The following is a 120,046-nucleotide window of genomic DNA, read 5'->3' as shown; positions in this document are numbered from 1 at the left end:
GATAAATACATGAGCACGGCACAGAAGGGCATCGGCATAAATAGCAGAGGAGCCAAACACCAACTCCTTGTAGACCACACAGTCACCCGAGACTGCAAAACCCGGATGGTTACAAAGAGAGGGAAGGTCATCCACACAGAAGGGGTCTCACTCCCAGAGGGAACAATAGCAGACATAGAGCACAGCTACAAGTACCTGGGAATACCACAAGCAAATGGCAACCTCGATGAGGTCACAAGGAAAGGAGCCACAGCCAAATACCTCCAACGAATAAGGCAAGTCCTGAGAAGCCAGCTCAATGGCAAGAACAAGATCCGTGCGATAAACAGCTATGCCTTGCCAGTAATCAGATACCCTGCCGGAATAATTAGCTGGCCAATGGAAGAGATAAAGGCCACGGACGTTAAGACTCGGAAGCTGCTAACCATGCATGGAGGGTTCCACCCCAAATCCAGCACCCTGAGACTGTACACAAGCCGTAAGGAAGGAGGCAGAGGACTAGTGAGTGTGAGAGCCACTGTCCAGGATGAAACATCCAAGATCCATAAATACATCAAGGACAAAGCCTCAATGGACGATGTGCTCAGCGAATGTCTCAGACAATGGGGAACAGAGGACGAGGTGCTGGAGGAACCATCATGGGAAGACAAGCCCCTACATGGGATGTACCACCGACAAATAACTGAAGTGGCTGATATCAGGAAATCCTACCAATGGCTGGAGAAAGCTGGACTCAAGGACAGCACAGAGGCCCTCATCCTGGCCGCCCAGGAACAGGCCCTAAACACCAGAGCAATAGAAGCTCAGATCTACCACACCAGACAAGACCCAAGGTGTAGGTTGTGCAAGGAGGCCTCTGAGACAGTCCAGCACATAACAGCAGGGTGCAAGATGCTGGCAGGGAAAGCGTACATGGAACGACATAACCAAGTGGGGGGCATAGTGTACAGGAACATCTGTGCAGAATATGGACTGGAAGCCCCGAGGTCAAAATGGGGGACACCCCCAAAGGTGGTGGAGAATGACCGAGCTAAGATCCTGTGGGACTTCCAGATCCAGACAGACAAGATGGTAATGTCGAACCAACCGGACATTGTGGTGGTGGATAAAGAACAGAGGAAAGCCGTTGTGGTGGATGTAGCAATACCAAGTGACCACAACATCAGGAAAAAGGAGCATGAGAAACTGGAGAAATACCAGGGCCTCAGAGAGGAACTGGAGAAGGCCTGGAAGGTGAAGACCACAGTGGTGCCTGTGGTCATCGGGGCCCTCGGGGCAGTCACCCCCAAACTGGAGCAGTGGCTCAAACAGATCCCAGGAACAACATCAGACATCTCAGTCCAGAAATGTGCAGTTCTAGGCACAGCCAAGATACTGGAGGAGAACCTGAAGCTCCCAGGCCTCTGGTAGAGGACCCGAGCTCAGAGGATGAAAGAGACCACCCACGGAGGGTGAGAGGGGAATTTTTTATATATATATATATAAACTTTATTTCTTGTAAATAACAATACACAGCTGTGCTGTGTACATATTAGAAAAAAAACCCCAAATATAATTGCCAGGGGAAACATAAAGTACAGTAATGACAAGTAAATTACAGTCAAAATAATCTTGCATAAAGAAAATAGTACGAATTGTGGTATATGTGCCAGATATCACAGTGAATTAACATAAGAAATAATCCAAAATTCCAAGTTGATTGCAAGTCCATATTGTTGTTTATGCTTTTTGATTAGTTGAAGGTTGAATTGTAAATATATAATGTTTAAGTTCAATCAAAAAAACTAAAAAGTCTGGTCTTTCCTAAAAAATTTACATTTATGTAGGTGAAATTTAGCCTTTAAAAGTAATAAATTGATAAAGATTCATTTTTTCATTTTGTTGAAATCCAAACAAGATATTTTTCCAATATAATTGGAAGCCTGCTGATATTTATGAGTTAACAAAGTTACAAAAATGTTGCCAAAATACTTTAGAGTAAGAACACAACCAGAACAAATGAGCGACTGATTCTGGGCAAATGTCACAGAAGGAACAGTTTACATCAATGTTAGAGTTGAACTTCTGTAGATAGACTTTAATGGGGTAGATTATTCTGTGTATGAGTTTAAAAGACACTTATTTTACCTTGTTAGTGAGAAGAAAGTGATTTGGGAGCAGCCAGGCCAATTTCCAGGATAAATTTATATGAAAACGATTCCAATATGGTACAACTACAGGAGCAGAGGTCACTTTCCTCTGGAACAGGGATCTGATCGATTTATTATTGTTACGAGGAAGAAGTTTAAGACATATTTTATGATAACCGACTCTCGGCTTCTGCTTGAATAACATACAAATTTTTGTAGAAATGGCACCAAAAACTTTTGCATATTCTCCAGGAGAGACAGGAAAATTAAATTTAGAGAGAAATTCCTCATAACTCAATAACAAGCCATCACTGTTAAACAATTGGTCAACCAGAATAATGTTACGAGTAAACCAGGAATCAAAAAATATAGTTTTCTTTTTATATAGGATGTCCTTATTATTCCAAATGAAATACCGGTGAGGAGAGAAGTTGTGTTTGTAGATGAGTAACCTTGATAAAAAGGCCTGCCGGTGAAAGTTGGAGAGTTTTGTTGGGAGTTTCATTATATCAAAATTACAAACTAAAAAGAGATTCAGACCACCAAATTTAGAAAAAATATGGGAAGGTATAAAATTCCAGAAAGACGCTGGAGAATTAAAAAATCGACGGATCCAATTTATTTTAAAGGTATTAGTCAAAATAGAGAAAGATAATTAAGTCCTCCATGTTCATATGAATTGATTAGAGCAGATTTTTTTAATATAGTGAGTCTTATTCTTCCACACAAAATTAAATAACAGTTTGTCAATTTTTCTTTCTCACTTTTATTGAGCGTCTATTCTTATATTATGTCTATGGTTGAACCAATTTCACGTCATTTACCCAGAATGCATTGCAGTGAGAACAACATGCTCACGTTCATGTGACAATATTCTAAAATTTATCAAACCTAAATAACCTACAGTATTATTACTATATTATTTTTACATCTAAAATAAATATTTTCCAAATAAAGCTGATTGCTACAAATAATGGCGGATCCTTTTAACAGCATCAGTGTTGCACTACTGCCATCTCTTGGATTTTACTACTCCGAACCGCTCCTCAAATTCTTCTCAAATCATTATTTTTCAAAAAACGAAATATTCCTTTCTTTCCTTTCCCCTATTCACCTGACCAACGGCTATTTTCAAATATCAGTTCCTTATTAAAACTTTCCATATTCAATAATCTTCATATATTTCCTGCAATTAATAAAACCATGTTCCATCATGTCTGCAGTATTATACCAATTACATAAACCAGTAGGGTGATTCCCAGTCTTAGTGTCATTTAAAAAACTATGACCAGAGATAAGTTAAAATGATCTCCCACCTGCTTATTCCTCTTCCTCTTGTAACATAAACTGTATTTTGTATTCTATATAAATATCTTTCATTCCCTTCATTTTGTATGGAGTGGATCAAAATGTCCTTTTTTATACGTTTTTAAAAACTAATTAAATTCGAATTATTTTTGCTTTCTTAATCTTCCTGTGGTATATTTATTAAATTTATTGTTTTTTGTTTTTTTTCACATTCTCACATGTTTCAAGTTCCGCCAGTCGGAGGTGGAACTTAAAACGTGTTGTCTGTTTCTGAGGTAGATCTACATGTGATACTTCCGGCGGAAGTAAACAACATGGCGCTAGCAGCGCTAGCTTCCAGGCTGCCTTTTGACTAACGAAGTTAAGAAGGCGATTTCTGCGTGAGCTGCGTGTTTCACTGTCTTCAGTAACAATATATTCTTCATCAGAGAGAAATTAATCAGAGAGAGACGAACTGCTGCTGGAGAAGAGATCAATCATCAGCTCAAACTGCTGGATACCGGCTGGAAAACCCAAATCGTCTCCGAACCTCCGGGTTGTGTTTTCTGATCCAGGCTTTGTTGAGGCTTCGACACGTTGCTGAGGTTAGCTATTAAACTACATAGACAGCTGAGAGGTGGGATTATTTACTAAGACTGTATGCTTCTCTTTGGCCTTAAGTTTGAGATATTCTATGAAAATATTGCCATAATAATAATAATAATAATAATAATTAATAATAATAATAATCAGAGATCCAAATATAGATATGTTGTTTTTGCTACAGCGCCCCCTGCTGCTTGGGGATCAGAACAGACGACATCAGTGAGATGACAACTATTTATCAATGTCTGTTTAAATGTGCATCGTGTTGGAATCACAGTTTCTTCTGTGCAACATGGATATGATTCCGAAATCTCCAAAAGACGTTGAAGGCAGGTTTTCATCCAGTTAACTGGTTAAGAGAAAACAACCTGCTGAGTAACGTTCACGTTTCAGTAAAACAGAAAGAAGTGCAGCAGGTTTCATTAGGTTGTAGTAAATGTAAAATAGAAAAATACCTTTTAATCTACTGATGGAAACTCAACTTCATTTAAAATAAAATGGCTGAATATTAACAGTTTTAGATCACATCACTGTTGGATCATAACAGTTCTTTAACAGAACTGTAACTAAATAATATTAGTTTGTGGATTTCATTCTTTTTTTCATTTAAATTTAATTTTCATTACAGTTAATCATAAAATATTACTTAAGCAATAAAACACTACGGTATAAGAGAAGTAGATCTACCTTCAGTCCTAATTTTTGGACATTGTTTGTGGTGTCCCCCAAGGGTCAATATTGGGACCAAATTGGTTTCTGTTGTCCATATAAATTAGCATAAATATAAACTGTTATGGAATTTTCCCACAGGTTTGAGTATTCGATTAAATTAATTTCAGTGGTTATCAGAAATGCACAGAGGGTAGTTTTATAGTAAATAGTGTCATTTGTTCAGAAGCAGATGAAGAAATGTATTGGTCTGAAATAGATCCAGAGTGTGAAGGGAAAAGTGTGTAGGTCTGCAGATTTTATGTGCAAAACCAAGTGAGTCATAAATAGCAGTTAAGATTACATTTAGTCTATAACTTTCAGTGTCAGCATGATTGTTAAAATCCCCCACTGTAATTATCTTATTAATATTTAACACAATCAGATAAATCAAATAACTGAGAGTGGTGGACAGTACAACAAACAACAAACATGAGCGGTTGTGTTTTTCCCTTTTTTCAGATTTGCCACAAAATTATGTCTATTATTAAGCCAGATGTTTTTGCTCCACATTTTATCCTCAACCAACAAGAGATTTCTGTTCTTGACCAGAAGGGAACCAAATCTCCAAAACCCAAAAGAGGAGAGGAAGAGGAACCAGAACTTATACAAGTAAAAGAAGAAGAGTATGAATCAGAACCTCAGCAGTTTTTAAAGAAAGAAGAAATGGAAACTTCAATTCAAACAGATTCTGGATCTTTTGAAATAAAAGGAGAACCAGTAGAACTACAACTGAAACAAATGAAGGAAGATGATCGTCAGTCAGAAGCTCAGCAGATGGTAAAGATTGAGGTAGAAGACCAGGACGTACTACAGCAGAAGACGGATACAGTAAAGGGAACTGATTCTAAATCTCCAGAACTCAAAGAGGAGCCAGCTGAACTAGAACCTAACCAAGTGAAGGCAGAGGATCACGGATCAGGACCTGAGCTGATGGTAGAGAAAGAGGCTGAAGGCATCAGTCAGGATGAAAAACAGGAAGTACTGAAGCAAAACGTTGATACCGTAATCCTAAAGTTTTCTGATGATAAAACAGACCACCACCAACTTGAAATCAGTGAAAACAAAATCCTGATTCAGAACTTCCCAAAAACAAAATATCAAAATATAAAGACCAAGGCGTCAGATTCCAGCAGAGATGATCAGCAGCAGAAGAGAGCTCAGAAAAATAGAGGACAAAGTGACTATGTAGAGAGGAATGAAAGGCCGGAAAATACACAAAGGTAAATTGTCCAAGCAGTGTAAAGTGTGCGGGAAAATTTTCAAATGCATCAACGATTTAACTATTCACAAAAGAATTCATGCAGCTGAGAAGCTTTTCTCATGTGAAACATGTGGAAAATGTTTCAATCAAAAAGGTAGTTTGAGTAGCCACATGATAATTCACAAAGCAGAGAAGCCTTTCTTGTGTATAACCTGTGGGAAAGGTTTCAATCAAAGGAGTCATTTGACAAGCCACATGAGAACTCATACAGGTGAGAAACCTTTCTCATGTGAAACCTGTGGAAAAGGTTTTATTGAAAAAACTAATCTGCTTAAGCACATGAGAACTCACATAGGTGAGAAACCTTTCTCATGTGAAGCTTGTGGAAAATGTTTCAGTCAAAAAAATGTTTTGAAAAGCCACGTGAGAACTCACACAGGTGAGAAACCTTTCTCATGTGGAACCTGTGGAAAGTGTTTTAGGCACAAACATAGCTTGGATGTACATATGAGAATTCACACAGGAGACAAACCTTTCTTTTGTAGAACATGTGGAAAAGGTTTCAGCCATAAAAGTAGTTTGAATTACCATGTCAGAATGAACACAAAATAGAAGCCTTTCCTCTGTCAGATCTGTGGTAAGCATGTCTGTTGTAGCTGTTTCCTTTTTCTATGACTGTTTTTTGACAATTTGTAAAAGTTTTCTAAATCTGATCTGAAGCCCTGTGGTGTTCTGTTTGATAAAACTTTTTACTCTCAGGTGGATTTCCAGTCTTAGCTGAGTGGAGAATATCAATTTGTTGATTTTGTTCTTTTGAGCAGTTTGTCAGGAGTGATGTTTAGGGAAACTTTTCTAAAAGATGAAAACCTGTAATGCATTGTCACAATGTTTTACTTTGGGTTTCCACACATGATGCATGAAGTGAAATATCAAAATAACATTTCTCTGTATTTACTAAGTGACAACCATTAAAATGTATTAACAGTCTGGATGTTGTGTGGATTAATGCTGCAGTAAATTAAATTAATGTACATCAACATATCAGTCTCATCTTCTATTGAATCACAACTTCTTAAACCAGGTTTGCATCAGAGTAGACCAGCTGCTTTGATAAATTATGAACCATTCTTCTTACTGGAAGAACAAATGATCAGAGAGATTTAGAGTGGACAAATTAAAGTTGGTGGCTTCGGGAAGAGATCTTCTACAGGAAGTGTCTAGCAGTAGAGGAATCCATGGAAGGTTAATTCAAACCTATCCAGTTCTGTTTCCTCCTTCAGCTGGTTAAAATCCCTGTTGTGAAAAAGTAGGTTTGGGTTTTCTATGAATAACTTTTGACAAATGGAAAAGACAAATATTATGGTTAGTAATTTGGATCATCATTTCCCAAGTAGCGACATCAACTGATTATCAGTATGTAATAACCTAGTAGCTCTGTTTCTGTGCTGTTTTATAATAGCTGTAGAGAATTGGGAGTTGTTGCGTCTTCATCAGAAAACTCGTATACAGAATAGAAATTTCTCTCCAAAATACAAAGCAAAAGGCTCGACATTTTTGAAGAGAAAACTAATGAACTAATCTCATGACTTCAGTCTAAACACAGCTTGTCGGCTTTTTCTAAGTATTTTCAGCCAGAAAAATGCTCATGGTGCAACAGCCATAGCTTTTATTTGTACACCCTTTGACATCGTGAAGATCCTCAGACCAACGTGTTTGGAGTTCAGATTTTCTTTGAGAATATCTCTAATCTGTCTGAAGATGTTAAGATTTTACAAACATTCTTACCATCTGTTAACACCATTATGTTCATTACATCAAGATCAAATTTTTGTTTGAAACGGTCTTTTCTTTTAAAGTTTTTTGAGCAATTGAATGTGTTTACATTAAGTTTAAGCTTTAACTAACAAGATTTACTGGAATAAACATTTATAATCCATAGCATCTTACGTTTAGAATCGAGTTTAGGGATGGATATTTGTTTTATTATCACTTCTCATGATAATTTTTCATAAAAATTTTGATTTATTGTTTTATTACATTTCAGTTGATGTTTAAAAAATTGTATTGTCTGGGTTATTTTTCCTATTTTCTCTGTTCAATGAAAGTATAAATAAGTAATACATTTAAAAACATCTCAATTGAAGATGCTTCTAATTTCCAATCAATTTTTTTTACATGTTTTGCTTTCAATGTCTTTATTAAGGTTGACCTGAATCTACTAAACAATTGAAATATAAAAGTTTAGAAGAATTCTTTCTATTTTGTTTTGTCCTTTTTCCCCAGATGCAAATGTGTTTCAGGATAATTGCAGGTTAGAATCATTGTTGTGATCATTATTAGTTATTTATTATTATTCTGGCTATTCACGTTTCTTTCCTTAGTTTAGAAATTTCACATACTGATCTGTTAATGAATCTAGAAAATGAAAATTACTTCAATTTAAAATTAATCTAAACTACATTAATAGGCACAAAATATGTAGTGAAATAACATGCACTTAAATATATTGCATATAACAGAATATAATATTTTACTGAAGTTACTATATTTTGGACAAATTGCATGTTTTACTTCATTTCAAATTTTCTTTTGTTAATGTATATAGAATCTTTGCTCAAATAAAGGTTTAAATATTTTAATATTTCTAGTAGATTATTCTGAGTTATTTCAGAAAATACAATCATATCTTGAATGAAAGCTAATACGTGAGGAGAAAAACAGCAGCTGAAGGCGGAACGAAAGAGGCCACAACTGTTTCTGGGGTAATTCTCCTTGTGAGACTTCCGGTGGAAATGAGGCGCTAGCAGCATTAGCTCCCAAGCTACCTTCTGTTTATCGTCGTTTTAAAGACGTTTTCTGCTGTGTGAGTTGAATATTTCAGTGTCTGTAGTATCAACGTCTTAGGTTAATCACCAGAGAGAATCCATCCGCCCAGAACCGCCAGACATTTCAGCTGTTCGGTTCTGAATGAACCAACACTGAACACAGGGAACTAGTTGATAAGGCGGAGGAAGCAGGGCCCGTCCAGCTCCATTATTTGCGTCGTTTATAGTTATTTGTTTTCTTTCATTTTAATTTTTTGAGAAACTGGAAACAGTAGCTCAAAATCGATGTGAAAAATATTCATCAATGAAGAAACAAGATTCTCCGGTATTTTAGTGGCATTTCATTTGGCTGTGGCCCAGCATTGACTGGTCTGATAATGTTCATTGATTTAACCAACATCATTTGTTAGCCAGCAACTCTGTGATTTTGGTTGCTTTGTGCAGACAGATTACACATGAAAGCTAATTTTTCCTCGCCGTCTGAAGCGAATCAGACTAAACTTCTGCTGTTTTAGGTTAATGACAGAACGTGTCAGATTGATTTCTGACTGTCCTCAGAAGTTTACATACATCCCCCAGTAATCCCGTTGACGTGTATGACATTTGGGTCAAACGTTCCGGTTTCCTTCCTCAGGAACAAACACACATTTTGTCAACCCAAACAAAGAATGATTTAATCACTATTAAAGGAACTAATTGGTAAAATACCATTTGGTAATATCTACCATATGTGCATTCTGAATCCATTTTAAACGTCATGTCTTTGTAAGACACTTTACAAGAAGAAATCCAGTTTAATCAAATCATACAGACAGATTTTAAGTTGATCCTAGCTGTTAAACAATGCATTAAGTTTGTTTATTATTCAATTTGGTTAAAAGTTTTTCTGACTTGCAGCGTTCACGCCAACTGGAAATGCATGTAGCGACAGTGGAGAGGAAAACTCTCCTTTAACCGGAAGAAGCCTGCAGCAGAGCTGAGCCTGGTTCATTAACCGGCAGCTGGGGTTGATTGGGCGTTTGAAAAAACAAAGCAGACTCAGAATTAGGGTTGTCAAAATAACCAGTATGTTGATATAATTGGTACTGGAACATTATTCAGATTCAAGCTGTTCATATTTGTCCAGATTGTCGAACTTCTCCCAGCAGCATCGTTCCAGTAAGAGCAAGCGGAGATTTTCTGAGGCGAACGGACAGGAAATGCTGCAACTCTGATGTTTGGGAAAAACGTAAAAAGGTAAGTGAAGCTGCTGTATCTGCAGCAGAGAATGTAGCAAAGCGCTTTGATATCAGCTAACGCTAGTGGGTGTGTCTGCAGTCTGGCTTCAGAGGCGGATCTGCTCTCCAGTTGAAACCAATATTTACACCATAAATTTGCAATCACACATGTTCAGTTTCTGAATGGATTGAAACCTTTTTCATTTATTAAAACAACCAGTAAAACATTTTGGTAACAAAAATATTAATAAGAGTCAAACACATTTTTTTTGTTAAAGCAACTAACAAGTTTAACTTGAGATAAAACTAATATTTATAGCTGAAACTAAATGGCCAAATATCCATTATTTATCCACCAATATTTCTCTTTTTCAGCTTATCAGGGGAAATTAAAGACACCGAAATTAATTTAATGATCACAGCAGTTCAGAGGAAAATACTTAGATTAGTAATGGTGTTACTTAACAAAGGAATTCCCTTTAAGAAACAAGTTAGCAAGATGCTCCATTAAAATGCTGAGTTTCAAAAACCTGCAAACAGAAGCATTAAACTAGAAACTGTTGAAGAGCAGTAATAAAATCAAGTTTTTCACAGTTCTTCTCATTATGTCAGAACAGGATGGGATTGTCAGCTTATAAAAAGTTATCATGAGGGATGCATGTTAACTTTACTTTGACACAGATAACCAATAGTTTTCTAATCTAAAAGCCAATAACCAATAATAATCAATAACATTCCTAGAAATAAGAGAGACTAGTAAACAAAAATATAAAGCTGTGACATCAATAGTCCAAACAAAACCAGGAACAGTTGACTCTTTAAAAAAGTTATAACACTGTGAAAAAACCTATTAAGCCACATTTGCAAAACATATGAACAGAAACCATGTCTCATCTATTTAAATAAGGTCTACATTAATTATTGTGTGTCCCTAGTTTTCATGTATTAAAACTAACTCACCCAGAGGAGGCTTCATGCAGTCTGACATCAGTTACTGATCTGACTGATGATGGGCCGATAATGGAGGAGGAGAGTACTAGCTAGCATTAGCAGAGGGGACTAGCAGGCCCAGGCTACTTCAATCACATTTAAAGCTTTCAGCATCCTCAGTTCAGAAAGGACATTTTCCTTCTTGGAGGATATAGTTAAGTACACATGGTTAGTCATGATCTAGCTTCGGCTGGAGCTGCTGCTGAGGCGAATGCAGCAGTAATGGGTTAATTGACCTGGGTTAGCAGAACAGGTGATGGTAGCACCAGACGTCACCAGAGCTTCATAGCAGTCCAGTTTGGTTGGCCAAACGCCTTAAACTATTCTTTAAGCATCGAAACAGAAACAAAGAAATTCAATAAATCCCCCTCAACCGAAAATGTGTTTTAACATCATTCTACAGGCAAAGTTTCACTTATTAAACCTTGTTCACATTCGTGAGCTTTTAACTCTTCTAGTTTCTGTTAACAGCGTTCTGCTGGTCTGGATTCCCGCAGATCTTCCACTGCATCATGTCTGTCGCTACCTGTGAAGAACTTCCTGATCGCGTTCTGATGACTGGAGACAGAAACTCCATTCCTGACGAAACGCCAAACAATTTGCAAATAAAGGAGGAACAGGAAGAAGCAGAACCACAGCAGGCCAGTGAGCCAAACAAGGAACCAGAACCTCAGCTTGAGAAAATAGAACATGTTGAAGTGTGGGTCTTTCAGGACAAACAGCTTTCAGTGCAGCAGGAGACCAGCGCCTCTACGGTGACTCCAGTTTATGGGGAAATGATCCACAACGAACCACAACAGCTGCAGATTATAAAGGAGGAAACAGAATCTGTGGAGATTAAAGCAGAACCGGAGGATTTCTACAACAGCCAGGATGAAGGTCTACTTGAGGTGAAGCAGGAGCCTGAAACCTCGATGGTGACTGCAGCTCATGACAGCACTGATCCAGAGCCAAGCACTAACCAGCCGGTCCCACTGAACTCCCCTGCAGAACTGAACCCACAGCAGCAAGGAAGCAACCAGAACACATATTGTTGTGACATGTGTAAAAAATCTTTCACAGCTCGTAAGAATTGGATTTATCACCTTAAAACCCATAAAGAGGAGAAGCCTTTCCTATGTCTGACTTGTGGAAAAGGTTTCATTTGGAAATCGGATTTAACGCTACACCTTAGAACGCACACAGATGAGAAACCGTATCCCTGTGAACGGTGTGACAAATCTTTCAGTAAAAAGAGTTATTTGGCTCGTCACATAAGGGTTCACGGGGATGAGAGGCCGTTTCCTTGTGACTTGTGTGGGAGAACATTTAGACACAGTAGTAATCTGGCCCATCACCGTAAAGCTCATACAGCTGACAAACCTTATTCCTGCCACTTGTGTGACAAACAGTTCAGCGAACATAGTAGCTTGGCCAACCACCTTACGACTCACACAGACGAGAAACCTTACCCCTGTGAACTGTGTCACAAATCTTTTAATAAAAGGAGTTATTTGGCTCGTCACATCAGGATTCACGGGGATGAGAGGCCGTTTCCTTGTGACTTCTGTGGCAGAACCTTTAGACACAGTAGCAATCTGGCCCACCACCGGAGAGCTCACACGGGTAAAAAGGTTTATTTTTGTGACTTGTGTGACAAACCGTTTAGCAAACATAGCAGTTTGGCCGATCACCTTAAAACTCACACTGATGAGAAGCTGTATTCTTGTGAACTGTGTGATAAATCTTTCAGTAAAAAGAGGTATTTGACTCGTCACAGAAGGATTCACGGAGATGAGAGACCGTTTCCTTGTGACTTTTGCGGTAAAACCTTTAAACACAGCAGTAATCTGGCTCGTCATCATAAAGCTCATACAGCTGACAAGCATTATTCTTGTGACCTGTGTGAGAAACTTTTTATTGACCACAGTAGTTTGGCTGATCACCTTAGAACTCACACAGAGATGGAGAATCCCTGTGATCTGTGTGATAAATCCTTCAGTAGAAGGAGCTGCTTGGCTCGACACAGAAGGATTCACTGGGATCAGAGGCCTTTTTCTTGTGACTTGTGTGACAAACATTTTATCAACCAGAGTAGTTTGGCTTGTCACCTTAGAACTCACACAGACAAGAAACCGCATCCTTGTGAACTGTGTGATAAATCCTTCAGTAGAAGGAGCTACTTGGCTCGACACAGAAGGATTCACTGGGATGAGAGGCCGTTTTGTTGTGACTTCTGTGGTAGGACCTTTAAGCACAGCAGTAATTTGGCTCGTCACCGCAGAGCTCACACAGCTGAGCCTCTGAGCAACCCCAGTTGTTTGGCTCTTCTCAAGACGACTCACAAAGATAAAAGGCCTTATTCCTGTAAATTGTGCAAAAAATCTTTTAGAAAAAATATTGATTTGATTCGTCACCTTCACAGCCACACAAGTGAGAAGCCATGTTCTTTGTAGGAAACGAGTCCAGGCCTTTCTTTCCTTGTGACCAACATTTTGTCGACTGTAGTAAAAACATGAGAGGAGACTTTGGCCCCGAAACCTTCAGATGTCAAACGTTTGTGCAGCTACATGTTCTTTTTGTGCTGCTATCATTTTAAAGATGTGAATAAACTTTTCCAGAGGTCTTCAAAGGTCAACCAGCCCTATGATGACCTCTGGAAACTTTTATTAATATCTTTAAAATACAGCAGCACATACAAACATGTAGCTTGGATTTAATTTAATTTAATCTGAAGAAGTTGAGAGAGCAACTTCCCTCAGGTAAAGAACCAAAACATTATTTTTGTAAATTATGCAAGAAATCTTTCTCCCAAATGATGGACTTCAAACAAACAACAAGCCGTTGTTGTTCCTGGTGATAAAATCTTTGTAGGCACCACGAAGGTTCGGCCCGACAGAAAAACTCAGGGTTAAGAAGCCTCCAGGTCATTCAGTTTACTTTATAAGGTAGCAACTTACAGCATATGTAGAGCAGAAACCAGATATTCATATTCAAGATGCACAAACATTTAATGTTGCTGAAGTTCAAGCAGACCAAATGTCTCTTGTTTTGGGTCCGTTAGAATCGGCTCAGACTGAGACGCTGCTGAACCTGGTAAACGTGTCATGAAAAGTGTCCCGTACCGACATGGCTGAGGGCCGCTCAGCCAGGAAGAGAAAAACAAAGACGGGCCCGGATGAGAAAGTGCCTCATCGATACCTGATCAGAGCGTTTGGACTGGAGACGTCCAACTTAGTGATGTTGGTCTGTTGACTAAAACTCTCCACCACTGCCTCTGTTGTAAATTCCCTCCTTTAGTTTTACCAACACTGTGTTTAAATGTTCTTTGTTTTCAGCTAGAGGATGGTTACTGCACTGATCAGCTAAAGTATTAATTATACAGTTGTGATAAATAACATCAACCATGTTTCATCTTTTCCACTCAGATCATCTTCCACTTGCTGCAGGAAATAAAATGTTTCCTTCTGCCAAGCCAGCAGGAGGTTAAATACATTTTAATGATTCATTAAAATCAGGTCTGTTGCTCCAGCCTGAATGAATCCGTTCCTGAATCATGTAAATCAACTAATACTGTTTTTTAATCCTGATGCTGTATTTCATTCTGAGTTTTTTATGCAAAGTATTAACATTTGGCAAAGTTCTGTCTTAATAAAGCTTTACTTTGTTCACAAGAAACACGATTTGCTATTCAGTGTCAAGTTTTAGATGACTTGGACCTATTAAGTATTTAAATGTAACTTTATGAATAAACGCTTCTCCTTTTTGTTGTCATATTTTCCAAGATAACTTTTAAAGTTACTGAAAAATAAAATTTCTTTGAATGATAATTCTCAATTATTGCTTAAAATCCTTTAAAATTCTGAAATAATTTTTGCTGAATATATTTATCACCAGTGAGAACTGATACATTTTTCATGTGTAGCTGTAGTTTTACTCTTAGTTTTATGTTAAGTTTCACACACATTTATAAAAACGTTTTATTGTTAAGACTCAGATTATGTAACAGAAGCTTAAGCATCATCCCTGTCATAAACCCTGGAGGTTAAAGTTCAACCGTCGCTGCAGTCAGGACTCTGCAGTGGACAAAGACTGTTGCTAATGATTATCTACTGGAAATCAGAGGGAAAATAATCTTTTTCATGTTTTTACTTTTAATGCTGCAGGTTTATGGATGATGACTTTTACTGAAAACTTTCAAACGTTGAACCTTTGAGAAGCTGAAAATCTTCATTCAGTTAATTTCCATTCTTATTTTCACCCTGAGTAATCTTTACATGTAATCTACGTTGTTTCCTAAACTGGTTGGTCTGTGAAATGATAAATACATCAGATATTTATGCTAATGAAGGGTCTGCATTTGTCTTTAAGGTTCTGGCTGCTGATACTCGGCTCTACGGAGTTCTGATCACTTCATGTGTTAAAACCCAGCATGTCAGCCTTTCTGCTACAACATGAGGCTTTTTCATGTTTGTTAATATCTTGTTGTGAAATGTCTGAAGTTTTATATCTTTTTCTTTAGGACAGAAATTCACCACAGACCTACAACATGAAAAGAAATTTTCCATAAGAAGGAAAGAAATAAAAATATATCCAAACTATTTGGACAATTTCTGACAGTTTTGATTGTGTCTCTTTTGCTGGTCTGAATGGTTTAAACCAGGGAGGTCCAGAGTGGGTCCTGGAGGGTCAGAGTGGGTCCTGGAGGTCCAGAGTGGGTCCTGGAGGTCCAGAGTGGGTCCTGGAGGTCCAGAGTGGGTCCTGGAGGTCCAGAGTGGGTCCTGGAGGTCCAGAGTGGGTCCTGGAGGTCCAGAGTGGGTCCTGGAGGTCCAGAGTGGGTCCTGGAGGTCCAGAGTGGGTCCTGGAGGTCCAGAGTGGGTCCTGGAGTCCTGGAGTGGGTCCTGGAGGGTCAGAGTGGGTCCTGGAGTCCTGGAGTGGGTCCTGGAGGGTCAGAGTGGGTCCTGGAGGTCCAGAGTGGGTCCTGGAGGTCCAGAGTGGGTCCTGGAGGTCCAGAGTGGGTCCTGGAGGTCCAGAGTGGGTCCTGGAGGGTCAGAGTGGGTCCTGGAGTCCTGGAGTGGGTCCTGGAGGGTCAGAGTGGGTCCTGGAGGGTCAGAGTGGGTCCTGGAGTCCTGGAGTGGGTCCTGGAGGGTCAGAGTGGGTCCTGGAGGTCCAGAGTGGGTCCTGGAGGTCCAGAGTGGGTCCTGGAGGTCCAGAGTGGGTCCTGGAGGGTCAGAGTGGGTCCTGGAGGGTCAGAGTGGGTCCTGGAGGGTCAGAGTGGGTCCTGGAGGGTCAGAGTGGGTCCTGGAGGTCCAGAGTGGGTCCTGGAGGTCCAGAGTGGGTCCTGGAGGGTCAGAGTGGGTCCTGGAGTACTGGAGTGGGTCCTGGAGGTCCAGAGTGGGTCCTGGAGAGTCAGAGTGGGTCCTGGAGGTCCAGAGTGGGTCCTGGAGGGTCAGAGTGGGTCCTGGAGGTCCAGAGTGGGTCCTGGAGGGTCAGAGTGGGTCCTGGAGGTCCAGAGTGGGTCCTGGAGGGTCAGAGTGGGTCCTGGAGGTCCAGAGTGGGTCCTGGAGGTCCAGAGTGGGTCCTGGAGGTCCAGAGTGGGTCCTGGAGGGTCAGAGTGGGTCCTGGAGGTCCAGAGTGGGTCCTGGAGGTCCAGAGTGGGTCCTGGAGGTCCAGAGTGGGTCCTGGAGGTCCAGAGTGGGTCCTGGAGGTCCAGAGTGGGTCCTGGAGGTCCAGAGTGGGTCCTGGAGGTCCAGAGTGGGTCCTGGAGTCCTGGAGTGGGTCCTGGAGGGTCAGAGTGGGTCCTGGAGTCCTGGAGTGGGTCCTGGAGGGTCAGAGTGGGTCCTGGAGTCCTGGAGTGGGTCCTGGAGGGTCAGAGTGGATCCTGGAGGTCCAGAGTGGGTCCTGGAGGGTCAGAGTGGGTCCTGGAGTCCTGGAGTGGGTCCTGGAGGTCCAGAGTGGGTCCTGGAGGGTCAGAGTGGGTCCTGGAGTCCTGGAGTGGGTCCTGGAGGTCCAGAGTGGGTCCTGGAGGGTCAGAGTGGGTCCTGGAGTCCTGGAGTGGGTCCTGGAGGTCCAGAGTGGGTCCTGGAGGGTCAGAGTGGGTCCTGGAGTCCTGGAGTGGCAGAACATCTGTCACTACCACCAGGGATAGAACTAAAACATGCAGGATGCCTCCAGGACCCACTTTGACCCTCCAGGACCCACTTTGGGCCTCCAGGACCCACTTTGGGCCTCCAGGACCCACTTTGGGCCTCCAGGACCCACTTTGGGCCCCCCTGGTTTAAAGGGCCGTTTCCATCCCAGCTTTATACAAGCAGACACAAACATGCAGGGAATAAATCGATTTTCAATCAGTTTTTTACACCAAAGAGAATAAACATGTTTTCACTGAGGCTCTTTAAATGTGTATACATTTTACATTTTAAATTGACATTATGACTGCATAAAAAATTAGACCAGCAAATATTGCGGTAAGCATATTGTGAGGGAACGCGAAAGAAAAATCTGTACGTCCCCCAGGAGGCTCCGTCCTGTACGACATGACCAGAAAGTCGTTTTCTCTAGTTCTATAATGCTTTCTAAACAAGAAAGCATTATTTAATTAATAACTGATTTTGTGTTATTTTAATATTAATTTAAGTTAATTATATTTGCAAAATATTTCTTGTCTCATTTTATTCTTGAAGTCATTTAGAGAGGTTCTTACAAATATAGGACTAAATGTATAATTTAAACATACACCAAGTATATAACATCGTTCTGAAAAAGAAGCTTTAAATGTATTCAGGGAGTCTGGAGAGGGCAAACCAGTTTAACCAGTTTTTTAACAGGTTTAGCTCACCAACGGCTACTCCCCTGTTGCCTCCATCTCCCCACACATCCACATCGTCTCAAGTTGCTCCACACACCTTTCAGCTTTCTCCTGCACGACCCCCCTCCATCTGCCCGCCCCCTCCCTCCTCCTACTCTCTCACCTCCTCCCCTCCTTCTCCACCCTCAGCTACTGGTGACCGCTGGCCAGGTTAAGAGGCAGCTTGAAAGACTTCACCAGGGGAAGGCGGCAGGCCCGGACGGCATTACACCAAGGGTCTTGAGGACCTGCGCCAGTCAGCTGTCTCCTGTACTGGTACATCTGTACAACTTGAGCTTGAGAATGCAGAGGGTCCCGTTGCTGTGGAAGACGTCACACATAGTTCCTGTGCCCAAGAAGGCGAGACCATCAGACCCAGAGGACTATAGACCTGTTGCTCTCACATCTCATGTGATGAAGGTTATGGAGAGACTGATCCTTGCCAAGCTGAGGCCTGGGGTGATGACGTTTTTGGACCCTCTACAATTTGCCTACCAGCCGCACTTAGGAGTTGATGATGCTGTCATCTTCCTGCTGCAACGAGCCCATATGCACCTGGATGGTGGAGGAGACACGGTGAGAATCACATTTTTTGATTTCTCGAGTGCCTTCAGCACTGTCCAGCCTCTGCTATTGGGTGAGAAGCTGCGGGGGATGGGTGTCGGCGACTCTGTGATCTCCTGGGTTATTGACTACCTGACTGGCAGGCCACAGTTTGTCCGTCTGGGCAGTGTTTTGTCTGGTGGGGTGGTCAGTGATGTCGGAGCTCCGCAGGGAACTGTGCTCTCTCCTACGGTGGCCGACAGGTGCAAATGCGCAGCAAAAGAGAAAACATGCAAACAAAAGAAAAGACACAAGCACAAATTAAATGCGGCAAACAAAAAGCAAATAAAATGCAGCAAACAAAAAAGAAAACACCCCCGAATTAAATGCAGCAAACAAAAAGTGTTGAAAACGGAAGTGCTCCAGACCACTAGGGGGAGTCTAACAAAAAATAGCTGTGTCCGAATTCAGGCTCTGCATCCTTTCAAGGGCCCTGAGAAACTGGTCCTTCGAAGCATAGACATAATAAAAGAGTAGACCCCCCCTCCCCCCCCACGATTGGCTGCTCCGGCGCAAATACGCTCTTGGAGCGGTCGTCCCTCCTGCTTTGCTCAACCAAAACAGCAGAAGATGCCTTCAGCACTGCGGAATATTGTTGATCGGATCGACGGACTACTGACGTGAGGGCTCGACAGACTTTTCGCAAGTAAGATGGACATATTACTGTGTATTTTTGTGATTAGAATATTACTATACTGTATTTATGTCCACTGGCGAAATACCAGCTAATGCTAGCTATAGTGCTTGGTGTTCAGCCCCCGCTCTGACAGCTAACCGAGATTCCGTAAATCTTACAATGTTTCAGTCATTCTCCAACATTTAGATTATCTGATACAAGAGCCTACTACAGAAATGAAACAATATTATAAAAATCATAACATTCACCAGCAAAGTTTACACAGATGACAATGGCTATTATTTAATTATTTAACTCAGTCAACGTAGGATAACTCGAAAATGTCCCGTTTTTGTTTTGAAGGTTTCCTACGACGTGAGGAAGAAGGGAGAGACAGATTCACTGCACAGCACGGATGAATCTCGTATCGGATTTTGGACCCAATCTCAGCTGCTGAATCACTCTTAAACCAGAACTCGTAGGCTGGAAAACATTATATATATATATATATATATATATATATATATATATATATATATATATATATATATATATATATATATATATATATTGGTATATATATATATATATATATACCAATATTACCATATATATTGGTAATGGCGAACCAACCGGACATTGTGGTGGTGGATAAAGAACAGAGGAAAGCCGTTGTGGTGGATGTAGCAATACCAAGTGACCACAACATCAGGAAAAAGGAGAAACTGGAGAAATACCAGGGCCTCAGAGAGGAACTGGAGAAGGCCTGGAAGGTGAAGACCACAGTGGTGCCTGTGGTCATCGGGGCCCTCGGGGCAGTCACCCCCAAACTGGAGCAGTGGCTCAAACAGATCCCAGGAACAACATCAGACATCTCAGTCCAGAAATGTGCAGTTCTAGGCACAGCCAAGATACTGGAGGAGAACCTCAAGCTCCCAGGCCTCTGGTAGAGGACCTGAGCTCAGAGGATGAAAGAGACCACCCACGGAGGGTGAGAGGGGATTTTTTTTTTTTTATATATATATATATATATATATATATATATATATATATAAAATGTGTGTGTGTGTGTGTGTGTGTGTGTGTGCATAATCATGCATAGCCTAATGTATATTATTCAGTATTAATGATTATTTATTTATGTTTGTATACTTATGTATGTATTGATAAGACGAGAGCGGTCCATTAGGCGTCTGTCCTTTTATTATGTCTATGTGAGAAACGGCCCGATCTACAGAAGACGGGTCCTTCGAAGGCCACGAATATGGACGACCAGAAGAGAGAAGCTGTAGCCTCCGGCTAGCTGCCTAGCCTCCATCTCGGCGTTATGTTGCTTAGCAACCGTGACAACGTGAAGCACAGAGCAGCGAAGGAAAAAAAACGGACTCAGTTGTTTTTTACTCTTTATTTCTGTATTATTCTTCACCTTTTGTAATAAAGGTTGTTCCATAGTAAAAAGAAAATCTGTCTGATTCTAAAATGTTTAATGTATACAAGGGATATTATTCATTTTCAAATACTCTCCAGATCTCAGGTAGTAAGACATTACAGTTAAATAAACTATGTTTGAAGGCTTAACTTTAATCAGTCAAACCCATTTGCTCAGGAATAAATTAAATACTTTATTAATATCTACATGGAGCGCCCGGCCAGCTGACAGCTTGCGAGTGAAGCTGGCTGTTAATGCAGCGGGAGAAGACATCTCCGAAAACGTCGGAGCAATATTGGAAGTAGGTGATTTATTAATGAACCGAGCAGATATTTCAGATCTACACATCTACATTCTCGCCTAAAAACATTGTAAAAAATAATTTTGTGTAATTTTAAGTGTAATACAGCAAAAATTATTTTGTCGCCATTGCTGCTTTTCTGAACACCCGCTTTAAAGGATGCAGAGCCTGAATTCGGACACAGCTATTTTTTGTTAGACTCCCCCTAGTGGTCTGGAGCACTTCCGTTTTCAACACTTTTTGTTTGCTGCATTTCATTCGGGGGTGTGTCTTTTCTTTTGTTTGCATGTTTTCTCTTTTGCTGCGCATTTGCACCTGTCGGCCACCGTACTCTCCTTTTCTCTTTACTCTGTACACCACTGATTTTCAGTACAATTCTGAGTCATGTCATCTACAGAAGTTTTCTGATGACTCGGCGATTGTCGGGTGTGTGAGAGGTGGAGAGGAGGGGGAGTACAGGACACTGGTGGACAGCTTTGTGGAGTGGTCTGACAGGAATCACCTGAGGCTTAACATCAGTAAGACCAGAGAGATGGTGATCGACTTCAGGAGGAGGAAGACGCCTTCACAGCCACTGAGGATTAAGGGAGAGGTGGTGGAGGACTATAAATATTTGGGAGTGGTGATCGGCATCAGACTGGACTGGACATCCAATACTGATGCTGTGTACAACAAGGGGATGAGCAGACTCTACTTCCTAAGGAAGCTTAGATCCTTTAATGTGTGCAGCAAGATGTTGGAGATGTTATACAACAGCATTGTTGCTGGTGCCATTTTCTTTGCTGTTGTGTGTTGGGGTAGCAGCATCAGAGCCAGCGACTCTAAAAGACTGAATGGGGTCATCAGGAAAGCTGGCTCTGTAATGGGTCTGCAATTGGAGACCCTGGAAAATGTGGTGGAGAGGAGAACGTTGAAGAAGCTGTTGTCTATTATGGCCAACAAGCTGCACCCTCTCCATCACACAGTTGACAGACAGAGGAGCACTTTCTCACACAGACTGCTTCAGCTCCGTTGTCGAAGGGAAACAGGAAATCTTTCCTCCCACAGGCTATCACTTTATATAACAAACGTTAAGTTACCTTTGTACATATCTGCTCATTAATCGATATTGTACAGATTGTTTACAAAGCACTTTTGTACAGACTGTACAGATTATTAATTTTCACTGTTCATACTGTACAGAATCTTACATTTTATATTTTATGCATTTATCTTATTTTTATTTTATTTTTCATATTGTAATTTGATCTGTGTGTATGTGTATGCTGCAACTGCACAGTAATTTCCCTGTTGGGATGAATAAAGTACTTCTATTCTATTCTATTCTATTCTATTCTATTCTATTCTATGTTTGATTGTCTGTTAATATTATTTTAATGTGCTATAAAGTAAAATAAGGAAGCCGTCAGTCTCTGTGTGGATGGGACACTCTGTTCAACAACCAAAAAACTTTTTTGTTGTTTAGATGAAGCAAAAACAAGCAAACAAAATAAAAGAAAAACAATTAGGGGAAAAAAATATTTCTAACCCGCGGCGGAACAAAAATGATGTGAACTGTTTCTGGGGGAAGTCTACGTGTGAGACTTCCAGCGGAAGCGAACGAGATGTTAGCATCTTTAGCTTCTAGACTTCCTCGTTTATCGTCGATTAGGAAGCGGTTTCTGCTGTGTAGCTGAACATTTGAGAGTCTGCAGTAAAACATCTTCGGTTCAGCATCAGAGAGAGACGAGCGGAAATAAACAGCGTCGCCCTTCAGGAGGAAGAGGCCGATCATCAGCTCAGACTGCCGGCCACCAGCTGGAAAACCCGAATCATCTCGGAACCTGCAGGTTTGCTAACTGAACGGTTCTGAATGAACTAACACTGGGATACAGAAAACATAATCAAGGAACTAGTTGATACCGCGGAGGAAGCAGAAGGCTTTTACAAAGACGAGGTTCGGAGAGGTGATATTTCCACATAAAAACACTGAAGCTTAAATATGTACAACCTGCGCTGGACTTTTTTGTTCTCCGTCATTTTGACGGACAGCATAAAAAATCCGCCATCTGCTATTTTTACCCATCAAATTATAATCATATTAACATTGAGCTGCATTTTTATGCGGTTTAGATAATATTCACTAGTTGAACCTGAATCCAGATCCCATCACACATACAGATGAAAGCATCCAACCTTTTCTCCTACGTCGTGACACAAACCACTGACTGAGGCCCCAATAACTTATAATAAATGAAATGAAACGACTCCACTTCTCCGCTACAGTCTGAACTCAGCCTCACCAATTCCTCCTGGTCGCATCTGCAGAGGAACCTGCGCTGGTTCATCAGTCAGTTGATCCAAACCGATCAGCTGAAGAGTTCTTTACCCTGCGCGGGCTGGGTTTGCGTTTCATCGGGATATTTTGTGTGGTTTCTCTTGTTCTGACTATCTGAGCTACCTCGTTAGATTTCCCTACAGTAGCACGGATAGATAGCTAAGTCTATCTATCCGTGCTACGCGTCCAAAACTGCTACCGTCATGTTTATGAACAGAAAACTACAGCAGGTTTTGTTCATGTTAAATACTTTGGATCTGAGTGACGGGATTGAAGTGGAAGCCTAAGAGTTATGGTTAGCTTAGCATTGGAACAATTTATATACCAGTGATTCTTGAGAATAGGGACAAAATGGGTTTTAATTTTCCCATATTTTTTTAAAATTATTTCTCAACCTTATGTATGCAAATATGACAAATAATGTTTAGAAAATATGAAGATGCTAAGGTACAGGCTCCCAGTTGCGAATTTTTTTTTAAAAATTACATTTTTAATCGACCTGACCCAAAACTTTGTCATCACCATCTGACAAAAATAAATCTAAAATGATTTTTAAAATACCCCATTAGTGATATTTTTACTCAATTTACAGACAAATGCTTCTCAAGAAATAAAATAAATATTATTTAAAACAAAAAACAAGAAAAAGTCCATCTGATGGAGTTGACAGTGCATGACGGAGTTGACACAGAACTGAAGGTGGTGACAAACTAGTGAGTAAAATGAAAAACTTGGTACATCTGAAGTAATGCAATTCATGTAAAATACATTAAAATGAATTAGTTGCACAATTAAGTGAGATTTGACAACAATTTCACTGAAAGAGTCAGAAAAACTCTGACGGAGTTGACGAAATGCCAAACTACCTCAATTTATATGATGTTATTCTGAAGGAGGCCATATTGTAGCTCCTCAGGTCCATGAAATCTTTACATTATACCAAAATTAAGCTTTTATTTCGCAAAATTTCATCAAAGTTTTGTAAATTATCAGTTATGGAGTTGACACATCATGGTTGTGACAAACAACTTAGGAATAAAACAGAAGAAAAAACTAAAGAATAACTTAAGCTAACCGGAGCTAACTAGCCCTCCTAGCAAAGGAAGAGAAAAGACAACGTCATGGGGTCCTCAGAAGTTCTGGTGCCCCCCAATAATGCCTGATTTTTTTACATTCTTTTCATTTCTGACGGTGTTGACAAAAACTAAGGACAAATTTCAACGGAGTTGGAAAATATCTAAAAATTATTTTTAATTCAATTTATCGATACTTTTATAATTATTTATATGACTACTTATACTTAATTGTCATAATATATAATTTTAGTATTTCTTTAATTGTTTTAAACTATAAGAATGTATTGAGTTCTGCTCCTGGACAAGGGCTTTTACAGGCATCATCCACCGACTACAATGTTTAAAATAAAAAAATATTCAGCAAAAAAAAGAAAAATATACATTGTTGTGCTCACATGACCCAGGTTAGTTTAGTTAGATATTTGAAAAAAATATATTTTGTGTATATTTTATTCAAATTTCATGCTTTATCCATAGGACCTGTTTTGTCCCTATTTTCAAGAATCACGACGAAACCACAAGATCATCACTTCCTTCATCAGAATATCCTACCGGTTTAAAATGAAAAGCTATAGATGTATGCACTAGTCCTTTTACTGGAATATCCGTCCTGTTAAAAATGTTTTAAATACAGAGGAGTTTGTAAACAGCATCAGATGGGGAAACAGGTTTTTATTGGAATTAAATTAAACGGACAGATACAGATCACTGCAACTCTCCAAAGCCTCCGGTCTCTGACTCCTCAACAGGAGGAGTCAGGAGGTCTGACTCCTCCTGTTGAGGAGTCAGAGACCTCCTGACTCCTCCTGAAGTCAGCAGGAGACAGGAGGTCTCTGACTCCTCAACAGGCCGTCAGCTCCGGTCAGAAAGACGCTGTTAGTTCAGAGTCCAGGAGGTGATTTTCAGAGAGGATTTTCCTATTGATTGATTTTAGTTGCCTCTGCGATTAAATCTTTGGATAAAGTCAATAATGTCTGTGCATGCGCAGACACATGCACATGTCTGCGCATGCATTTTGACAGGTTAATTATAACCTGTCAAAATGGCTGACGGGCTTCAAATTTTCCTGTCATTTAAAATAATAATAATAATGGTCAAATACAGAAAATATTCCATGCAAACTATAAATTAGAAGCTTTTAAACTTCAGTTTCTTCTGGATTGGGTCAATCCGGTCAGAACCGAGTCATTAGATCAGATCCTACTTTCCTAAAAACCAGCAGAACATCCAACATGTAGATACTCTAAAGTCAGCTATCAGAATATCACAGCTGTTTAAAATGCATCAGAATATTCTACCTTTATAACATAAAGAGGAAGCTCAGCCTGGTTCATTCATGCAGCAGCCCGTCGTCTTTTTCAGTTAAAACATGTTTAAAATATCACTTGTTATTGAAAGATTGTAAGATTAATACCTGAACATCAGGTAGTGTTAAAAAATGCAAACATTTTAAAAAGACTTAAATAAGTAAACAGTGCTTAGCCTGGTGGGGGCCCAAGTAAAGCCTGGAGGCCCGCCAGGCTTATAATACTGGGGGAACCCTGTGTGCTGAAACTCCTAATAAGGAAAAGGAAGCTACCTTCAGGTTTTAAATGTTAAATATTTTCTTTATATCCTACCTGTTGAATGTACATGTTGCAGATGTAGATGGACTGAAAGCCTTAATCACAATAAATCCAGAGGCACCAAATGGTAAATATATAATTTGCAACTGAAATTCAAAGCGTAATATGAATTTTTTATGATGTGGAGCAGATGTCCATCTGTAACGAGCTAAAAAGAAAAAGCAACATAACAATAAAGATGTTTTCCCCTTTGTTGATGAACGGGTTGCATCACCATCTGAACCCAGAGCTTAATAACTGTGAGGCAGCAAAGAGTAAATATTGATTGACAAAAACAGCTCAAAACAATACGCTCCATGATGTGTAGGTGACTGATTAACTCTGCAAATATTTTATTTATTAGTATGTTTATGCATTAATTTACTAAAACATATAAAAATGTTTGTAAAACGTTCCACCACTGTTTACATTTTATACAACATCCCTCTTGAAAACATGAAGCAGCTGAAGGACCAGGAGTTACAAAATGTATTAAATGAAACTTAACCAAAACCTTCAGCGAAACAAAAGTTCACATGTGGGACAAATCATTAAGAAGAGTAAGAAACCTGTGGCCGAAAATCTTACAACAACCGATTTGGTGACATTTCTAATTCAATAAATCATAATTAGACCTTTTAGTACACCCTCCTGAATATAAAATATAATGTACATCCCTAATATAAGACTTTACTTATTTGGGTGGCAGATATTTTACACCGTAGTTCTCAACAACCTGCTGTCCTGTCTGACCGTTTTCATAAAGGTCACTAGAGCCGAGAAAACCTGGAAACCTTTTACTAATGAATGATCTGCCTCTCCTCTTATTACCACATTGTTAGGAGCCAGTGCTTCAGCTGCTAGTCTGTTTCTAGCCTGCAAGCTAACTGAGAAGCTAACTGAGCAGCTAACTGAGAAGCTAACTGGTATTAGACAGGTTTCCTCAGAGAGGGTCGACTGCACCGTCTCTGGTTGTGGTGATGAAGAGGCTCAGCATCGACACGTCAACGATCCTCCTTTGCACGACGATTTCTAATGTTTCCGAACAGAACCAGCATTTTTATTCTGATTGTGCTTTAAACACCTTCTGTGAAACATTCAGACACATATTGGAGGAAATAAGTATTTAAAAATGTTTCTACAAAAAAATAAATGAAACGTCTCAGAATTTTATGCCAGCTTTATTTTAACAGTGACACAAAAAATTAAAGAAAAACTGAGAAAATTACATGAAATTAGAAAAAAAAATAGCATTTTATTGAAGGAAGTAAGTATGTGAGCCCAGTGAGACGTCATTTAAACCGTCGTTGGCCAGCAGCCGGGCGGCTCTCGTGTTTATGAGGTCAGACTTGTTTTGGCCACGCCTCTGCAGAGCGTCTCCTAAGCCTGGAGGTTTTTAGGCTTCAGCTGTCCACAGATTTCCAGTGGGTTGAGGTCATTCCATGACCTTCACATGCTTCTTCTGGAGCCTCGTCTTGTTTTCCTCGGCTGCATGTTTTGGGTCGTCGTGGTCCTGGAAAACGTTTCCACTGCCCTGACGGAAGGAAGCAGGTCGTCGTCCACACGGCCCCGTTCATCTTCCCGTTGACGCGGTGAAGCCGGCCTGTGCCCTTAGAAGACAAACACCCCAAAACATAATACTTCCACCACCGTGCTGGTGGGGACGGTGTTCTGAGGTCATATTCTGTCATTTTCTTCCTCCAAACTTGTGGAGTTGAGTTGTAGCCAAAGAGCCCACTCTTGGCCTCGTCGCACCTTATCAGCGACTCTCTGGGTCATTAGTGTTCATTGGCAGACTGAAGGCGGGATGGACCTGAGCCTTCGTGAGCAGAGGATCCTTGTGTGCACTGCAGGATTTGAAACCGTTACGTCTCGGTGTGTCACCAGTGTTTGTTTGGAGGCTGTGGTCCCGAACCCTCAACCAGCTCCTCTCTTGTAGTTCTTGGCTGATTTTTAGCCTTTCTCCTGATCATTGAGACTCCATGAGGCGACGTCCTGCATGGAGCTCCAGGCCATTGATGGTGATGTTGTACTTCTTCCACCAACAGTCGTCACCTTCTCATCCAGCTTCTTACTTACGGCCTTGCAGCCCATTCCAGCCTTGTGCAGGTCAGCCATTTTGTCCCTGAGTGTTGCCGTGGTGCAGATGTTGGAGTGTCTGTTGGCAGGTGGCCTTTTATACAGGTGGCACTTTGGGACAGGTGTCTGTAATGCAGTGCTGGGTTCAACATACTTTGGCTGGTTATTAGAGGATCAATGCAAATTATTTTTTATTTAAATATTAATTAATTTTCTGTATTTTCTTTTTGATTTTCTATCTCTCACTGTCAAAATGAAGCTGCCATAAAAATCATAGACTGTTTAATTATTTGTCACAGTACAAACCTTCAACATCAGTGGGGTATCAAATACTCATTTCCTCCTCTGTGTATTGTGACGTTATGCAGAAAACCTGCCCAACAATATGGCCGTAAGTGATGATGACCAGGAGAAATGCCAAAGCTCAATAGAGTCTTAAGCCTTTGTGAAATGTGTGAAAGTTTCTGCTGAGCTCATCACTTTATTTCACTGGTAACTCTCCACCTGCAGGATGTGACATCGATCCCAATCCATTCATTTCCTGTGGAGCTTTGCATATCAGATCTCATCATGACAGTAACGGTAAACGGGATGCCACATTGTCGCAGCAACCAATTATTATCCCTTCCACATCGGACTGGTTGCAGTGGTCCCGCCCTCAGTCTGTAGCTTCCTGTCTGCTCCTGACTGAAGACACCTCTATAAAATAATTTGCTGGCTCCCTCCTGGAAGTCTTTTTTTCTTTTCTGGCAGTTCCTTCCTGCCGGCCAGCCGGGTGTTCTTGAGGAAGCGCCTCATTGTGGGGCTTGTTGTCGGTCAGTGATGTCATCGCCAGGCGGCTGCATCACAATCTGTAACCTCCCACCAGGCAGCAGCCATGTTTGTTTTCTTTGTTTTTTCTGAATCAGTAATTAGGTTCTGGATGAAACTTTCCAACTTTCATAAAAACTGTTAATTAAGTACATAAAGTAAGGCGGTCGCCCTGTTGAATAGCACCAATTATTCACATTTATTCCTTTTTGCTTTTCTTTTTTCCCCAACATATTTTTATATGAAATATTGAAAGTTTTACCACTTTTTTCATGTCTTTTGTGGCTAGACTTTAAGTTTTCAGTCAATGTACTGTTTGGTAATCTATACAAGAAAATATTGCTTGTCGCATTTTACAAGATTACCGTTAAATATATATTTTCTGCTTAAATATATTTTCTGAAAGGTATTGTTCTTATTCTTAATGTTTAACTTCCAGTCTGTTACAGTTTTCTACATTTAAAAAAAGTTCCTAAAGCTTGTAAATTTATATTTGAAAGATAATTGGCCAAATTTTACATGATTCTATTTAAAACTAAATCTCAATCCTTAAAGTGTTTCCAGATTTCCTTTACATTGTTTTTTACATAAATGTCATTAATGTTCTCCACAGCATCATGTCTGTTACTTCTGAGGTTCTGCCTGATGATCTTCTCATAACCACAGAGAGACGGATAAAAGAGGAAGAGGAGGAACCAGAACCACAGATGATTGAGACAAACTGGGAACCAGAACTTCAGCCAATCAAAGTAGAACAAATTCAACTGTGGGTCTTTCAGGATGATGGGCAGCTTCTACTGAAACAGGAGAGCAGCGCCTCAATGGTGACTGCTGCTGATGAGGAATTATTCCACAATGACCCAGAACTGGAGCAGAGGATGGAGACGAAACAGGAACCAGAACCTGTAGAGATTAAAAAGGAACAAGCAGATCCAGAACCTGTGAAGATCAAAGAGGAACATGAGGATTTCTGCAGTGATCAGGATAAAGATCATCTTGTGGTGAAGCAGGAGCCTGAAACCTTGATGGTGACTCCTGCTAAACACATCAGTGATCCAGAACCAAACAGGAAGCAGCTGCTCTCTGGAAACCGTCCTGCAGATGTGAACCAACATCAGCAAGGAAGCAACCAGGAAGTTTCAGGATCCAGTAAAGACCTGCAGCCAGAGAACAGACCTCAGGACTGCAGATATTACAGGGACAATGTGGACATTTCAGAACTAGAAAGGCAAAAATCTGCTGCGTCCTGTTGTAGCGTATGTGGTAAATGTTACACTAAACCTTTCTACTTGACTGCTCACATGAAAACACACACGAGGGAGAAGGTGCATTGTAAAATTTGTGGTAAATCTTTCAGAAAGCACAGGAACTTGACTGTTCACATGAAAATTCACTCAGGTGAAATGCCCCATGTTTGTGAATCATGTGGTAAATCTTTCAGAAAGAGTTGCGAGTTAACCCATCACCTGGCAACTCACACAGACGAGAAACCGTTTAGTTGTGAATCTTGTGGTAAATCTTTCAGAGATCGTTCTTATCTATCCTACCATATAAAAATGCGGGCAGATGCAAAACCACTTGCTTGTAAAGTGTGCGGTGAATCCTTTTATTCTTCCTGTCTTTTAAGTAGTCACAAGAGAACTCACACAGCTGAGAGGTCTTTCTCATGTCTGACCTGTGGGAAGGATTTCACCATGCAGTCTAAGCTAACTGCACACATGAGAATTCACTCCGGGGAGAAGCCGTACTCGTGTAGCGTTTGTGGTAAGACTTTCAGAGTCGCCAGTCAGTTGACTGTTCATGTAAGAACTCACTCAGGGGAGAAGCCATATTCATGTAACGTTTGTGGGAAAACGTTCAGAGTGGCCGGTCAATTGACTGTTCATACAAGAACTCACACAGGTGAGAAGCCGTACACATGTAACGTTTGTGGTAAGACTTACAGGCAGGCCGGTCAATTCAGAGTTCATGTAAGAACGCACGCAGATGAGAGGCCCTATTCTTGTGAGCTGTGTGATAAATCTTTCAGAGAGAGATATCATTTAGCTAATCATCTTAACACTCATGCAGAAGAGAAGCCTTATCCCTGTGAGCTGTGTAATAAATCCTTTCGATGTGGTGGTCGTTTATCGAAACACCTTAAGACTCACACAGCTGAGAAGCCTTTCTTGTGTTTGACCTGTGGGAAAGATTTCACCCAGCAGTCTGACCTAGATGCGCACATGGAAACTCACAAAGCTGAAAGGCCATATCCTTGTGAGCAATGTGATAAATCTTTCAGAGAGAGTAGTCATTTAGCTAATCACCTTCGGACTCACACAGCTAAGAAGCGCTTTCCTTGTGGATCATGTGAAAAATCTTTCAGATGGAGTTCTGAGTTAACTAATCACCTCAGAATTCACACAGGTGAGAAACTCTTTAGTTGTGCATCTTGTGAGAAGTCGTTCACACAGCATAGAGAACTGACCTGCCACATGAGAACTCACCAATGATGGGAATAATGGAGTTAAAGTCTAATTACTATTTCAGTTGTTACACTGTTACCACTCCTGACAATAAACTGAGGCACATTTACTGTAAATCACTGCACTGAAGGTTCAAATGGTCCTTATCTGCCAGATAATGTAAATTAATGTTTTTAGATGTAATTTTGGCCTGGAAAAGATCAAATGCATGAATCTGTGTGAAAAGTAATGTATTCCCCAGTAGCAACGTTGTTCTTTATGTCAGTTATAAGGAACTTGGAATCTCACAAAGGTCACATGCTTCAGAAAAACAAGTCGTCATGGTAACGGTGCTAGTGCTAGCAGGCGCAGTCTGAGCCCGGTGAGGCTAGCATTAGCTCGGTATAAAAAGCTGACGCAGTCAGAGGTCAACACTCGGTTTTACACAATGCTGCCGCCATTATTGTAGTTTCCTGTTTTTAACTCCTTTTCTTCAATGTCCATGTATTGATTCAGTTTTATGATAAATGTTTCAATATATATTTGAAAGTGCAAATATGTAAGTGCATTTCAAAATGCACTTACATATTCAAAGGGGCAGTATTATGTGTTTTCTAGCCACATAGTATCATTTTATAGCATAATCAAGTAACTATGTTATGTTCGGTTATTATAAAACTGCTGTATATATCAAATGACTTAACAGTTTAATGCCTTTAAATTGGGCCTCTGTCACTTTAAGAAGCCAGCACATCATCACATCAACATTCATCTCTTAATCCTTTACTAATATATGAAGAGGAAGCTTGTAAACATTCAGGTTAGTTTTAAAATGACAGGCTTGTAAATGTGCACTGTATCTACAACATAATGGATTATGGCAAAAAATAAAGGAATCGGTTTGTGGTTATTTTGTTCAGGAAGCAGCTACTTATTTCAGTAGATGGTGGATCATCAGAAGGATAAATTATGGAGCTTGAACACTTTAGATTAAATGTGTTCAAAACGTCTCGGCGCTGTTGGGATGTCCAGTCAATAAGTCTTATTCATCCAGCATATAACTTTAAATGCACTAAATTAGGAGTGTCAACTGATGTTCTGCAAGTTTCTGGCATTGTTTCCCTGCACCAAGGAGATTGTGGGTTTGAATCCCAACCTGGGGTCTTCCTGAATGCAGTCAGTTCATGTCTTCTTCTTGGGTACTCCAGCTGCTGCTGTCCAAGTTATGCGTTCAGGTTGGACTGGAAACCTCTCCATGGTGCGTCCTGCCTCTTACCCAGTGATCAGAGGACAAGGCCAGCAGTTCCCAGGTGGTTAAAGGCGCAGAGCATTTAGCAGACGCCCCGCCCCCTTCAGCTACACCCATCTCACTCTCTCCCTGCATTCGCTGTGTTGCTAAACGGTCATCTAGAGCGGAACAGTAAAAGCAAAATATCAACACTGCTGTCTTGAAAAAAACACGGCAAACTTCTGACCAATCACACGACACTTTGCACAGAGCTGTGATGAAAGCAAATGTTTTCAAACTTACAATATTTGTTATTGATGAAGAGAGGAATAAACCCAGTTAAAGACTTGCTGGTTATTTAATTTGTTCCTATGAAATGGAGGGAGAACGGTTTATTTCAGGTGGCTAAAATATTTGGTTCCCCTCCTTTAACTTGGGCAAATAATGATCAAATGTCACCAAATCCACAGGATTTGTTGTTGAAGAGAGAAATCAACACAGTTAAAGACTTGCAGGTAAATTAATTTGTTTCCATTTTATGTAGGGGGAACAGATTATTTCAGGCTGCTGAAATATCCATTCTCTCCTCTCCCCATAACTTTGGCTAATAAAAAGCAACTGTTTCCAAATTCTCAAACATTTTATGTGTGATAGCATACTAAATATTTCCTTAATCCAGTAATCTGTCATATTTTACATTAGAACGGGATTTATCAAAAGGTTTACACTCTGATCTTTTCAGGAAGTCTTTATTTTTGTGCCCTGCTATCGGCCAGCTTCCCTCCTCCTTTATCAGAAATGAAAAATTATAAAGGCACACTACGTGTTGGAAACCTGTGTTTGTTGGCTGACTTATTTGTCAGGCTTAAGAGACAAAAGTTGAAAAAATAGATCGATTCTCTTCGCGTTTAAAATAACACAAAACAGCGTAAAAAGACCTCCACACAGGACCTCGTTTATTTATGTATGTATTTTTATTTTGATAGCTGCCGATTAAACTGAAAGTTACAACATTGAGATGATTATATGAGTAGTTTTAACCGAGAAATCGGTCAAAAGCGCCGTGAAAACGGTCAGATTCACCGGATCCACTTCTCTGGCTGCAATGCGCGCTCCCGACACAGGGGGCAGAATTTCCCACAAGACCGGTTCTGCGTTGTCACTTTGAGATTCTAAGAATGTCACTTCAACCACCTCTCTCCAGCAGGGGGCGGTAATGCCGCTGCGACCGGCTTCCAGTTCAAACAGGAAGCAGCTCCTTGGCTAGCTTCCGGTTAGCTCAGTTAGCTAGTGTGTCGCTGTGTCCAGGTGTGTTGTGAGTCTGCGCAGCAACAATGTGTTCCGTTGAGCCTCTGAGAGAGTTTATCAGAGAGAGACTAACTGCTGCTGCTGAAGAAATCTTCACCCAGCTGGAAAAAACCATCGTCCAGTACGAGGAGGAGATCGACCGGCAGCGGAGACTGCTGGACCTCACCTGGAGACCCCGAACCGAGCCGAACCCCGCAGGTAGGTCCGCGAAGCGAGATCGGAGCAGAACTGGGTTTCAATTGGAGCAAAATCCGGAAAAGCTGCAGGTCAAAACAACATTTCACCGGAAGAGAGCTAAGATTCTAGGATCAGATCACAAAAACCTATGAGACATTCTGGCCCAAAAAGACCAAAACGCGGTTTGATTGCTGCAAACATCCGGTGAAGAATCTGTGATGAACGTTCAGTGCCTTTAAGGACTCAGACTAAATGTTTCTGCTCAGTTTGACTTTGTGGACGGTGATACTGAGGGCTGGACGGACCTACAGTAGCAGTCAGTCTTCCAACTAATCTGAAGAGGCCTCTGACTGAAGATTGTTACTGTTGACATACTAACGGCTCAATATCCAGGCAGCAGAGATGATCTTCCACGGTAACACCATGGTTAGCTAGCTCTGCTAATCCACCTCATTTGCTCTCGATGCTCCTTTTTAAGTTATTATAAATAATTTTCTTGATTGTTTTCAGACTTTTCAACATGAAGAAGGAGCTCCTCCAGTTCAGCACTGCCCTCTGATAAATAATGATAAATGTTCATTACCAGGTTAACCAAGAGCACAGCCAAGATAAAAGATGTTAAAAAGTCAATACTGGTTATTAAAGTGACTCTTTGGCTCGTCAACATTTGGCCTCAGACTGAGAAATGACAGTTTTAGTTGTTTTTTTATGGAATAATTGGATTGAATTTCCACAAATGAACGACACTAAAAATTCTACAAAGTCAAAGTTTCTCAGTCGGTGCGTATCAAAACCACAATCCCTGAAAGTTATAAAAAAACTAAAATAAATGTAAACATTGCAGGGATGTTGACTGTCTCCATGGTAACTGACATCGACCCCTCCCTGTCGGTTACCATGGAGACGTTCAGGTTTTGGACAGAAACCGGATGTAATCCTGGTTCCTCCTTAACCGGGACCAGAACCGCTCACTGGGTCCAGTGGTTCTGAACTCCTCTCATGATTTTCCTCTGGTTCCCTCCAGACGTCCAGCAGCATCTTCTCAGCAGGAAGCAGCAGGTTCTGATGGCGCCACTGCTCTCCAACCAGGAGACGCTTTCTGGACTGGCGGAACCAGAACCAGAAACTGTGGACCGGGACCCAGAGGCTGTGCAGGTTAAAGAGGAGCCGGATGATGAGATTGCAGGTCGGGATGAAGAGCAGCTCCATCTAAAGCAGGAGGCCAATTCCTTCACGGTGAGTCCAGCTGAGGAGGATGGAGAGGACAGCAACCTGGACCCGGTCCCATCAGAACCGGGCCCTGGAGCCCAGGATGAAGAGCCGGAGGCGAGCCGGGATGAAGTGCGGGAACAGAACGGGAAGCAGATGGAGCAGAAGCCTCCACAGGGTCTGTTTTCCTGTAAGATGTGCAGCAAGTCTTTCAGCCAGAAGGGAAGCCTGACCAAACACCTGCGGCTGCACGCCGGCGGGAACCCGTTCACCTGCCTGAGCTGCGGCCGCAGCTTCCGCAAACACTTCAGCCTCATTGTCCACATGAGGATCCACACCGGGGAGAAACCCTTCCCCTGCCTTGTCTGCGGTAAGAGCTTCTGCCAGCGGGGCAACCTGAACGTCCACATGCGCACGCACACCGGCGAGAAGCCCTTCCCCTGTCTCACCTGCGGGAAACACTTCCAGAGGAAGAGCAACCTGACCGCCCACATGAGGATTCACAAGAGGAACGCACTGTGCATTTCCATGGCGACGAAGGAGGCGGTTTGACCAGAGGAGGGGAGACAGATGCTGTGTCCGTTTCCAACATGGCCGCCTCAGAAGGCGTGGAGTTCCCGCAGCCGCCAGTTCTTCCTCGTTGCTTCTGTGTGTTAACGCTGCTTCATGTCTCTCTAACATTCAACTTGTACAGAATCTCAGTTTTACAGTTTAACGTCAGAGACTCAGAAACAAAAACATAAAATCTTCACAGTACGAGTGTTTAAGGACAGTGGTGGATACGCAACATCTAAACATTTCCGTAACTACGTTTCATCGTTTTTATGCACAGTTTGAAGTACGACATCAGAAAAGGTTGATGGAAATGGCAAAATTCAAAATAACTTCTTCAATTTCATAAAGTTTTTACGTCCCTTGAGGTGGTTTAAGGCTTTTCCAAAAAAGATTTAATGCACTTAATGGGAATAAGTTCTGATGTAGCGAACGCTGCCATCCACTGGTGGGTCTGTGCCTTACCAGAAGCACGAATCTGAAATGTTTGCTCCACACTAGCTAGTAACGTCTACTTCCTGTTTGTCACATCCATGCGTAGCATCAACATCTGATGAACCTGGTTGATTCACTTCAAACCTGTAGATGGAAACATGACGAATACGCTTTTTCTTTTTTTTTTGCTACATTTTAAAATTTCATTCAAAATTCACAGGAATTGGATGAACGATGGTGATGTAACAAAATACAACAGATTTAAATATGAACAACATCAGACAGATGTTAGACATCATGGGTCCTTCAAACAGTCTAAGCTGTTTCCCAGTTTTAGTCCATATTTGGTCATTTCCTTTTGCTCTGGCACCACCGGACCCAGCAGAACCCAGACAGGCCAGCCTGAGCATCAAGCTTCATAAATCACTCCCAGAACTGGGGTCAGAGGTCAAGCTCCAGCTGCACAGACTCTATTTCACTTGGTGATGTTTAGTTCTGGTTGAACTGAGTTGTTTTTTTTATTCATTTCCTTTAACATTTTTCTGGGAGTATTTCATGTTTTAGTTTTAGGTTATTTTTCTGATGTGCAATTCTTCATCTGGTTTAGTGATTCTATTAAACTTTAACTTTTATGTTATCCTCATCATTCGCAGTTAAGTTTTGATGTTATTTGTCTTTTTGTTGAAATCTAACCTCTAAATCCTTTTGAACAAACTCCTGTTTCCCCGGTGCAGCCTGGTCAGGTGAGGACACGTCTGCTGCTGGCATCGAGTTTTAAAGGGGAGCTGAAGCCTCACAGGGTGGAAAATGTTTCTGTTGCAACATTTCTTATTTAAAACAGAAGGTACTTTTGGTTTTCATGATATAAATGTTATGCTTTTAATCTTGTTAAAACAAGAAAGCTTTCTCAATCAAAGGAGATTCTGATCCTGAATTTCTTTCTTTCTGGCAGTTAAACATTTCTGCACATCAACCTCATTTATTATTCATCTTTAAAGTAATAAATTCCTCATAAATGGACTTTCTAAGACAACCTGCACAACGCCACACTGCTTGGTGAATATTTATCATTTTTAAGAACAGAAATGCAGAAACTTCATTGATTGAAAAGTAGAAATTATCATGTTTAATGCTCACCTTGCTTGAGATTAAAACCTCTCTTTGCTTCTCTTTACTATTTTTTTTATAAATTATGGATGAGTAAAATGCAGTGTCACTGTAGTTTTTGTGCTGCAAAGCTACAATTAGGCATCTGAGGTTAAAAATATAATCGAGCCACAAAATTCCCATTTGTTTTTTGTTTTGCTTTTTTTTGTGGTTAAGATTAAAAATTGTTGCAACGTTTCAGTTAAACGTCCAACATGCAGATATTTTGAATATTACATGTGAAAATTAGCTTGCATATAAATGTTCTTGGTTATTTCTTAAATGTATAAACAAAATGTTACGTATTTGAAACATTTTTTTCCTTTCATTTTCTTTGACGGTTCCCTCACGGCCCTCCAGCAGGGGGCGGTGAAGCCCTGAGACTCTGCTTTCTAACAGAGAGCAGCTATGTGGCTAACTTCCGGTTAGCTTCGTTAGCTTGTGTGTCGCCGTGTCCAGGTGTGTTGTGAGTCTGCGCAGCAACAATGTGTTCCGTTGAGCCTCTGAGAGAGTTTATCAGAGAGAGACTAACTGCTGCTGCTGAAGAAATCTTCACCCAGCTGGAAAAAACCATCGTCCAGTACGAGGAGGAGATCGACCGGCAGCGGAGACTGCTGGACCTCACCTGGAGACCCCGGGTCAGCTTACAGCGAGCAGGTTCGGAGCCGAGCGGTACCGGGGGACGGAGCAGGGACAGTTTGCAGCTCAGGGTCTTTATTTCTGGAGTTTATGAGTAAAACTGATAATAAACCAGTCAGGAAAACATTCCCGCCTTGTGAAAACGTCTGTCAGAAACAAAAACATCTTGATAAAATCATTAAACCTGATTCTGAAATCAGGTTTTTATTATAAAATACAATAAATCAGCCTGAAAACAATACATTTGTCAGAGTTTCTTGGTTTGTTGTGTCACAACAAACTACTGCTATTAATGAAGCAACCATCTTTAATGAATCTCGACTCAGCAGAACCGGATCTCTCTATTCTATTTTCATCATCAGTGCAGTGAAGCATGGTGTTAAAATGTAATTGTTTGTGTTTGATGGTGAATAATTGTTTTATTTTAACAATGAGTTAAAATTGAAATAACTTTAAATATTTTGATATGACACAAACTATATAATTTTGTATCTAACTAGGGCTGTTGTAAACGAATATTTTAGTAATCGAGTAATCTATCGATTATTCTTACGATTAATCGAGTAATCGGATAAAAAAAATTCTAAAATGAAATACTGGTAAATCTGGCATAATACCGGTGTTACTATCAGATATCAATCAGTCCAATTTTTCATATTTGAGCATCCCTAACAGTTGCTTTTTTGTAGTTTAGAAAACTAACCTGTAACAATAATAGCTCACTTTCTAAGTTAACCAGAAGAAAAGTTATAGAAAAATCTGAAATTATATTGAATTTAATAACAAAGAGGCAGGCTCACAAATATGCTTATAAAAAATGTCTACAATCCAGCTTTTAGTTTATGTATTCATCTTCAGTGAGTTTAATAGATTAATTAAACTCACCTTGCCACCTAACCTGTCACGCTTTGGGTTTGAAAATACGGGAAATGCCGCCTGGAGTGGGAGGAGAGGGCGAATGAACGAACGTAAGATGGGGTGGAGGGGAGGAAATAGACCAGCGGACTGACGAACCGTTAGACCGGGGGACGAACACGGGGGGAAGCAATACGGGATATTTACGACACCTTCACTGGTCACACTCAGAAACTCATCTACCAGCCATGTACGATGCGCTCCGCCACCCGTTTCTTCAGACCGGGATATGAAATTTATTGTGCGGTTCGTCGGTAAAGCTACATTTACACGGTAAGCATCAGCTACTCAGCCGCCCGCCCTGTTCAGTCTACCCGCTCACCTCAGCGCTCTTCCCGCCGTTCGCTTTCAACCAGCAGCCCCGGAGGAGAAATGCTGCCGTACTCCAGGCATTCCCCAGTCATTTTAAGGATGCTTATTGGTTCCCCAAAAACGATAAAAAGTCGGGCATTATCATCAATCAATAAAATCCCCACAAGCCAATCTTGAAGATTGGACTTTATGCCGCTGAGACTTAGCTTTTGTCAACAACTCAGAGGCGGAAGTGAGAGCTCCTCGCAACGCAAATGAAGTCCCGGCCGGAACACGGTGCGCTAACTAATAAAACATAAATTAACGAAGCTTCGAGGCAGGTAAATTTTCCTCGAGGAATTTTAGTAATCGAGGTACTCGAATCATTCGAGGAATCGTTTCAGCCCTATATCTAACATAAAAAAATTATAACTTATGATGTGTAATGAGATAAAAAATATCATAAAAGATTGTTTAGGTTTTATAGAAATAACTTTAAACCGCGTTTAGCTCTTTGAGTTTGTTTCTACATTTCAGGAAATCTTTTATTTCTGTTTTCTTTTGACGTTCATGTTTGAGCTTCACTTCTGTCCAGCAGGTGGCAGCAGCAGGCTGCATTTCACCGCTGTTAAAACAGGAAGCAGTTACGTCGGTAGCTTCCGGTTAGCTTCGTTAGCTCGTGTGTCGCCGTGCCCAGGTGTCTTCTGGTTCTATTCAGCAACAATGTGTTCCGTTGAGCCTCTGAGAGAGTTTATCAGAGAGAGACTAACTGCTGCTGCTGAAGAAATCTTCACCCAGCTGGAAAAAACCATCGTCCAGTACGAGGAGGAGATCGACCGGCAGCGGAGACTGCTGGACCTCACCTGGAGACCCCGGGTCAGCTTACAGCGAGCAGGTTCGGAGCCGAGCGGTACCGGTCGGGTTCTGCTGGGGGACGGGATCAGAAACATTATATAAAAAATGTCAGAATATTACTGGACAGTATCAACATTCAGGCCGGCTGGCAGCCCAAACACAGCATCCTTTTAGAAATATTACAAAATATATCAATATTTATTTGTGACTCGGTGAATAATGTCATGTTTATTTTTAACTTTTTTTATTTTTGTTTCATCCTTTTACTATTGGACTTTGTGCTTAGAATAAAGATGTGGTGATATTTAAAGACAGGATGATGTCTGTCTGCTCCTCGCTGCTTCCTCCTCCGTTCAGCTTCCTGTTGATGTTACTGCTATTGAAGCCGAACTGTGACAAAAGTCCAAGATGTTAAATATATTATATCATAATTCTGAATCATTTTTTCTTAGTGTCTTTGCTTTATTTGGCAGCTCCAGCTTTATTATTTTTTCCCAAGTATAAATATTTGTTTGCAGCTTTTGGAGTGACAATATTCCAGGTTTCTGTTTCCGGGGTCAAACCTTCCTTTAGCAGTCTTTGTTCTGCTGACTGACTTCATTACAGCCTCTGGTACGTGCAGCATCTCCACTCACCTTGGGAATAGCAGTGAGGTCCAACAGAACCAGCACTGCGCTGCTTCCACAGTCCATATTTATGCAGACATCATTCAGTCTCACAATGACAGAAAAAACCTTCTTAAAGGGACAGTGTCCTCTAAAATTATGTCATGTTTTTCCCTGCAGTGTTACCTTGATCCTTTCAAGTTTGAGAAATCCTTTAATCTCCATGGCAACCATTCAGCCTGGGTGGACCTAGCCCCGCCTTCAAGGCTCAGCTCCTCCCCACTCAGCTCCTTCAGACTAGCTAGCAGCAATTAGCAAACAGCTGGTGGAACTGCTGAGCTCATTATCGGAGCTGCTGGTAAAATAAAAACATTAAAGGGTTAATAGAGGAGCCATGTTGGGATGAGTTAATGGAGGCGGAGCTTCAGAAAGAGCAGGAGCTTCTTAAAGTGACAGAGGCCCAATTTCAAGGAGTTAAATCAAGAAGTAACATTTATTTTTAGTCATATTTGATATTTGTATGAAACAACTTTTGTTTCATACAAATATAATTGACATTAAAAAAATGTTATTCATTTGTGTCAGTCACTATAAATTGAGCTTTTCTGAATCACAACACCAGGTCAGAATATCCAGAGATGGAAACCAGAACTTTTGTCAGTGATTTCTAGATATGGATCAATTTTACAGAGGTAACATGGTGACTTGTTTGTACTATAAAATGTTTTTTTGTGATTGGAAAACATGTGATACTGGCCCTTTAAAGAAAGCTGTGGGATATAAAGACAGCAGAGGAGCTTAGCTGATCTATTATGTCCTCTAAAGTTTTTTTGCTGATATCGATTGGGGAAAACGTTGTGATGGACTTGATAAATATGTACAGATTGGAATCTTTCCATTCCTCTCTCTCAATCTGCTTTTTATTGATGAAAATATGAATTTCTATGGAGGAGACGGGTCTTTTTGACTGCTCTAGATGTGTTGTTCTATAGAGTTCTGAATTAAACCAGAGAGCCACAGTGAGGAAGTAACATTAAAAAAAGAGCATCAATTTGTTAAAGAGTAAAGATTACATTAAAATGGAACAGGTTGTTTACAAGTTGTCTGCATTGTCTGATCTATTGTAATATTTTCTCTCAAGTTTGGAGTAATCAAAGTCAAAGTATTAAAAACAGTCGGACATGACAGAGCTGCAGGGAATTAGTGTCATTTGTTCACAGTTGATGCCATATTTTAGCACAAGGTCTAAAATACGAAGGCTGAAGTGACGAGGTCTGTGTTTGAGAGAGAAGTCGGATAATCCTAAGACTGTTTTACAGGCCGTCGTTTTCAGTGTCAGTATGAATGTAAAAATCCAACCAGTACTGTGAGGAATGTGAATATTTAAATAATTAGGAGTTGACTTATTCACAATAATATAATCATTTTGCTGCTGCCAGCAGCTGAAACAAAGAGAACCACAAATCAACATTATTTTATACTTTATTTTTATTCGTTTTTAAACATACAAATACATACAATCAAACATGAGGGTTAGGGTACACAGCAGGCAGTCAGACTGATGAACATTACAATTTTACAGACACTTTATGAAATCACAAAAACAAACAAAGAAAACTCCCAGGTGTCTGTCCGAGTGATGTGGAGTCACAAGAATGAACTGCCACACCTTTGGCTATAAAATCACACTGTCGGCGTGTTTGAAGAGATCTGATGTTATGGAGAAAACTGAGCAGATTGAAATGTTGTCAAATTCCACCTCAGTCTTATTGGTTGTTGAAAGGATGTAAAGATGCTTGAAATGATTTAAGTGACCATTTATTTCTTTACAGTCACGTTAATAGTGATTTTGTTTGTCCAGAACTCCCAGGTTGTGATGCTTGTGAGGAGAAGGACGTCCAGACGGGTCAGCAGTCTTCAGACAAACAGACTGACTCCAGTTTGGACCAAGAGAAACCAGACCAATGGCAGAGGAAGACGGAACAACAAGACTCTGTTCCCCTTCAGATGAAAATTGAACTGGAGGAACCAGAACTTCTGCAGTTAAAAGAGGAAGATGGAGAAATGTGGATCAGTCCGGTTGAAGAGCAGCTTGTTCTGAATCAGCAGACTGATTCTCTCATGAAGGACGGAGAACCAGAACCAGACGGAGACCAGCGCTCGTCTCAGAGCTATCATGAAGCTGAGAACCTAAACCAGAACCAGAGCCACGATAAAGATAAAAGTAGAAATGAAGTTTTGAAAGAAAATAATGGTGATAAAACCAAACTAAAGAGGCACAGAGTTGAAAAAAGGGCTTTTTGCAAATTTTGTGGTAAAAGTTTCAACCAGTGTTACTTATATGACCACATAAGAACTCACACAGGTGAGAAACGTTTCTCCTGTAAAACCTGTGGAAAGGGTTTCATTCAAAGTTATCAGTGTACTGTTCACATGAGGACTCACACAGGAGAAAGACCTTACTTGTGTCAGACGTGTGGGAAAAGCTTTATCAAAAAAAATAACTTGGTTACTCACATGAGAATTCATTCAGGTGGAGCACACCATCCATGTGACATTTGTGGGAAAGATTTCTCTCGCAACGATCTGTTAGCCTCTCACATGAGCACTCACACAGGTATTAAACCTTTCCCCTGTCAGACCTGCAAAAAGAGCTTCAGCCGGAAAATTTATTTAACTCGTCACCTGAGAACGCACACAGGTGAAAAACCATTTGAGTGTCAGGTCTGTGGAAAAGCTTTTATCCAAAAAGATTATTTAATTACTCACACAAGAACTCACACAGGTGAGAAGCCATACTCTTGTGAGACGTGTGGAAAAAGTTTCAGTGACAGGAGTAATTTAAAGCATCACATGAGGACTCACACAGGGGAGAGGCCTTTCTCATGTCACATCTGTGGGAAACGTTTTATTCAGAAGAATAACGTAGTAACTCACATGAAGGTTCACACAGGTGAGAAACGCTTCCCCTGTGAGGTCTGTGGTCTGTGTTTCTCTCGCAGTGCTAATCTGATGCGCCACATGGCCGCTCACTCAGAGGACAAACCTTTTACGTTTCAGCCGCCGGAATGAGGCTTCAGCCAGGTTTGTCATTTCAAATTCAATGTTTGTGTTCATGAAGGCTGGGAGATGTAATTTATTTGCTCTGATAACAATGAAATAGTTGAGAAGTGAAAGTTCAAGAACTTTGACTTCAATAGACTGAAGATCTTAAAACTCCAGTGTTAAAGGTGAATGTATTTAACCAATGCATTTGTTTCAGTATGTAATTAAATGGCAATAAAATTGTTCATCTGGCATCTTCCATAATGAAAATACAAATAAAGAAAAAGAGGAAATACATAAAACGTGTAAAATGTGAAATAATATACAGAATATAATCTTAACTGCACGTCAGCATTTTAGCACCTTGTGAGAAATGGTTAGAGTTCACATGTTTTATTTCTCATTTCTATAAACCTTCACTCTGGAGGCAAACTTTCTCATGTTTTTTGTATTTCTATCCAAAACATTGTTACCTAGGAAACGAGGCCAAACCATAACATAATATTAATGTTTTGCTGTGAGGTCATCTTTTGCTGACTATTCCCTGTGAACTTCAGAGGTCAGACTTAAGTTTTAGTCAAGTGAAAGTCAGTTTTAGGATTCACAGTAAATTGTCATTGAGATAGGTATTCATTGATGTTTATTTATTAAAACATATTAACACTTGTTCGATTAAAAAAACTAGGCCAATTCTAACAACGCTGCTTGTCAAAATTATGTCGGTTAGACATAACTGACATTAAAAAAATGTTATTCATTTGTGTCGGTTGCTATAAATTGAACTTTTCTGAATCATAACACCAGGTCATGATTCTGGTGTTAGAAACCAGATAGAAGATAGAAACCAGATCTTTTCTCAGTGATTTCTACATGTGGATCGATTTTAGAGAGACGATGTTTCCGCAACAAATCAGGTTTTTATTATAAAATACAATAAATCAGCCTGAAAACAATACATTTGTCAGAGTTTCTTGGTTTGTTGTGTCACAACAAACTACTGCTATTAATGAAGCAACCATCTTTAATGAATCTCGACTCAGCAGAACCGGATCTCTCTATTCTATTTTCATCATCAGTGCAGTGAAGCATGGTGTTAAAATGTAATTGTTTGTGTTTGATGGTGAATAATTGTTTTATTTTAACAATGAGTTAAAATTGAAATAACTTTAAATATTTTGATATGACACAAACTATATAATTTTGTATCTAACATAAAAAAATTATAACTTATGATGTGTAATGAGATAAAAAATATCATAAAAGATTGTTTAGGTTTTATAGAAATAACTTTAAACCGCGTTTAGCTCTTTGAGTTTGTTTCTACATTTCAGGAAATCTTTTATTTCTGTTTTCTTTTGACGTTCATGTTTGAGCTTCACTTCTGTCCAGCAGGTGGCAGCAGCAGGCTGCATTTCACCGCTGTTAAAACAGGAAGCAGTTACGTCGGTAGCTTCCGGTTAGCTTCGTTAGCTCGTGTGTCGCCGTGCCCAGGTGTCTTCTGGTTCTATTCAGCAACAATGTGTTCCGTTGAGCCTCTGAGAGAGTTTATCAGAGAGAGACTAACTGCTGCTGCTGAAGAAATCTTCACCCAGCTGGAAAAAACCATCGTCCAGTACGAGGAGGAGATCGACCGGCAGCGGAGACTGCTGGACCTCACCTGGAGACCCCGGGTCAGCTTACAGCGAGCAGGTTCGGAGCCGAGCGGTACCGGGGGACGGAGCAGGGACAGTTTGCAGCTCAGGGTCTTTATTTCTGGAGTTTATGAGTAAAACTGATAATAAACCAGTCAGGAAAACATTCCCGCCTTGTGAAAACGTCTGTCAGAAACAAAAACATCTTGATAAAATCATTAAACCTGATTCTGGTTCTAAAGCTCCGAGTTTAGAGAATAAAACTAATTAAACCTGAAATATATAATATTACAGAGGAATATCTCAGTGCAGCTGGCAGCCGAACCTGGAACTAGTAGGAAATGCATGAGGATTTGTAATTTAAAGACATGGTGGATTGTTTGTTCTCCTGAATGTTCCCGGTTTTTCTCCTTACAGCAGCTTCCACGTGATTTTCCTGCAGTGGCAAAAATCCCCCAAACAAATAAGTTATTGAAAATGTTGTTAAAATTTGAATTAAATTGGAAACTAGCTTTGTAATTTAAAAACTCGCATCACCTGTCCTGAAGTTTTTGATTAGTAAAATATTTTACATTACTGGAATAACAGAGGGTACAATTTAATTGTAATTAAATTGGAAATAATTACCAAGTTAAAGCATGGATGTTAAATGGGGTTTAGAGTAAATAAGGACAGGTTATTAAAATGGTCAATACTTTTGTATATTAACACACCACAGGGTCCAGTGTGTGAAGACAAAAGTGTTTAGGTCTGCTAATTATTTGGACAGAGCCAGTTTAGTCTAAGCTAACAATAAAAGCTCCTTTTAGCTTTCATTCACTTTAACAGCAGTTTCCATGTGATGGTGAGGTGTGAACTGAAGCACAACGTTAGCTAGAAAATGCATTTAATATTGGTTAAAACCAGTTACCTAAAGTTACATGAATATTGGCAGATCCCCTGCTGATAGCACTAGCTATCTGCAGGGGACCCATTCAATCACATTAATGAGGATTTTGTTTGTCCAGAACTCCCAGGTCAGGAGAAGGACGTCCAAACGGGTCAGCAGGATTCTGGCAAACAGACTGACTTCAGTTTGGACCAAGAGAAACCAGAACAATGGCAGATGACGAAGGCAAGAGAGGAATCCGACCCACCACAGATGACACTTATTCTGGAGGAACCAGAACTTCTGCAGTTAAAGGAGGAGGACGGAGAAATCTGGATCAGTCAGGTTGAAGAGCAGCTTGTTCTGAATCAGCAGACTGATTCTCTCATGAAGGACGGAGAACCAGAACCAGACGGAGACCAGCGCTCGTCTCAGAGCTATCATGAAGCTGAGAACCTAAACCAGAACCAGAGCCACGGTGGAGACTCAGGACCAAGCAGAGCTGAAGGTTTGAAGCAGAGCAACAGAGGTAGAGCTAAAGGAAAGAGGCACAGAGTTGGAAATCGGGCTTTTTGCCAAATTTGTGGTAAAAGTTTCAACCAGTTTTATTTATATAATCACATAAGAACGCACACAGGCGAGAAGCGTTTCTCCTGCAAGATCTGTGGGAAAGGTTTCATTCAAAGCTACCAGTACACTGTTCACATGAGGACTCACACAGGGGAGAGGCCTTTCTCGTGTCACATCTGTGGGAAACGTTTTGTTCAGAAGAATAACGTAGTAACTCACATGAAGGTTCACGTAGGTGAGAAAGGCTTCGCCTGTGAGGTCTGTGGTCTGTGTTTCTCTCACAGTGCTGATCTGACGCGCCACATGGCCGCTCACTCAGAGGACAAACCTTTTACGTTTCAGCCGCCGGAATGAGGCTTCAGCCATTTCTGACTCCTCTCAGCAGACAGAGGAGCAAATTATTTCATCTGATTACTCTTAAATGCTTGAAGTTGAAATGAAGAAACTTTCCTGCTGTGAGAGTAAAACTCCTGTGTTGAACGTCAACATATTAAATTCATGTACTTTTTATTTCAGGGCGATGATGGGTATCTTCCTCAAACCTTCATAAAAGAACCACAGACATCGTATATGAGTTTTCTGACCAAGCTTTTGCAAAAGGAGAAGTCTCAGCAAACTGCTCCTCTAAGCCGTTCACTGAGCGTCTGAATACCTTTGGTTACAGCTTGTCTTTTATTATCAAGCAAAAAGAGGGAGGATAGGTAAGGAAGACAGCAGAGACAAAATACTACTGCACACAGGCAGTTTCTACGGTCGGGAGTATTCCAGGGGTGGCCAAGTCCAGTCCTCGAGAGCCACCATCCTGCAACTTTCAGATGCATCCCTGCTTCAACACACCTGAATCAAATGACTGGCTCGTTATCAGGCCTTTGTAGAGCTGATCCCGGTGTGTTGGAGTAAGGATACTTCTAAAACTTGCAGGATGGTGGCTCTCGAGGACTGGACTTGGCCACCCCTGGGTATTCGGTTAATAAGGAGGCAGCTGTGGAAACATAATTTAAGGTCTGGGAAACACAGATAACTGTTTCACATGAAGACGAACAGGCAGATGGGGCCTCCAGGTCAGTTTATACACACAGAAGGAAGAGAACACTTTAAACTGAAAATCACAATAATACTGAATGTTGATTAACTATTAATTAACATTAGACTGAATATGAACTAAAGTAATAACAAAATGATACCAAAAAATCTCTAACAGGCGACAAAATGAATGTCTGGGATCCTTCACTGTAGAATGAAAGTCTTTAGAGAAAACACAAATAAATGAAAAGGCAAACCACATGAAATATGAATTTAATGCATCAAGTCATTTGAAACTAGTGATCAGAGTTGAATTTGTGTTTGTGCAGAGGAACGGCGGCCAGGTGGCTTTTGGTCATGTGATGCAGTGAAGGATTGTGGGTCGTTAACCGACAGGAACATGCAGACATGGACTTGAAGCAGCTTCACTGTTTGGGGAAAAAGTTTTTTCTTTATAATTGTGTAAGTTTCTAGATTTAAATGAGTGACGAGGTTCCACTTAATACTGAAACACTTTTCATAAAGTTTTGTTCAGTGAATTAATTTGTTTTCCATCAAAATTATGACGTGATGATCGCAGCATTTTAATATGTAAATAATATCAGCACATCATTTCTCAGTCTGAACTCTAAAAATAATCATTTCAGTCTTGAATCTCTGGCTGGATGCAGAATAACAGATTATTATGGAGGTTTGTTCATCTGTAGGATTTAGGATTTCACTGTTCTGGTTTTTTTTTTTCCAAAGTTTTGCTTCTTTATCATCATTTAGTTTTAGAAGAAGTTACTGAAGTTTCTCATGTATCTTTCTGTCACTTTGAGCACATGTTGCATTCAGCAACTAGAGATTTGGACTCTCTGTTTTAGTGGGTTTGATCTGTAGTTCAGTCTTTGGTCACTCCGGTTTATGAAGTTGACTCGTGTAACCAACTGGTAGATTGACACTTTGATTAAAAATACAGAATAAAGCAGTAAAGACAAACAATGCTCAGTGTATTAAAATAAATTAACGAAGGTAACTTGAGTTTCAAGTTCGACTCAAAAGCTGGTTGAGTCTGAATTCATCCGTTTCATCAACTAGAATTTTGTCCTTTTATTTGTCCTGAGTTTCATAAAATGCTCCTAAAGTTTGATGTCATTTTTAAATGTATTTAAAATGTTTTCTGGTTAATCGTGTCCCTGGATCCCACAGCTTGTTTTGTTGGGTTTCTCTGTGTTTGATGATTTCAGATTCAAACTCTTGATGATTAAAGACAACATGAAGCATCAAAACCATTTCTGACATCGAGTCTCCAAAACTGAACTTTGACCTTTTGTTTAAACAGCCAAGACAAAATGTTTTTGATTCCAGATAAAATTGTTTTGTCTCTTTTAACGATAAAATTATAATCTGAATGAAAGAGCAGCTTTTAATCGACACAAGAAGCTTCAGGAAACGTCCTGAAGTCTTTTCATAGTCAGAGCTCTGTGTTTGTTTTAATTATTGATTGAACCAGCAGCTGTTGATTTGACTCCTTATCAAATATTCATATTAAAGCCAGAAGTAGCGAACGGAGCGTCTGAAATGTGGATCTGCTGTTCATGAGAATCAGGACGATGAAACTGAGTTGAAAAGTCTTTTCTGTAGCATGTTGCTACACCTGACTGCAGGTGGCACCGATGGCCTGAATGTTTTATATGAATTCACTTTTCTTTATTAAATATGTTTTAATATTTCCTCGTGTCAGAAACCTGGTGGTGTTTGCTGGTTTTCTACACTAAAGTCAGTCTGACCTGATCTGTGAATTATTTATCGGTACTTGAAGAAATATACAGGATTCATTCTGTGTAGTTATCATCTGTATCATCTGTGCTTTGGTCATTCAGGCTCTTCTCATGGTCTCTGAATTACCCAGTAGAGAGAGTGTGTGTGTGTGTGTGTGTGTGTGTGTGTGTGTGTGTGTGTGTGTGTGAGACGACCAGACTGCTGCAGATAAACACCAGTAGATGGTTTGGGTTTGATGGTTGATGTTTTTTTTTCTCATGAGCTAAAAGTAAAATAATTTAAATATTTTTGCTGTAGCACAAAAGGCATCTAATTTAGCATATACCATGAGAAACTATAAACTATGATTTGTGTAAGGAGATAAATCGTAGTTTAAGAAATAAAAAAATATTTAGTGCTATATAAATATTTAGTTTATGAATGGTTGTGGTAAAAATCAATTGGCAAGCACTGCTGGGTGAAATCGCTGAGTCAGGTTTATTCATATAATGTGATCAGTACAGAGAGCATATGAGACGGTCACTGTTTGGACTGAAAGCTCTCCAGGCAGTTTTACCCCAAGGATCAGGATCCAAACAGAGGGACGGTTTGGTTCTCATGCAGCTGCAGGAAAAACAACTTCAAGGCTTTTGACCCGAACCGCTTCAGCTAGTGAGCATCTAACCAGCAGGTATTATTAGGAAATAATAACTATATTATTAAATATTTATTCTGACATTCACATGTTTGAGCTTCACTTCTGTCCAGCAGGTGGCAGCAGCAGGCTGCATTTCACCGCTGTTAAAACAGGAAGCAGTTACGTCGGTAGCTTCCGGTTAGCTACGTTAGCTCGTGTGTCGCCGTGCCCAGGTGTCTTCTGGTTCTATTCAGCAACAATGTGTTCCGTTGAGCCTCTGAGAGAGTTTATCAGAGAGAGACTAACTGCTGCTGCTGAAGAAATCTTCACCCAGCTGGAAAAAACCATCGTCCAGTACGAGGAGGAGATCGACCGGCAGCGGAGACTGCTGGACCTCACCTGGAGAGAAGGGCCTCGCTGCAGCAAACAGAAAGGGGCGGGGACGGACCACTGTCAGCCTAGTGGCGTGGGGGTGGTAACACAACTAATATAATTATGTCACTAAACGAGAATACCACAAAATCTTTATTATTTACTATTAATTTCGCCATTTCTGGCAACGTGAAAGATAAATTATCTTCTAAAATACCATATTTTTCTTCAGGATGTAGAGCTAATTAGGTGACATAAACAACACCTTTATACATTATAAATAACATCTATATATCTAAATCACTTATTAGAGGAAGAAAAGAAATAAGACATGAAAAACAACATTATCAACAATAAAAATACTGTATACTGAGCAAAAGTCAATAACGAACAAATTAATTAGGTTCACAGACGAATAGCCAGGGTTGTTAAACAAGCAATAATCCACATTTTTGTTTTGTTGGTAGAGTCCTATATATAGGAAAAAATATGATTAAATTATTTAGTCTTCCAAGGTGGAAATTTTTCTTTGACTCTAAAACAATAAAATAAAACTCATTAATAGAATCACAATATCAACAATTTGTTCATAAAGTAAACGTTTAGCATGCTACAGGTAAATGTTATCATTTAATTTGGCTAAGAATAATTATTGCACTGTCAATGAATGACTTCTAATAGATGTTCTATAGTTACCAGAGGAACACAAAAAAGAGGATGGATGCTCTAAACAGTTTAGACAGAGTTGTTTTTGGTTTCACCACTATTTACCTACTATTTTTCCTGCCATTCAAAGTATTCTTAAAAGATTGTCTGTTAGTCTGCAGCTCATGTGACCAAACCAGCCGAAGAGATGAAAAGCTAAAGCCCTCAACAGTTAAAACTTGAGATGACTTAAAACTTAAGTTAAATGTTTAAGTTTTAACATTTGAACTCATTGTTAAAATGCTAACATTACTTAACTAGAGGTAATGTTAGCTAATGTTTCCTCTAACTAACTAGAGGTTTTGCACGAGTTGCACTTGTTAGGTAACACCAAGATCACTGGGTCTTCTTAAAAGATAGAGTGACGTCTCTTAAAAATGTAGCCAGAGTTTTCAGCAAAATTGGACAGCTGACTGTCCAGGAATGATCCAAGGTATTTAAAATTTGCCATAGTTTCAACAGGTTGGCCAACGAGTGAAACTGGAACCACTTTCAGGTTTTGTTTATGTCATTTAATTAGCTCTGCTTCCTTAAGACAATTAAAAGGTATGTTGTTTTGTGAGGGACTTCATCTTTTGCGATTCTAGTTATGCGAGAATTAACAATAAATAATAAAGACTTTGGTATTCTGATTTAGCAATGTATTTATATTAGTTGTGCTACGACCACCACGCCACTAGAGGCAGTAGCAGGCCCAAAAAGATGCGAAAAAGGAGCAGATTTAGAAGTACACAGAAAGCAACGGAAATTGTTAAAAGCTGTGAGCTGCGCTGAAGAAAATAAAAGAGAGAAGTTCAAATACATGCTGAGAGAGAAACTCCTTCCTAAAGATAAAGCTATATTACAGATTTAAAAAGAAAATTAAAACGGGAGACCGCGGATAATATAGGAAATAGCGCCCCCTTCACTTACGGAGTGCAATGGTTCCATTTCCAAATAAGGTAAGAGACTGACAGTGGTCCGTCCCGCCCCTTTCTGTTTGCTGCAGCAAGGTGTACTTGCACCTGGAGACCCCGGGTCAGCTTACAGCGAGCAGGTTCGGAGCCGAGCGGTACCGGTCGGGTTCTGCTGGGGGACGGAGCAGGGACAGTTTGCAGCTCAGGGTCTTTATTTCTGGAGTTTATGAGTGAAACTGATAATAAGACAGTCAGGAAAACATTCCCGCCTTGTGGAAATTTTAAAACAAGATTTTCAAAATAAAAGAATAGAAAATAATAGAAATGTCTTTATTATCCCCCAGCAGAATCACACAAAGAAAACTACAACAGGAAAAAGAGACAGTAGGTTAAATTTTAAACTAGCCTCGTTCACCATTTCCATCTACAGAGAACTGCCCAAAACACAGATTTTTAAAAACCCCCCAGACCTTTAGGTGGCGCTAACCATGAAGAATGGGACATGCATGTGAAGCCTTCAATCCAGGTGGGGTCATTTGTGGAGAGTGATGACGAAGTCGAGCTTCTTCTGCGCGTTGTGTTTAATTATAAAACTAGTAAACTGCAAGACGAACATGTAATTCGGCATTAATTGTGATGCGTTTGGGGTCATAGGTCAGATTGGATTAACACATCAGCATTTTCACTGTTTACATGAAGGCAACATTTTCTCTTGAACCCGTAAAAAGAAATAAAATAAAATAATTTGAGTTTCCTGTTTCCATGTGGATGGGGCTGAATCTACCAGCAGCTGGGAGGAGGGATCTCCTGTAATGCTACTTTGTGCACTCAGGATGCAGCTGGTTTATCTGTTGTTAACATGCAGTAACAGGGTTTTTTGAGCCGACTCTTAACACTAGCACACCCATGCTAATGCCAGAGTTCCTTCTGGATCCAGGAACAGAGTCTGAGCTCATGCTGCACACTATGCAAACCAGCCAGAGCAGCTAAAGGCAGAACACATTGCAGTTTTTCAAAACAAACTGAGTTTAGCTATGCTGTTAAATTTAGATGTTGCCTAAATGACTAGTTAATCTGTGCCAAAATATGTTAACAAAAATACCAATAATGCTGTTATTCATGTTCAGAGATGGGTTACATTTACTCAGTTACATGTAGTTGAGTACCTTTTTGGGGAAAAAATGAACATTTAGGAGTAGTTTTCCAGTTATTTAATGCTAGAAATAAATACAATGCTCTTTCATTTCTGTGCAGAAGTTGGGCTCACTATTGCTGTTCACACATTTAAAATAAATGTGTGAAAGACAGAAAGAGCAGGGAGGGGACAGTAGACTAGAGGCAGCAGGACGATGATGCAGGCTCTGCTCAGCTCAGGTGAGATTATAACTTACCTCAGTAGGAAACCAGGCAGGTATCGGGGCGTTTTCTATAAAATGATTCTGTCCTTATTGGTTTGGGTCCAAATAAGGAGTTTAAAATATTGTCATATTGTAATTAATCATATCTTTGCTCTTAGTTGGAAAGAACCTTGTGCTTTCAAAAATGTTTCTGCGGTGTCATTTTTGTTAGCACCGTAACAAGTTTGATATTTTTGTATCGTGACGCAGGCGTCTTATTGATTTATTGGGAGCAGTGATGATGATTATAGAGTCTAACAGACACTGGGAGGAAGGATCTTATTTAACACTCCTTTGTGCACACAGGATGCTTCTAATTGCTGTTTATTCTAAAGTCACAATAATAATTATCGTGTCTGTTTTTTACGTATCTAGATCTCCCAAAGCATGATGTCTGTAAGGAGGAGGATGTTCTGACGGACCAGCGGTTCTCTACCCTAGACAGGTAGTCCAGTTTGGACCAGGAACCTCTCCAGATAAAGAAGGAGGAACCAGAACCTCTCCTGCAAAATATGTGGTAAATATTTGACCCAGAAATACCTTCGCATTCACATGACAAGTCACACAAGAGAAAAACCATTTTCCTGTCATACCTGTGGGAACAGCTTCAGTTTTAAAAGCACACTAACTGCATGAGAACCCACACGGACCAGAACCGCTGCTCATGCTGCATTTGTGGTAAAGAGATCCTCCAGAATTATCTGGCTGACCACATGAAAACTCACACTAAGGCGAGACCCTTCTTATGTCAGACCTGTGGGAAAAGCTTAACTAGACGTACCGAGTTGAACGTGCAGAGCCACACAGGCGAGAAGCTGTTTTCATGTTCCATCTGCAGGAAGAGCTTCAGTCGGAGAACCAACCAGAGCCGCCGCACGAAAACTCATTCAGGTGTGAAGCCTTACTAGTGTCAGACCTGTGGGAAAAACTTCAACCAGCGAGTCAATTTAACCGTTCATGAGAACACATGAGGCAGAAACGCTATTCCTGTGAGGTCTGCAGCAGGCATTTCCTCCGCAGTGATGAGTTGACGCGTCGCATAAAAACTCACACAGCTGCGAAACCTTTTCCCAGTTAACAGAACTCGACTTAGTTTATAGTTTTTAATCACAGATTTATTTATTTATTGATTCTGTGTATTTAATGTAACTTCAGCTGAAGCATTTCTGTTTTTATTCTGTACAAGCTTTGCATCTTGAAACTTATTTTATTTGTCTGACATCGTCATGGTTAACACTAACACGCTAAGTTTTTAGGCTGTTAAATAAAAAGTCATATTTTTTTCTGATGCACTGTTACGGCCAGTGGCCTTTTTCTGTGTTTGTTTGTTGTTTTCAGTGGCTAATTAGATTGACTCCATCTGGAAGTGGGTGCTGCCCTGCTCGTCCTGTCCTACATCCTGAGGCCTACCGTGATTGGGTCATCAATTGCCGGCTCCACCAATCACTGTTGAGGCCTCCCTTTAAGAACTGAGGACATCCTGGGAGAAGGCGCGGCTGTTTCCTTTTGTTTAGACAGCTTGCCACTTTTGTTAGGTGGTTCACTGCTGTAAGTTTGCGCTGACGGCTCTGTTAACCTTTGGTAGCTTTGCTAAGCTTTGTTAACCTTTGGTAGCTTTGCTAAGCTTTGTTAACCTTTGTTAGCTTTGCTAAGCTCTGTTAACCCTTGGTAGCTTTGCTAAGCTCTGTTAACCTTTGTTAGCTTTGACAGCTCTGATAACCTTTGTTAGCTTTGCTAAGCTCTGATAACCTTGTTGTCCCTGTGAGGGATCTTTGAGTCTCTGTTAGAGATTTGTAGTTTGCTTTGTGTACCCCGTTCTGAAAGTCTTTTTTTTTTTGTTTGGTTAAGTTTTTGGTTTACAATTGATTGTTTGTGTAATTTATTTTGTTTAGTATTTTCTGTTAGTCCCTATGTTTTGACTATTAATTTTTACCCTCTTTATTTTGTTGAACCCAACAATAAATCTCTAAATTGTTAAAACCTTACCACCTAGGTTTCTTTAATGTTACTTCCCTTTCCCCTGGCTGAGCCGGGTCGTAACATTAAATGGGGGCTCGTCCGGGATCTGTTTAATACAATCCCGTGGCTACAGTTTAGAGACATTTGTTTGGTTTTGCTGCCGGGAGGTGCCGCTGTAAAGTATGTGTTGTTAGTTCAGAAATGGCTCAGTTTAATATTGACCAGTTCTTGGCACAGCCTTCTCTTGAACAACTTGCATCTTGTCGTAAAGCTGATTTAGCTGAGATTGCAAGTTACTTTTCCATTTCTTATTCCAAGCAACTGCTGAAGAAGGAACTAAGGGAGTTAATTGTGAATAAACTGGTTGAGTTGAACTTGTTGTCTTTGCCTTTGCAGATCCCGGTCTCATCTGCTCTACCAACTGTTGCTGTGCCTGCTGCAGAGATGGAATCTGCTGGCCCCTCAAACCTTGCAGAGAGACCTCAGGAGCTAACACCAGAGGGGGACCTGAAGGTGGTTGGTGGGATTCAGACTCCTGTCACACTTCCTAGGTTTGATCCCCTCTCGGCTTCCTCTGGATCTGTTGGGTCCAAAGTTGATGCTCGCCTGAAGGTCCGTCTCACCAGATTGCAAGTTGAGGCTGAGGCTGAGGAGAAAGCACAACTCAGGCAATATCAGCTTGAAGTTAAACGGTTGGAAATTGAGGCTGAAAAAGCTATAAAGCTTCGACAGCTAGAGCTTGAGTATAAGGCCAGATTTCCAGTTCAAACAACCAGTGAGAACCCTGCTAGTAGTTCTAGTGGGCCCTCTTCTATTAGACCCTTTGATGTTACCAAGTACGTCTCTTTAGTACCTGAGTTTCGAGAGACAGAGATTGATTCTTACTTCTCTGCTTTTGAGCGAATAGCACAGGCTTTACAGTGGCCACCTGACGTTTGGTCTTTGCTTTTACAGTGCAAAATCTATGGTAAAGCTCAAGAGGTTGTAGCTGCCCTTCCTCTTTCAGACACCCAAAAGTATGATGTGGTTAAAGCTGCCATTTTGAAAGCTTATGAGCTTGTTCCTGAGGCTTACCGGCAAAAATTTAGGTCTTTTAAGAAAAGCCCCTCTCAGACCTATGTAGAGTTCGCCAGAGAAAAGGGAAGCCTCTTTGACCGTTGGTGTGCTTCAAGTCAGGTGACAAATTTTGATACTCTGAGAGAACTTGTTCTATTGGAAGAGTTCAAAAATTGTCTACCTGAACGTGTTGTTGTTCACTTGAATGAGCAAAAGGTAAACTCACTGTCTTCTGCTGCTGTGTTAGCTGATGAGTATGTGCTTACACATAAGTCTACCTTTCAGTCCGTGCTCAATAAAAGTGTGTCTATAAAGTCAACTGTTGAGCAACCCAAATCAACTCCTCAAAAGAATGACAAGGAGTGTTTCTATTGTCACAAAGCAGGTCATCTCATTGCTAATTGTTTAGCCTTGAAACGAAAGGAACAGAACACACAACCCAAACCTAAAGGTGTGGGGTTAATAAAGAGCCAGTCTCCTACCCTAGGAAAGGCTGAACTTAGTTTTAGTCCCGATCCATGTTATGAACCTTTTTTGCTGACTGGATATGTTTCATTACCAGGAAAACTTGCAGATCCACACCCAGTTCGTATTTTACGAGACACTGGTTCCTCCCAATCTGTTATCTTAACAGATTCCTTACCATTTTCTGAGTTGTCATCTTGTGGCTACAGTGTTGTTCTGCAAGGACTGGAAATGAGTTATGTCCCCCGGCCTGTACACTTGGTGCAGTTACAATCAGAACTGATTTCTGGTATTTTCCCCATTGCTGTTTGTTCTGCGCTTCCCGTAAAAGGTATTTCCCTTTTACTTGGTAATGATATTGCAGGTGGTAAGGTAACACCATCCCTAGAAGTATTGGATGTCCCCTGCTCCCTTCCTAAGGAGGAAGACGCAACACAGACTACTGTCTCTACTTCCTGTGTGCTCACCAGGGCTCAAAAATTGAAGGGAATCTCAGAGGAAAAGGTAGACTTGTCTGACAGTGTGCTTATGTCAATCTTTTCAGAGGAGAAAAAACTACCGACTACAACACAGTTGCCTGCAGTCCCGCAGCTGAGACCAGATGTGCGGCAAGCTGATTTTGGTTTTTCTCCCATCTCCCAGTCACAGCTTTGTGCAGCTCAGAAGGTGGATCCAACCCTTACAAGGTGCTTCTCAAGTGTTGTAAGTGCTGACAAAGCTAGAGTTGAACCAGTAGCATTTTATGTAAATGATGGAGTATTGATGAGAAAATGGTGCCCTGTTGTCCTCCCTGATGCTGACTGGAATGTGGTACACCAAATTGTGATTCCATCAGGTTACCGCAAACACATTTTGGCCTTGGCACATGAAGGAAGCTGGTCAGGACATTTGGGAGTAACAAAAACTTATCAGAATGTTCTGAAACATTTTTACTGGCCCGGATTAAAAACAGATGTACGTCAGTATTGTCGCAGCTGTCATACCTGTCAGGTAACTGGTAAGCCCAACCAAGTTATCCCTCCTGCTCCTCTCCATCCTATACCCGTGGTTGGAGAACCTTTTGAGCGAATCATCATGGACTGCGTTGGACCTCTTCCTCGCACGAAATCTGGCAATCGGTTTCTGCTCACCTTAATGTGTGCCTCAACTCGTTATCCAGAAGCAATCCCACTGCGTAAGATTACCTCCAGCTCAGTAGTAAAAGCGATGACAAAGTTTTTTTCCACCTTTGGCCTTCCTAGAATAATTCAAACTGATCAAGGCACAAATTTTCAGTCTAAACTTTTTAAGCAAGTTCTAAAAGAACTGAATATACAGCATACAGTCTCCAGCGCTTATCATCCTGAATCTCAAGGAGCTTTAGAGCGTTGGCACCAGACGTTAAAGTCTATGCTACGAAAATATTGTACAGAAACAGAAAAAGACTGGGATGAAGGCATACCTTTTGTTTTGTTTGCCGCTCGGGAGTCTATTCAAGAGTCTCTAGGATTCAGCCCTGCTGAGTTGGTGTTTGGCCATACACTCCGTAGCCCTCTGAAAATTCTCAAAGAGAAACTCTTAGAGATAAATGTTTCTCCCCAGGAAAACATTCTGGATTATGTCTGCAAATTCAGAGAGAGACTGCATCAGTCTTGTGCTATTGCGAAAGAAACACTAGGTGAGTCCCAAAGGTCTATGAAAAAGCATTATGACCAGTCTGCTCTGTTCCGTTCTTTTGCTAAGGGGGACAAAGTCCTAGCTTTACTACCTGTTCCTGGTTCTGCCCTTTCTGCTAAGTTTTCAGGACCTTATGTGGTTCAGGAAAGGTTGAGTGAGACAGATTATGTAATCTGCACTCCGGAAAGGAGGAGGAAATCTCGGGTCTGTCACATAAATATGTTGAAACCGTACTGTTCTCGAGACCCAAACGGTAATCCTGACCTTCAAACAGGTCAATCCTTACCTTCAACTTGCTCCTCAGCATTGATTGTAAGGGATTGTTCTGACTCTGCTATAGAGGATGGTTTAACATTGCGTCCCATTTCTTACCAAAGCTCACGATTGTCAAACTCTAAAATGTTGAAGGTTCTGCCTAATCAGCTTTCACATTTAACAGAGGAACAAAAAAATGATATTATTGTCTTGATCAAAAGTTTCCCAGAACTATTCCATGATGTGCCAAGACAAACTTCAGTTCTTAAACATGATATTGATGTTGCCGGGGCCAAACCAATAAAACAACATCCGTACAGAACAAACCCAGTTAAAAGAGTTTTGATGAACGGTGAAACAGACTACATGTTACAACATGGGTTTGCTAAGCATAGTTCCAGCCCATGGAGCTCCCCATGTCTGTTGGAGATGAAACCTGATGGTTCTCCTCGTTTTATAACAGACTTCCGGAAGGTAAATTCAGTTACTGTTATGGATTCCTATCCACTTCCCCGTATAGAGGATTGTGTTGATACCATTGGCAATGCCAATTTTGTAAGTAAACTAGACCTGTTAAAAGGATACTGGCAGGTACCATTAACGGATCGTGCATCAGAGATCTCTGCCTTTGTGACACCAGACCAGTTTTTGCAATATACCGTCATGGCGTTTGGCATGTGTAATGCCCCGGCCACCTTTCAACGGTTGGTTAACACTGTTCTGTCTGGGTTACCAAACTGTAATGCATATCTTGATGATCTCATTGTGTATACTTCTACCTGGGAAGAACACATAAAAATCTTAAGAGATGTGTTCACACGGCTTGCTGCAGCTTCGCTTACTGTAAACCTCGCAAAGTGTGACTTTGGTAAAGCAACTGTCACTTACCTAGGTAGACAGGTCGGCCAGGGACAAGTATGCCCTGTAGAAGCCAAGATAAAAGCCATCGTTGAGTTTCCTGTCCCTAACACCAGAAAAGCCCTTCGTCGTTTCCTTGGCATGGCCAGTTATTACCGAAACTTCTGTCGAAATTTTTCGACAGTAGCCCACCCTCTCACTACTTTGCTGAGCCCAAAAGTAGACTTTGTCTGGACTCCTGAGTATCAGCATGCTTTTGAAAGTATAAAATCTTTGTTGTCATATGCACCTGTCCTCTCTTCTCCAGACATGTCAAAGGCTTTCAAACTTGAAGTGGATGCTAGTGCTGTTGGAGCTGGTGCTGTACTGTTACAGGAAGGTGGGGACGGAGCTGATCATCCCGTCTGTTATTTTTCCCGTAAATTTACACCCAGCCAACTCAATTACTCCATCATTGAGAAAGAAACTCTGGCCTTGCTACTTGCACTTCAACACTTTGAGGTTTACCTAGGGTCCAGTCCTGTGCCAATCATAGTGTACACCGACCATAACCCCCTTGTTTTTCTTTCTCGCATGTACAACCACAATCAGAGACTCATGCGGTGGGCTTTACTGGTACAAGATTACCATCTTGAAATCAAACATAAGAAAGGGGCAGACAACTTCTTAGCAGATGCTTTATCTAGAGTGTAGCTTATATAGTTACCTTCGGTTGGGAATGTTCCTTCCAAACCATTTCGTTTAGGATTTTAAGGGGGGAGGTGTTACGGCCAGTGGCCTTTTTCTGTGTTTGTTTGTTGTTTTCAGTGGCTAATTAGATTGACTCCATCTGGAAGTGGGTGCTGCCCTGCTCGTCCTGTCCTACATCCTGAGGCCTACCGTGATTGGGTCATCAATTGCCGGCTCCACCAATCACTGTTGAGGCCTCCCTTTAAGAACTGAGGACATCCTGGGAGAAGGCGCGGCTGTTTCCTTTTGTTTAGACAGCTTGCCACTTTTGTTAGGTGTTTCACTGCTGTAAGTTTGCGCTGACGGCTCTGTTAACCTTTGGTAGCTTTGCTAAGCTCTGATAACCTTGTTGTCCCTGTGAGGGATCTTTGAGTCTCTGTTAGAGATTTGTAGTTTGCTTTGTGTACCCCGTTCTGAAAGTCTTTTTTTTTTTGTTTGGTTAAGTTTTTGGTTTACAATTGATTGTTTGTGTAATTTATTTTGTTTAGTATTTTCTGTTAGTCCCTATGTTTTGACTATTAATTTTTACCCTCTTTATTTTGTTGAACCCAACAATAAATCTCTAAATTGTTAAAACCTTACCACCTAGGTTTCTTTAATGTTACTTCCCTTTCCCCTGGCTGAGCCGGATCGTAACATGCACCATCAAAGATCAGCCAGCAGCTTTTTCTGTGACGTCACCAGAGTCTCGGTCATTTCTGCACTGGCCTCTAGGTGAAGCTGGAAGTAATGAAAGAACAAGACAGTGAAACTCAAACTTTTATTTGGCAAAAAATCAAGTTACAGAAGAAGACCCAGTCATAGATGTAAAAACAATTTGCTTGTCTAAATTATTCAGCTCATATTTGATGCTAATGTGAAATATTTTAAGAATGTTCTGATCACATTCATTGGTTCTGGGTTTCAGGTTGAATTCCCAGTCTGGCCAGAAGCTCCTTGATGCGTTTGCACAGATCAGCGTCTCCGTTTCTTCTGGAAGTTTCTTTTGTTAAGGTCTTCTTCAGTTCTGTGATGCTGGCGTGTCGATATTTTGATTCTTCTTGGATCTCTGCTGCCCTCATGTGGTACTCAGTTGACTCGCGGCTGTTATATTTAATAAAAAATAAATGTTTGGCGTAGAAGTTGTACAGCATCTGTTTTTCTGCTGGATCCAGATCTTTTTGTTCCAGCAGCTCTTTGTAAATCTGCTCAGCTTTCTCTTTGTCTAGCTTTGCCTGTATGGATGCTACAGTGATTTTATCTTCAAGTTTGGGTTGAGGATCATTCTGAATCACTTCGTCCCACAGTCTGATTGCTCTGTTGATCTCGTTGTTGTCAAGTTCGTAGCCCTTAGAAAGGATCTTCTTTGTGAGACTCTCAGCATCAGATCTTTGCTGTGGGGTTTGAGTCAAAGCTTCATCTGGAGATTCATCAGCGTCGTCTTCCAGTTTAAACTTTCTGTTCAGATTCAGCAATGGGCTGATTCCACTGTAGCTGTTGGCAGGTTTCTCTTTCAGCTTTCCAGCCAACTCTCTTGCTTCATCCTGGACGTTTTCTCCGTTTCTAGCTCTGGCCTCCAGATAAAGAGCAGCAAGGCATAAGTTATCTGGATCCTGTTCGTTGGCAGATCTCAGCGTCTCCAGCCGGTCAGCGTTCAGCTGCTTTAATCTGTCGCTGAAGAACTCTGCTGATAGTATGGCGTAGCTGCTCTGCCACTCCACGGTGTCCGGCTGCATCCGGATGGCTCTCTGGAAGAGCTCTGCAGCCTGCTGCTTCTTCTCTTTACCAAACTTCATCAGGGTCCAGGCCTTTTCAGCTAAGACCTCTGGGTGGCGCTCTAACCCAGGTGGAGCTGGGTATTTCCTCATCAGGCCGTCGACCTTTGACAGGTAGTCTTCACTCTTCTCATCTTCTCCCAGGTGATGGTGCAGCCAGGCCAGATTCCCAAAGTTCACCATCAACCAGGGACCTTCATCAGCGTTTTTCTGCCTCTGGAAGGTCTCAGCGGCCCGGTTGAAGAGGTTCAGGGCGTCTTTACTAGAGCCCAGTTTGTACTGGATGAAGCCCAGCAGGTTGTAGATGTGACCCAGCCAGACGTTTCCCTCATCTGAACCGATGTCCTGCAGTGCGTCCCGGAGGTAGGTCAGTTGGGACCTGGAGGGTTGGAGCTCCCAGGTGAAGTGGCTCTGCAGGGCCTCCAGCCTGGACTCTGAAGTCTCTGTGGAGCTGCTGGGAAATCATGAAAACAAAGTTACTCTCTCCTGTTCAGAGAGAATAAAATAATGATTGCAGGGAAACATGAAGAAGTAGAGTAAATGACTTGTACTGTTACAGTTCTTCATCAAGTCCAGAGGACTCCAAACCGCTTCCCACTACAGTCATTCACACTCTGACACTGATGGTGGAGAGCTACATGGTAGCCACAGCTGCCCTGATCTGACTGAAGAACTGTGAGCTCCACCAGCAGGCAAGGCAGGTGAAGCACCTTGGACACCAGGACAGAGGCAGACGCGTCGCGGTTTCAACCCACCGGTTACAGGACAAACTACTTCGTTGACGTTGGAAAGGATAGAAATGGTTCAGGATCATCAAGTGACGAAAATACAAAGGATAAGTTGGAACTGTTGAACGACGTGAGAAGAGTATAAGTTAAAACGTTAGCTTTAGCCTGACCTTTGACCTCCTGTACCTAAACTCACTCAATTTTCTCTATGAATGACGGCGATGCAGGACCACAAGAAAACCAGAACACAGGAGAAAAGGTCAACTGAGTCAGTGAGAGATTCATATTTTAAAAGGTTTCAGGTGTTTCCCATCACTCACCTCATGATCCAGCTGCTTCAAATCACTTTGAAATTGTCTTGACTTTGAAGCGTCCCAGCATTTCTATCAGAGGTAATCCTGAAACGTCTCAACCTGAACTCAGAGACACGAAAATATGTTTGACTGCAGGAAGTCAGTCTGACTGAATGAGGCTCAGCAGGAGAAAACACCAGTTTAACCAGTCAGGGAGAGGCTGGAGTTTAGTTTCTGTTTGGATTGTCAGAAATAGAAACTGAACCAGAACAACTGAAGGGAAACTTTAACTCCAGGCTCTTATCTTCTAGTTCTCAGTGGCTAAATTACAAACTCATGTTTTACAGTTTCTCTTCTTCACAATAGAAACTTGGCTCCAATAATAAACTGTACGATGACCCGTCTTTATGACCCTGAGGAGGGATCAGGAATGACGATGTTGGAATGATGTTCAGTCTCTCTTTGTCTGCAGCGTTTGGCTCCAGGGGATTTTTTCATGTCAAACAAATTCCTGATGTAAAGATAAACAGTCTGCTAACCTTTTCCTTCGCCCTTAGCGGGATCCTAGATGTGACGTAATTTGAGTGCAATTTTTCTGAGTATTCTGAAAAAACAAAAGCATCTCACCAGCAGGCAGTGGTGGGAAGGCACATTTCTAATGTATAAAAATAAATAAGATCGGTTCACTTAATGATATTAGCGATTAGGTATTATTCAGCAAGTACTTTTACTTTTAATACTTAAGTATTTTTAAAAGCCAGGACTTTTTTACTTTTACTTCAGTAAAATGTTAATGTGGTACTTTTACTTTTACTTGAATACATTTTTTGAGTACTTTCTCCACCACTGCCAGCAGGGGGCGCCGGAGCAGCTAGAGCTAAAAGTCACTCTGGCATTTGCATGAAACATCAAGCAGTACAACTCTTAGAAACATAAGTGGCTAAAAATTTTACATGCTTATATGAAAATATGTTTTTTTGTAAAGATTCAGACAATTTAAATATGTTGTTTTTATTTATAGCATTAAACCATCAAAGCATCAGATCCTCACTTTAGTTTTACTTTATTTGGTAAAGTTGGAGAGGAATTCACAGATTTGACATCTCATGTATTAGGGTTGTAATTCTTTATTTTACAACAATGTTGAACATATTCATCATTTATAATAATGTTCATTATTTACCATCTTTGTTCCAACAGGAAGAAGCAGCTTTTTTTCCTGCTGTAGACAAACACAAAACGCCTCAGTTATCCTGCTAACGCTAAAGCGCTAAAAGAAAAATTAGCTTAGTCTTTCCCAAAATAAATGCTTTAGCATAGCTAATTGTTAATATCTCACAATAAAACTTCCTGATGATGTAATTCTGTGATTTGAATAAATAAATGTATGTATTTGATTTGATTTGGAGGCAGAAACATTCATAGTTTTGGATCCATCAGGTTCTTTCAAGGATTTTAACCATATTAAACAGTAACACATAGTCATCTAAAGCTAATAAAATCACAAGTGAGATATAAAAGGTTTCTGTTATTAAAATAAACTGTTACATTGTCTCTTTGCCTGTGAATCTGCTGGAGTTAAAGTTTCTTGAAGGGAGGATTCAGGATGAGCAGCATGCTTGGCGTGTTGTGTTGTACATAACAGAGCAAACCTTCATGTGGTTTATAAAGCTAATATTTACATCCCAATAATGTGATGCAACTGAAGCATTAAAACTAATCCTGACTGACTGATTCTGATGCCTTCAGGTTTTCCAAAAACTCCTTAATTTCTTGGCACATTTCAGGGTCTGTGTTTCTCTTCAGGGTCTTCTCCAGCTCTCTGAGGCTCTTCTGTCGATACTTGGATGTTTCCTGGATCTCTGCTGCCTTCATGTGGTACTCGATGGACCTGCACGTCTCATTTCCACTGAAGTATAGATGTTTGGCGTAGAAGTTGTACAGCATCTGTTTTTCTGCTGGATCCAGATCTTCTCTTTGCTCCAGCAGCTCTTTGTAAATCTGGTCAGCTTTCTCTTTGTCTAGCTTTGCCTGTAAGTCTGCTAGAGTTATTTTTTCTTGAAGGGAGGATTCAGGATAAGCAGCAACCACTTCCTCCCACAGACTGATTGCTTCTTTGATCCTTCTGGGATCAGGGTTGCTGCAATGAGATAAAATCTTATTGCTGTAGCATTTTGCAGCCGACCTTTTCACGTATCGGGAGTCAGGATGTCTCCTCAGAGCCTCCGTGGCCATTTCAACAGCTTCATTTACAGAGATGTGCTTTCTGTAGAGAGTCAGTAGTGGATCTATCCCACAGTAGTTGTTCATCGGCCTCTCTAGGATCTTTTCAGCCAACTCTCTTGCTTCATGCTTAATTGAAGCAGCTTTGGCCTCCAGATAAAGAGCAGCAATGCATAAGTTACCTGGATCTCGTTCTTTGGCTGATCTCAGCTCTTCCAGCCGGTCAGCGAACAGTTTCTTTATTTTTTCATCTAGATTTTCTGCTGATAGGATGGCGTAGCTGCTCTGCCACTCCACGGTGTCCGGCTGCATCCGGATGGCTCTCTGGAAGAGCTCTGCAGCCTGCTGCTTCTTCTCTTTATCAAACATCATCAGGGTCCAGGCCTTTTCAGCTAAGACCTCTGGGTGGCGCTCTAACCCAGGTGGAGCTGGGTATTTCCTCATCAGGCCGTCGACCTTTGACAGGTAGTCTTCACTCTTCTCATCTTCTCCCAGGTGATGGTGCAGCCAGGCCAGATTCCCAAAGTTCACCATCAACCAGGGACCTTCATCAGCGTTTTTCTGCCTCTGGAAGGTCTCAGCGGCCCGGTTGAAGAGGTTCAGGGCGTCTTTACTAGAGCCCAGTTTGTACTGGATGAAGCCCAGCAGGTTGTAGATGTGACCCAGCCAGACGTTTCCCTCATCTGAACCGATGTCCTGCAGTCGGTTCCTGAGGTAGATCAGGTTTTGCCGGCTGGATTTCAGATCCCAGGTGAAATGGCTCTGCAGCGCCTTGAGTCTGAACTTGGTTTCATCAGAACTGTTGGGAAAACCAACAAAAGTAACTAAATTTGTGATTTTAATTTGCATCTCCCAGAGAAAATGAAATGATTGACTGAAATAGAAACTGAAGAAATCAAGATGATGTTTTGATGAGAAAGATGGACTAAAGAAATTAGTTGTGTGTTTATTAACCTGATTTTGACATTTTCAGTCCAGTTACAACTAAATGTAACGAATAAAAATTCAGAGAAAACATCTGAAGCAAGCAGAAAAGTAGGTTTAAGACAGTCAGGTTTTAAAGTTCAGGTTTTCACATCCAACATTAAAGAGATGATGGGACTCAGTGGGGCAAAAAGTGGGTATGCAACGCATAGGGGCGCAGCGCCAGAGGGGGCGCCAAAACCCCGTCTGGAGGGGCCCGATTATGTTTTCCCATACACTTCAGCGCGCCTTACGCTCCTTCACCTCACGCACATAATGAGGTAAATGTAGCACGAGTTTCACCCTTAACGTATCCTTGCCTCGGTTTATGTTTTCGCATCCACCTGAATAATGTGCAGTTGCGCCCCTGATGGGACTGAAGAGAAAAATTTAACTCTGAACAGAGAAACGAACAGCAGACAGGAAAGGAGATGAAGACTGGAGCAAAGGAAAACCAGAACACAGGAGAAAAGGTCAACTGAGTCAGTGAGAGATTCATATTTTAAAAGGTTTCAGGTGTTTCCCATCACTCACCTCATGATCCAGCTGCTTCAAATCACTTTGAAATTGTCTTGACTTTGAAGCGTCCCAGCGTTTCTATCAGAGGTAATCCTGAAACGTCTCAACCTGAACTCAGAGACACGAAAATATGTTTGACTGCAGGAAGTCAGTCTGACTGAATGAGGCTCAGCAGGAGAAAACACCAGTTTAACCAGTCAGGGAGAGGCTGGAGTTTAGTTTCTGTTTGGATTGTCAGAAATAGAAACTGAACCAGAACAACTGAAGGGAAACTTTAACTCCAGGCTCTTATCTTCTAGTTCTCAGTGGCTAAATTACAAACTCATGTTTTACAGTTTCTCTTCTTCACAATAGAAACTTGGCTCCAATAATAAACTGTACGATGACCCGTCTTTATGACCCTGAGGAGGGATCAGGAATGACGATGTTGGAATGATGTTCAGTCTCTCTTTGTCTGCAGCGTTTGGCTCCAGGGGATTTTTTTAAATATTTGTGGTTCTGGATGGTTGGGGTGGTAAACTGGCACGGCCTTCTGTCTACCGACTGGGACAGAACCGGTTAAAGCCTCTGCAGTGGAGGAGCGACTTTGTGAACAAATATTGCTGCGTGTTATATGTTTCTGTCTCGCACTCGCTCAGGTGATTTGGACTCTGTCTGCAGTAAATGAGCCGCACCACCAGCCAATCACAGGCAGGTGTGGTTCATCCAATCAGAGTAAACAACCAATCACAACCAGTAAATCAAAACTACTGCTGCCACCTAAACAAAACTACAGAATGAAGGAAAACATAATTTGATACAATAAACACTTGAATTTTATACCCTAAGAATATTGAATTAAACATACACATTTTTATCATTAACTATTTTAGGTAATTTATTTGATTTTAAATGTGAAGCAAAAATAATTGCTTTAAAATATATATTGTCTCCCAAACAGCCTCTTGAAAAAAGTCAGTATTTTGATAACTTTTAATCCCTTAATAGCAAATTAAACCTAGTTTGTCATAATACCATAGTGGAGTTGGTCCATACATGGTACATGTATAACGTCAAAATAAGAGCTGTGATAGAAAATGTCTGACTTTCTGCTGGGGAATTTTATGAGGAATGATTTAGATGTTTTATTCAGAGCCTCTGCAGACAGAGAAGGAGCAAAACCAACATTTCTGACCCAAACATGATGCCTATGTAAAGATCATAAATTCACCCAAAGCTGAACCACACTTCCTTATTACTGTCTTACAGCAGAAAAAGGACATTAGAGCTTATGGAGCAAACTGATTTAATGTTTACATCATTAATTTGGTGTGTTGATGTGAAACTTCTCGCCATGTTCAGTGTAAGACAGACGGTAAGATTCATCCTGACTGTTCATTCTCAAAGTTAAACGTCCAATGATGCCAAAAACTCCTGAACCTCTGGATAATTCAGGGTCTCTGATCTTCAGTTTGACTGATTCTGATTCCTCAGGCTGGTCTCAACCTCCCTGATCCTCCTGTACAGCTCAGGGTTTGTGTTTCTCAGTCGTCTTCAGCTGCCTCAGGCTTTTCTTTTGATACTTGGATGTTTCCTGGATCTCTGCTGCCTTCATGTGGTGCTCGATGGACCTGCCACTATCGTGTCCGCTGAAGTATAAATGCTTTGCGTAGCGACAGTAAAGCATCTGTAATCCTGCTGGATCCAGATCGTCTCTTTGTTCCAGCAGCTTTTCGTAAATCTTGTCAGCTTTGTTTTTTGTCTTTTGTTGCTTTGCATGCAAGTCTGCTAGAGTTATTTTGTGTTTAAGGCTGGATTCAGGATAAGCAGCAGCCACTCCTCCCACAGACGGATTGCTTCGTCAATCCTGCTGCCATCTGGATCACTGTGTTTACCAAAGATCTGCTTTCTGTAGCATTTTGCAGAAGACATTTTGGTGTATCGTGAGTCAGGATGTCTCCTCAGAGCCTCTTTGGCCATTTCAACAGCTTCATCTTTAGAGATGTGCTTTCTGTAAAGACGCAGTAATGAACCAAATCCACAGTAGCTGTTCATCGGTCTTTCTAGAACCCGTCCAGCCAACTCTCTTGCTTCATCCTGGACGTTTTCTCCGTTTGCAGCTTTGGCCTCCAGATAAAGAGCTGCAACATATAAGTTACCTGGATCTCGTTCTTTGGCTGATCTCAGTCTCTCAAAGACTTCGGGCTCTAAGATGCTCTGGCATTTTATGAGGAACTCTGCTGATAGTATGGCGTAGCTGCTCTGCCACTCCACGGTGTCCGGCTGCATCCGGATGGCTCTCTGGAAGAGCTCTGCAGCCTGCTGCTTCTTCTCTTTACCAAACTTCATCAGGGTCCAGGCCTTTTCAGCTAAGACCTCTGGGTGGCGCTCTAACCCAGGTGGAGCTGGGTATTTCCTCATCAGGCCGTCGACCTTTGACAGGTAGTCTTCACTCTTCTCATCTTCTCCCAGGTGATGGTGCAGCCAGGCCAGATTCCCAAAGTTCACCATCAACCAGGGACCTTCATCAGCGTTTTTCTGCCTCTGGAAGGTCTCAGCGGCCCGGTTGAAGAGGTTCAGGGCGTCTTTACTAGAGCCCAGTTTGTACTGGATGAAGCCCAGCAGGTTGTAGATGTGACCCAGCCAGACGTTTCCCTCATCTGAACCGATGTCCTGCAGGATGTTCAGTTCACAGGTAAGGTTGGGCCGCCTGGGCTGGAGCTCCCAGGTGAAGTGGCTCTGCAGGGCCTCCAGTTTGTCCTCCAGACTCTGAGCAGAACTGATGGGACATTAAACAGAAGTTAGCCAACAGCAGCAGAACAGCCACAGGGTGAGAGTAACACAGACAGGAAGCTGCAAAGACATTAAAGTGTTTTAATGTTTCTGGATCCTCCAGGCCTTCATCAAACTCGATGCTTTTTAAGCAAATGATCCATAAACAAACGGATAAGTTTAGTTTCTGCCACACGGCTCTCCAGGAGCATCGTCACCTGGACTAAAGGTCTGAATTAGATGAACAATCACTCCTAGGTGTTTCTCTTCTGACTTCTCAAAAATCAGGCTTTACTTTATCAGAACCAGATATTTATTCTAATTTTCTTCCTCCAGAATAACTTCATTCTGTAGAATCTGAATTACAAACAGAAAATGAACAGAAAAAATGGTCTAAAATCAAACCTCAGGTTTATCCCTAATTGGAGAATTAGATGTCCCTTTGACTGGTTCTAAATATACGATCTTTATCAGCAAAACGGCTTTTAGTTCATAACTTCTTTGATGATCTCATTATATTTGTAAGTGAAACATAAGTGAGATCTGGCTGAGCCTCACCTCATCCTGCTGCTGCTTCCTCTGGTTTTGCTCCCATGTATCAAACCTCTGGTGTCATGAAGCTCAGATCAGTGAAACAAAACCTTTATTGTTGAGCTCCACCAGGAAACGCTGAAGTATTTTTAGCTTCCCAGTTAAATAACACTTGATGCTGTTTGTGTTTCAGTTTCTCCTCCTTTAATGTTTAACAGTCTTGGTGTTAATCTCCAGTTGAAGTTTTAACTCCTTAATTTCTGAATTTATAAACGACTGTAAAAAAATTCTTAGTATTATTTGTATTTTTGCTGCTAAACAGATAATAAATTAGTTCATGATTATAAATTTGAACAATCCAGATATGTGGTGTAAATTTTAATTATTTCAGTTTTCAGTTAAATGCTGCTTGTTTCCCTGCTGGAGCCACATGGAGCTGATCTGTAAAGGGTTAATCAATCGATCAATCAACTTTATTTGGATCAGATTTCAGCAGCTCAGCAGGTCAACAAGCTTTTCAATATGGAGACATAAAAACATCAGCAACGCATCAGATGCTGCAGTTACTTCCTGTTTGTTGTTTATGAAGTGATCCAGTCTGGACTGGTTCCAGGTCTGGAATCAAATCAATCAATCAAATTTTATTTGTAAAGCACATTTCAGTAGCAAGGCATTTCAAAGTGCTTTACATAATTAAAATAAAAACAGCATGTGAGAAAGAGATTTAAAAGACATAATTAAAACGTAAACAGTGAGAAAGAGAAATAAAAAGCTGTAGAACTTTAGTAGAGACGCCACCAACTGGGACTCCAACCCTTTGGACTTTAGTCAAAACGCCGTTTGACAAGGACTCCAACCCTTTGGACTTTTTTTTCTTTTTTTTAAAGATAAAAACATTAAAATCACTGAAACAGTGAGAAAGAGAAAGACATTTTGAAAAAGATTAAAAAAAGATAAAAACATTAAAACCCTTTTAGGACTTCAGTTAAATGTCGTTTAACTGTCGTTTAACTGGGGCTCCAACCCTCTGGGACTTTAGTCAAAAACACTGTTTGACAAGGACTCCAACCTCCAGGTTTTTAGTTGAAACGCCGTCAACTGGGACTCTAAACCCCGTAGGACTTTAGTTAAACGTCATTTAACTGGGACGTTTTCCGGGGGGCTTTACATCATTAAAACGTAGACAATGAGAAAGAGAAATAAAAAGAACTTAATAAATAGATAAAAAGAAAAGATAAAAACATTAAAAACATCAAAGACATCAAACCCACTCTAACCCTAATTTAGCCATAAGCAGCTCTAAACAGGTGGGTTTTTAGTCAAGATTTAAAGGCACTCAGTGTTTCAGCTGTTTTACAGTTTTCTGGAAGTTTGTTCCAAATCTGTGGTGCATAGAAACTGAATGCTGCTTCTCCTCGTTTGGTTCTGGAATGGTTCTATTCTTTGCTGGTTCCAGGCCTGGTCTGGTTCCTGGTCTGGTTCCAGGTCTGGTCTATTTCCTGGTCTGGTTCCTGCTCTGGTCTATTTCCTGGTCTGGTTCCAGGTCTGGTCTGGTTCCAGGTCTGGTTCCTGGTCTGGTTCCTGGTCTGGTCTATTTCCTGGTCTGGTTCCAGGTCTGGTCTGGTTCCAGGTCTGGACTGGTTCTAGTCTGGTCTGGTTCCAGGTCTGGTCTGGTTCCTGCTCTGGTTCCAGGTCTGGTCTGGTTCCAGGTCTGGTCTGGTTCCTGCTCTGGTCTATTTCCTGGTCTGGTTCCAGGTCTGGTCTGGTTCCAGGTCTGGATTGGTTCTAGTCTGGTCTGGTTCCAGGTCTGGTCTGGTTCCAGGTCTGGTCTGGTTTTAGGTCTGGTCTGGTTCCTGGTCTGGTTCCAGATCTGGACTGGTTCCTGGTCTGGTCTATTTCCTGCTCTGGTTCCAGGTCTGGTCTGGTTCCAGGTCTGGTCTGGTTCCAGGTCTGGTCTGGTTTTAGGTCTGGTCTGGTTCCTGGTCTGGTTCCAGGTCTGGACTGGTTCCAGGTCTGGACTGGTTCTAGTCTGGTCTGGTTCCAGTTTCTCTGTTTCAACAGGAAACTTGTCATCCAGAGGTCAGAGGTCACATGTGGGGTCCCCCTGGGTCCATCCAGCAGGAAGCATATTGGTTACCATGACGACGCAGACGACCCGTTTATGGTCGTGTTCAGAGCCGGTGGTGATTTCTGCTTTAGTCTGCTGGTGTTTCTACATGAGCCTCACTGAGCAGCTGGTATGAGACCCTGACTGAGGGGGAAGGATGGTAATCATCACCTGGTGCCCTGACTTTCATTATTAGTTTGATTAATTATTGCCCTAAACAATTAGTTATTAATATTCATGAACCAAAACAACATCTCTGCGTTCACAGACCAGGTGGAAAATCTGGATATTTATGTTCTATTCAGACTCAGAACATCTGAAGTCGTCTGACTAAAAGCTGCAATAAACATTTGGGTCTAGATATTCAACAGTCTAGATATTCAACAGTCTAGATATTCAACAGTCTAGATATTTAACAGTCTAGATATTTAACTGTCTAGATATTTAACAGTCTAGATATTCAACAGTCTAGATATTCAACAGTCTAGATATTTATTAGTCTAGATATTTAACAGTCTAGATATTTAACAGTCTAGATATTTAACAGTCTAGATATTCAACAGTCTAGATATTCAACAGTCTAGATATTCAACAGTCTAGATATTTATTAGTCTAGATATTTAACAGTCTAGATATTTAACAGTCTAGATATTTAACTGTCTAGATATTCAACAGTCTAGATATTCAACAGTCTAGATATTTAACAGTCTAGATATTTATTAGTCTAGATATTCAACAGTCTAGATATTCAACAGTCTAGATATTCAACAGTCTAGATATAGAGGCCTAGAGGGCTGTCCAGACGGCTAAAAGGATTCTGAGACAGACTGATCCATTTTTGGCCCTGATGATTTACAGATCAACTCCCATTCAAGCAACTGGCGTGAGCCCAGCCCAACTTATGCTAGGTAGACAGATCAGAACCACGATACCGATGTTGGAAACGAAGTTGCGGATCTACAGCTCGTCAGATCAACTGATGCGAAGACAAAAGAAAACTATGTGCGGAACAGCAGACATGGTGCCAAACCACTACCAGAACTCCAACCAGGACACAGTGTTTCAGTGAAACTGGACATTAAAAAGGGATGGACAGAACCAGCTACTGTTCTACAAAAGTGTGATTCACCTCGATCATACCTTGTCCAGACCGAGTCAGGAGTCTTGAGGAGGAACCGCCGACACCTGAGACCCATCCTCAGTAACCCACCTAGAGTGAAAATGAGCTACACCCATCTTCTTCACCTGTAGAACCAGGGAGTGACTCTGCAGACCCGGTTAATCTTAACTTACCTGGGACTCCAGTTCGTACAACTTCTAGTGGCAGAGCTGTTAAATTACCTAAAAAATACGCTGATTACACCAACTGAAGAGGTTATCCGGCTATTCTGACCTATGCAATTATGGGCATGATAGTGAGGTTTATTCTGAGAAGGTCCTGTTGGGCTTGAGTTAAATATTTTACTTCAGCTAAGGCTAATATAAAAAGAAAATCATTGCATGTTTGAAGAAGAAAGACGTGTTTGGAACCCCATGCTCTGTTTAAAAAAAAGAGAGAGAAAATCCGCTGTTAATTTGTTACTTTGTCTTAAAAGACTCAAAGAAAGGGTGATGTAATGTAATGGAACTATTTATGTGTAAGGTTACATTGGAGTAGAACCAGGAAGTGACGTAAGCAGGAGAGACGTTAGAGCCGACAACACAATGTGTTAGTGTGATGTTCAACATTAAAGACGTTCAAACGTAATACTGGTGGCATCCTTGACTCGACATAACACTACAGGATACACTTCTCCTTTCACACTGAACACACACAGAGAGACAGAGAGACACACACACCAACACACACACAGAGATACACACACACACACACACACACAGAGAGAGATACACAGACACACACACACAGAGACACACACACACAGAGAGACAGAGAGACACACACACCAACACACACACCGACACACACACACACACACACACACACACACACAGAGAGAGATACACAGACACACACACACAGAGACACACACACACAGAGAGACAGAGAGACACACACACCAACACACACACCGACACACACACACACACACACAGAGATACACACACACAGAGAGACAGAGAGACACACACACCAACACACACACCGACACACACACACACACACACAGAGACACACACACACACACAGACACACACACGTGGCCCAACAGTCTGGATAGTTAGTGAGTCAGAACTCAGCAGAACCAGTTTTGGTTTCAGCTGCAGTTCTTTACAGGTAAAAAAATAAATGATAGAAATGTCATTTCCTCAGAATCAAGGCTTTATTCTACAGATTTTCAAAACGGGTAAATAAAACAATGTGATAAAACATTATTCATCATTTTATTGGATTTTACAGAGATACAAATCATTTGAAGTGACTCTGGAACATCGTACAGATTTTATATGATCTTCAGGACTTTAATATTCACTGATTCTGAGCTCCAGGCTGAATTGTCAGGCTGGTCAGAAGTTTGCTTATTTCTTCAAACAGTTCAGGGTTTCTGTTTTTTCTGACCGTCTTCTCCAGCTCTGTAATGCTGCTCTGTCGATACTTGGATTCTACCTGGATCTCTGCTGCCCTCATGTGGTAAATGGTTGACTTGCGGCTCTCGTTCCTAATGAAGTATAAATGTTTGGCGTATAAGTTGTACAGCTTCTGTTTTTCCTCTGGATCCAGATCTTCTCTCAGCAGCTGGTCTTTGTAAATCTGATGAGCTTTCTCTTTGTCTACCTCTGCATATAACTGTGCTAGAGTTATTTGACGTCTAAGAGAAGAGTCGTCATAAGCTGCAATCATTTCCTCCCACAGACTGATGGCTCGGTTGATCACGCTGCGGGAAGGTTTGGGTTCCCGGCGGTCCGGATTAAGGATCCTCTTCATGTGGCAGATGGCAGCAGATTTTTTAAAATATCGTGAGTCAGGATGTTTCTCTAGGGCCTTTTCAGCTATTTCAACAGCTTCATCTTTAGAGATTTTGTTTCTATACAGACGCAGTAATGGCATGATTCCATTGTAACTACTCGGAGGTCTTTCTAGAACCCGTCCAGCCAACTCTCTTGCTTCATCCTGGACGTTTTCTCCGTTTGCAGCTTTGGCCTCCAGATAAAGAGCTGCAACATATAAGTTACCTGGATCTCGTTCTTTGGCTGATCTCAGTCTCTCAAAGACTTCGGGCTCTAAGATGCTCTGGCATTTTATGAGGAACTCTGCTGATAGTATGGCGTAGCTGCTCTGCCACTCCACGGTGTCCGGCTGCATCCGGATGGCTCTCTGGAAGAGCTCTGCAGCCTGCTGCTTCTTCTCTTTATCAAACATCATCAGGGTCCAGGCCTTTTCAGCTAAGACCTCTGGGTGGCGCTCTAACCCAGGTGGAGCTGGGTATTTCCTCATCAGGCCGTCGACCTTTGACAGGTAGTCTTCACTCTTCTCATCTTCTCCCAGGTGATGGTGCAGCCAGGCCAGATTCCCAAAGTTCACCATCAACCAGGGACCTTCATCAGCGTTTTTCTGCCTCTGGAAGGTCTCAGCGGCCCGGTTGAAGAGGTTCAGGGCGTCTTTACTAGAGCCCAGTTTGTACTGGATGAAGCCCAGCAGGTTGCAGATGTGACCCAGCCAGACGTTTCCCTCATCTGAACCGATGTCCTGCAGGATGTTCAGTTCACAGGTAAGGTTGGGCCGCCTGGGCTGGAGCTCCCAGGTGAAGTGGCTCTGCAGGGCCTCCAGTTTGTCCTCCAGACTCTGAGCAGAACTGATGGGACATTAAACAGAAGTTAGCCAACAGCAGCAGAACAGCCACAGGCAGCCTGAACCTCCAGCCAGAGACACGACGGGAGGCTTTGTGTTGATAATGACAGTTCATTATCGGACACACCTTGTTTACAACCTGATAAATAGCAAGCTGTGATGTATTTCCAAACTTCAGTTTGACTCAACATGTTAACACGTAGAGGTCAAAATCTGGACCTGATCATCAGTCAGGTTGTAAATAGTTCAGCGGTCTGTAGCTGATGACTGTCTGATCAGTTCTGTTATCTTTATAGACACAATGAATAATTAGGGAGATGGTTTCACAAAATGTTCTGCTAATGACATCACAGCTGGTGCTTTTTATCAGCTTTAATCTGCCCTGGCCGGTCCCCTGTCAGCCAGCCGCAGGATGGTCGTCCTGACGTTGAACCCATTGCTCCAGTTAACGTGTCTGTTGGTGGAAATTTGCTCCACCAGTAAAAACTGAAACATGAATGGAGAAAACCTCGACTGCAAGTTCACAGAAATCTACAAAGAGAGACTGAAGTATCATTCAACACGAAAAGTGAAAAATCAACCAAGTCAAGACATCAGTCATCCATTCGGCTCGTCCTGCTGCCTGGATGTCCGACCCACAGCTTTCCCCCAGGAAGTCCAGCCTGTCGTCGATTCGAATCATCGGGTGTTTCAAACCCAGAGATGAACAGAACCATCTGGACCGATCACAGGCCGTTCATCAGCAGCGTTACTGAAAACCTGTTAAACAGGCTTTCAGTCCGGTTTCCATGGTTACCACAGCAGTGAGACCGGCCTAGTCAAAGAGTTCAATGACTTCCATAAACAGACGGTGGAAGAACCACAGAGCTGGTTCTGGTTCTGATCATGTCACTGAACTGACTGGAGAACTGGGTCGGACTCTCCAGTCCAGAACTCAACTAGTTCCAGGTCTGGTCTGGTTCCAGGTCTGGTCTGGTTCCAGGTCTGGACTGGTTCTAGTCTGGTCTGGTTCCAGGTCTGGTCTGGTTCTAGTCTGGTCTGGTTCCAGGTCTGGTCTGGTTCCAGGTCTGGTCTGGTTCCTGCTCTGGTCTATTTCCTGGTCTGGTTCCAGGTCTGGACTGGTTCCAGATCTGGACTGGTTCCAGTTTCTCTGTTTCAACAGGAAACTTGTCATCCAGAGGTCAGAGGTCACATGTGGGGTCCCCCGGGCTCCATCCAGCAGGAAGCATATTGGTTACCATGACGACGCAGACGACCCGTTTATGGTCGTGTTCAGAGCCGGTGGTGATTTCTGCTTTAGTCTGCTGGTGTTTCTACATGAGCCTCACTGAGCAGCTGGTATGAGACCCTGACTGAGGGGGAAGGATGGTAATCATCACCTGGTGCCCTGACTTTCATTATTAGTTTGATTAATTATTGCCCTAAACAATTAGTTATTAATATTCATGAACCAAAACAACATCTCTGCGTTCACAGACCAGGTGGAAAATCTGGATATTTATGTTCTATTCAGACTCAGAACATCTGAAGTCGTCTGACTAAAAGCTGCAATAAACATTTGGGTCTAGATATTCAACAGTCTAGATATTCAACAGTCTAGATATTCAACAGTCTAGATATTCAACTGTCCAAATATTTAACAGTCTAGATATTTAACAGTCTAGATATTCAACAGTCTAGATATTCAACAGTCTAGATATTTATTAGTCTAGATATTTAACTGTCTAGATATTTAACAGTCTAGATATTCAACTGTCTAAATATTCAACAGTCTAGATATTTAACAGTCTAGATATTTATTAGTCTAGATATTTAACTGTCTAGATATTTAACAGTCTAGATATTCAACTGTCTAGATATTCAACAGTCTAGATATTTAACAGTCTAGATATTTATTAGTCTAGATATTTAACTGTCTAGATATTTAACTGTCTAGATATTTAACTGTCTAGATATTCAACAGTCTAGATATTTAACAGTCTAGATATTCAACAGTCTAGATATTTAACAGTCTAGATATTTATTAGTCTAGATATTTAACTGTCTAGATATTTAACAGTCTAGATATTCAACTGTCTAGATATTCAACAGTCTAGATATTTAACAGTCTAGATATTTATTAGTCTAGATATTTAACTGTCTAGATATTTAACAGTCTAGATATTCAACTGTCTAGATATTCAACAGTCTAGATATTTAACAGTCTAGATATTCAACAGTCTAGATATTTAACAGTCTAGATATTTATTAGTCTAGATATTTAACTGTCTAGATATTTAACAGTCTAGATATTCAACTGTCTAGATATTCAACAGTCTAGATATTCAACAGTCTAGATATTCAACAGTCTAGATATTTAACAGTCTAGATATTTATTAGTCTAGATATTTAACTGTCTAGATATTTAACAGTCTAGATATTTAACAGTCTAGATATTTAACAGTCTAGATATTCAACAGTCTAGATATTTAACAGTCTAGATATTCAACTGTCTAGATATTCAACAGTCTAGATATTTAACAGTCTAGATATTCAACTGTCTAGATATTTATTAGTCTAGATATTCAACAATATAGATATTTAACAGTCTAGATATTTATTAGTCTAGATATTTAACAGTCTAGATATTCAACTGTCTAGATATTCAACAGTCTAGATATTTATTAGTCTAGATATTTAACAGTCTAGATATTCAACTGTCTAGATATTTATTAGTCTAGATATTCAACAGTCTAGATATTCAACTGTCTAGATATTTAACAGTCTAGATATTCAACTGTCTAGATATTCAACAGTCTAGATATTTAACAGTCTAGATATTCAACTTGTAGCTCCAAAGTGACAACACTGGCACGGCTTTCTTTTTGACAGGCTCTTTTAATAAATGCCGTGAAAACTATAAAAAACAAAACACAAAGCTTAGACATAGACACATTTACAGACAGGTAACACATGCTTTAACAAAATTACCTCGTGGCCGCCTGCCACTTCGGAGGTTGGTCTTCAACAGATTAAAACTTCGTAGACCGCTCTAAATCAAAATATTAAGTCATTAAAACACCAAAACCAATAAATTTACAAAATAACACAAACATAACTGCAAAATACCATAACAACACAAGACACAAGACTGCTACATGCGCTCACCTCCAAGTTTCGCTCCTTCTCTGTTAATCCAAATCTCACAGAACAAATCACATATACGAATCTCGCGATAACTTTCAACAACATAGTTCTGACACGAAATAAAATAATAATTTACACAAATCTCAAGACGTGAATCAACAACTTAAATACATAACAGTTAGAAATACATTTTTTAATAACAAAACATTTTAGTGACACTTACACTCCCACCAAAATCACTATTTGGTTCTCAATGTGATTTTCTAATGAGTGTCAAGATTACAGGCTGTTTTGTTCTGTATCAGTCTCAAGTAATGTCACTACTTTGTGAATAGGTCTTTCTAAATATATGAACCTTGTCAGTGGTTTTCCTTTGTCAAATGTCGTTTCACTGGTCTTTAGTTTCACCTTTCGGACCTTGCCGTCTGGGCTTTCTGGAGTCTCTACAACTAGAGCTAGTTTCCATTTACATCTTGGCACATTATCATCTTGTAGGATCACAATGTCATTAATGTGCAGGTTCTGCGAGACTTTCTGCCATTTTTGTCGCTGTTGGAGATTTAGCAGATATTCTCGTTTCCATCTTTGCCAAAACTCGTTTGCTAGAAATTGTACTCGTCTCCATCTTTTGTTCAAGTACAAATCCTCTCTGCAAAACTGTCCTGGAGGGGGAAGAATAACTGAAGACTTCATCGTTAATATGTGATTGGGAGTTAATGGCTCTGAACTTAAGGGATCGTTAAGAAACTCCACGCTTAAGGGTCTGCTGTTAATGATAGCCATTGTCTCGTAAAGAAGTGTTCTTAGACTAGTTGTGTCAAGTCTGTTTGAGAATTTATCTAACATTGCTGTTAGTATGCTTCGTGCTGTTCGAATTTGGCGTTCCCAGATGCCTCCCATGTGGCTAGCTGATGGAACGTTCATCACAAACTCACAACCAATAGCTCTTTGTGGTTCTTGGTCCATATCCTTTATTAGCTTCAAAAACTCTCTTCTGGCTCCCATAAAGTTTGTTCCTTGGTCACATCTTAATTGTCGAACAGGACCTCTTATGGCAATCAACACCCGAAGAGCGTTCATGAAAGCATCAGTTGATAAGTCATCAAGTGTTTCAATACGCACAGCTCGTGAACATAAGCATGTGAACAATAATCCATATCTTTTGACTTCCTTTCTTCCTTCCTTTACCATGAATGGACCAAAACAGTCGACACCACAATAGGTGAAAGGAGGTGCTGTTTTTGTTCTTACTTCTGGTAACTCTGCCATCTGTTGGACATTTGTAGCCCTTCTATACTTTCTACATTTAACACAATGGTAAATGTACGAAGAAACCATACTTCCACATCCTAAAATCCATATGCCATTTGCACGCAATTCATTTACAGTCATGCCTCTTCCTTGATGATGTACACGTTCATGGTAGTGTTTAATGAGGAGGGCTGATACATTGGACTCCTTGGGAAGAATTGCGGGATGTTTGACATGATGGTGTAAGGCTGATTGGGACAATCTTCCTCCCACCCTGAGTACATCAGAGTTGTCCAAGAAAGCATTTAGTTTCTTCAGTCTGTTATGCTTGTGCAGAGAATTTGCCTTCTGAGATCTGATTTTCTGTATTTCCTCAGTAAAAGCTTCTCTTTGCACTAGCTTGATAATGAACACTTCTGTGTCTCTCCTCTCTTCCAGATCTGTTGTTTTGTTTGTTCTTTCTTGAACGCCTTTAAACTCTTTTATGCATCGTTTGAGTCTGGCAATAGCCTTTACTGCTCTTAACCATTCAGAGAACTTCTTTAGACGCTCTAGAACAGGGTTCATTTCTTTTGACTGCACGGTGTATGCATGACCCTTACGGAGTTCAGGATCTGTCTCTTCAACTTCTCCCACCATTTCCCCTTTGATTGGAAGATCTTGTTTCCAAAGGAAATCTGGACCCCTTAACCAGTTTGATTCTTTCAGTTGTTCAGCTGTTAAACCCCTAGAGGCCTGATCAGCCGGATTTTCTTCTGAGCTGACATGCTGCCATTTTTCAGGACTTGTACTTTGTCTTATTCGTTGAATCCGATTGGCAACGAATGTGTGAAACCTTTTAGCATCATTGCTTATGTATGCCAGTACGACTTCTGAATCTGTCCAATAATATTCCAGTAGATTTTCAATTTCCAATTCTTGTTTGATTACATCTGCGTTGCGGACTGAAGTCACAGCTGACGTCAGTTCAAGCCTTGGGATGGTAATTTGTTTAATGGGCGTAACTCTCGCTTTTCCCATGACAAGTGAACAGCTTATCTGTCCTTCCTTGCTTATTGCTCTAAGGTATGAACATGCACCATAACCGTTGAGACTTGCATCCGAGAAGTTATGCAATTCATACTTTATGATGTTGATGTCTTGTGAGTAGCTTCGTGGGATCTTCAGAGCTGCCAGCTTAGGCAAGTCTCTCAACCATGCTTCCCATCGTGACAGAATGTGGTCTGGAAGATCATCATCCCAGTTAACCTTGTCTTTGCATAATGTTTGGAGTATTTGCTTTCCAATCAATGTGAATGGGGCGACAAACCCAAGAGGGTCATAGATAGAAGCAACGGTCGAGAGTACCCCTCTTCTGGTCAATGGGTTGTCTTTCACTTGAACTCTGAACTGAAATTCGTCCACTTCTACACACCATTGTACTCCAAGTGCACGCTCAATGTGGAGTTCTCCAAAAGCCATGTTCTGATTTTTGGATTCAGCTTGTTCTTCTTGGGAGATTGTTGCAAGCACTTCTTTATTGTTTGACACAAACTTATGTAAATGTAGGTTGCCTGTTTTGCAAAGTTCCCTGGACTCTTTGACCAGCTGTATGGCTTTGGCTGTTGATGTTACACTAGCAAGTCCATCGTCGACGTAAAACCCTCTTTGGATGAACTCAACAGTTTCTTTACTGAACTTGTTTCTTCCTTGCGATGCAATGTGTTTGAGTCCAAAATTACAACATCCAGGAGATGAGGCTGCTCCGAAAAGATGCACCTTCATCCTGTAAACGGAAGGTTCGGAGTTCAAATCACCTTTGTCCCACCAAAGAAATCTTAAATAATCTTGATGCTCCTTAATGACGTGGAATTGGTGGAACATTCTTTCCACATCACACATAATGGCGACGGGGCCCTTTCTGAATCGGCATAACACTCCAATCAGTGTATTGGTAAGATCCGGTCCAGTCAAAAGATGATCATTGAGAGATGTTCCTTGGAAGCGTGCAGAACAATCAAAAACCACACGGATTTTCTCAGGTTTGTGGGGGTGGTAAACCCCATGGTGTGGGATGTACCATGCTGTCTTGTTGTCCAGTTCTTGTTCTGGCACCTTTTCTGCATCTCCGCGAGTTATAACATCATTCATGAACTTGACATAATCTTTATAGTATTTCTCATCCCTTTTGAGTCGACGTTCCAATGAAGACAATCTGTGTTCAGCACTTTGCTTATTATTTGGGAGATTCGGACTATCTGTTTTGAATGGTAACGGGAGTTCGTAGTGACCATCTTTCTTCTGTTTTATGCCTTTAGTAACCTTTGACATGAACAAAATGTCTTCTTGTGAAACTGGATTGTCATCTGTTGCATGTTCAGAGAAATCAGATTCTAAAGCTTTTATCACATCAGTTGGACTGACTTCCTTTACTTGAGTTCTGCATACGAAATGTACTCGTTGTTTGAGTTCAACTGCTGGTTGTGAAACAGGAAATACTTCACGAACAATGATTCTGTGACTTGTGCCGATGACATCATTGTGATTTTGAACTTGAGACGAGCAACCAACTATGCTCCAGCCGAGATCGGTTAACTGTGCGTAAGGTTGGTTCTCTTTGCCTGCAAGAACTTTACGTGGTAGGAGAGCTTGTTGACAGTTATAGCCAATAAGTAGACCAACTTTGCATTCAAGCAGTGGAGGTAGCTTTTCTGCCAACTTTTCCAGATGGGGCCACTTTAAGGCGGTTTCAGACGTTGGTATATGTGACTTGTTGACAGGAATATACTCTCTTGTGTAGACTGGTGGCAACGTGATTCTCTTTTCATCTTTATATCCTCTAACTTGAAGGTTTACCAGTTTGTCACATGGTATAACTGTTGACTTTGCAGACATAGTCGATAAGCGCAGATTGACTTTACTTTTATTTGTGTCAAGATCTTGGGCTACTTCATCCAGGATGAAGGAAGTATCACTCTGTGAATCAAGGAGTGCATAAACTAAAACCTCTCTGTCTGGGTTGTTCTTTGATGAAACCCATACAGGTAGTATAGAGGAAGTCAATGTGCTTGAAGTTTCTTGAGCTACTCTGTTAGAGATCGCAATCGATGATTTGTCTCCTTCCTTAGAATCAGCTTCGTCCTCATCTTGAGACCTTTCACTCACTGCAGGTATTATCCTTTTACGTTCAACGAATGTGTCATCGTGCAGACAGGTTGGATGTCTCTTTTGACATTTTTCACATGTGCTCCTTTTGTTACACTTCTTGGAATGATGTCCTTTCTTTAAACACCCAAAACACAGTCTTTCTGCTTGTGTAAACTTGATACGGTCTTGGAGTGGAGCTTCTGTGAATTTGAAACATTTATCAAGTGTGTGACCATTTCTTTTGCAGAACAGACATGATACATTATTTGTGTGATTTGAGTTTGTTGTTAGAGTTTTTGCTTGAATGACTTGGTTGCGTAATTGTTTGGGTTTACTTATTTCCAAACCTTTAAGAGCTTGCATTGAGGCTATGGGATCACATGCTAAGTCTGCTTCAGTGGATACAAAATCAGCAAACACGTGAAAAGATGGATATTCTCCATCACTAGCCTTTCTTATTTTCATGGCTGTCCGGTTCCATCTTGTGGTCAACCAATCTGGGAGTTTTACCAAGAGCTTCTGGATTTCCATACAATCATTAAGAACCTCCAATGACCTTATGTGTAACATTGCAGCTTCACAATTCTTCAGGAAGTCAGCAAATTCTCTTAACTCACTTCCATCCTTGGAGTTTATTTTAGGCCAACTGTGAAGTTTGTCTCTGAAACATTTCCCTATGGTGAACAGATCTCCATAACGTTTTTCCAGCACTTTCCAAGCTGAGTCATATGCTTCATCTGTTCCCACAAGAAGAAAACCTTCAACTGCTTTCTTTGCGGGTCCACCAAGGTACTTTCTGAGGTAATAGAGTCTCTCATTCTTTGGAATATTTTTCCTTTCTATCAGGGTTTCAAATGACAACTGCCAATCCTTGAACTTTAAAGGGTCACCAGTGAACAATGTAGGTTCTGGAGTTGGTAGACGATTAGCACTTATTGCTTCTGCTAGGATTCCAACTAGCTCATAATTTGACTGTTGTTGAGCTGCAACAAAGGAAACTTGTGTAGCTTGAGGGATGAATGGTGGACTTGATGATTTAAGTGTTTGGCTCATGGTAGCCTTAGGTTGTTCGCCAGGACTTTGTTGAGTTTGGTTTACTACTGTAGGAATTTGTAGCACAGATCCAGTGCTTGTAGCGTAATGGAATTGGGTTACATTTAGAGCTGGAGAAGAACTGTGTGCTGTGACAGGAATTGCTTGGATTTCACTTTCTGCTTTAATGCTCTGTGATGAACTCTGACTTGCAGAAATACTTTCAGCTTCTTCATAAACCTTTACTCTTGCTTTTGCAGCATTGAAAATTTTAATTTCTTCCAAGCGTTTAATCTTTCTTCGCTGCTCTTCCATTGCTTGCTGCCTTTCCAAATTCTCACGTTCCAGTTTTTGTAACTCAATAGTTTCCTTTTCTTGCTCTTCCATAACTGTTAATATTTCTTGAGATGCAGCTGCTTCAGCCTCTGCTTCCAATCTCTTAGTTGTTTGTGAACTACTTGAGCTACTTTTAGACCTTCTGGATTTTGACCTTGATGTCGTACTTTCAGATCCTAAACATGACCCAAAATCTGGCCATGGCTCTTTGTCATCTTCTGCAAGGTCTCCTTGCAGTTGTTTCTCAGCTCTTCTGACAATGAATGCTGAAAGTGATGTACATGCATCCACTTTGCGCCTTAGGTCTCCATCAGGCATTTGTATTTGTCGTATTTCTTCATAAATGATTTGCATATCTCTGCAGGTGATGTTTACATTATTAATGAGCTCCTTTAATTCACTGTCTGAAGCTTCTTTTCTTAGTATTACTTTGCTCAGTCTTGCTTCATATCTCCATTTTTCAAAACCGACTGCATATCTGTGTTGAAGAGTTTTAAGTTTCTCTTCTTGAAGCTCTTTACCTTTTTCGGTTAATGTTCTTACTCTTTCACTTCTTCGAACAGTCTGTGGTTCTGAGATTTGCTCAGCATCATTTTCTTCCACTTCAGTACATGATACAGCAGAGAGCTCCTTATGGTCTTTGTCAGTCATCTTATAAGTCTGGTTAAATGTCACTCAAAATTGCAAACACTCGTTCAAATGTCTAACTCATGTGACTTGAAAATTACTTTACACTGTAGCGGTAATGAGCTTCACACTTAAAACAAATGTATTTCAACTTAAAGAACTCTGGTAACGTCGCACTTAGTTTGATCTCAAGATGAATACACAACACTCTTACACTTAACAACAATGCATTACTTTGAAGTTTAGTAGAAAGTAAGTAACCCTTTGACAAATGTGTTAGAGAAACTTATTGTGGCTTTAAACTTCACTTAAACCACTCTTATTCTACCTTTAACACTGTCCTTTCTTAATTTCCACCTTACTTCAGTTGTCCAAGGTTGTTGCTGCTGTGCTTGACTTCTTGTGAGCGGTGATCTTGACAAATGGCGCCCTCTTGTGTTGCATCACGGTACCGTCACTCACTGCAGCTGCCGTCGTCTTAGCGAGCTTCTTAGCCGGCGCTGGCTGGGCGAGTTTTCACTGTAGCTCCAAAGTGACAACACTGGCACGGCTTTCTTTTTGACAGGCTCTTTTAATAAATGCCGTGAAAACTATAAAAAACAAAACACAAAGCTTAGACATAGACACATTTACAGACAGGTAACACATGCTTTAACAAAATTACCTCGTGGCCGCCTGCCACTTCGGAGGTTGGTCTTCAACAGATTAAAACTTCGTAGACCGCTCTAAATCAAAATATTAAGTCATTAAAACACCAAAACCAATAAATTTACAAAATAACACAAACATAACTGCAAAATACCATAACAACACAAGACACAAGACTGCTACATGCGCTCACCTCCAAGTTTCGCTCCTTCTCTGTTAATCCAAATCTCACAGAACAAATCACATATACGAATCTCGCGATAACTTTCAACAACATAGTTCTGACACGAAATAAAATAATAATTTACACAAATCTCAAGACGTGAATCAACAACTTAAATACATAACAGTTAGAAATACATTTTTTAATAACAAAACATTTTAGTGACACTTACACAACTGTCTAGATATTTATTAGTCTAGATATTCAACAGTCTAGATATTCAACTGTCTAGATATTCAACTTTCTAGATATTTATTAGTCTAGATATTCAACAGTCTAGATATTCAACAGTCTAGATATTTAACAGTCTAGATATTCAACTGTCTAGATATTCAACAGTCTAGATATTCACCAGTCTAGATATTTAACAGTCTAGATATTCAACTGTCTAGATATTCAACTTTCTAGATATTTATTAGTCTAGATATTCAACAGTCTAGATATTCAACAGTCTAGATATTTAACAGTCTAGATATTCAACTGTCTAGATATTCAACAGTCTAGATATTCACCAGTCTAGATATTTAACAGTCTAGATATTCAACAGTCTAGATATTCAACAGTCTAGATATTTAACAGTCTAGATATTCAACAGTCTAGATATTCAACAGTCTAGATATTTAACAGTCTAGATATTCAACAGTCTAGATATTCAACAGTCTAGATATTTAACAGTCTAGATATTCAACAGTCTAGATATTAACGTCACAGGATCAGATCTGAGAGCTGATCGATGTTTTAAAGGAAACGGGTTCTGGTCAGGATGGGAGGTAAATGCTCAGCTCTCTGTCGTTCCTCTATAAACTGATTGTTATTCAGCTTGAAGAATTAAAATGTGAATTTAAATCCTGAGAAAGAAGCAGCAGCTGCTTGTCTCACCTCATCCTGCGGCTGGTTGGCGTCTCGGTGGATGAACCTCCTCAGGTTCTCATTTATCCTCGTCCTGAAGGTGTGGCGGCGCCGTTAAGATGTTCGATCCACATCGAGCGCAACCTTTCAGCTTTTCCCCGTAAACAGAAACTCAGCAACACGTTGGTTCATCCACAGGTTATTCCCACCATAAACAGACAGAATTATGGGAGGAGGTTCTGATTAGATATGATTTTATGACATGAGCTCATCTGCTGAGCTCTAGTTATAAATGTCTCCAACTCACCAGTTACACTTCAGTTAAAACGATACTGTTTGTGTTTCTGCATCACTAATAAACCGATTATTAGACGATTCCTGATGGCTGAAGACTTTAAGTCCAATCATTACCAGGAGAATTAAAATGAAATGCTTTAATGTGCTTTTTTTTTACTGAAAAAGTTAAATTTGTCCACTTTCAACTTGAGGGCCAACAGAAAGCTGTCAGGCTCCTGTACCTCAAAAACAGTGTCATATTTTTGAAATCAGTTATGATGGAATTGGTTTCCTGCAGAGGAAAATATTGGTTTATTTAATTTTTTTAGTTATTTAATATTTTCATTTAATCTTTTATTTCAGTATTAAAATTTGCATGTCTCTGAATACTTACTAGAATAAAATGTAGTTTCTGATATTGTTGACTAGGATGTGCTGTAAAGAATATGAAGACAAGAATGCAACCTTTACTGTCACTCAATTAGAAACATTTTATAAAAACACTGAAGGCTTTAGGAACAGTGAGCTCAGACGAAATTATCACATATTATAGATGATCATGTTTGTACAAATGTATGTTTTGATGTGTGTTGAAAGTTATTTTCCTCCTTAACTGTAATACACTCCTCTTGAGTTCTTATTTTTTCCATATTCAATCAATCAATCAATCAATCAATCAATCAATCAATCAATCAATCAATCAATCAATCAATCAATCAATCAATCAATCAATCAATCAACCTATCTCTTTATTTAGACACAATTATGGTCCATAAACAGACAAAACAAGAAGAATAAAAAAAGAACGAAAAATAAAAATATATTGATTATCAAGGTTTCATTTAATACTAAACATACTTGATGAATATTTACTTGATGACTTTGATGATGTCATTTGACAAGATATAATGTTTATTGCTTGTTTAATAACTGCTGACTGTCACTTTGAACTGCCTTGTGCTGCTCAGATAAACTGGACTTAGTATCTGCAGCCAGCAGGGGGCAGCAGAGCAGCAGCCCACCGGAAGTAAACAGAGGCTGGAGCGCAGCGCCACAGGTAGCATCAGGTAGCATCATGTAGCTGCGGCTTTCAGCGGGTTCTGCTAAATCTTTGTTCTGACTCGAACATGAAGCGAACAGAACCAGCCTCTGGGAGGAACCTGTGAGTTTACCAGCAGCTTTAATCCGAACCGAACCGGCAGCGGTACCGCCGTTAGCTAAACTTTCTCCGTGACCTTCTGTCTCCAGGTGACCATGTGACTGTGGGCCCTCAGTGGGTCAGTTTGGGGTGCTGTTGTGGTTCTGAGGTGATGGAGACCTGGACCCCGAACCCCCGGGCCAAGCCGTTCATCCCGCGGCAGCAGAGGAGCTGGTACCTGACCTGGAAGTACCGGCTGACCCAGAGGAGGAGCCTCCGGCGGTTCTGTCAGGTCAGCCCGGTTCTGGTTCTGTAGGGAGGATCTCCTTGGGTCACCATGAAGGATGTTTGGAGGGATCTGCAGAACCACAGCTCTGCTCTCTGCTGCTGGTTTAAAGTCCAGATCTGAGTCCAACCCTCCGGTTCTGAGTTCTGACTCAGGTTCGGTTACTTTTAAAAGAGTTGGAGTTCTGGTTCTGTTCAAAATTAATAAAAATCCTAAACTTGCGGGAGAATGATGACAGCCAGAGGTCCAGTTAGAGTTCTGCTATCATCACCGTTATTATTACTTCAACATGTTTCTGCTCAAGTAAAAGTAACTAATGATAACATCTGAGTTAATATGTAGAAATGAATAAAGTTCTATTTAGTCAGATATTTTAAAGAATAAAATAAAACTTGATTAATATCTTCTTGACATGAAATTAGCAAAACAAGCTGAACAGATAAATAAAATTAGGACAAAGCTGGTGTAGAAACAAGAGGCCTCACTTCAACATAAATTCAAGGTGTGTGTCGGCTTTTAGTTAAAACTAATGGAGGCACTCAATTAAATGTTTTTGTGTTAATTTCATGGTCTGTAATTAATCACATTTAATCAAGAATTATATGTAAAATAAGCAACATTTTGAATACAATAAACATTTTTGCTGCTAAATTATTAAATAAACAGACATATGAGTTCAACAACAAAGATGCTTATAGTTTTAATCTTATATTCGGATCTTCAGCCAGCAGATTGAACAAAGTGTTTTGTGAGGCCCTGATCATTCATGGAGCTTCTTTAGAAATGTGGACGCTGACATGAACATTACTGCTACATGTTTAGCATTCAGATACTATTTTAGGCTTGATTAGCTTCTCTGACATGCTAACTTCTGTTAGCACAACTTGAACACCACAGTAGTCGTTTCCAGGATCCAATCAGATTGTTTCAAAGCAGAAATTAAAACCCAATTGGCTGAGAGAAGACGCTTCCTCAATGTTGTTAGCAAATGTAGCTGGTGTGTCAAATTTACAGGCGTACCAGAAACTCACAAATTTAAAGGTTCCGGCTGGAACTTTTATATGTATTAATAAAAAATAGTAATCAAGTAATCTAATTAAAATCTGTAATAAATAAATTGAAATTAATGTGTTAAAACTCAGACTGCAGTTTGTCCGTGGTTGGCGCATTCCGGACTCAGCTCTGGTTCTGGACTCAGCTCCGGTCCAGTCCAGATGAGCTGGACTTGGTTCCGGTCTGGTCCAGATGAGCTGGACTCTGCTCCGGTCCAGTCCAGATGTGGACTTGGTTCCGGTCCAGTCCAGATGAGCTGGACTTGGTTCCGGTCCAGTCCAAATGAGCTGGACTTGGCTCTGGACTCGGCTCTGGACTCGGCTCTGGACTCGGTTCCGGTCTGGCTGACGGATGGACCCGTGTGTTTGCTCCCCAGGCCGGCGCCGTGCTGTTCCTCTTCGTCACCGTTGTGGTGAACATCAAGCTGATCCTGGACACGCGGCGAGTCGCTGATGAAGACGCTGCCGATCAGGAATACGGTCAGCAAACGGCTTCTGGTTCATTACTGAGGATCTGGTTTTGCATCATCAGGAATATTTACTACAGATAATTATGAAAGCAGCCAAACTAACCAACAGTAAATAAAGATTTAATCCAACAGATTATGTTAAATTGGCTCCTCCAGTCAGAGTGAAGCAGAGGTTTTGCCCGGTTTGTCTTATTTATTCAAATTTTTCTGACGTTTTGTGGAAGACGTTGTTCCCAACATGGAGACTCCTCGCCGGCCGGCCAGCGGCAGGAAGGTTCTGGACATCGAGGTTTACTCCAGCCGCTCCAAGGTCTATGTGGCTGTGGACGGAACCACGGTGAGCGACCCGCCGGAGCTTCAGAACCACGGCTCAGTCTGGTTCTGGTTCCCGTTTGGCTCAGAGTTCTAATGGCTCTGCTGCACAGGATGATTTATGGTTCTGCTGGGTTCTCCTGCTCTAATGGATCCACGGGTTCTGGTAAAGCAACCAGAACCAACTGAGGCGTGAGGTTCTGGAGATTATAATCTGTCTAAAGTGGATTATTGCAGTCAGAATGAGAGCAGCTGCTGCCCCCTAGTGGCTGAGCTCTGGATTGCTCCTTCAGACCCTCCAATAGCAATTAGCAAACAGCTGCTCAGAGCAGCGATGGTAAAACATTAAAGGGTTAATAGAGGAGCCATGTTGGGACGACTTCCTGGAGGCGGAGCTTCAGAAACAGCAGGAGGTTTTGAAGAGACGGACATTAAATCAGGAAGCAAAGTTTGTTTTAATGTTTATAGCTGAAGGTAACATTGTTACTGCGGCCTGGTCTCTCTGGTGCCGCCCCGTTAACGGGCCTCCCGACCCGCTGCAGGTTCTGGAGGACGACGTGCGGGAGCAGGGCCGAGGCGTTCACGTCATCGTCCTCAACCAGGCCACTGTGAGCGCCGCCGGGCACGTCTGCCGCTAACACCCACCGGCCGCTTCTGATTGGTCCGTTCTCCCGTTCCAGGGTCATGTGATGGCCAAGCGGATCTTCGACACTTACTCCCCCCACGAGGATGAAGCCATGATCCTCTTCCTCAACATGGTGACCCGCGGCCGGATCCTCATCTTCACCGTCAAGGTGGGCGTGTCCGTCGGGGCGGGCGGGATGTCTGTGTGTGGTTCTGCTGACCGGGCCGGTTCTGTCGGACAGGACGAGGGAACGTTCCACCTGAAGGACGCAGCCAAGAACCTGCTGAAGAGCCTGGGCAGCCAGGCGGCGCTGGGCCTGAGCTGGAGGGACATGTGGACCCTGGTGGTGAAGAAAGGAGGTCAGACGGTTCTGGTTCTGGAGCCCAATCTGTTACATGTACACCAATATTCAGATTTTTAACCATCAAATTCCTTTTTTTTTTCTTCTGTGAAAACTGACATTTTTTGGTCAGGGTTAATATTTTTATTTGACTTTTATTCATCCAGGACCTCATTTACAGAAGAAATTTGAACAAAATTACAAACAGCAGCAAAACAAGCAATAAACTCAGTTAAAAGATCCAATAAAATGAGCTAAAATGGTTTTAATATTGATTATTATGTTCTTATTAAATAAACTCAACTTCATATTGGCAGCAACACTTATTCTTTTTTAAAAGACAATTATCCTTTATAAGTGCCAAATTCAAAAAAGGTCTAAGAAATGTTCTCACTACGTTTTCTGGGTTTTAGCAAATATAAATAACTTTGATGATTCTGACCAACCTGAAACAAGAACAGTTTGATTTCATTCAGCTTCAGGCAGGAGCTGCATTCCAGCACAAATGTGTCCAAAACTTAATAACTTTTCATATCTTGCTAATTTCATAATTGCTGTGTTTGCACTAAAGAAGAAAAGCAATTAAAAGCACACATGGATAAGTTTGTTCATGAAATAAGTCATTAAAATATGCGGCTCCAGCTTCCTGTCGTTGTCTTCTTTGTGGTTTCTACCAGTAGAAACATCCGGCTGTTGCTCATGAGAGTCATGATGTGAAAAAATTGTTTCCATTGCAGATTAACTAATTTTGATATGGCCAAAAAAAAAATGTCATCCTGGCGCCAAACTTTCTATCAAAAACTGAGTTTTTGAAATCGGCGTTTGGGTCAGGAATGTTTGCTCCGTGTTTCCAGGTCAGGAATGTTTGCTCCGTGTTTCCAGGTCAGGAATGTTTGCTCCGTGTTTCCAGGTCAGGAATGTTTGCTCCGTGTTTCCAGGTCAGGTGTACGGAGAGAAGCACTCCAAGTCTCCGGCTCTGTCCACGTGGGGCGACCCAGTTCTGCTGAAGACCGAGGTCCAGCTCACCGCCGCTGAAGGTATCTGAGATGCAAAACATCCTCATGTTTCTAAAGTAGAGATGCAAAATATCGAAACAGTCCCATAAAACCGGACCCATCTTAAGAAATGTTCATTTCTAGCTGGTTTCTGTTTTTGTTTCTGGAGGGGTCTATGGAGTTTAGGAGGGGTCCTGTGACCTTTGGTTGGTCCTGTGACCTTTGGTTGGTCCTGTGACCTTTGGTTGGTCTTGTGACCTTTGGTTGTTGATCCTGTGACCTTTGGTTGGTCCTGTGACCTTTAGTTGTTGATCCTGTGACCTTTGGTTGGTCGTGTGACCTTTGGTTGGTCGTGTGACCTTTGGTTGGTCCTGCTCCTGTGACCTTTGGTTGATCCTGTGACCTTTGGTTGGTCGTGTGACCTTTGGTTGGTCCTGCTCCTGTGACCTTTGGTTGGTCCTGTGACCTTTGGTTGGTCCCGTGACCTTTGGTTGGTCCCGTGACCTTTGGTTGGTCCCGTGACCTTTGGTTGGTCCCGTGACCTTTGGTTGGTCCTGTGACCTTTGGTTGGTCCTGTGACCTTTGGTTGGTCCTGGTCCTGTGACCTTTGGTTGGTCCTGTGACCTTTGGTTGGTCCTGTGACCTTTGGTTGTTGATCCTGTGACCTTTGGTTGGTCCTGCTCCTGTGACCTTTGGTTGGTCCTGTGTCCTTTGGTTGGTCCGGTGACCTTTGGTTGGTCCAGTGACCTTTGGTTGGTCCAGTGACCTTTGGTTGTTGATCCTGTGACCTTTGATTGGTCCTGTGACCTTTGGTTTGTCCCGTGACCTTTGGTTGGTCTTGTGACCTTTGGTTGGTGATCCTGTGACCTTTGGTTGTTGATCCTGTGACCTTTGGTTGGTCCTGCTCCTGTGACCTTTGGTTGATCCTGTGACCTTTGGTTGGTCCTGCTCCTTTGACCGTTGGTTGATCCTGTGACCTTTGGTTGATCCTGTGACCTTTGGTTGGTCGTGTGACCTTTGGTTGGTCCTGTGACCTTTGGTTGTTGATCCTGTGACCTTTGGTTGATCCTGTGACCTTTGGTTGGTCCTGCTCCTTTGACCGTTGGTTGATCCTGTGACCTTTGGTTGGTCGTGTGACCTTTGGTTGGTCCTGCTCCTGTGACCTTTGGTTGATCCTGTGACCTTTGGTTGGTCCTGCTCCTTTGACCTTTGGTTGATCCTGTGACCTTTGGTTGGTCGTGTGACCTTTGGTTGGTCCTGTGACCTTTGGTTGGTCCCGTGACCTTTGGTTGGTCCCGTGACCTTTGGTTGGTCTTGTGACCTTTGGTTGTTGATCCTGTGACCTTTGGTTGTTGATCCTGTGACCTTTGGTTGGTCCCGTGACCTTTGGTTGGTCCCGTGACCTTTGGTTGGTCCCGTGACCTTTGGTTGGTCTTGTGACCTTTGGTTGGTCCTGTGACCTTTGGTTGTTGATCCTGTGACCTTTGGTTGGTCCTGCTCCTGTGACCTTTGGTTGATCCTGTGACCTTTGGTTGGTCCTGCTCCTTTGACCGTTGGTTGATCCTGTGACCTTTGGTTGGTCGTGTGACCTTTGGTTGGTCCTGCTCCTGTGACCTTTGGTTGGTCCTGCTCCTTTGACCGTTGGTTGATCCTGTGACCTTTGGTTGGTCGTGTGACCTTTGGTTGGTCCTGCTCCTGTGACCTTTGGTTGATCCTGTGACCTTTGGTTGGTCCTGCTCCTGTGACCTTTGGTTGATCCTGTGACCTTTGGTTGGTCCTGCTCCTTTGACCGTTGGTTGATCCTGTGACCTTTGGTTGGTCGTGTGACCTTTGGTTGGTCCTGTGACCTTTGGTTGGTCGTGTGACCTTTGGTTGGTCGTGTGACCTTTGGTTGGTCCTGCTCCTGTGACCTTTGGTTGGTCCTGTGACCTTTGGTTGGTCCTGTGACCTTTGGTTGGTCCCGTGACCTTTGGTTGGTCCTGTGACCTTTGGTTGGTCCTGTGACCTTTGGTTGTTGATCCTGTGACCTTTGGTTGGTCCTGTGATCTTTTGTTGGTCCTGCTCCTGTGACCTTTGGTTGATCCTGTGACCTTTGGTTGGTCCTGTGACCTTTGATTGGTCGTGTGACCTTTGGTTGATCCTGTGACCTTTGGTTGGTCCTGTGACCTTTGATTGGTCGTGTGACCTTTGGTTGGTCGTGCTCCTGTGACCTTTGGTTGGTCCTGTGACCTTTTGTTTGTCCCGTGACCTTTGGTTGGTCCTGTGACCTTTTGTTTGTCCCGTGACCTTTGGTTGGTCCCGTGACCTTTGGTTGGTCCCGTGACCTTTGGTTGGTCCTGTGACAGCGATGCATCATTGCAGGATGTTGAGTGGAAGCAGAGGGGGAATGTCGTCACTTGATTGTCTCCACTGTAAATTGTTGGGGCGTTCTTTCAGATTCTGACGTTTTATTGTCCAAGTTAAACTGATCCTCTCCTCCTATTGGTTGAGTAATTTTTAGTAGCTCAACTGATGAAATCTGTTAGCTGCTAGCTGTTAGCTGCTACGCTCACACAGCAGAGAAGTGAGACCCAAAAGAAACAATCTGTGAGAACGCAGCTGAAGTTTGCAGCCAGACTCTGCTGGATCTGTTCCCAGCCGACCTGCAGAAAGCCTCCTGGTGTCTCTAACATGTCTGTGGTCCTGCAGAGGCCGAGTGCCACTGGGCCGACACTGAGCTCAACCGGAGGAGGAAGCTGTTCTGCAGCAAGGTGGAGGGATATGGCAGCATCTGCAGCTGCAAAGACCCGGCGCCCATTGAGTTCAACCCCGATCCGGTGAGTCGCCACACTGATCACAGAACCAGAACCTGCCTCAGATCCAGAGAAATGTTGGTTTAAATCATGTTCAGTGGCGCGTCGCCGCCCCCTGCTGGCTGAAACCTGAACCTGCAGCGTTCTGTCGCACTCAGACTGGTGTTACTTCTGTTACATCAGATCTGGTTGATCCAGTTAAATGTCTGCTGGCTTCCAGTTAAACCAGTTAAATCTGGTCTCTGCTTGCAGCTTCCCAGTAACAACGTCTTCAATGTCCCAGTGGCCGTCATCGCTGGGAACCGACCCAACTACCTGTACCGGTGAGACGCAGCTTCAGAACCGGTTTGACCCGGTTCCAGTCACTGCAGGCCAAAAAAGGATCTGGTATGAAAAAAATCAGAGCTTTTATTTTGAAGGGTATAACTGGAGCTTCCTGTCTGCTTGCAGGATGCTGCGCTCGCTGCTCTCGGCTCATGGAGTCAACCCCCAGGTGATCACCGTCTTCATCGATGGATACTACGAGGTTCGGACGCTCGGCTTCATGATGCTGCCACCGCCAGGCCAGAGCCTCCCTCTAACCGCTGTGTGTCTGCTGCAGGAGCCCATGGACGTGGTGGAGCTGTTCGGGTTGAAGGGCGTCCAGCACACGCCCATCAGCATCAAGAACGCCCGCGTCTCCCAGGTAACCAGAGCTCCCAGTTAGATCAGAGCTCCCAGTTAGACAGGAAGTAATAAATATCATATAACTTTGAATTTAAACTTTTTCAGATCGTTTTTGTCTGAAACTCCAAAGTTTGGAAAAGTTTCAAACTGACCTTGAAAATGCTTGAAAGGTTCTTGAAACTTTGCACATTGCTGTGACCGGCTGGTTTCCTGTTGTTTCAGCACTACAAGGCGAGTCTGACGGCGACCTTTAACCTTCACCCTGTGAGTCTCCGCATCGACGTGCCGTCATGGTTCTGACCGGATCCGGTCTCATGACAGAACCTTCTCTGTGTTTGGACAGGATGCTGAGTTTGCCGTGGTTCTGGAGGAGGACCTGGACATCTCTGTGGACTTTTTCAGGTTCTGTTCAGCTGAACTCTGGCGTAAACCCAACCGGGTTTCCTGTAAACATTCTGCAGCGTGGCCACTAGGTGGTGGTGGCTGCAGAAACATGCGTCGTCTCCTGCTTCACATTTGCTCTTCAGGTTTTCAGAAAGACCAGAGTTACAGAAACAGAACATAAATCTGAAACTGCAGAGTGGATGGTAGGATCGGCGTGGCTAAGCTGAGATGGGCGTGGCTAAGCTGAGATGGGCGTGGCTAAGCTGAGATGGGCGTGGCTAAGATGAGATGGGCGTGGCTAAGCTGAGATGGGCGTGGCTAAGCTGAGATGGGAGGCGATAGACGGAGATGGGAGGGGTTAAACAGAGGTTCACTTTCCACTGTAAACACATAAACCCTAACCCTTATTTCAGGATGTCCACTCATCTTGAAAAATTCTTCAAACGTCTTGAACTCGTGTATCTAACATCAACACCTTTAAATGTCTTAATTTAATTTAAAATCTCTAGTTGGTATGTCATTCGAAGGTCTTGATTTTAGTCCTTGCAGAACTACTTCTGCATGAGTTTTCTGTCAGGCAGATGTTTAAGTCATGCTCTAATGTCTTCATAGTGTTCTGTACACGATGTCCGCCATCCTTAATAAGTCTTGCATTAATCTACTTAAAATTAAGGTCTTGAAATGTCTTGAATTAATTGGCCTAAAAAATCATTAATTCATTGGTAAATTGGCCTTAATTAATCGATATGCGGCCATTAATCGCATATCTTGTATCTTATTGTGGCAGAACTATTTAATCATATTATATGTAGAACTTTTGTGTCCCACCCCGTCTGACCCGTGTCCCTCCCCGTCTGACCCGTGTTCCCCCGTCTGACCCGTGTCCCACCCCGTCTGACCCGTGTTCCCCCGTCTGACCCGTGTCCCACCCCGTCTGACCCGTGTCCCCCTGTGACCCGTTCCGTTTCCTGACAGCTTCCTGAGTCAGACCATCCACCTGTTGGACCAGGACGACAGCCTGTACTGCATCTCAGCCTGGAACGACCAGGTCAGTCCCGACAGTCCGTGTTCCAGGTGTTCAGTTCCAGGTGTTCAGTTGGAACTGAATCTCCAGTAGCAGACAGTCTCACAACAAATCTGAAAAGGCCTCTAACTGGAGTCTGTTGCTTTATAACAACCTCATGACCAGAATGACATGCTAATGGCTCACTATCCAATATTTCACAGTAAAATGTCTTGGATGACTCAGTCACTGCTGATCCACCTCCTTTGCTTTTGCCGTTCCTCTTTGAGTCTCTGTGTGTCATCACCTGGAGTCCAGGTGTGTTAAACCTTTGTTTGGTTTGTGAGCAGGGCTATGAGCACACAGCGGAGGACCCCGCCCTCCTCTACCGGGTGGAGAGCATGCCTGGCCTGGGCTGGGTGCTGAAGAAGAGCATCTACAAGGATGAGCTGGAGCCAAAATGGCCGACCCCCGAAAAGGTCACAAACATTAAGACAGAATAATGAACTGACGGATGTGAAAATATTCAGTTTTAGGGATGAGTGATACGGACTTAAAGATTTAACATGATATTTTGTTGTAATATTGTGATAATGATAAAAATGATATTTATAATAATTATTCCTTATTGTATGACTGAATCATAGCAACAAACGTTCCTCCTGAAAAACATTTCCATTCGTATTGTATTTCTTAGGACAGTCAGATATAGAAATGTAATTTTTATCGCTAAGCTTCAAACAGTAGCTGCATTTAATCTTACTTTCAAATTTATTATTGTTTATTGATGCACTGTTATTGAACAGTGGAGGAAAATTTTTAAAATAATAATCTTGACAACAGAGTTTTAGGTTATTAAAATCATTAATTAGAATTTATTGTGACAAGAATAAGATCAAATCTGATTAGAAATTTATCACAATAAATGATAAACCATGCAATAAATGTCTAGTTAAATCTACAAATCAGAGAAGAGATGTTTAAAAACTGAACCTGAATGCAAATGTATTACTAAATCAAATCTGGCAGCTTTCTTCAAGTTTAGAGTAAATTTTAGAGAAATAGATTTAAAAAGATTTTATAGAGAAACGATGAATACGCCATTTTTTAAGCTGGATTTGATAGAAAACGTCTATTTTTCTTCTGGCTCTGCAGCTCTGGGATTGGGACATGTGGATGAGGATGCCGGAGCAGAGGAAAGGCCGAGAGTGCATCATTCCCGACGTGTCGCGCTCCTACCACTTTGGCATCATTGGCCTCAACATGAACGGATATTTCCACGTGAGAACCCAAGGATTGCTTTCACAGAAACATCTCACACACAAGTTTGTATTTCTACCATACTGGGACCTTATCTGTCCTCACAATGCATGTCAAGAATAAAAGGTCCCAGAAGATACATAAACAAGTATATATATACACACACACACATTAATTTAAGCTAGTTTTAACCCTCTCTGACCATAAACATATAAACAATCAGATGTTTTAATTTAAGTCACAAACATAAATAAGTGAGTTTTAGATTTTTTTTTAGGAAAGTTTTTCTAACCTTACTTCCCTCTGTCTCCTCTGACAGAACCAGACTACTGGTCTTCCTGCTACGTAGCTCATTGTTAGCTTTCATATTAGCTGCATTGCTAAGTCCTTGTTTGAATGTGTGACTTTGGATAAAACAGAAACATTTTTGACTCAAGGGATCTAGGAGTTTCAAGTTGGGTAGAAATGAACTTGATACGAGTTTTTATCAGACTTTGGACATAAACTAATAACCTGATTTAACAATAAACAGACCGAAGTTCAGAGATTTCCAGATGACTTTATGGATCCAGTTTTCTTCTTTTTCTCTTCACAGGAAGTTTATTTCAAGAAGCACAAGTTTAACACGATTCCCAACGTCCAGCTGAGGAACGTGGAGAGGTGCGTTCAGCAGCCGGGAGCTGTTTTCTGGATCTTTAACTCTTTGACCGTTTTTCTTGTTTCTCTGCTTCCCAGTTTGAGGAAAGACGCATATGAGGCGGAGATCCAGAAGCTGTTGAGGTGAGAGTCGCTGCAGAACCTTGGATCTTGCTCAGGTTGTGACATCTGTTTAAAGTTTCCCACGGTGTTCCGGATGCGTTTGTCCCTGATCCAGGGAGGCGGAGCTGCTGGATCACTCCAGGAATCCCTGCGAGGACTCATTCGTCCCGGACACGGAGGGCAAGACTTACATCATGTTCATAAAGATGGAGTCTGAGCTGGACACGTCCACCTGGACCGAGCTGGCCAAGGTACACGCTCTTCGTCCTCCGGGCCAGGAGGTGGAAGGTTTCCCCTGATTGACTTGGCGTTTCCCTGTTTTCCATCAGTGCCTCCATGTTTGGGACCTGGATGTTCGAGGATATCACCGAGGACTCTGGCGGCTCTTCAGGAAAAGGAACCACATCCTGGTCATTGCCGTGCCGATCTCTCCGTACTCGTAAGTAATTCTTTGGCTGAGAAGGGAATACCAAACTCTGCTCTTCGTATTAATGCCAACATCAGGAGAGAAAAAGCAGTTTGAACTCCTTCAGTCAAACGAGTCATGAAACGAGAATATGAGAGTAAAGTTGTACCATATGGCTTTATTCTATACTATTTTAGCTTTACAGTTTTTTTATTAACCTCTGTCGTATTTTTTGCACCAAACAGAAAAAATATAAAAAATTCAAGCTGTGACTGATTGAATTCTGGGTATTCTCAGAAGTACATCACAGTATCATCGGCATAAAGATGGAACTGAATAACAGGATTCAGACCTGATCCCAGAACAGATCAGCTGATCATGCTGCTGTCCTACAAACAAAAATAGCAGTAGCAGCGCCCCCTAGTTTAATAAAGAGAAGACATTTAACCTCCCTCTCTTCACAGAAAAGTTTAAATATGAGTTGGAGGAATTAGCAGATTTTCCAGCTTTTGAAAGCTGCTGTGAAAAAATGTTTTATAAATTATTAAAAAGTCATGAAATCCAACAATTTGTCTTTTTTTTTTTAGTTTAAAAGCTAAAATAAAGTCCATGCAGTTTGTAATGGACCGAGTTGAAAACAGGAGTCACAGGAAATATTAGAAAAAAAAGTTTTTTATTATTATTTTAACCCAAAGTATTATATGACAAAAAAGACCTGAACTCATAAAAGAGGTCAAAGACACAAAACTGAACTCAGGAAAAATGCAAACAATCTGGCTGCACAAACAAATGTAACTGACCTCACAGAGAAACGACTCACAGGGTTTATACACCGGCTGATCAGACCAGGTAAGACACCACAGGGGAAACTAAACAGAATTACTGACAAATAACAGTACAGCTACGTTTGACTAAACACCCAAAGATGAAAATCAAAAGTATTAAACTTTAATTACAGGTATTTACTTAAATACAAAAACTTATCTAGCCAAAGAAAATACAAATTCCCCCTGCCAGCAGGAACTAGTGGTGCAGCCCAGTCAGCATTTGGGCCGCTGAGCCCGGCCATCTTCTGTCTGGCAACTCAAACAAACAAGAGCTAAGCAAACAGCACTAACTTTAAGTTGATATAAATACATATGCTAACTAAATGTGCGCGCTAACAAATAGAACAAATGCATCCAAATCAACTGATAAATTTTTTATAGAAACTAAAGTGTTTGTATAAAACAATTATGCATAGAAAGAGTTAAGAGTGGGTTTGACCATCACAGGGTTGAACAACTCCATATTTTTTAAGGTCGTCTAGTTGTGATGACGTCATATTCACGTCAGCGCAAAACGCTTCACAACTTGGAGGCTTTATCAGCTAAATTCACGGCGAATATTAATACTCCCCATGCAGACGGTGCAGAGACCACCTCTACAGACCCTCAGAGTGAAGCTTGGACTTTGTTTCCAGATGTTAGTATTTTATAAGAGCTGCCAGGTCAGAAGCTTCAACACGCAGAGCGACACTGATCAGCTGGACGGACAAAAAAGCCCGACATCATGCCGCGTTGCCCCACATCACTCCGGTAGTTTAAGGACACAGCAGTCCGACAGGAAGGGGTCAGGAGGAGCGGAGGAGAGAGGCCTGGGCCCAGCCAACCGTCCTTCGGTATAGAGAGGGTAAAGAGTCCACAGTCTCTATACGCAGGGCGCCGCGCTAACCACCGCGCCGCAACGCTCCTGTTCTGCCCGCCATGGCTAAAATTTTCAGTTTCTCTTTGGTAAATTCTGTACATTTTTTAGGGTTTTATTGGCTCAGGTGGCCTTTATTTGACAGTTAAGTAGTGAGAGAGGGGGAAGACGTGGGGCAGAGCTCACCAGGCCGGGAATCAAACCTGCGACAGCCGCATCGAGGGCTCCATATGTGGGTTGTGCTCAAACCCCCAATTATTTACATTTTTATACGATTTGAGCTTTCAGACGAACTCACCTGGTTTATCTTCTTTCACTTCCTTGGGAAATTCAGTTTTGTCAGCTGACGGCGACCGGTGGGCTGGGCTGGTAAGAATCGGCCGGTTGGTGCAACCGAAAAGTAAAACATCATTTCTGATGATGTTCAGTAAAACAACTGGAGGTTATTAATATTCAGATTGTTTGGTTGGACAGGAAGTGATTTTCAGGTCAAAGGTCAGATGGAACTGGTTGAATGGTGTTTCTGGTTTTTCCTTGGCAGCGTGAAGAAACCGGCCGCCCTCGTCCCCATCCACCTGGAGCCGCCGCCCAAAGAGGAAGGGGCGCCGGTGGAGCAGCTGTAGACCCAAACGCCGGCCTGGTCCGCCAGAACCGGAACAGAACAGATTCCAGAACAGGAAACTCTCCTGGAGCTTTGGGTCTCAGAACGAAGTCAGTCTGGAGACGGAACGGTTCCAGTGAGAACTGGTTATTAATATTGACTCTTCATGCTCTGAACATTTTAACATTTCAGAGAGAGAAAGAAACCCAGAGGAACTGAAATCTATTTTTAGACAATTAGAACCGGCCAGGTTTTCACCGAACCGGGTTAACGTTCAGAATCTGGATCCTGGAGGACGGAGTTTGAACCTCAGCCTGCTGCTCAGGAGGAATCGAACCTCCGACCCGCCGAGTTTGGAGAAACTACTGAACTCTGAACATTTCAGCTTTTTATGTTTTCAACCTTTTATATTAATACTAAAGTTCTGATTGGTGGATTTTTAAATGTTACGACTTTTAAGCCTCAAAATTATCCAAATGATGACGGACAAGATTATTTTTTGCTAAAAGTCTCATTGAAACTGGAACCTGGACTGGATCTGGTTCTGCAGAACTTCTGATTGGTTCTGCTCCGGTTCGGCACAGTTTCAGGATCAGCTGGGGGCCGTTCCTATGGAAACAGAAAACAACCCAACATAAACAGGACTCTACCGCCCCCTGCTGGCCGTTGCAGACATGACAGGTTCTTTCTCATGAAGCCCGGTTGGTTCCGGCTGCTGAGCCTCAGCTTTTAGAAACAAAATGAAATAAATCCTGCCCATCATGGAGGCAGACGACGTGTTCAGGTTCTATTAGGTTTTAGCAGTAAAAAAGTCCAGATTTTCTCTCATTTTTTCCAGTGAAATGATGTGAGGAACAGAATCCGACCGGATCCGCTTTCAGGAGAAAAACCTTTTTGGGGTAGTTTGTTTATTAAGCGTTGGCAGCGTTTATTCCCATTTATATGACGCTTTAGGACAGGGGTCCCCAAACTTTTTCCTGCGAGGGCCACATAACTGTTCCCTTTTCTGGTCGGGGGCCGGTCTTAGTTTTTCGAGAAAGAAACCTTAGAAAACTTTTGTTGGGGTGGGGCGGGTGGGGAGTGAAACTGTGGACGGGGGGGGGGGCTGGATTACTGCCGACGACATATTTGCGTTTGTAGATAGATTTTTACCCAGAATGCAAATAGAAAAAAACCGTGAGCGAAACGGTGACTGGTACTGACTAGTATATATTCCACTGAGGGAAACTAAGTTTCATATCTGCTCAAGAGCCCCCCTGGTGGTTGAAGAAAAATCCACATATATATGAAAAACAACACTGAATGCCGGACCAAATGAGGAGGCGGGCCGTAGTTTGGGGACTCCTGCTTTAGGACCAGACTGAGAAAGGAAAAAATAATGAATAATGTCCAAATATTACCAGAATAAAATCACAACAGTATAAAATAGTCATATTAATATGATAACAACGTAATAATGCAAGAATAAAAGTTAAAATACCATAAAACTTTATGTTCATATTATTTAAGCTTTCAGCATTCTTGTACTTCATTGTCATAATTAATATGTTTTAGCCTGGCCCTAATACTCCATCGTAAGTTTAAACCCAAATTATTCAGGTTTAAATTTGAGTCTCATCTGATCTGCAGTGTGACTGAACTCCAGTTTTATGTTTGACTTTATGGTTTTTTCAATTTTAGTTTGCCGTGAAGCATCTCAGTGACTAGTCTTGGGCTGAACATCTCAGATGTTTTATTTCTCTGACTGAATAAAGATGTTTTTAAATTTTTTTCATTTTTAAGTCGTTTTTTATGGCTGAATATTCTGAAGGAGCTCGGATTTCTCTGCGTTGTCCTGATTTCCCTTGGAAACATCCTGGGAAACCAAATGAAGGGAATGTGGATGGGATGTAAATCTGTGGCTTCCTGGTTCCTCTGCAGGTTTGGCGGCTTCCTGTCCTTCACCTTTGACCTTCACAGGGTCGTTGATCCTCAGCAGAGTTTCGCCTCACTCGCTGCTCAACTGTAAATCAGATTAAAGCCTCGGCAACATGAAGGCGACACGGATCCAAGAGGAGAGTTCAGCTGTAAAATATCTGAATAACTCCACAGTGAACCCTGAAGGCCTCAGGAAGATGCTGCTGAAGCTGGTCGAATGATCAGAGAAATGAATCTGAACCAACAAGAGCTGATCAGCCAATCAGAGGAAGAAGCCATCACTCCTGAAGTTTCTAGGATTTTATCCACATCGCTCTGATTAAACGGGTAAATTTAGCTCAGGATGTAAAAGAACAAAATGAGTTGTTACTGAGATCAGTACTGCTTCAGGGTCATTCTGTCACTTATTGCCACCTACTGGTGGGAGGCTGGTACTACAGTGTTGCTGTTGGCAGACCAACAAAATGACATGAACGTAAAAAATTCTGTTTCTCTACAGAAACTCGTAAAACCTGAACTTTCCCTTTTAAAATATGGAACAAAAGGAACCAGAAATATGTTGAGTAAGAAAAGATCCAAATAAAAGTTAATTCATTTAAATATATTTATAGTTCATATATGTATTTAAAACTTCTCTACTGAATTGAAATCAAGCTAAACCTCAACAGGAAGTGTTAAAAATTATGTTGCAGCAAAGAGGAGGACAGCATCAGGATCTACTGCCTCTGCAGGCTGGGAGGAGGAACTTCAGCTGACTTTCTCATCCAGGTGAGAGAACAGGTACATGGAGACGATCATGGCAGCGATCTGAGGAGCAGGAGAATCAAACATGAGCAGAAACCAGATCATTGAAAGATTCACGTGAAACTTCAGTTTCTAAATAAGGAACTGAATAAATGTTAGAACTAAAAACATATTTCTCCACAAATATTACATTCGTAGGGAGCGGGCATATCTAAAGTTTTCTCTACGTTCTGGTTCCGTCACAGGTCATTCACCTCCAATGAACCGAGCAGAGCACTTCCTGCCTGACGGCCCAGTGAAAACCAGAGTCACGCCTGATTGGTTGTTCATGTAAGTGTTGGATGTTTCCTCAATTGTTCTCTTGTTGTATAATAAGAACTTGCTCAATACAGCTTAAAGAATAAAAAGCTTGAGGAGGGAAAACTTAGCTACTGTGTAAATAGACTTCAAAATAAGAGCATGAATATAGACATCTAAATACTTAAAGAATTTTAAAGAACCAATAACCAAATTTACACCCAAATCAAACTTTATTCCAAAGGAAGTTTACAAAACGGCAAAGTAAATTAGTGCTTCAGAATTTATCCAGAAAAATAAATTTAGGGGAAGCTAAGTGTGCTAAATTCCAATGTTAGCTAAAGTGCTACACCAACACAGCATTAAATGTAAGCTAAAGCTAACCACTACGCCAACGTGGTATTTAGTGGAATATGTCAAATGTCAAAACTTATTCGACTGAAAGTTTACAAAACTGCCAATAAACCAACGTTTAGGATTTAAGCAGAAATTTAAATTTAGTCGAAGCTAAGTGAGCTAAACATTTTCAAAGTTATCAAAAAATGCTAAGCAAATAATTAGCTCCACTGTTAGCTGACTAGCAGACTTGTGCCCCCCTGTGTTACTGGTCAGGCTCACCGAGCCAATCAGCTCTCAGCAGGTCGTACCAGTGGCCATTTTCCACTTTGACCAAACCAAGCCAAAGCCACACTGACTCACTTATTGAGGTTTTTATGACCCGTGGTTCGGGTTGTTATGTATTTTTACCTCTAGGACTCCCACTGCTGCTGCCACGCCTCCCACAGCGCAGGTGTGTTTCCTCAGGGTCGTCAGGATGGGATCAAAGCAGCCCTGAAGGAGGAGACATCAGATCATCCTTGTGTACAGGGAGATATTACAGACTAAAACATGTTATGTTTCCAATATTTAATAACCTGCAATGATAAAGAAAAAAGACAATAATTAGCATCACTTAGTCGGTGAGTCTGTAGGGAGGTTTTACCTGGACAGGTGAGCGTGCCGCCTCTGCTGGGCTGCAGGGGGCGATGTTGGTGGAGCAGCAGCTGGGCGGGAGGCCGGTCCCGTTCTGCTCCTCCAGCTCTGACCCCAGGAAGTCAGTGTAGTTGGAGAAACCACAACACTTCAACTGGCGGGAAACACGCAGAAATACTGATTACTGATAAACGCTTTAATCTGATGCTGGTTCAGTTATTTAACTGCAGGAAGGTCAGTCTGGAGGTCAATCTGAAGGTCAATCTGAAGGTCAGTCTGGAGGTTAGTCTGAAGGTCAGTCTGGAGGTCAATCTGAAGGTCAATCTGAAGGTCAGTCTGGAGGTCAGTCTGAAGGTCAGTCTGGAGGTCGGAATGAAGGTCAATCTGAAGGTCAGTCTGGAGGTCAGTCAGAAGGTCAGTCTGAAGGTCAATCTGGAGGTCAGTCTGAAGGTCGGAATGAAGGTCGGTCTGAAGGTCAGTCTGGAGGTCAGTCTGAAGGTCAGTCTGGAGGTCAGTCTGGAGGTCAGTCTGGAGGTCAATCTGAAGGTCGGAATGAAGGTCAATCTGAAGGTCAGTCTGGAGGTCAGTCTGAAGGTCAATCTGAAGGTCGGAATGAAGGTCAATCTGAAGGTCAGTCTGGAGGTCAGTCAGAAGGTCAATCTGAAGGTCAGTCTGGAGGTCAGTCAGAAGGTCAGTCTGAAGGTCAATCTGAAGGTCGGAATGAAGGTCAATCTGAAGGTCAGTCTGGAGGTCAGTCAGAAGGTCAGTCTGAAGGTCGGAATGAAGGTCGGTCTGAAGGTCAGTCTGGAGGTCAGTCTGAAGGTCAGTCTGGAGGTCAGTCTGGAGGTCAGTCTGGAGGTCAATCTGAAGGTCGGAATGAAGGTCAATCTGAAGGTCAGTCTGGAGGTCAGTCTGGAGGTCGATCTGAAGGTCGGTCTGAAGGTCAGTCTGGAGGTCAGTCTGGAGGTCGATCTGAAGGTCAGTCTGAAGGTCGGAATGAAGGTCGGTCTGAAGGTCGGTCTGAAGGTCAGTCTGGAGGTTGGTCTGGAGGTTTATTACCCGGTGTCTCTCACCTCTGCCATGGTGGCGTTCCAGATCCCAGTGACCGTCGGATCGCTGCCGTAATCGTTCTGCAGCGCGGGAACCGCCCACGCCTTGAGGATGCCTTCAGCCTGGAAAACACAAAGTTTAATAAAAACATTAAACTTGTTAGATCTGCAGAGGGAGCTGCGTCCAATGAAGCAGATTACCAAAGGTACCGAACCGGAGCAGAGAACTGGCGAATCCTCTGACCAGGTTGGGCCTGTCACTGTAACAAACATTTCTGGACAATAAATTATTGTGATAAACGATAATATTGTTGTTTGGAGGCCATTTTCAATTAATATAATGGTAATGCTAATAAAAATGAAGGAACATTCTCAACATTCTCAACATTCTCAAACATCAATAAAGTTTAAATTCTAATGAACATTTAAAATGAAACTGGAAGAAATTTTAAATATTCAAAATAAAACAGAAACGATAAATAAAATGAATCATGAAGTTTCTGGTTGAGACCAAAACTCCAGACTGGAAACTTCATCCAGTTTTCAGCAGAAAGGGAAATTATTGATCTCGTTCTAAGTTATCGTGCGATTAACTGATTTATTGCAACAGACCCAAAAGTAGCAGGTAAAAATTAGGTGATTTTTCTCAGTATTTGTGTTTCCAGCCTTGAATCTTGTTTCCCTGAAAGTTGTTTAAATCTCCATCTGTGGATCGAGTTGGAAAAGTTTCTGTTTCTCACTGTGTCTGTTTTGCTGTTTCTCTCCGTTCTGACCTAAAATATCATTTTCCCTTCAGAAAACCAGAAGCTTGTAAATCTGAACTGTTCCTGTGGGCAGAAAATCACAGCAGATTTAAGGAGGCCGTGTTTCTGCTCCCAATCAGCCAAATGAAATAAATCTTCTCCTCACAAATCAGAGAAACGGGAAAACTGGAAATGAATCCAAACGCCGAGTCGTTTTTCTGCCGGACGTTTCCATATTTATCGACGCTTCGCTTTCTGTTTCATTTCCTGTTTGTCCAGTTTCTCTTCCTCTGATTTTTCTGATTTGATTAATAATCCTGTGGTGCCTCAGACCTGCAGCATGGGGGAGACGCCCCAGTGCATGCTGGGACATTAAAACATGGAATCATTTTATTTTATTCATTACACTGGGACAGAATTTTAAAAAATATTTAAAAACTTTTCTTTTAATACAGCAAATGTTCAAAAATCTTCTACAAGTTTTGGATTTGATTTTTCCTGTCCATATTTTACTGGATGATAAATTATCCCAGTAATTATTGTGATAAAATGTTGATCAGTATATCATTTTTAAGTGATAAACTGACAACTGCATAATTTTGTAAAGACTCTGGAACTGGAAGATATTTCAAATATCCAAAATAAAACACAATCAGCAAACACAGTTAATAAAATAAAACTAGTTATTAACTCAGACTGAAAATGATTGAGCTGATTTTAATTTATCATGTGATTAATTGTTTATTACAACAGGTTTAAATATCTGCCAGAAAAACACTGGACAGCTTTACTTACTAGATTTTAGTTTTTTCTTTTCTTTTGATTTTGGCCCAAAGGACAAAAAGTTTGGACACCCCTGGGCCTCCTGCACTGCAAAACACAAAATCCTACCAAGTATTTTATCCAGTTTCTGGTGCAAACATCTCAGAATCTCAAATAAGACAAAACTAACTTACAAGAAACTTTTCAGCAAGATGCAGAAGTTTGTTTTAATTCCTTAATGTGGATGAAAACGTTCTTGTTTTACTGATAAACTGGAACCTTTTATAATCAGTATTAAAGTATCACTGAAAACAAGCTTCAGAAAAGTTTCGTCTCATCTGAACTGTAACTTCATTTTTACATGAGAAACCAGATGAAATGACTTGGTCAGATTTTGTGTTTTTGCAGTGAGTTTTGTTCTGGAAGGTTCTGCTGCTTAAGAGTTTAAAACCCGATTCCCCCGTGTGTGTGTGTGTGTGTGTGTGTGTGTGTGTGTGTGTGTGTGTGTGTGTGTGTGTGTGTGTGTGTGTGTGTGTGTGTTATATGCAAATGAGCTGCTTTGCATATAAAATGCTTCGGCTCCAGAGGGAATCGGAGGTGGAATGAGATCTGAGCTGAGGAAGAGGAGGAAGGATGAAGAGGAGAAACACATAAATCAAATTATATCGCTGCAGAATGATTGTTTACACTTTATAAATACATATTTATATTATTGCGATATAATTTGGGGAAACGGCTCCTCTGTTTGAGAATTTACAGATTATTATTTCTATTTTTAACATTAACATTTTTCATGTTCGTATTTTTGTTCATCAGATTTATCAGACCAGTAGAGGTCAGAGTTCACAGTGAAAGTTTGGAATAATGTTTCACATTTGGTAACTATTAAAGAGTTTAAACATCAATTAAAACTTTATTATTATAGAATTATAATTGTCACTTTTTCATTGTTGCATATTTTACTCAGATTTCCAAGAATATTTTGTGTTTTAGTTGTTTGGGTTCCTGCACTGTTATTATTATTATATTTTTAATAAACTCACGAAGGAGGAGTAGACCAGAGCCACGACTCCAGCTGCCGTCTCACAGATGAAGATGATGAGGACGATGGAGAAGAGCTGCAGGATGCAGACATCAGAGGTCAAAGTTCAGACCTGCTGACCCCAGGTCACCCCCCCACTCACAGTCAGCAGCAGACACTTGCTCTCCCAGTGAGCTGCACATCCTCCCAGTGCTCCCAGCAGCACCAGTGTGGTTCCCATGGCGATGCAGAGGAGGCCGATGTTGACGAAGCGCAGCAGCTGGTTGGAGAACGGCCCCAGCAGGTGGAGGAAGGGGCCGCCGCCCGCCGTCACCCAGGTTCCCATGGCAACCAGAGAGAGGCCGCTCAGCTGCAGGACCAACACAGCATGATGGGAAAACTGGAACCAGACTGGGAAAACTGGAAGGAACCAACTAACCATTCAAACAAGGAACAGAGCGACAACTAACTGCTCAAGTAACCAACTAACTAACATGTCAACATAAACTAACCACAAACCAATTAAACAACCAAATATCAGCAAAACAATAAAGACATCCACTAAATAACCAACTGACCAATAAAACCAACTGAAAAGTTTCCCCAGCCTCCAGTGGTCTGACTAATCGCAGCCCATCGGACCTCAGAACCGACCCACTGAACTTTTTCTTTCTCAGCTTCTGATGCATCAACTATTCAAAATCCGACCAGATAAAAAAACATTCATTTACTTTTGATCTGATTTTTGTCCAACTATCAATTTATTGCAGAGTTTGAAAATAATCTACCATTTCAAACCAAAAGGTTTACAGAAATATTTTATCTTAGATTCAGATGTTGATGTTTTGGGCCTTTAAACAAAAATCTGATGGTTAAAATCATGAATATTATTTTTATTTTAGTCTAAAATATTTGACTGGTCCAGCACGTCGCCTCCTCAGTGAGCTCCATCAGAGTCCAGCCGGTTCTGATCCAAACGGCCGACATCCAGCCCAAAACGATCCGGTGAAACGGAGCAGAACCAGAACCTGAGAGGCAACGAGCCGGAAAGCAGAACCCGAAGAATCGTACTCACAAGCAGCAGCAGGTGGAGGAGGGGCATCGTCTGCCTGGCGGAGCGGATCATTTTATTCTGCAGAGTTTAGAGCAGCTGAACCAGATCCACCCGAGAAACGACTGCAGGTCAGAATCCACCTGCAGGAGATGAAGAGACGGGGAGGGGCCCCGGGAGACGGGGAGGGGCCCTGGGAGACAGGGAGGGGCCCTGGGAGACAGGGAGGGGCCCCGGGAGACGGGGAGGGGCCCTGGGAGACAGGGAGGGGCCCCGGGAGACGGGGAGGGGCCCTGGGAGACGGCCCCGGGAGACGGGGAGGGGCCCCGGGAGACGGGGAGGGGCCCTGGGAGACAGGGAGGGGCCCCGGGAGACGGGCAGGGGCCCCGGGAGACAGGGAGGGGCCCCGGGAGACGGGGAGGGGCCCCGGGAGACGGGGAGGGGCCCCGGGAGACGGCCCCGGGAGACAGGGAGGGGCCCCGGGAGACAGGGAGGGGCCCCGGGAGACGGGGAGGGGCCCCGGGAGACAGGGAGGGGCCCCGGGAGACGGGGAGACGGCCCCGGGAGACAGGGAGGGGCCCCGGGAGACAGGGAGGGGCCCCGGGAGACAGGGAGGGGCCCCGGGAGACGGGGAGGGGCCCCGGGAGACGGCCCCGGGAGACGGGGAGGGGCCCCGGGAGACGGCCCCGGGAGACGGGGAGGGGCCCCGGGAGACGGCCCCGGGAGACGGGGAGGGGCCCCGGGAGACAGGGAGGGGATGTGTGTAGGATTATTATTATTGTTATTATTATTATTATTGTTGTTGTTATTATTATTATTATTGTTATTATTATTATTATTGTTGTTATTATTATTATTATTGTTATTATTATTATTATTATTATTATTGTTATTATTATTATTATTGTTGTTATTATTATTATTATTGTTATTATTATTATTATTATTGTTGTTATTATTATTATTGTTGTTATTATTATTATTATTGTTATTATTATTATTATTATTATTATTATTGTTATTATTATTATTGTTGTTATTATTATTATTATTATTGTTATTATTATTATTATTATTGTTGTTATTATTATTATTATTGTTATTATTATTATTATTGTTAACACGTTACCTGAGTTAATTTTCTGGTTCGTTTGGTTTCCATGGGAACGACGCCCTGCTTGGCTCTGACTTTTTCACGTCTCTGGTCAATAATAAATATTTATTATCGACTATAAGAGGCAGCAGCAGAATAATCATTCAATATTTTAAGAAGGTTTCAGGCTCATGTCTGAAAAACTAGAAATTATGCCAGTAATCTTGTTGATTTTATGTGACTAAAATGAGGTCAAGTTCTTTAGAAACATTTCAACAGTAAATTTTATCAGGTAAAATATTTGAGAACCAGTTATCATATCTGATTATTAATCCATCGTTGTTTCTGATCTGAAAGACGACTTCAAACTATTTCAGATGAAAATCTGACATGAAACAAGTTTAGATTTTTCTTCACTGTTTTCTTTCATGTTTCTTTAATCTTTAATCTTCATCCTGAGATTAAATGCAGTTTTGATGCAACAAAAACTTTATCACAAAGTTTTAATCTAAATGGATAGATGATGATTTAACTTTTCTTGATCATCTGGACTGAACAATTTTTACTTGAAATGTCTGTAATGCATGTATAGTTAAAGAAAACTTTCAAATTTAATTCAAAGTTAATTAGTTTTAAAATAAACATCACTAAGGTTGTTGTATTTTAGCATGTCTGAAAAATTAAATAAAAGTGAGATTAACCCCAGAATATTTCAGTGAAGTAAATAAAATATAAATTAATTTAAAGCACAGGCTTCTGCTCTCAGAAACACATCAGGGTTATTTTGAAATAATTGTCTCTGCTGGAGTTTCAGCTCCTCTTTGTTTCTTCCTTTGTTCCTCTGCGCACTGCAGTGTCTCATCCCGGCCACCAGAGGGGGCTGGAGACCCGCAGCTGCTCTAAGTGCAGCTCATGTGTTTCTCTTTGTTTGGTGTGAAAGAGGTTTTTGTGAACGACTTTGATGGTAACGGGAGTTTCTGGTTTGACTCTGTAAATATTTCAGTTTTATTTCTGATCCTGAATGAAACTGGTTTCATTCTAAATCACCGCGACTGAGAATCAGTGATCCGGTGAGCAGCTTCTCACAGATCCTCTGCAGCTGATCATTCATTTGTGACAATTCAAGTTACAAAAATAAAATTTAGTGGAAAAACAGCAATTAAAGAATGTTTTTTTTTTAAGTTTTTGCAGTAGGATGCAGTGGTTTTTCTTCTGTATCAAAATTCCGTGTTTTGCAATGGAGACACTTTGGCTTTCATGCGAAGTACATCACCGCATGATGTACTTGTACAGTAATGAAGTACAAGTACTTCATTATAGTAACGAACTGTAGTTTTTCATGTATCTGTACTTTACTTAAGTATATTTAATAATGGATACTTTCTACTTCACTACATTTCTACAAAACTGTCGCGTTACTCTTTTTTTTAATTAAAATGTGAAGTTCAGGGTCTTAAGGTGGCGCCGTAAAATCCAAGCAACAACGTGACTTAGTGTCTGTTGTCACCCATCGTTCATGCTGTCAGGACAGGAGACCAGATGTTTCCATCCCTGAAATTATGATGCATAGAATCACATGTCTAAGTCTAAACTATGTTACAGAGTAAACATAATAAAAAGCTGCTTTATCTGTGGCATTGTTCATTAAAATGGGACATTTCTATGTATTAAAATTAAATACATTTTTGTCTGTGTATTTGTACTTTTACTTAAGTACATTTTTTGAGTACTTTCTCCACTGCATACAGCAGCTCACCGCCACGATGGACACTTTTTTTTTTAATTGCCTGTGTTCATCCTCACTAACATGTTCAGCCTTGGATTTGCGTCTTCCTTCTCATGTCTGGATCTTTATGAGGTTTTACTTCTAAGGACGGTGGCGTATCGGGCTGGGGACGTTTCAAAAAGACGCGGGTGGATAGCAGCTCACCGCGGCTGCGTAGTGTCTGTTTCTAGGCAACCATGATAACAGCGTTGGCCTGTAGCGTTCTGGGGAGAGTGTCACAGAAGATCAGATCCAAATTCTGCCCCTCATAATTGGGAGATCTCACACATACAAGAAATGAGTTCCTCACACAGAGAAATTCAAGTCTCATTCATTCATTCATTCATTCATTCAGCCTAGTGTTAGTTCACACACGCACACATTTTCGACCTATCATTCAGAATAGTGTGTCTGTATGCTTTGTGTGCAATATTTTATTAGTTTATATGTGCAATATTAGTCTCTTATTTATGTCAGAGAAATTGTATGTGTGTGATATGTGAATAGTGTATATGTGTAATTTTAATATTGTGTGTGTGTGTGTGTGTGTGTGTGTGTGTACAGGTCTTTAGTAGTGTGTGAGAGACAAAACATGGTTTTTGTCCTAATTGGCTCCTCATACTACACTACTTTTCTTGAATAGTCTGAAAAACCGGTGCACCCGGAGAAAAATGTTCCTTCCCATTTACAGTGTGTTAAAGAAAAAAACAATGTTCAGTACAGGGTTAATTAATGAGTGAATCTAAATTTGGTTGATCTGAACAGTTGACTTGGCAGGTGGTCATTTTCTTGTATGGAGAAAACTCCAGTTTTCTCTGGTATGGAGAAAACTCCAGTTTTCTCTGGTATGGAGAAAACTCCAGTTTTCTCTGGTATGGAGAGGCCAGATTGTCTCTCCATGAATGTAAGATGTTAAATTTTGTGATATGCTGAATAAAAAGCCCCGCTGGGCTCCGAGGGTTAAAGCCTGGCCACCAGGTGTAAATGCCTCTTGGATCTTATACTCACACCTCATAATATTCTGTTGCCTTTAATCGATAATTCGGGAACGTTACTGTTCCCATCTGTAGTGGCTTTCCTGCCAGGTTGCCCGTTGCCCGTTTTCCCGCTCGGTTTCTGGGAGAAATACTGCCTGCCCGCTGGTTTAAAAGGTGGCATTTTAGGCTTCGGTTTTGGCTCTGGCTTATACTCCAACTGTCCGGGTGTTGTGAAGTCGTCTTTAAAGTCTGGCTGTATCTTGCCTTCACCAAGAATCAAAATTCTTTGATTGCTAATTGACTGTGTTTTGGGTGTCTGCAGGGTTATTTTGTCAGTGGTGGACGGTAGAAGTTCGAGTGTTTTATTGGTGGTTTGTGTCTCAAATTTGCTTTGAACTTTAGGCCCTTCCAAAACAATATAACCTCCTACCTTAGCCACTTTGTTCTTCATGGATTCCTTAAAATTCTCGTGTTTCATCCTCTCACTGAGGTACAGCTCTCTCAATTTCGATCCTTGCCTGGTAACTTCTCTGATGTGTTGTTGATCCTTCTCCCTGCTTTTGGTTAGAACCTTTATTTGACCATTTAAGGATCGATTTTCTTTCCTCAGGTCTCTAATTATAAAATCAGACACTGCGTGGTCAAAACCTTTTTTCACAACCACTGCCTCTCTCTCCTGTTTAGCCTGTATCTCCAGGAGCTTGCTCACCTGGCGATCTTTTTTCAACAGCCGGTTTACTAATTCCTTGTTTCGCTCTTTCTCCTCAGCTAATACGCCGGAAGTTAGATCGATCCTTGCTTTAAACTCTAGCTTGGTTCTATCTATGGCTTCCTCCATTGGAGTTTTTTTAAGTTTCTTCTCAATAGCTTTTCTTTCCTTCTCTCCGTCTTTCAGCTGCATTTCCAGAGTTCTTATCTTGCTCTCAAGAAGTCTGGACTTCTCCTTTTCATTGAAAATGTCAGTGTTCTTCATGCCGATTTTGTTATTTTTCCGGGACACCTCAATCTCAAGTTTTTTCACTTCATTCTGATACTTTTCAATCTTCATTTTGCATGCTGGGATTAGAGACATCACATGCTTTTTTTCTGCCAACAACTTGTCAATCTGCTGTTTTGAGTCTCTGATGACTTTTTTAAAAGTGGTTTGAAGCTCTTTCACTTTGTTTTTATATTGCTTTATGTCTGACAACAACTGATTCCTCTGTGAGCCGCGTTGCTCTATCTCTTGTTTTAACTTTGGGATTTGCTCAGTTTCCAGGTATTTGTTCTGTTTCAGAGACCAATTTAGGTCTTTGGTGATTGAATCGATTTTCTCCTGTAAAAGCCCGATTTGCTTATGAGCATTTTCCAAATCCTGCTGTCTTGTGCTCTCCTTGATTAATGTTCCAGCTCTTTCCCTAAACCTGTTTAGCCAGTCCAGAACCAAGACAACCAGCTCGTCTCTAGTCATTTGTCTAATTTGTGACTTTGTTAACAAATCGCTGTCGGTTGACAACATGTTGATGGTCCGAGCGTCGTATCGAAAAATCTACGAAACAAAAGCAATATTAAATCCAAGACGGAAAAAACGTACTTCGTGTGACTTTAATTCAGATGCAGTACATTCAAGTGTTATGTCTTTTGTGACATCATAACACTGTGACATCATCAGATTCCATCATTGGGATAATTTGATGCTGCTATGTTGCTAGGCAACATCAAAGCCAGCTGCAGTAAAACCTAAAAGACAGTTACAACTCTAGCTGTAGGATTTAGGAATGTTGTATACACAAATATCACAATTAAGTAATTATTAGCTTTATTATTTTCCTTGTCTAATCAAGGAATGATTCTTTTTAATTGAATTTGAATCAGTGACGTATTATGCAGTGTGAGGGTTCTTACACAAACCAGGCAGAGAGACGCTGAATGGAACTGACAAATAATCTTAATTTATTACAAAAAAGTTCAAAAATAATTCAACAATAAGGAACTGGGCCCAAAAACTGAGGTCAACATAACAAACTACAACTCAGGTGGTAACACAAAGAACTCAAGCTCAAAACTGACCTAACAAGACATGAGGGGAACTTAAATAGTGGCTGATCAGACCACGGCTGACACACAAGGGCTAATTAAACATACAAAAACTTAAACAAATACTGGTCAATACAATACCAAATCTTTAAATTAAACAAACATTAGAATGAAACATTAAAGAAATAGTCAAATTAAACTGAAGAAAACCAAATTTCCTCGTCCCCTGGCAAACGGATGGAACGGCCCGCGGAGGAGGTTTGCCAGCTGGACGTCGATCAGCCGGAGCTCTTCTGGACCCTCCAGCAGCTCCAAAGGAAACTGGTAACTCAAGCAAATACATTAATTTGTTGCTTTTAACAAAAATATAAAGAACTGACAAGTAAAGTTAACTAAATGTGTGCACTGCAAACAGTTAGCTCAAAAGTCAAGCTAATTAAAATCATTTTCAAAAATAAAAATCTAAACTATTCACTAATTAATGTCTAAATTAATATTAAGGATGAACAAAACAAACAGTTTCCATTCAGGTCTGTGTGACAGTAGCTGTCACATGCAGATATATTTTTTATTTTTGACTTTTCTTTACGTTTCTGTGCCTGTTGAGTCTCTGTGTTGTCCTGTCTACCTCTATGATTGCTCCCAGCTGTGTCTCGTTCCCCTGATTATCCTGTGTATTTAATCCCGTCCTTTTAACTCATGTAAAGCACTTTGAATTGCCTTGTTCCTCAAAATATGCAATATAAATAAAATTACTTTACCTTTTTGCACTTATTGCATTTCCGTCATTTTATTTTGTATAATACATGATTGACTTTCGGCTTTTAACTTGATGCTTTTATTTTGATAAGACAGCTGCCTTTGTGTATAATATAGAACAGCAGCTTAACAACAGAACGGAAGTCATGTTGCACAGAGTTAGTAAAACTGATCTTATTTGTTTGTTTTGTAAACAAGGATATTCTTTTATTGATTGATTGGAATAAATTTGCTTTATTGTATAGGAATACTGATTTGGGTTTTGAATAAGAGTCGATATTTTAGTGGTGAAGGTTATTTTTAGTTGGTACATCACGGTTGTCAGAGCGTGTTCTGTAGCTTCCACTGTCCTTTAGTGTTTGAGCAGCTCTTACGATGAAACTCTGGGTTTACTTCCAATAAACCTCACTGTTCACCAGGAAAGCCAGAATCCTTCATTTGAGGCGGTCTGCTACATTTAGTATTTTGTAAATTACTCTCCTATTTTCACCACTGTATTTTCCATGAGATCACCAATAAATATCAGCAACATTGAAAATATGGTTAAATGCAGTTGCTGTGTGCAGCTCAGTGATATAAATGACATTATTTCTGTTGAGTTAATGGCGTCCTGAAGAAACCTGTGTCAAATAGAAACGTTTTTCATTAGTGATGAAGGCTCTGTCATCAAGTCTCAGCCATAAACTACCTAAAAAAGTTTTTTTATTATCATTTTTGTGGTTAACGCAGTAGAACCAAGAAATATTGCGATAAAACTCAAAATAACCCAGTAACAGTCTAACCAGCTTGCCCTTCTGAAGACCAACGTCTTCAGAAGGGCAAAAATATTTAGTGTAATTTTATTTAGATGTGAATGAAAAGATAGAAAATAAACTATGTGTTCCCCGTTTAACAGACTTTATTCAATATATTTTTCCATAACGGTATGATTTGTGTTAAAGTGCCTTCTGAAAACCCTAAGGGAACAGTTCCCTTACTGTTGGCTTCATTAAAATTCAGACTAGTCACAAACAGTCATTGATAACATCCAGTACACACATAACAGTATTATATATGCAATTGTGCTGTTCACATATGGTCCCTAATTACCATAAATATGCTGTTAACATATATCTTATATAATACACATCCATTTACAATGGAAGACAGAAAAACCAACCGTCGTACGAGATATTCCACTTGGCCCCTGCAACACTGAGAATATCAGTAATATGTATTAAAATGAATCCACTATACAACGGTAAATGCATTCGGTCAGATGCATAACTTTCTCCCCAGTCTCCAGAGGAGAGCACATTCTCACAGCCTTGTGCTTCTTGCTAAAACAGGCCTGGCACAACGGCCAGAGGATCAAATGGATTCATTCTTAATCTCAGAACATTCAGGCCAACCACTCATTCACAGAAATCAACAAATAATAGAAATTGCATTATGCCTCAATAACTTTTTTTTACATTTAATTTTTACAAACATCTAGACTCTATAAGAGGTTTCACACAAGAGAAATGGATGCTGTGGTCCTGGTTCTCTTTCTTTGGCAGAAAACGCCACTATATAAATAAACTTCATTCTGCTGAGTATTTTATAAACGTATTACAACGTAATGCAGAGAAAGACGACGCCACATTGAAATAAATGAATCTGCAAATGCTGGAAGCTAAATGAATATGTTCTTATATGTGTGAATATTCACTCTATTGATGTTTAAACTCACTTGTTGGGATCGCGCGAGTTCTGGGAACAAATACGAGCCAGAGCTAAACTAAACAGGTTTTCACAAGAGCTTGTTGTCACGAGGGAAGACGTTGCAGAATGTAATAAAAACATGCTTTATCTGTGGCATTGCTCATTAAAATGGCACATTTCTAATGTATTACAGTTAAATACAATCGGTTCACTTAATGACACTGTATTAGCGATTCAATGTCGCTAATACATTAGCGACATTGTACAAAGTACTTTTAAAGTACTTTTAAAAGTACTTACTTTTAAAAGTAAAAGTAAGTACTTTTACTTTTAATACTTAAGTATTTTTAGAAGCCAGGACTTTTTTACTTTTCCTTAAGTACATTTTTTTAGTACTTTCTCCACCACTGATGCTGTTCTATTTGATGCTGTTCTATTTTATGCTGTTCTATTTGATGCTGTTCTATTTGATGCTGTTCTATTTGATGCTGTTCTATTTGATGCTGTTCTATTTGATGCTGTTCTATTTGATGCTGTTCTATTTGATGCTGTTCTATTTGATGCTGTTCTATTTGATGCTGTTCTATTTGATGCTGTTCTATTTGATGCTGTTCTATTTTATGCTGTTCTATTTGATGCTGTTCTATTTTATGCTGTGCTATTTTATGCTGTGCTACTTCACGCTATGCTACGCTAGTCAGTAAACGTTGGTTGTTTAACTGAATACAGTTTTGAAAACGGTTTCTACTCGATCAGTGCATAAATAATCACACTACAATGATTCGACCTTTTTGGATTTGGCACCTAAAAAACTGGCCAAAGAATGAAAAAAACAAAAACTACTACTATAGCAAAAAATAAAAAATATTTAACTAATATCAACTAAACTGTCGGTTTGTTCATCATGTGTACATAGATTAGCGTTTACAACCATTATTGATAATCTCCTTGTTTGTTGATGGTTTCAAATTTA

General features: G+C 41.2%; 13 protein-coding genes and 2 pseudogenes across 20 annotated transcripts; 9 read left to right on the top strand and 6 right to left on the bottom strand.

Moving 5' to 3' along the window:
- The first annotated feature begins 3,221 nt into the window (after positions 1 to 3,221).
- LOC106908031 (uncharacterized) lies at positions 3,222 to 6,922 on the top strand (annotated as a pseudogene). Its single transcript, XR_015762634.1, has 2 exons — positions 3,222 to 4,021; positions 5,193 to 6,922. The product of XR_015762634.1 is annotated as an uncharacterized LOC106908031 (transcript).
- Positions 6,923 to 8,660: 1,738 nt separating this feature from the next.
- On the top strand, positions 8,661 to 15,563 carry LOC106908028 (uncharacterized). Of its 2 annotated transcripts, none has more exons than XM_014973965.2 (3): positions 8,661 to 8,797; positions 9,886 to 9,995; positions 11,464 to 15,563. In XM_014973965.2, the coding sequence occupies exon 3, from the start codon at positions 11,479 to 11,481 to the stop codon at positions 13,399 to 13,401; it is 1,923 nt and encodes a 640-aa protein (XP_014829451.1). In that variant the 5' UTR covers positions 8,661 to 8,797; positions 9,886 to 9,995; positions 11,464 to 11,478; the 3' UTR covers positions 13,402 to 15,563. The 2 variants fall into 2 exon arrangements, with proteins under 2 accessions (XP_014829451.1, XP_087860907.1); XM_088004781.1 differs by having other exon boundaries at positions 11,438 to 15,563.
- Positions 15,564 to 21,796: 6,233 nt separating this feature from the next.
- LOC106912286 (uncharacterized) lies at positions 21,797 to 31,981 on the top strand. The gene is made up of 2 exons (XM_088004782.1): positions 21,797 to 22,570; positions 29,241 to 31,981. The coding sequence occupies exon 2, from the start codon at positions 29,245 to 29,247 to the stop codon at positions 31,117 to 31,119; it is 1,875 nt and encodes a 624-aa protein (XP_087860908.1). The 5' UTR covers positions 21,797 to 22,570; positions 29,241 to 29,244; the 3' UTR covers positions 31,120 to 31,981.
- Positions 31,982 to 33,540: 1,559 nt separating this feature from the next.
- LOC106912287 (uncharacterized) lies at positions 33,541 to 36,623 on the top strand. The gene is made up of 2 exons (XM_014979095.2): positions 33,541 to 33,805; positions 34,809 to 36,623. The coding sequence occupies exons 1-2, from the start codon at positions 33,634 to 33,636 to the stop codon at positions 35,543 to 35,545; spliced, it is 909 nt and encodes a 302-aa protein (XP_014834581.1). The 5' UTR covers positions 33,541 to 33,633; the 3' UTR covers positions 35,546 to 36,623.
- A 2,860-nt stretch (positions 36,624 to 39,483) lies between these two features.
- Positions 39,484 to 43,778, top strand: LOC106912285 (uncharacterized). Its single transcript, XM_088004786.1, has 2 exons — positions 39,484 to 39,866; positions 42,293 to 43,778. The coding sequence occupies exons 1-2, from the start codon at positions 39,542 to 39,544 to the stop codon at positions 43,501 to 43,503; spliced, it is 1,536 nt and encodes a 511-aa protein (XP_087860912.1). The 5' UTR covers positions 39,484 to 39,541; the 3' UTR covers positions 43,504 to 43,778.
- Positions 43,779 to 44,716: 938 nt separating this feature from the next.
- On the top strand, positions 44,717 to 48,839 carry LOC148159888 (uncharacterized). 2 transcript variants are annotated; one of them, XM_088004796.1, is made up of 3 exons: positions 44,747 to 45,165; positions 46,115 to 46,483; positions 47,898 to 48,839. In XM_088004796.1, exons 1-3 carry the CDS (start codon positions 44,841 to 44,843, stop codon positions 47,984 to 47,986), a joined length of 783 nt encoding a protein of 260 aa, XP_087860922.1. In that variant the 5' UTR covers positions 44,747 to 44,840; the 3' UTR covers positions 47,987 to 48,839. The 2 variants fall into 2 exon arrangements, with proteins under 2 accessions (XP_087860921.1, XP_087860922.1); XM_088004795.1 differs by having other exon boundaries at positions 44,717 to 45,165; positions 46,115 to 48,839.
- Positions 48,840 to 54,344: 5,505 nt separating this feature from the next.
- Positions 54,345 to 56,948, top strand: LOC148159887 (uncharacterized; the record flags this gene model as incomplete). The annotated part of the gene is made up of 1 exon (XM_088005240.1): positions 54,345 to 56,948. A coding segment is annotated over exon 1 (1,470 nt), but the record flags the coding sequence as incomplete, so codon positions are not given.
- Positions 56,948 to 60,877, top strand: LOC148159886 (uncharacterized). The gene has a single exon (XM_088004779.1). The coding sequence runs from the start codon at positions 57,030 to 57,032 to the stop codon at positions 60,258 to 60,260; it is 3,231 nt and encodes a 1,076-aa protein (XP_087860905.1). The 5' UTR covers positions 56,948 to 57,029; the 3' UTR covers positions 60,261 to 60,877.
- On the bottom strand, positions 60,830 to 66,878 carry LOC106911910 (antiviral innate immune response effector IFIT1-like). 4 transcript variants are annotated; one of them, XM_088004789.1, is made up of 2 exons: positions 66,792 to 66,878; positions 60,830 to 62,504 (listed from the first exon to the last, which is right to left on the bottom strand). In XM_088004789.1, exons 1-2 carry the CDS (start codon positions 66,794 to 66,796, stop codon positions 61,184 to 61,186), a joined length of 1,326 nt encoding a protein of 441 aa, XP_087860915.1. In that variant the 5' UTR covers positions 66,797 to 66,878; the 3' UTR covers positions 60,830 to 61,183. The 4 variants fall into 4 exon arrangements, with proteins under 4 accessions (XP_087860915.1, XP_087860917.1, XP_087860916.1 ...); XM_088004791.1 differs by having other exon boundaries at positions 60,830 to 62,501; positions 66,792 to 66,875; XM_088004790.1 differs by lacking the exon at positions 66,792 to 66,878 and adding an exon at positions 63,099 to 63,495 and having other exon boundaries at positions 60,830 to 62,501.
- LOC106911908 (antiviral innate immune response effector IFIT1-like) lies at positions 64,183 to 66,928 on the bottom strand. Its single transcript, XM_088004792.1, has 2 exons — positions 66,792 to 66,928; positions 64,183 to 66,093 (listed from the first exon to the last, which is right to left on the bottom strand). The coding sequence occupies exons 1-2, from the start codon at positions 66,794 to 66,796 to the stop codon at positions 64,788 to 64,790; spliced, it is 1,311 nt and encodes a 436-aa protein (XP_087860918.1). The 5' UTR covers positions 66,797 to 66,928; the 3' UTR covers positions 64,183 to 64,787.
- Positions 66,929 to 68,044: 1,116 nt separating this feature from the next.
- LOC148159885 (antiviral innate immune response effector IFIT1-like) lies at positions 68,045 to 70,090 on the bottom strand (annotated as a pseudogene).
- A 4,456-nt stretch (positions 70,091 to 74,546) lies between these two features.
- Positions 74,547 to 76,637, bottom strand: LOC148159884 (antiviral innate immune response effector IFIT1-like). Its single transcript, XM_088005239.1, has 2 exons — positions 76,591 to 76,637; positions 74,547 to 75,959 (listed from the first exon to the last, which is right to left on the bottom strand). Exons 1-2 carry the CDS (start codon positions 76,635 to 76,637, stop codon positions 74,636 to 74,638), a joined length of 1,371 nt encoding a protein of 456 aa, XP_087861365.1. The 3' UTR covers positions 74,547 to 74,635.
- A 3,832-nt stretch (positions 76,638 to 80,469) lies between these two features.
- On the bottom strand, positions 80,470 to 86,403 carry LOC106923668 (uncharacterized). The gene is made up of 2 exons (XM_088005238.1): positions 84,076 to 86,403; positions 80,470 to 80,606 (listed from the first exon to the last, which is right to left on the bottom strand). The coding sequence occupies exons 1-2, from the start codon at positions 85,475 to 85,477 to the stop codon at positions 80,470 to 80,472; spliced, it is 1,539 nt and encodes a 512-aa protein (XP_087861364.1). The 5' UTR covers positions 85,478 to 86,403.
- A 2,059-nt stretch (positions 86,404 to 88,462) lies between these two features.
- On the top strand, positions 88,463 to 103,990 carry pomgnt1 (protein O-linked mannose N-acetylglucosaminyltransferase 1 (beta 1,2-)). Its single transcript, XM_088004777.1, has 22 exons — positions 88,463 to 88,611; positions 88,698 to 88,879; positions 90,303 to 90,405; positions 90,620 to 90,732; positions 91,250 to 91,315; positions 91,388 to 91,501; positions 91,574 to 91,691; positions 92,611 to 92,709; positions 95,356 to 95,483; positions 95,712 to 95,782; positions 95,910 to 95,985; positions 96,061 to 96,144; positions 96,348 to 96,389; positions 96,469 to 96,527; positions 97,485 to 97,557; positions 97,863 to 97,991; positions 98,668 to 98,793; positions 99,368 to 99,432; positions 99,508 to 99,552; positions 99,647 to 99,782; positions 99,861 to 99,970; positions 102,162 to 103,990. The coding sequence occupies exons 2-22, from the start codon at positions 88,760 to 88,762 to the stop codon at positions 102,241 to 102,243; spliced, it is 1,959 nt and encodes a 652-aa protein (XP_087860903.1). The 5' UTR covers positions 88,463 to 88,611; positions 88,698 to 88,759; the 3' UTR covers positions 102,244 to 103,990.
- Positions 103,991 to 104,728: 738 nt separating this feature from the next.
- Positions 104,729 to 110,892, bottom strand: tspan1 (tetraspanin 1). 2 transcript variants are annotated; one of them, XM_014971163.2, is made up of 7 exons: positions 110,802 to 110,892; positions 109,890 to 110,096; positions 109,749 to 109,823; positions 107,225 to 107,323; positions 106,162 to 106,305; positions 105,927 to 106,010; positions 104,729 to 104,945 (listed from the first exon to the last, which is right to left on the bottom strand). In XM_014971163.2, exons 1-7 carry the CDS (start codon positions 110,850 to 110,852, stop codon positions 104,886 to 104,888), a joined length of 720 nt encoding a protein of 239 aa, XP_014826649.2. In that variant the 5' UTR covers positions 110,853 to 110,892; the 3' UTR covers positions 104,729 to 104,885. The 2 variants fall into 2 exon arrangements, with proteins under 2 accessions (XP_014826649.2, XP_087860904.1); XM_088004778.1 differs by having other exon boundaries at positions 109,890 to 110,829.
- Between the last annotated feature and the right edge of the window lie 9,154 nt (positions 110,893 to 120,046).

The sequence above is a fragment of the Poecilia mexicana genome, unplaced genomic scaffold (assembly GCF_051168715.1).
Source record: "Poecilia mexicana isolate PSO_F unplaced genomic scaffold, ASM5116871v1 scaffold_4, whole genome shotgun sequence".
Classification (NCBI taxonomy): Eukaryota; Metazoa; Chordata; class Actinopteri; order Cyprinodontiformes; family Poeciliidae; genus Poecilia; species Poecilia mexicana.
This window is presented reverse-complemented; position numbering and strand designations above follow the sequence as displayed.

Bases quoted from the DNA above. Each gene is read 5' to 3' on its own strand.
- LOC106908028 (XM_014973965.2), top strand. From the start codon at position 11,479: ATGTCTGTCGCTACCTGTGAAGAACTTCCTGATCGCGTTCTGATGACT.
- LOC106912286 (XM_088004782.1), top strand. From the start codon at position 29,245: ATGTCTGTTACTTCTGAGGTTCTGCCTGATGATCTTCTCATAACCACA.
- LOC106912287 (XM_014979095.2), top strand. From the start codon at position 33,634: ATGTGTTCCGTTGAGCCTCTGAGAGAGTTTATCAGAGAGAGACTAACT. The intron at 33,806-34,808 runs GTAGGTCCGCGA...GGTTCCCTCCAG, and splicing joins AACCGAGCCGAACCCCGCAG to ACGTCCAGCAGCATCTTCTC.
- LOC106912285 (XM_088004786.1), top strand. From the start codon at position 39,542: ATGTTTGAGCTTCACTTCTGTCCAGCAGGTGGCAGCAGCAGGCTGCAT. The intron at 39,867-42,292 runs GTTCGGAGCCGA...TTGTTTGTCCAG, and splicing joins GGTCAGCTTACAGCGAGCAG to AACTCCCAGGTTGTGATGCT.
- LOC148159888 (XM_088004795.1), top strand. From the start codon at position 44,841: ATGTTTGAGCTTCACTTCTGTCCAGCAGGTGGCAGCAGCAGGCTGCAT. The intron at 45,166-46,114 runs GTTCGGAGCCGA...TTGTTTGTCCAG, and splicing joins GGTCAGCTTACAGCGAGCAG to AACTCCCAGGTCAGGAGAAG.
- LOC148159886 (XM_088004779.1), top strand. From the start codon at position 57,030: ATGAGTTATGTCCCCCGGCCTGTACACTTGGTGCAGTTACAATCAGAA.
- LOC148159884 (XM_088005239.1), bottom strand. From the start codon at position 76,637: ATGATTCGAATCGACGACAGGCTGGACTTCCTGGGGGAAAGCTGTGG. The intron at 75,960-76,590 runs GTCGGACATCCA...ATGTCCCATCAG, and splicing joins TTCCTGGGGGAAAGCTGTGG to TTCTGCTCAGAGTCTGGAGG.
- LOC106923668 (XM_088005238.1), bottom strand. From the start codon at position 85,477: ATGACTGACAAAGACCATAAGGAGCTCTCTGCTGTATCATGTACTGAA. The intron at 80,607-84,075 runs GTGAGTTAAGAG...TGATGTACTCAG, and splicing joins AATAAACTCCAAGGATGGAA to GGTGGGAGGAAGATTGTCCC.
- pomgnt1 (XM_088004777.1), top strand. From the start codon at position 88,760: ATGGAGACCTGGACCCCGAACCCCCGGGCCAAGCCGTTCATCCCGCGG. The intron at 95,986-96,060 runs GTTCGGACGCTC...TGTCTGCTGCAG, and splicing joins TCATCGATGGATACTACGAG to GAGCCCATGGACGTGGTGGA. The intron at 99,433-99,507 runs GTGCGTTCAGCA...TCTGCTTCCCAG, and splicing joins CAGCTGAGGAACGTGGAGAG to TTTGAGGAAAGACGCATATG.
- tspan1 (XM_088004778.1), bottom strand. From the start codon at position 110,168: ATGGTTAGTTGGTTCCTTCCAGTTTTCCCAGTCTGGTTCCAGTTTTCC. The intron at 107,324-109,748 runs GTGAGTTTATTA...TGTGTTTTCCAG, and splicing joins CTCTGGTCTACTCCTCCTTC to GCTGAAGGCATCCTCAAGGC. The intron at 106,011-106,161 runs GTAAAACCTCCC...CTCCTCCTTCAG, and splicing joins CGGCACGCTCACCTGTCCAG to GGCTGCTTTGATCCCATCCT.